Source organism: Haemaphysalis longicornis, unplaced genomic scaffold (genome assembly GCF_048455015.1).
Source record: "Haemaphysalis longicornis isolate Haplotype H1 unplaced genomic scaffold, Haemaphysalis longicornis Haplotype H1 scaffold_5, whole genome shotgun sequence".
NCBI lineage: Eukaryota > Metazoa > Arthropoda > Arachnida > Ixodida > Ixodidae > Haemaphysalis > Haemaphysalis longicornis.
Genome location: NW_027526385.1, coordinates 197,336,775 through 197,480,953, shown reverse-complemented (window position 1 = coordinate 197,480,953; position 144,179 = coordinate 197,336,775).

Here is a 144,179-nt window from a genome sequence, read left to right as displayed (position 1 = left end):
CATGCCAAGCTGTCAATATTGTAGGTTATGCGCTCGCCGGCGTACACGAGTTGATGATAACGTGATTTCGAAGATGCCATGGTCAATGCCAAAGAACGCATGTGTGTGTGAACAAGTAGGGCAGCCTGGGCATATGTAGAAAGCTAAGTCCGGGGTTGTGTCTCCGGCAGCACTGTGGCCAAGGCGTGTGGGAACATCAAGATCTGTGAGCAGGGAGTACGATTTGCGCTGTACTATTTTCGCTTGAGCACGGCCACCAATCCTGATTCGAGGGTAACTCCATAGGGAGTGAGGGCAATTCAAGTTCCCCAGGTCTAGACGTTGTGGTGTCTCACGGGCGCTTGTGGAGAACAGTGAACCTAGGAGCGAAACCTTCTTCCCCGGGCGGTGGTACACATTACGATTTGTATAGGTGCGATAAGTGTAGTAAATGAGACGACTACCCCGTGGGCCATAAAATCTGGGGAGGTTGGAAGAAAGTCGACAAGCGGAGTAAATGGTAGGCGAGAGGCTATAAGAGTGATGAAGCCGAGTGATCTAGGATCCGTGGAGTTCTTTGTGCTATAGACCACAAAGCTAGAAATTCGTGGAGGCAGAAAACTTCTTTAAGAGAAAAACGTACGGGGGCTATGAGGAGTTTGAAATACTGTTCCAAGAGATGAAAGTTGCCCTTTTTCACGTCGAAAGTTCTATTGCCACACTGTGACAACATAGGATGCGGATTGAGAGATGGATATTTGCCCGTTAGTCAAATTCCTAGGAGCTGATGTCGATCTCTCTAGTTTCGGCGGAGGAGCTTTGCAGATAAGCGGGACGTTTTCCACCGCTGCTGAGTCGGCGTCCAAGTTAGCGGTCTGTAGGTCGAGGCTGGAGCTATGATGAGGCGCCGGTCATTTTTCAGTCTTGTGAAACTGGGTGCTTTCCACTCGTTGCACCGCTCTCCTAGGGCGTTAACAGCCGGCATAACATCCACTAGCAATGAAAATAGATCGGCTACCGTTTCGGGGGCCTTCTTAGGGACAGTGACACTGCAAGTGGCAATCCGATGACACCAGAGATTCCGTGCCAGACCTTTTGGAATTTCCACGCTTCCATTATAGCGCGATCACAGCAACTGGAATGATGACGAAATTGCACAAGGACGGATGGGTGCCAGTAAGGCTGCAGCTCAATATGGTAGTTTTGGCTTAAGTTTTTAATGGTTGAAGTAGCCAGCACTCTTATTTTTATGAAAAATGATGGGGGTGTGATAATTTCTTGAGATCCTGTGTATAATGTACTGACCACGAGACAACATGTTCTGTATTGGAATGAGACAAAACGAAACAAAGGCAAATTTGCATCGACAGCCATGCCCTCTCAGTCTTCTTCATGCTATGTTTGATACATGAGAAGTTATTTGTGCAAGTTGAAGCCAATCAAATCCTCTACACATACATCACTACACTACATTTTATACGTACACAACATATAGCACATTGCTCTCTGGCTGAGTAAAGAAGCAAAAAAAAGAAACAGAGAATACAACGGACACACTACAGCGAGAAATTCTACGCCAATTTTTTTACAAGCAGTAGCAGTAATCCAAACAGGACTTTAAGAAGTTGGAAGTGCCAACAGAAAGTCTAAGATGACCTAGTGTGAGAGTTCAAAGGAAGGAAGAAACACTAAAGAAAGGCACGAAGGTTAGTCATGAAAAGAAATAAATAACTCTCTTGTGGGCTGCGCTACATATCAAAACGGGAATAAGGAGATTGAAAGAGACAGAAAGAACTGGTGCAAAATAAAGTATAAAAAATTGACGAGACAATGATAAAACAGGACGTGGTAAAAGCAAGTACAAAAGAACACTGCGGACAAAAAAATGTCCTAAAAATGAGCATAAATAGATAAACTTGGCAAACGAAGGATGCTACACGCTGGTAATGATCCACAATACATCTGTGTGTTCTCCCCTTTATGCACTTCGATCGCCTACGTTAGGACGAGAATTGAATTATTGCTTCCGCTGCTGCGTGTCTACAACTGAAATATGACTGATTTGCATTGAACACGACGTAACTAGTATACATAATTTTGATTTTTTTCTTAACGTGAAGCTGCTCCTTTCTGGCAGGCTGTTGTGCCAAACTGACTGTTAGAATTGCACCTGTTTTGTTCATGCTGCCTCTTTTTGTGCTAGTTGATTTCGTTGGTCTGCTCCTCTCCACTGCAACATGTATTTTTTATATTCAAATTGCTTTTTCTTCCTGAAGGTTTTTGGCTTCTTGCCTTGTTGGTATATTTGCATCTAAGCCCTAAATCTGCCATTGATTTGCTGTAGCTGTTCAATTTCCCATAGTATTTTCGCCCTTTCCTCATTCTGAAGGAGGGGGACATAAAATTTTAAAGGGCAGAGAACTCTGCGGTAGTACAAATGAACCCTTACACTACATTTTTTGTGTTTCCAAGTACTGAGAGCTATAGTTACCACCAACCAAGATTGGCACCGCAAGTTTTGTATGATACCCTTCTTGTGTCAGGCTTGCCTCTCTTGAGATTTGGTTTAGGCTGCTAATAAATAAAATAATTGTGACGTAATGCAATATGGTTACATTAATAATAATAAATTGCGTAACGTCCAACAAGCATACAACTAATGCCCAATCTGCTATGCTTACCAAGAAAAATGTCTTGAATGAGTTTCTTGATGCACATAACATGTCATATTAGGCTTGGGTATATCGGTATATCATGATTATTGAATCTAAGCTAATTCAAGGGCTACTACCTGAAAGCATAATAATTGCAGAGAGAAAGGTGACACACGTGTGGTAGGTCATTGAAACAGATAAAGAATTCGAAAAGAAAGAAAGTCGAGAAAAAATGTCCGCAAGGTGGGATATGAGCCTACGACCTCCAGAATACCGCTCTGGTATTCTTGAGGTCAAAACCATCTCGACTGCTCAGAGGAGGATCTCAAGGTAGAGGCATCATAGAAAGGACAACATGGCAAGATAGTCATTCTGCAAATCAAGATAAAAAGAATATAATGCCCCGCTGGGTAAAACGCATCTCAACACTTCATGGACGCGTTGTTGTTTTTTTTGTAACACATTCCTCCTACGCTGCCGCAATTGTTCAGCCTACGATCATTTGGAGAAACACTGCAGTTGATCAGTCTCAATGTGCTGCATGTGGTCCGACGATCACCACGAAAAAAGCTGCAACAGGCCTCCCTTCTAATGGCTGTGCCAAAAGCATAACTACTACCGCAGCGCGGACATTGACTCGCGCCACGCCTTCTCCTCCCGCAATTCCCCGATTTACCTGTGGGCCTTCGTGGAGGTTATCGAACGCATCTTCTCCTCAATCTGCTATTATGCTAATAGTAGGAAAGTTTTGAACAGCCGTACAATAGCATTCATCGTTCCTTATAGAAACGTGCTTTTGCGGCAAAGATTATAGGTTCAAACTTTGAACGGTAGAAATGGACCGAGGGGAAGAAGCACAAAATGCGAATTATTCCGGGAAAGGGGAATTTGGGGCTCTGGTCGGGAAAGCACCGACTGCAGTATTAGAGGTAACTTTACAAATTGCTCTCGTTACGACACTAACGGAAAGCGCTAAATCTTAATTTCGCATTCACAGTTTTTCCGAAGCGTTTACGTGTTGTCGGAATTTAGCTTTGTTCCTTATGACAAACAAGCCAGATGACGTTAGTATATTCTTTGAAAGAATTATTCGAGAACTTTATCTGGTGTTTTTTCGGAAACTTGGTGGAATAAAAAATATTCTATTCCATTCTTTGCCAGATACCGAACAAAACACCTTTTTATTCAGGCCAATAGGTTGGGTGGAGGTTCAATTTACCTTAGAGAACCGATAGCGCATAGGTCATTGACAAATTTTCTACGTGTAATAACGATGTTGAGTCTTACCCTGTACTTTGGTACCAGTATTAATAAACCTTGTATTGTTCTAGTTGTTACCAATATAGACATGTGTTTATCGTATAAGTGGTCCCTCGAACTAAAATCGTACTGGCATGCCATGCACACATAAATATCTTAGAAATACGCCTTAAGCTATTTTCTCGTTGTGCTATCCTGCTAGAAAGATGTCTTTTAATTATCACCATCGACGAGATTCAGGTTGGCATGCTGTCCGTGCATCTTGGTGGTTTATCGGTGTTTTGTTTTGCATTTATTATGATTACCTTTAGTTTTACTTTATTACACGTTGGCACTATCTAATAGGGCTTTTCTCACAACTTGAAAAGACCAAGGGTAAGGCCAGTTCACTTAGGTGGTGGCGATGACCAGTTGTCCAATTACAGGCGAATTTCTGTGTTTACTGTTTTTTCAAAAATATTTAAAGATGTAATACATAACACACTAATAAACTTCTTCACCACACACAAGGTCATTTAACCGTATCCGTACGGCTTTCAAAAAACAAGTCAACAAAGTCAGCTCTACCTAATATTGCGATGGTATCCTACAAAATATATAGAGAAAAATTTTACCTTGGAATATTCTTTCACCTACAAAATGCATTTGTCTCTATCAATCAAAAATTACTTGCTCAAAAAACTAAAAAAATTCAAAAAAACGGAGTAGGGGCGGACGCATTAGGGAGATATTTAAGTATTAGGGGGCAATTTGTTGATTTGAATTGTATTTCTTTAGAGTTATTGGAAATAAAACAAGGTGTTGCACAAGAATCATAGCTGGGATCCTTGTTATTATTTACATCTGTGAAATATATTCCAAACATACCTTTTACACCGCAGATAGCCATGTATGCCGATGCCATGGACATATTTTTCTCTGGGGGCAGTTTAAAAGAAGTCCAATATGAATAAATATTAAATATTGTCTAAGTGATTCCACGAGAATAACTTTAGGATAAACGCATCGAAGACTACCTATATCACTTTGAGATCAAATATAACAGGCTACAGTAAGCATTTATATTGATTATTGGGCCAATAGGATCAGCCAAATGAAACAAGAAAAGTTCTGAGGAAGACGGTTTCATGAAGAATCATCTTGGAGTCCTCATACAGAACATCTTGGCAGTGAAATCTCAAGGAAATATTGGCACGATTGAGAGGTTTATTACCGCCTCAGTTGAAAACACAGCTTTATAACGCTCTTGTCGCTTCTATGTTTTGATGCGGAATATTAGACTTGGAAACAAAAACAAAACAAATTACAAATGGCTGATTGCCTTACAAAAGCAAGTCTCCGTCTATTCGCAAATTATCACAGACACTATGTTGACTTGACAAAGGGTTCATAACTTGTTCAGTGCAGTTTTCTTAAGACTGACAAAACTGATTGTAAGAATTTGTTACAAAACAACAAAGAGAATCTCTATGGCAAACATAACGAAAATAGCAGTATATAGTTTTTATGTGTACCAAACTACATACACGGAAACTGAGAGGAAACTACGGCATACAGTCTCCCGTGTTTGAACACACCGACATACTCAACAAAGTTGAAAACCGCATTAGGTTGATTGAAATGCAGGGCAAATATGCTCATTAGGTGTGTAGCAGGGCACAAACGAAGAGAAATTATTCTTCAAATTTCGCCTATAACAAATTTAGTGTTTGTGATAAGGATGGTGTTGCTTGAACGAACGTATTTTTATAGTGCATTCTAGTTTCATAACCCCGTTCAGGTACTTTCGCATTACCTAGTCGCTAGCTTTCAAAATGAACTTTAATGTATAATGTCCTTTTTTTGCCTTAATGTAGACACTGATGTCGGTAAATGAAAATTGTAATTTGAATCAAAATCAAGTCTTTTTTTCGAAAATACCCCTGGCATAGTTCTATTTGTTTTTTTGGGTTGGCAGTACACATGCAATATCTCTGCGTGTACGGGAGTTATCCTGAATTGTTTTCTACCAATTTTGGTTTTGTACATTGCTTAGAGGACTTGGAAAATAATGAGTTAATTGGAGCACAGGACCTGGAGTTGTACACAAGCCATTAGTAAGAAGCAAAATGAAAAAAGTCTGTACTTACAAAAATATAATTCACAAAAAGGCAAGGACAATAAACGCGAGAATTATGGAGAACCCAGTGAAAACATTGTTAAAACCATTGCTTTTCCTTATTGTCAACCTTAATTTTTGGTTTGTGCACACAAAATAATATTAATGCATCTTACAGTGGTCAGTTCTTTACGTTCGTGCTATTTATGACTCGTGACGGTAGGTAGGTACATGACGCCAGCATGTAAAACGAAGTGATTATAGGACATAATTTTAAAACTATTATTGCAAGAACTTTGCGGTTTTACGATCACATTCTGCCGACACTCTGCCAAGATGGCTGTAACTAATCGGGCAGCAATGTATTGTAAGGCAGTTTTCAGACCAAAATAAATAATACTGTTGAATACCCAAGGCAAGGACCGCGGGACGTGAGCGAATCTTTAATGGTGGATGGATCATTACAATGCCGGTGATAGTAGGAGGCAGCTGCCAAGCTACCTATTCTTCCTCTAATATTTTTAACATCCTCCTGGCCGCGGAATAAATGTAGGAAGAAGTTTGACATAACGCCTAAAGTTCAATTGTCAGCAGTCATCTATTGCTTCTGCCTTTGGAATAGACAACAACAGAGCCTTTGTGACCCCGATCGATGTCATGCCCGTATTAGCCGCATCAGAATATTGTATACTTATGCTTCCAATGATGCTTGGAGCGTCTTTGGAACCAACGTATTGATGAATGCGACCTGAATAGGTTGCTCGTCGGCACCGTCTTCCGTCCTGGATAACGACATTGTAATGTCCGTCCAAACTTTGTGTGACATAGGCGTAGGGTTGCCTATCATGTCTTAGAAGAATTCAGTTGTAGGCTGGGTCTTTTGATGTGTTTACCAATTTTTCTATGTAAGGCGTGTTCTTTCTTTCTTGACTTTGGATCAATCGGCAGGTTATCATGCATTTCGGTGGATCTTTATTTAGGACACGCGTACTTGCTGGTCGCATGTGATTCCTGCTTCGCTGTTTTCGCCGTCTTCGTTTTGCGGTCGGGGCTATCAAACCCTCAACTTTGGCGTCGGTAAAGAGAATCAATTCCGTACTAGTGCTACCGCGATGCCGTCATAAATTTGAACACTTGGTGGATGAGTCTGGGGCGGCGCGGATGTGTCGGTTCCCAATAGGGGGTTTGCAGTCAACGCTTTCTGCTTGCAGGTCTTCATGAGGTTGTCCGTTGCGCATTGTGCTTCTTTTTGCCTCATGAAGACTACACTAAGCAGAAGCCTTTTCTGGTGCACCCACTGCGTTGTCGTTGCTCCGGTGACCAATTGGAAAAATTCCGTATTCAGGACTGAAACCAGAATCACAAGCAGATGTCTCGTCAGGTGATGCCTTAATTGCTTGTTTGAATGAAGTACTCCGTTGCGTTAGTGGTGTCTCCTAATGGGCTTCTTTGAAGGGTGTCAACAAATCAATCTTCCTTTTGAAAGAGTCAATGCTCTGTACTGCCAAGTCATTGTTGTTGGAGATACAATCCTGTGTTTTCAGTGATATTGTTGCATTGTTATTGTTGAAATGGTTTTCCAACTCCGGAAACAATCTGTTCATTCTAAATTTGGTTACAGGATGGAATCTTCGAATTCTAATGCTATTTTATGTTCCTCGCGTAAATGATCCAAATCAACAAGTTCTTCAATACTGCTGTCCAACTTCTTTAGAATAATATGTGTTTCGAGTAGGCGTTTCTTTAAGAAAATGAGCTTAGATATTGATGGTGACTCGACGGTCATCTCAGTTTTGATGTCGTCAATCAGTGTGGTTACCTACTTTCGGACGAGGCTCCGTCTTTGGCAATGAACTTCAGATGCAATCTCGACGTCGTTTGTGTCTACGTGGTCGTCAGGAAGGATCACAATCGGTGGAAGGTCGAAGCCGTTGTCGTTGACTTTCACTGTCCGCGAGGCGTCCGCGAATAATTGGTAAAAGTCGTTGAGGGCGTGGTATCCGGTACACGTTTGGTGCGTCCTCAATTCCTTGGGTTTTCTTCGCAGACGCTTGTGGTCGATGGTCAGGAGCGTAGTTCCGTCGCAGCCGTGTCACCCACGTCATCGTTGATGACGGTCCGCACACTCCGTTCTTCACCTGTGTAGATCTTCTCATCCTGGTCGCGGCACCATTTTGTTGAAGAAATGAAGCGAGCACCGCGGGAAGTGAGCGAATCTTTAATGGGTGATGGATCATTACAATGACGGTGATAGTAGGAGGCACCTGCCAAGGTACCTCTTCTTCCACTAACATTTTTAACAAATACAAAGTATGAAACAAATGCAAAGCAAAAGCTTCCTGCAGAGCGCAGATTAGGTTCCCTGCTAGGATTATACCCGCTTCCAAAAATCAAAGAGGCTGGAGCTATCTCGTGCAGTTATATCTCGGTTAAGGGATCTCACTAAGCCATAATATCAACTGTTCTTAATAATACACTCTAACGGCGATATAAACAGTTAGGCGCATGTAGCATTATTCTCAAAAAACAGCCCGTCTGTTAGGGGAATGGTACCGCCAAAACAATGGTGTATTATGAGCGTCGCTATCATTACAGTTTTGTGGTACCGGAACAGTTTTATTTCGTTTTTTTGTTTTAAAGCTTTTTTGTCGCCCCATTCTGTGCCCTTTTGCTCTGGTAGTTTTTGTAACCAACGACTGTAGTGCACCTGAAATAAATTTCTTTCCAACACAACTGCTTCTACATTACGTGTTTGTGACTACAAAACATATAGGCGCAATGATGTACTGTTACGTTGTGATCGTAACTATTTATTGTCCAGGTGCTGGAGTACATGGAACAGAAAATATGTAACTTAGCAATAGAAATTCGTGTTTTGTAATAAAGACACAAAAGAGCTACAGTGGCTTTTCCGCACAATACTTTTGCACACGTTTTCCACGTGATATTGGTTCATCTTTTGTCGTAAAGAATAAAAATACTAAAAACACATTTAGCTTAAAATTCCCGCCATTTTTTTTCCAGAATGATGTAAGGAATAAATTATTTTCATTTTGTTGTGGGTAACACCCACTAAAGTGCTGAGTTGTAGATGGTAGTACATGAATAAATGCACATGTTTAGACATCGTTTCTGAGAGAACCGCTGCTCCGTTTGCCTCACACTTTGCGCGAATATCCGATTTTCTTATGTTTTTTCTAAGACATAAAGCAAGAATGGTGCTCAACATCCCTTACTATTAGAACCTTTTTTTGCATTTACGAAATTTGGTGTGTTCTTGACAACCTTGACTACGCAAGAAACGTGGCGCCAACCTCATTTATGAAGCAAAAAACAGCCAATGCGGTAACCAACCCACCGTGAACCACCAATACGGGCTTCCTGCTGAACACACAACGTGTGTCTACACTACAAGTGCGGTTAAAATATCCAGGGATACGCAGGATTTAAATAGTTAAAAACCTATTACAATTTGATTTTTTTTAATTAAGCAAAAATCGCGGTTATTCTTACTGTTCTGAATAAATAAACTTAAAATGCAATCGTCCTTTTAACCATAGTAACAGCGCTCCCTGTTACTAGCAATATATACCTCGAATGTATACAATATATAACAATATATAACTATAAAAGTAACTTCCTGTCATTGTTTTGAGCATTACGTCGTTTCCGCAGCGGCTTAATGCGATGTTTGAACTGAATGATTGGGCAGGTAAAACACAGTCTTTGAGCATACCATTTCATGCTCTATCGACGAACAAGCTGAGCTTAACACTCATCTCTATACTGTAAATTCAGAGCGGAGACACGCGCTCGCCAAGCTCTGCTCTAGGCCGACCACTTGAGCTCCACTAACAGCTCAAACACAGAGGTGGCGAAGCAATAGTCAACAAATTGACCTGCGCAGATGAGAGTCGCCATATTGAATACCGCCGCATCTGCTGTACGCGTAATTATCTCAAGGGGCGAGTGATTCTCGAATCATCGCATTAAATCGAGAACAGTCTAGATTAACGAAGAGTATTGAAGGCTGGTGACGTTAGTTCAAAACGCTCACCCTATCAAACGAGATAACGCATGAGACATAAAAAAGAAAGATCGAACACGCGCTTCACTTGACCCACAGCAAACACAGATAACACACCCGGGCGCGGCCGGTGGACGAAAACAAACATAAAGAAACCCAATGCATGACTAGCGGCATTACCTGCCTCTAGGCGTGTATCTACCCGCTTTAAAAAAAACACAGAATGAAGAAACAACAAAAAGGGTCCGTCAAAATGTGTTGCAAGGTTTCAGGCGAACGGCGTGCAGTACTTCAGCCTGTGTGCGTCGTCTTGATGTTCCGGAAAAACCATCGGATATCACCCCATTGGTAAGTTGGCCAACACTTTGTAGAATCCGGTAGGGTGCAAAATACCATCGCAGAAGTTTCTCACTAACTCCACGTCGTCGAGTGGGAGTCCAAACTAACACAAGATAATCCGGGCTGTGCTCGACGTCTCGGCGTCGGAGGATGTAGCGTCCGGCATCCACCAGCTGCTGGTCCCTTGTGCGAACTCGACCGAGCTGGCGGGCCTCTCCCCACAGTGAAGGTATCCTTATAGGTCGGTGCTGAGGTCGTTGTCTCCTACTTGGCGTCAAGCATCGTATTCCGGCGTCCTCTGTAAACAAACAGGAATGGTGTCATTTACGTAGTTTCCTGGATAGCCCTGTTGTACGCAAACGTGACATACGGAAGGACTTTGTCCCTAGTCTTATCTTAAAAGTTGACGTACAGAGACAGTATATCCGCGATGGTGTTATTTTTGCGTTCTGTTAGTCCTTCGTCTGAGTGTGGTATCCCGTCGTTCTTCGGTGATCCGTGTCACTGTAGCTTAAGATTCCTTGTATGGGCTCTGCATTGCACGCTGTAACGCGGTGCGAGGGCTCCATGACGCAGCAAAACGTTGCTGATGAAGAACTTTGCGACATCTTGTGCAGCGTCCCTCGGTAGAGCGAAAGTCTCCGCACAGCGCGTCATGTAGATTGTCGCTACCATAATGCCCTTGTTTTCGGATCATGACGTAAGGAACGTGCACAAAACGTCCGTCTAATCTGCCTGAAGGGCCTCGATAGCAAGGCGATGAGCTGCACAAGTATGGAAGGAATCGTCCGTGGCGTTCTGTTGTCGCTGGCAGCCACGGCAGCTCCCAGCGCAGTCAAACACATCTGTTTTAACACTTGGCCATGTTGACGTCGAATGAAAGGCGCGGTCAGTATGTCGTTGCCTAGATTTCTCCAATAGTGCGTGCCGTGCAGAGATGCATGTGCGACGGCTCGTCATGGCACAATTCGAAAATTTCGTCAGAAAGATCTGCGGGGATGATGAAAAGATGATTTGTTCTACTTCCGGAGCTGAAATTGTTCACGAGGACGGAGTTTTTCAGAATGAATGTTGGAAAAATCTTCTGAACGCCTTTGGCATGGTGGTGTTGCGTCGTTGGAGGTAGTCGATCGTGACGCGAAAGTCGGCGTCTGCAAGCTGCTGGGCGGCTAGGTCCCTCACCGTCATGACTCCGAGGAACGCGCTGTCTTATTCGGGATCTAGTTGTGGAGAGTCGACGGGGGCGCGGGACAGGCAGTCGGCGTGGGAGTGTTTCCTGGAGGATTAATAGACAATTTTAACGTCGAACACTTGAAGACACAACGTCCACCGCCCAAGATGGCAAGAGGAGTCCTTTGAAATTGGTGAGCCACCCCAGCGCATGGTGGTCAGTCACAACATTTATTGGTCTACCGTACACGAATTAGGGAGATTTTGAAATCTCCCGTATAACAGCAAGGCACTCTTTATCAGAGGCACAGTAGATTTTCTCCTCCTTTCGACAGACCGCGGCTGGCAAAGGCGACTACTTTGTCGAAACCGCTTTGCTTTTTGACGAGGACGGCACCCAAGCCTATATCACTGTCATCCGTGTGCATTTCCGTTTCAGCGTTTTCGTTGAAATGTGCGAGCACGGGCGTGTTTTACAGGTGTTGTTGCTATCGCAGAATAGTTTTTCTTATTCATTTTCCCAGCAGAAATGGTGCAAACTTTTCTCAAGCGCGTGACTGCCTCTGCAATGCTTGCGAGGTTTGCGACGTAGCGCCGGTTCTATGCGCACAGTCCGAGATATCTTCGCACGCCCTTCTTGTCGTTTGTTCTCAGGAAGTACGCTATGGCTGATCTTTTCGCCGTTTCAGACAGGAATACCGCGGCGCTGACGGCATGGCCCAAAAATGTGAGTTCCTCGTAAGCGAAGCTGCACTTTTCAGGCTTCAGCGTTATCCCCGACGAGCAAATAGCCTCCCGTACAGGCTCCCACTTTACATGGTGTTCACCGAAATGTCGGCCGAATATGACAACGTCCTCGAGGTATACGAGGCATGCATGCCATTTGGAGGCCAGCTAGCATGGTGTCCATGACTCTTTGGAACGTTTCAGGTGCCGTACACAGGCCGGACGGCATCACCTTGAACTTGTAAAGGCAGTCCGGGTTTATGAATGCAGTCTCCTTTCGGTCTCTCTCGTCCACTTCTATTTCCAGAAGTCTGTATTTAGATCCATCGATGAGAAGTAATTTGTGTGGCACAGGTGGTCGAGGGCTTTTATCGATTCGTGGCCGGGGGTCCTTTTTGGTGATTTTGTTCAGTCTCTGGTTGTGAACGCTAAACCTTTAGGTGCAGTCTTTTTTTCACGCGCACAACCGGCGCCGCCTGGGGACTTTTAAATGTCTGTATAATGTTGCCGCTGAGCTTGTGGTACACTTGTGTTCGGGTGTTTTCCCGCTCATATAAAGACACGCGGTACGGTGACTGTCAGGTAGGCAGGGATCCACCTTCGGTTAAACTTCGCTGCTTCGCTAAAGGTGTTTCACGTCCTTTAAGTTCAGCGAAAAACACTCGCTGCAGCGATGCAACAAAGCCAATCATTCCTTCCGTTCTTCTTTCGATAGCAGCGTATTCCCTTCGAAGGTATGGGGAAGCTTAAAAGTATCTTTGTGTGCATGTTGAAATTTGTCGACCACAATCTCGTCAGTCGCTGTTTCCGTTTTCTCGAGGAACAGAATTGCGGCGCCTTGTTTATATGGTCGTACTGATCAGAAACACTTGCTACCAAAACCTAGGATTCACGTTGCTCAAACACGCAATGCCTTTTGCGACCGATACCGTGGTCGAGAAGCAACCTATGATTACTCAATATGATAGCGACGACGTCACAAGCAGCTTCTTCAAAGTAAACGGTGATGATGAACTTGCCGGGTTGGCAGGGTGACATGATCATCTGCGATCCTTACCGCAGCACGGGGTTCAGGGATCATTTCCGGAGTCATAGAGTGATCGGAGGCAAACGTTATTGACTTGGCTGGGAGATCAATTTTTGCACCGTTTTACGTGAAGAAGTCCATCGCGGGAGCAGTTAGGCAAAATGATGAACGGGGCAGCGTACGTGGTCCCGTTTATGGTTACGCGTGAAGTGCACATTCTGCTTGGCGTTATAAGAAGGCCTCCTTCTGTGGGTATGTGCGGACAGTTCCATCTGATCATAACATTTATCAGCTTAAAGGCTAATGATCCGCTCATCGCTGAGTTGTGGGCTCCCATGTCTATGACGGCGACTACATCAAAGCCGTCGATGAACAACTGAACATCGGACGCCGCCTTCCTCGCCTTCCGTTTCCGTCAGGGCTTCGTATCTTGCTTTGTCCTTTTGAAGTTCGGGAAATATGAGTAGCCGTTGTCGAAGACTTCTCACCAGCAGGCCCGGTCTTTTCAGGTACGCGTGGCACCGTGTGGTTGTCATTATGTTCGGAAGTGACGTCAGGGTTAGATCGGGTCGGTGGGCTTAGGGCATGTTGTGAATAACCGTTGTTGGTCTGTCGTTGCTTCGTTGGAGGGTTTTTGATTTACCGCTATTGTGCAACTTACTTCCAGAAGTTGCTGATTTCTTTTCCTCTGAGTGGGCTGTGGGACCTTTACTGTAAGAAGTCACCATTACTGCGGCGGTACGGCGACTAGTGACTAGTACGGGTAGAACGATGGCGAACGGTTGATACGGGCTGGGCACGGCTCCTTTGAGATAGGTACTCGTCAACCTCACGTGGTCGTTGGCTAGGGAAAGGGCTTGGTGCCTCGACAGAGAAACCCCGCAGGCTTAGCCTCTTCTAGGGGCAGCGACGATAGATGGGCTCGGCCTTTTCGCAGTGGGAGCATAGACGACGAATATTGCAGATTCGCGATCCGTCCATGTTCCTCGGCGATTGGTTTTTGACTACAGGGAGTAGGGAGGGCGACAGTGGGCAGCGGTACGGTGGTGCCCCTTGCCGACGTGTTGGAGCAGGGTGGCGTCAAATAACAGCTGCGGAGTAGATCACAGCTTCTGGATCACGGGGTGCTTTGGTTGGCGTAGAAGTACCCTCGGCGTTTTAATGTTTTTCCCAGATCACGTCAGTCACTGAAGCGAATTGAGGTTGTGGCGTCGCCGTGAAACGTTTCCGCAGCTCCTCCCTCACCAGTCCACGAATGCTCTCCCGTAGTGTATCGTATTTAATAGCCTTGGCACCACTGGTCTCCGAAACGAGCGCATTGACTTCGCGGTCGTACTGTGTCGTTCAAAGTTCAAGCGTCTTCTCCATAACCATCGCCTGAGACGCGAATTCCGCCACCGTCTTAGGAGGGTTGCGGACAAGGTAACCAAAAAGCTCTTGCTTTACCCTCGCATCAGGAACCTTAGTTTGTAATCTTTTGTCATTTCTGAGTCCCCACGGCAAAACAACCTCTTCCTCTCCTCAACAATTATCACTACCTTTCGTTGGGGTGTTGCATGCGCGTTTTTGGCAAAATTGCTGCTTGTACCGTACGGACGACGGTGGCGAAGGTTTTCAGAAACTGCCTTTTAAAGAGAGTCCAGTCAGTCAGGCAGCTTTTATATTTCTCGAATTAAGTTCGAGCGCCATTATCGAAATAGAAGAACACAGCCGAAAAGTGTTTTTGTGATCCCAGCTATAAAGACCTGGAGAGGCTCCACTCTATCCAACCCGTCTGCAGGATCTTCACCAGGTGATCAGCGGAATGATGGTGGTCCCGGGGCGGTTGCAGGACGATGGGTGGAGTAGCTTGATGCACCATGTTTTCGGTTCTGGTTTTCTAATCTGCGTTCTTTCTGGCAGAAGACCAAACTTAGCCACTAAACCTGGAATTCAGCGGCTTTCTCGGCTGGGGCTGACTTGTCGGCATTCAAAGGTCGTAAGGAGCATTACGGGGCGTACCGTGCACCTCATCCAGATGTAAAGAAAGCAAAGATAACGCAGTTGTCTGGAAGGAAAAACCAAGTTTATTTGAGCGAACTTGTGCTCCCCTAATAACTCAAATATACGCAGGCGCCAAAGCAGAAATCAACAAAGTGGCATACGCAGGCGAGTGCCGGCGAATTGAATACCGCGACGTCTGCTTTTCGTGCATTTATTTCTTGGCACGAGTGTTTTTTGAACTGCGGAATTACATCCAGAACTGTCTATATCAAGGATTATGCTAGCCGGTTGACGTTATTTCTAAACGCTCTCCCTATCAAAGGTTATAACATGCGCGAAATATAAAAGAAAGACTGAAAACGCGCTTCACTTGACCATGGATAACACGTATACCACCGCCCGCCGCAGCCCGTCGGCCAAACCAAAACATAACCGAAACCAATGCATGGTTCGCGGCAATACACACACACACACACACACAATTATATATAAATGTATATATATATATATATATATATATATATATATATATATATATATATATAGTCGTGAAGTAGAGTCCTTAGTTGCTGCAGGAATACGCACAAAGTAGAAGTACGCTCTTCGGAGACTTGTCTTTTTCAAGGCATACCGGTCCATCTCTGGCACACTGTTTTATAGATATAGATTGAGTTGGAGGGAGAGGGGGAGGTTCTTAAGAGCAGGGCCGGAAGGAGGACAGAAGACTGGGTCAATGCTCGGTTGAAAGGAGTGAAATAGTGAGAGAGAAAGGGAGTTCAGGTTATTGTCACAGGACCCCGCAGTAAAGAAAGGGGGAAGACTACGCGAGGGCCGGAGAAAACAGGGGGAACGGTTTAAGCTGGGCTGTGGTTGGGCCGGGCGACCTCAAATGAGGCTTCCAGAAAGGTCGAGACTTGAGGGGCGTCTTGGGGGTGCAATTGCAAGGTTACTGAACTGTGAGTAAGATAGAAAACTCGTAAACTGCAACAGGCCGTATAGTTTGAAGAATTCCGACTGGGGAGGTCAGTGTTTGCCGAAGATTAGAGGGGGTATGCGGGGATGCAACGCACGTGGAGCTATGCGGTACATTCAAGGACTTCTTTTCTGTTTTCTTTCTTTTTTTCCTTTTTGTTTTTCGTTTTTGGGGGGTGTGTGTAAGGCATGTAGTAAGACAAAATGCCGAAGGCCGAGGGAGGCAAGTGCGTGTGGTATGTCGAAATCGGCTAGGAGCAAGGCAGGAGAAAAAAAAGGGGGGAGAAAAGCACCGAAATTGTATTCAAGTGTCATCTTTGGAGATGGGCAGGCAGGAATATTGCGAATTGAGATGCCCACTTCTTGTAAGAGCATTATTTTTCTGTTCGATGCAGATACCGTAAGGGTTTTAAGCTGCATTTTGAAGCATTGATTCCAGCCGGCTCCTGACAGTTGAATTTGTCGATTAAGTACGATTCTCTGTATTTCCGGTCCCTTGGAGACTTAAAGTTTGACTGCAGAATATAGAGCTTGAGATCGTCGAAGTTGTGGTGCGGCTGGTTGAAGTGTTGCGCGACTGCTATGGAGGCACTGTTATCAGTGTCGGCCCGATGTCCATTCAGGCGTAAGTTCAAAGGTTGACTCGTTTCTCCAATTTATTGCTTTTGACAAAATGAGCATTCTAGCATATACATAATGTTAGAAGAATCGCAAGTGAAGCTTGAATTATTCTTGTGAATGTATTGGCTGGCAGTGCTATGGACAATGCATTCCGTCTGCAGGTGTTTGCAGGTCTTGCATCTTGGGCGGTGGCAAGGGCGGATGAGTGGTTCCTGGAAAGCGCAAATTTTGGCATGCGCTAAAATGTCTTTTAGTCTCCTTTTTCTTCTGTAGGTAAATCTTGGGGCTTCCGAAACGTCTTTTTGAGTCGGTCAGTACTGGCTAGAATGGGGTAGTAATTCCGCAGGACGTTGTTTTTGTTAGGGAGCGCGTTTGAGAATTTGGTTATTAAAGCTGGTGGTCGGGCGCTTTCGTTCCGACGTTGTTGCTTGAGCACTTAGTCCCTTTTTACCTTGAGTGCTCTTTCGTAAGTTACATACAGTGAGCTGACCGGGTGAATCTTCTTGCTCGCGTGGACTTTAGTTCATTAACGTGTTTTATATAGTCTGTGTTATCACTGCATACTGTTCTTTGTCTGGTAGCCTGTCCTACAAAGATACCTTGTTTGCATTGGGGTGAGTGATGACTAGTGTTGTCTTGGTACTGTTGCCTGTCCGTTGGTTTCCTATAAAGTGTGGTTTTCAGTTTACTGTTGTCAAGAACAATAGTGGTGTCTAGGAAGTTCACTTGTTTATCCGAGTAATGGCATGAGAACTTTATGGTCGGAAGCGAAGAATTAAGATGCGAAATGAAACTTTCTAGGGCTGTGCCGCCGTCCTACCAAATTATGAATGTGTCATCTATGTATTGAAGATAAACCTTCGGCTTGAGGGGGAAAGAGTATAAGAGAGAAGCTTCAAGTTGACACATGAAAATGTTGGCGTAGGTGGGTGCGAAAGGAGTGCGGATGCTGGTTCCAAAAATTTGCAAGTAGTAAGATGAGTCGAACTAGAAATAGTTGAGAGTTGGAACTAATTTTAGTAAAGTAATGTACATTTCCAACGCATGTTGGTGCCTGTTTTCTGCTAAGAACTTCGATGTAGCTTCTATTATTTCGGTGATGGGAATGTTTGTATGGAGGGCGAAGACGTCGTGCGTGACCAGATGGGCGTCATTGGGTATTTGTCCACTATAGTTTAATGTTTCTAATATGGGGAGGAAGTGTGGGGTGTCTTTAAAAACTGAAGGAAGAGAATTCGAAATGTCTGCCGAATGGTGATTCAGAAACACAGACAATGTTTCCGTGGGGGTGTTATTGTTAGAAGCTATGGGCCTTCCCTGAATATCAGCTGAGAAAAATGCTTCTGTGGTTACTTTATAGATTTTGGGGAGGAGGCAGAAACGTCCTGCTTGTTTGTTCGTCTGTGTATTGAAGTTTAGTTGTGTTCTGGTGATTAATTCTCTGGCCAGCAGATCTGTCAGAGTTCGAAAGATTGTTTGACTGTATTTGTTGCTTGGACCATGGTCAAAAGCTGGTAGTGACCATTGTTGTTAGGCTGCCCATAGGCCTCATGTTTGTATTTTTCTATTGGTAAGATGACAACGCTATTTTTTTGTCTGCAGGTTTAATTGTTTCGGCCGTTCCGGCTGCTAGGTTATTTAGAGTGACTTCTTCTGATGGGGTCAGGTTATTGCGTTTATTTGATTTCTTGGTTGAGATTAATATTTCTTTTGTTAATGCTTTTATATACAAAGCAAGTTCTGGAGATTACTCGGGATCTGGCATCCACGTGCTTGGTGCACGGAGTGCGTGGTCATTGATTTCACTATTGTCTTTCTGATAGAAAAAGAATTCTGCGGGAAAAATCGGTGAGATCCTTGTTTAACTCGTATTCATTCACGTGGTTGTTGGTAGGGCAGAAAGTGAGGCCTCGTTCTGGGATAATGTTTTCGTTTGTCGATGTTTCTGAAATATCTACAACGTTGCTGTTACATGTGACGGAGGAGGCGGATACAACATTCTGTTCGGGAACAGGTGTCATGTTGCCGTTAGTCCTACTGTGGGAGCTAGATTCTACATTTTGGTTATTGGCGGGAGAGAAAAATTGCACCGTAGCAGATTATTATGCGTCTGCGGGGGCCGTCAGATGATTTAGTGCAACGTCTCCAGGCTTCGCGACAACAGGAGGTTCAATGATGCATTGTGCGCCAGGCAAAATGAGCTGGTCACGTTTTAATTTAACTCTTTGTTTCTTGCACAGCTCATGTTCTTTACGGTTTTTAAAGGGATCAAGATCAATTTTAACTTGCTCAGTGAGTGAAATGATTTCAATCTTCCAATTCAAAACAAGAAGTTAATTGTCACAGTGGTCTCTGGGAATTTTAGAAGGACAAGCGATGCACGCTTCAAAGTGGCCTGCCATTTAGCTTGTAGTTGAGGGGGGAGAAATCCAAGGCAGCAAATAGCTTTAGAGCGGAGGGCTTTTGGGGATTTTCCTGGTTTAGAGGTAAGAGGAATATGTGTTCAATTGAAATCTGTAGTGTGTTTGTTTGCCAGCGAGTTTTCGAACCCTAACGAAAGCGCGGATTTTAGGGGCAAGGCGTGCGGTCCGCTCGGAGCAGCTCATTTTCGATTGTTCTTGTGGACCTACGGGAAGGTTCTTTTTTGCTCGGAGTCTGTTGTTTAGGGGCGCAGTTAGGGGTGATGTCCACGTCGATGCCTGTTTAGGTGCTTGTTTGCGTTTTAGTGCGTGTTAGTGTCAGTGTGAATGTTGAGCGTGATGTCCTTGGTGGGTCGGGATGTTGTTCTCCTACGTGCTGATCAGCTGGTGTTGTGGCTGCATCTACCGTTTTGTGTACTCGCGTGCCATGTGGGGTTCTTTGGGGTACAGGGTGGTTTGCTACTGTTGGGAATGTCAGGTTCGGTCTGCTGCTCGGTTCTGGCTACTGACGGGCCGGTCGTGCCCGTACGGGAGAACGTCACCTCAATCGACTTGCTCAGCCTGTACTTGGTGTTATTTGCCATTATCCAAACACCTCGGAAGTTAGGGTGTAAACCGTTTTTGGCCCGATGTCCCTGGGGGTCATTATAGATATCTGTGTGGTAGATGATGTCCACGTTTTGTTGGGTGAGTTCCAGGTCAAGGAGCGCGTCGTTGAGTTTACCTGTTCGATCATTGTCAGCTATGAGTCTTTGTACCTGGGGTGTGAGTGGCTGGTGATTGTTTTCAATTCTGGGAAGCACTGTTGTCAGGGGTTATCTCCAGGTTGGGTCGTTTGGTCCCCCAAATGTTTTTAAATCTGCAAAATAAGCACGCATAAATATGAAAGGGAACAGTGGTGCGTATATTTTCAATAGCTCTCATAGTTCCTCCCAGCGTTTATTATATTGGACTGTGGGATGCTACCAGGTCTTTCCCGGCGCGCAATTTATTAGGTACAGGAGATACTGCGCTACAACTGTCGGATATTTTAACTCGAAATGGGCAGTATCTTATGAAGGATTTCGCTTTGATGGTAACTTTTTTTGTGCATATTTCAAAACATCTTCTGTCCTTGTGATTGAGAAAAAAGTCGACATTTGGTGCCAAAAAAGTTTGTACTCATCTCGCATCCATGTGGCCTGTAACAGGAATCTTTCCCAGTGTTTACCTGCTTTGGGAGGTAGCTCGTGTTTTTTTGCAATGATTTGATGCCACATAGGACTCGTCTACGTCCTCATTCTCTGTTTAGTCCTGCTTTCGCACTGGAGTATCGAGGTTCTCAGCAACAGGTTGGGTGAACTTTACACAATTGCTTTATTCATCTCTTCAGACACTTGCGTCCGGTGGCGTAAAAAAACACGCGATTTCGCCAACAAGCGGGTAAATAGCAGCAGCACTCCTTTGCTTTTCATGACACGGTCATTGTAAGAGCTTGGTCACAATGTGCGGGTTAGGTCCTAGCATCCAACGTATTGGACATGCAAGCTTAAAAGAAGCAGAGAAAAAAGTAAGCACGCGAACAGTTTAAATACTGCATTCTGCATGTTCCCTCATGAATTAAGATTGTTGTACAATCAAACACAGGCCTTGAAAGCAGGTTGAACTACGAGAAACAGTATTTATTTCTCCGGCCAGCGCCGTACGACGCCGCGCCATTGAACTCCACCCTTTTGGAAAAGTATACTCGGGAATTCGAGAAAAGTATTCTCGAACAGTATACTTTCACCAATGCTGCTTATATGGCGCCAGCAAGTGTCCAAGCTATAAAACTTTTATATTTTATGATGATGAATACTTTATTATTGGAGCATTACCTCATTATTACTGTCCAATATATTTTACCAGACCTTATAGCCGGGGTTTACAAAGGGTATTTATATATATATATATATATATGTATATATATATATATATAAATATATATATATACATATACAGCGTGATCAACGTCAGCTCGACAGTTTTTTTTAAAAAATAGGGCTTAGATTTACGGAAGCAAAATGGAGAGACGAGCTAGTTGGTGAACAATTTCCATGAGTGAAACTAAAGCGCAAAAAAATTTTACAGGGACGAGAAAGGGAACGGCAAAGGCGCTTCCTATCAACTGAAAGTTTTATTGAAAACAAAAACACATTTATACCACCCCCAGACCGAACAACCCAGCACTTGTGCCCCTCGCACATGCGTACAAGAGAACAACCGCCCTATTCCCTTCTCGTTTCTCTTCTCCTTTCCCTCATTCTCTACCCCCTCTCCTTAAGAAGTTGCACTTCTTCCGATTCCGATTGTATAAGTCACCCGTCGCTGAGTATTTTAGATAAAGAAGGGCCACTTCTTACGGAGAGGGGGTAGACGATGAGGGAAAGGAGAAGAGAAACGAGAAGGGAATGAGGCGGTTGTTCTCTTGTGCGCATGTGCGAGGGGCACACGTGCAGGGTTGTTCGGTCTGGGGGTGGTATATATGTGTTTTCGTTTTCAATAAAACATTCAGTTGATAGTAAGCGCCTGTGGCGTTCCCTTTCTCGTCCCTGTAAAAATTTTTTGCGCTTAAGTTTCACTCATTGAAATAGATTTACGCACCGACGAGATCTACAGTTACATTATGTGGCTAGCGGGACACATAAATAGGAGGTAATTATTGATTTCGGAGGTCTAATTAACTACAATAAATTATTTAAATATTTAGGGGCTACAGTAACCAGGCACGCTTTTATTGTAAAGATAGACACAATCATGTTTCTACGCCGTTTCAATTGGCAGAATTTATCTAGCCCACACGTCGTCCAAGATATCAAACGGCGAAGTTTAATTGCCGCTCGCATGAAAATGCACGCTAGACAGTCTGCCCCGGCGCAAACCTCCTCCTTCTGTGACGTGCCTGCTTTGTACGGTGTTTAGTTCAACAAAAGGGTGGGAACAGAGGAAAAACTTATAACTGGCACCCATTCATTCTTGGCTGGCCTTATCGCAATCTGCAGTAATCGGAACCGCTATCGAAACACAGAACAAAAGGAAGGAACTATGTGCCGGTCTTGACTTCTAGCATGCGTAATCCTGCGAACGTCAATTGAAATTCGCCGTTTGATATCTAGGACTAAGATGCCTTACCAGAATTCTGCAAACTGAAACTGCATAGAAACACGATTGCGTCTAACTTTCTAAAACAAACATGCCTAGACACAGCAGCCACAAAAAGTTCTCAATTTTGGTTATTTTGGTTAATTTTGGGCAATTTTGGTTATTTAATCCACCAACATCAATAATTACCTAAAATATATGTGTTCCTCTAAGCGCATCACCTCACTGTAGACGTGTTCTTCGCGAAAATCTAAGCGCCGGATTTAAAACAACATGTAAACTTACTTTGATTACGCATACTATATATATATATATATATATATTTAAATATACAAATATATTTATATATGTATATATACCTGTATTTTTATATAGAAACGGTACATATCTTGTTGTATTTTGTGCACGATACATGGCAACGACTATGTCACAGGCCAATCACGCCGGCGAAAACACCGGGGAGACGAAAAGGATAACGAGGTGCTTTTCGGGTATCCAGGGCTCAGGCTAGACGCTCAACGATGGTCCTCACCCAGGTTTTTTTTAAATAAACCCTTAGCTCACCCCTCAACGCCTCAGCGTCACCGTAACAGCTTTTGGTAGTGGTGCTGGGTACGACACCATGGACCACCGAGTCCCTGGATCTCCACTGCAGCCGTTGTGTTCCTGGCCTCCCGCCCGTCCAAGAAACGATGGCTCCGCCTGCAGGCAGTTCCCACACAACACCGATGGGCAGCTTGCAGCCCTATTCGGAACCCCGGTCATTTTCAGGGAAGGCCAGACAAGACGTGGATAAATGGCTTGCTCAATATAAAAGATTGAGTAAATATAACCGCTGGCACGGTGTAGCCAGACGCGTGAACTTCGAAATCTATTTGGACGACACAGCACTGACGTGGTTTGAAAATTGGTGACTCGATAGCGAAGGGGCCCGAACAGACGCTTCTCCAGAGAGCGCAATTGTCCGGTGAAACATGTACAACTTGCATTGGGGAAATCCTCAAGCTGTGCCGGATCGTTGACGGAAGCATGCCAGAAGATGACAGAGTAGGGCATGTGCTCAACGGGATGGAAGAAGACGTATACAATTTTCTTATCGGCAAGGACAACTTGAATAAGGTCAGCAATGTGATTCACCACTTCCGCACGTGCGAAATCTTGAAGGCGCGCCAGATTACGACCAAATTTGGACGACTGGCCAACGTCACAACGGTGGCGAGCGTGGATGTTAGCTCATCTACTGACTCTATGCGACTATCTGACAAATCGGTATATATATATATATATATATATATATATATATATATATATATATAGTTACACAAGAGAAGAAAAACTTCGAAGAAGGTAGAAGCACGATTGTGGCCTACGTTTCAGCAAAAAGAACTTGCTTTCCTCAGGGCCTGAGGAAAGCAAGTTCTCTTTGCTGAAACGTAGGCTACAATCGCGCTTCTACCTTGTTCGCAGTTTTTCTTCTCTTGTGTTCTCTACAATCTTCAAATTCTACTACTCCCTATATATATATATATATATATATATATATATATATATCTATATATATATATATATATATATATATATAGAAAGAAAAACACGCCCCCAGAGTGGGGATCGAAAGGCGTAGGTTCAGTCCCCACTCTGGTAGCATGTTTTTCCTTCTTTCTTTCTTTCTTACGCACATTTAAAAAAGGTTAACTTCACTAACCGTAGTAAAAAAAAGCCTAACACCCCTATGCCTCCTTTGGCGTTGTAGACTGCTGACCTATCTTTATTTATGTATTTAAATATGTATATATAAATACATGTCTACTTTGCGGTCTTATGGCGGAAAAGTATTGCCGCGCGTTCTTGCATAATTCTGTACCTTTCTGCACACTGCAAGGCTGCTCGGGCGTTCGCGAGTGCGGCACGATGGAACTTCTATGAGTTTCTAAGGGGTGTCACCACTCTCCAGCACATCCACGCGGATAACGAAGTGAGGAAGCAAAATTTGAAGCAATACATCCGTGGCGGATTCTTCAGCAATTTACGCATTCGGACACCATGGCCGAAGCCACTCGCCCGCTCTTCTGTGCACACCAGAAAAGTGCTTTTGTGGATTTTTGTCAAGTGCGTTGTCTACAATTGACCACATACCAGTCTCAACAACACCTGAAAGTCACTCCAGTGAAATATAATCGACTACAAGCCAAGACAAACAAATCAACCAAACCAAAACGGACTCTATCCTGGAACCATTCGCCTTCATTTGCACCACCGAAACAGTCACAACAGCTTGTAGGCCAAGAGTTGTGAAAATTCTTAGTTCATTGAGAACCACTTTCACCCAAGGCTGCTCCAGTGAGATAACTCTCCCGCTCAAAATGACACATTTTTGTCAGCTGGCGCAAACCTGTTAAGTACCCTACTTCATCAACACAAAGTCATAGAGTGGAATGTCAATACTGTAAACGGAATATAGATGACTTCACTTCAAACCTAGTCATGCAGCTCCAAAAAGTCCAACCTAACACCTAGGCAATTGCTCTTCAGGCCCCCCTCGTGGTAATTGCAAATCGAACGAAGAAAGCTGTGAAAACCGCGGTAAAACGTGACCCTTGTATGGAGGCACTCATTATATCATGACAGCAGCCCAGTGGTAACACAACCCAAAAAAAACCCGAATCGACTTATTTTGCGATTTTGCCAAAAACTTTTCAAAACGTGATTAAAAATTCCCGGAGCATAAACAGTATGCAAATCGATGTTAAAACCTAGGTTCGCAAAAAAAAGAACCGCCAATTTTTTTTCTGTCAACATGCAACTTGTTAACCACCAGTACCAAGCCAAGTAAGCCTGGATAACGATGACACGAACCGAGAAAAACGCAACAAACAGCTACCAAGCTGGGGAAAAACTCCACAAATAAAAAGCAATGGCACAATTAGCTAAGAACCGTCAAATCGTGCCTCGGACACTGCAGAGTGTCCTAAAGAAATTGTTCTTTCAGATACAGACATAACAAAAACTAGGATTAGTGCACTATTACAAACTAAAAGAACACTTCCATTCACCTACGCTAAATCAACAGAGGATTCCACATCGGAATGCTGCTTCCGAGAACAGCAGTCGACGATGCGTAAAAAGGTTGGAGACTGTGAGGACGGTTTCCCCAGCATCCAACAAGCCCACGCAAATTAGCAGGCAATGACGATTCTCTTGTGGCGAAGCTTTGGAAGAGTGATAGCATATTCTTTAGGTCCGTAATGTCGATTTTAAACAAGCGTTAACAACAAGAAGTCCGCATACTTTGACTTTCTACTAGTAGAGTAAACCGGAGTAAGGGCAACTGTGCTAGAACCAAATCAAGAACTGAAAGTTGCACAAGGGAAGGACACCAATTGAAGATTCCCATTGAAGGACACCAATTGGGAGACCATGAAGATTCGATTTTGGCTGAGCTGTCGATTATTTAGGTCACTAATGTCGATTTCAGAGAAATGTAAAGAACGAGGAGTCCGCCGACTTGGATTTTCTACTAGCAGCGTACACTGGAGTAAAGACGACTGTGCTTGAAGCAAACCAAGAACTGGATGTTCCACAAGGGGAGGTCACTGGGAATTAGGGAAGCGTATGCCATTTTTTCAGGAGCTTCCATATGGCCAATGAAACAATTCCTTAAGTCTGATGCAGAAAAACCTACAGCAAGTAAGAAAACAAAAACTGCACTTGTAGTGCATTTAAAGCTTCCTCACGTGAAAGGAATTGATTAAATCAAGAAGGCGATTGACCCCACAGACAGATGCCGTAAGGATGTTAATATCAGGCAGTCAAGAGTACGGCTAGTCATCTTTTCCACTTGTAAAACAGAAATAGAGACCTAACGATATTATCGAGGCACATGACCGATTGAAGAACTGTTTACGACGAAACTTCCGAAGGCAAAGCTCCGAGATATCAAAAAACTGTGCATAGAAGAGGACATTGAGACAGACTGCACCCCACAACTTCTCATCAAGCAAAACCATCCCGACTGCTCGGAGGAGGATCTCAAAGTAAAGGCATCGTGGAAAGGAAAACTTGAGAAGAGAGTCATCCTGCAAATCAAGAAAAAAAATTTAATGCCCCGCTGACTGAAACTCATTCTAACTTTTCGTGGACGCGTTATCGTTTTTTATAACACATTCCTTTATGGTGCGGCAATTTTTCAGTCTACGACCACTTGGAGAAATACAGCAGCATATCAGACTCAATATGCTCCAGGTGCTCCGACTACCACCACCACGAAGGCTGCGCTAGGCGTGCCTCCTACTGGCTGTGCGAAAACATAAGTACGACTGCAGCGCGGGCATTGAAACGCGCCATACCTTCTACATCCACGACTGCCCGACTTACCTTTGGCGCTTCCTGGAGGAGGCTGAACGCATCTTCTTGTCAATGTGTGAGAATGCTCATAGTAGGGAATTTTCGAACTGCCATAGAAGAGCTTTCATCTGTGCTTATATAAACGTGCTATTGCGCAGTTATTATAGGTTCGAACTTTGAACGATGCAAAGCAACCAAGCGGAAGAAGCACAAAACGCGAAATAGGCCAGGAAAGTTGAATTTGGGGCTGTTTTTGGGAAATTACCGAGTGCAGTATTAGGGGTAACTTGACAAATTACCTCTCGTTATGACATTTAGAAAAGCCGTAAAGTTTAATACGACATTGACTGTTTTTTTAAAAGCGTTTACTTGTTGGAATGTAGCTTTGATGCATATGAGAAACAAGTCAGGTGACATTAGTATGTTCTTTGAAAGAATAAGTCATGAAGTTTATCTGGTGTGCTTTCCGGAAACTTGGAAGAATACAAATGATATTATTATATTCTTTACCGCATACCGATCGGAACACCTTTTCATTCAGAGATGGAAGTTGGGTGGAATTTCAATTTACCTTTAAGAGTCCATAGCGTATAGGGTCATTGGCGACTTTTTTATGAGTAATAACGATGTTGAATGCTTAATAATTCGTTTGGGAAAGACAACATCGTCAGTTTTCTATAGACTTATGATTAGTCGCACGCAAATCTTTAGTATTTTTTTTGAACGACCCCTCTACTTTGGGAGAAGTATTACTAACCCTAGGTATATTATGGGGATATCAATATAGACATGTGTTTAGCGAATAAGTGGTCTCTGGAACTAAAATCGTACTGCCATATGATGCATACACAAATATCGTAGAACTATCAACCAGGGTATCTTCTAGTAGTGATACCATGCTAGATGTCTTTCTAATATCACCATCGTTGAGAATCAGGTTGGCGTTGTTTCCAGGGGTCTTATTTATCATTTACCAGCGTTTTGTTTTGCCAAAACAAAAGTTACTGCAAGTGGTATAGTTTAGAAGGGATTTAACGGCGTAGAACAACCTTTTGGGGACGGTATCAGTTTACAGACTTTGTCACAGTTTTCGAGTAGCTGGAATTTTTCGCTCAAAGTAACTCAAGCAAGCATATGGCCTATTTTTGAGGTACTTACTGTCGTGCTGCTACGTAGCGTTTAAACGAGTGGCACAACAAACAATTTTACGAAAGATGCGAAAGCCCTGGATTGATCAACAACTCTATGTATCACACGTTTGTGCAAACTCGTAACCCTAACCATTTTTTAAAAATAAAAAAATCTAGAAAAAAACTGCACGGCAAACGGAAAAGTGATAAGCTCAGATACTATGAACGCCGTTTTGAGGACATACGTAAGGATTCAAAAAAGATATATGAGAGCGTGAATGTGATCACAAGCCGCAAGTAGAGCACGCAGACGCATGTTGCTCGCTTGAACAATTGACGGGTAAAGTCAGCTGAAATGGCCATCAGAGTGAATAAATATTTCAACAAAGCAGGGGCTTACATTTCGAAGGAGGATGAAGATAAAAGCCGAAAATCGAACCGTCACAACTTAGAAACTCGATCTTTTTATGTCCAACCAACCCGAGCCAGGTGCAAACATTTATCACTAAACAATAAAACAACGTCGCCTCTGGAACAGATGGCATTTTACCACTTCCAGTTAAACACATCGCTTCTGAAATAGTTGAAATTTTAGCTTTAGTATAATGCTTTAGTACAGGCTAATCACTGTGTTGAATTAAGTATAAAAAAGTTTGAAGATGTAATACCTAATACACTAAGAAACTTCTTCATCACGCACAATGTCTTTCACCGTATTGGTACGGCTTTCAAAAAACAACCTAATATTCACGATAGTATACTAAAAAATTTAGAGAACAAAACATTATATCGGAGTATTCTTTGACCTAAAAAGCATTTACTTTATCAATCGTAAAATATTTGCTCTGGAAACTAAAACTATTACGAATACACGGAGTAGCGGCTGACGTATTAGGGACCTATTTCCGTAATAAGAAGCAATTTGCTATATAAAGTGGCGTTTCATGTGAGTTATTAAAAAATAAAATAGTGTGTTTCAAAAGAATCATAGCTGGCACCGTTGTTATTCTTTATATATGTGAATGATATTCCAAACATACCTTGTACACCGCAGATAGCCATGTATGCAAAAGACACGGACATATTTTGCTCCGGTAGCGGTATAAAACAACTCCAAGATGATTTAAATTAGAAATGTTTTCAGTGTGATTACCCTAGAATAACTTTAAGCAAAACGCATCGAAGAATACCTATATCACTTTATGGCCAAATACAGAAAGATACACCATGGCGTTTATATTGAATATTGGGGCAGCATGATCAGCAAAGTCAACGAAGAGAAGTTCTTAGGAAGACGGTTTTATGAAGACTTTTTTTTGGAATCATCAAATAGAACATTTAGGCAGTGAAAGTTTCCGAAATAATGGCGTTCTCTACAGTTCGAGAGGTTTATTACCACTTTGGTTGAAATTCAGCTTTATAACTATTGTCGATTCAAGGCTTTGCAACGGAATATTAGCGGTGGGAACAACAAACAAAACAATAAAAAAATGGCTGATTTTCTTACAAAAATGAGTCTCCGTGTATTTGCAAATTATCAAGGCCACTATATCTACTTGACGACGGGTCCACTATTTGTTCAGTGCAGTATTGACGGAACTACCAGTGTAGAGGCAGAACCTTTTAGGAACACGTATACTTTCGTTGATGCTACTCGTGTCTTGGAAAAACAAAGCAATGTCGTCTGCATAAGCGAGCGCGTGAACTACGCAGGACTGTAATGAAAACCCGCTGATTTTCCTATTTTGAAGGGTGTTTGCACAAAACTTTTTAATAAACATACAGAACAGCAGCGAGGACAGCGGGCACCCGTGGCGTACAGAACGGCTTACCTGTGCTGAAGCGCCTACCGACTTGTTGACCACCGAGCTTGTACTACAGTCGCTGTACGTCATGCATACACCATCCGTAATTATTTTTCCTACGTTTGTATGCTCAAGAATCATCAATATCAGTTCGGGGAGGACCTTGTCGAACGCTTTTTCTAAGTCTATTTGCCATTGCTACTTCTTGCTCAAGGCTGTCAGAGCATTCCAGGATGCTACGTGCTACGTGGGTATTGGTCGTTATAGAATATACCCTTCCCTTAATGCCACATATTTGGTGTGGTCCGACTATTTCTTTCGCTACTAATTGCAGCTGAGCAGCTAAGACCTTCATTATTATCTTATAGTCGACATTTGAGAGACTGATTGGACAGTATGCTGATACATTCCGAAGTTTAATAGCATCTTCAGTCTTTGGAATGAGAACTGTGCGAGATAGAGTGAAAGATGATGGCAGTCTGTTGCTTTCGTACGCTTCGTCGTAAACTTCACATATAACACACTGCGCTAAGCGTGTCTTTAAAGGCATTGTAAAAACACTCGCCTAGGCCATCTGGGCCTGGCGTTTTACCGTGGGTGAAATCATCAATGGCAATCAAAATTTCAATAACGGTGATTGGCATCTCAAGGATACCCATCATGTCGTCTCCTATTGTAGGCACTTAGTTCAAGAATTCGTGTCAGAAATTATCGGCGTAGAACTTGATAACAGAGAAAAGGGCTTCATAAAAATCCTTAAAAGCACCCTCTCTCTGCGCGTGGTCACTGGTTAGCACTCCACGATTTTCGATTTCGGCTATCCTATTTCTACAAGCGTAGCGCTTTTCTGATGCAAGCGCGCTCTTGGTGGGCGCTTCATCTAACAGCAACCTTTCCGCCCTTGCTCTCACCAGGGCACCATGGTATTTATTCCAGTCTATAACTACAAGCTCCGGCCTAACCCTTTTAATCTCTTCCTTATTTGACCCTGCCGACTGGCATTCTTCATTAGTAAGCGACGCGAGGTTTTTACGTAGAAGTTGTTCGCTTTGTCTCTCACGATACATCCGTGCACTTGATTTTTCTGCCGCACTCAACTTTACTTCTTGTTTAAAAATTTCCCACCTAGAGGACCAGCTAGTTTTCCTATCTGGTAAACGCTGTATTTTTTTTTTTATTTATTTCAGTTGTAAATTTTCCTCCTGGAATAATTTACTATTCATTTTCCAAAGACTCCAGTTAAACGTGTTTGCTCTTGGCTTGCGCCCACCATGGGTAAAAGAAACCAGGCAGTGGTCGCTAAACGACAAGGGTGTCATGAAATAATCACCGCACTCAGTGCTCGAGCGAAACATAAATCCGATCCAAGCGGGCGTGGCTTGTGCCCTGAAAATGGGTGAATTGCACTTTTCGTGCACCAAGCAGCGCATCCCCGACACCTTCTAAACAATAGTCTGACGCTGCCTCAAGCAACGCCAAGATCAAGTCACGGAATGCGTATCGCGGGACTTGTCGCGCGCAGAGCATACACAGATAAAGTATCCAAAGAAATACAACTATACGTTCAGTGTCCATTAGTGCACGGATATTCTCAAACATACTCTCCTTTCGTTCGCTCGTGTCGGCGCATACACAACTACAACACGCCAATCACGCTACAAAAATTTAAAACCGCTTACTATGAACCGCCCTGCAAGACAATCCGCGACCGATTCAATTGCGACGCCCAAACTCTGTTTAATTAACAGCCTACTCCCGCCCCACTCCCCCTCCCCCCGGAAAGAGCTGGAAAGACCGGGACTCTTCGATTTACTGTCTCGGACTCACCGAGAATAGTTCGCTGGTAGTCCGAAGATTCTCCATGAGATAGGAATACATATGAAAAACGAATGCCGGATTGCTTCTGGGGGAGTCCGCGGTGAGTCCGAGACGATAAACCGAAGAGCCCCACTGTAAATAGTCACGTGGAGTCAGGACGCTCGACTTCCGGTCTGTGAATCCTGCCAACGCCGCCTGGGCGTTGATCCTGCTTATCTTAGGCACTATGGATTCGAACCTTAAAGAACGGTAGCCCTTGCTCTGCCGGCCTCAACGAGTTGTTACAGTTTTCTGTAGCCCTCGGGTTGCCAAGTTTTTCAACTTTTCGTCTGCCCGCATACCCCACCCTTGGTCCCGCCCTACTCTTAGCCGATTTTTGGCCGGATGGTGCGGACGCTACGATTTGGATATTTGAGGTTTTTCTCCTTCCTAACTTACTGTCAGGGGCGGCGGAAGGGTCTTGCAACCTTTTTCAACTATTTATTGATTGCCTTTTTTTATTTCCCGACTTTTGCTCCGCCGGCTTTGCCGGCTAGGCTTACGACGAGGACGGTTTGTTTACGTTGCAAATGTGCGTATAACTTTGCGAGAAATGCGCTTACCGAATTGATTTGTGTGTCCAAACTATCGGAGCAACCTCGCGATGAAGCGATTATAACCTTTAAGAGGCCATTATATTGCAGACATCCTAAAAGATAGAAGTGCCTGCCACAAGCACGAAAAAAATCTTGGCACCGTCGACTCCGAGAGTCAGATGAGTGGCAACCAGAGGATCTTTCGGCAGAGCCTGCCTCGTTTTCACTATACGCCAGTCGCTGGCTTTGAAACCAACGACGCAGCACGGGTAATTCATGTATGTCCAGCGGACGCGGATGCTCGTTTCGGAACTTCGCTGCTGAATCGGAGACGGCGCGGCTGCAAGCGGCGGTCGGTAGGTAAGCCCGCACACGAGAGAGAGAGAGAGAGAGAGAGAGAGAGAGAAAACTTTTATTTGAACCATGGTTACTGAGGGTTGGTGGCGGCTGGGCGGAGGCCAGCCGCGACTTCGGTAGCTCTGCGTACCAGGGCCTCTTGAATCTCCTGGCTAGAGCTACCCAACGCCTCTCTCCATAGCTCGCTGCTGGAGATTTGAGGGAAGGGGTCGTAAGGGCAAGCCCACATGGAATGCTCCAGAGTGGCACGTTGGCCGCATTGGGGACAGTTGGGAGACGAGAATGATGAGGGGTGGATGTGGTGCAGACGAGCTCTGCATGGGAAAGAGTCTGTCTGCAAGAGTCGCCAATAGCGGGTTTGGTGAGGTGTGAGGGAGGAATGGGCGGGGGAAAGTACGACGAGAGAGTCGGTAGTGCTCCACGATGTCGTTGAACGTGATGAGGCGTTCTTTGGAGGAGCGCGCGCCATGTCGGGGGACGATGCTCACACCAGCCCGAAGTGTGAGATCGCGGGCAATGGCATGGGCAAGTTCGTTTCCCGGCAGGCCAGTGTGAGCCGGGGCCCACACCAACTCCACCATCTTTTGAGGCGGGTTACTCTGGATGATCCGGAGGGCTTCAGAAGAGATGGTCCCCCGTACAAAATGTAGCAGAGCAAGCTTGGAGTCCGTGACAACCTTGGGCGGGGTTGGACGTTGTGTGAGGGCCAGCGCAATGGTCGCTTCCTCCGCAGTCGTGGGGGAGGTAGTTAAGATGGTAAGCGTGCTGAGGGGGGTGCAAGCGGAGTTGCGCGTTACCACCAGAGTGTAGGCGTTGTGATGACGGTATTCCGCCGCATCACAGTACACCGCATTCGGCCATTTTGTCAGTTCCCGGTCCAAGACGCGTGTACGGGTTTGGCGGCGCGCCGAGTTGTAGACGGGGTGCATGTGTCGGGAGAGGGGCCTTGTGAATATGTTTTCCCGAATTTCAAGTGGAATATGCATGGCACTTTTAGCTTGTTCGGACAGCGGAATGCCTTGAGTAGCGAGAATTGACTTGCCCGTTTCTGTTAGTTCTAGGCGATTTCGCTGGGATGATAAATATGCTTCAACTAACTCGGTGGCGGTGTTAAAAACTCCGAGCTGGAGCAGACGATCCGTGGATGCGTTAGGGGGTATCTGCAGGGCAGCGCGGTATACCTTGCGGATGAGGCCATCGATCTTGTTCAGCTCGACCTTGAACGCTCGTATATATGGCAGAGTATAGAGGAGGCGGCTGATAAAAAAGGAGTGCACTAGGTGGAGGCGGTCCTTTTCATCTAGTCCATGGTGTCGGTTGGCTACCCGCCGAAGAAGTGCAATAATTTGGTCGACATGAGATCCGAGTTGTTGTATGAAGAAAGCATTGGATCGATTCTGCTGGATAAGTAGGCCGAGGATTCTGAGGCGGGACACTTTAGGGACTGTATGACCTTGTACCGTTATTTCAATTTGGGGATTTGTAGGAGCACGTGTACGAGAAGGAAGGATTAACAGCTCGGATTTGGAAGGGGAGCAGGTGAGTCCGGCCAAGGCTGCCTGAGAGCTGACCGCATCGGCGCCTGCTTGGAGAGTGCTTTCAATATGTCCATCATTACCTCCTGGTACCCAGAGTGTTATGTCATCTGCGTATATGCCAAAACGAAGGTGCGGGATCTGTTTGAGAGATTTGGCAACAGGCAGGAGGGCGAGATTGTAAAGCATAGGGGAGAGGACGGCCCCTTGGGGAGTACCTCGGCTGGTCAGATGGTATGGGCCGCTAGTGTGTGGGCCCAGGCGTATGGTGGCTGTTCGGTCACTCAGGAAAGCTCTGACATAGTTATAGACCCTCAAACCGGGGGAAATGGCTGAGAGGCCGGCCATTATTGCCTCGTGAGTGACCATGTCGAAAGCTTTCTTAAGGTCAAGCGCCAGCACAGCTCCATTGTCCACTTTGCTGGGAGGCCGGATAATTTCGTTAGATACTTGTAGTAGTAGATCTTGAGCAGAGAGTTTAGGTCTGAATCCAAGCATCTCTTCAGGAAGGGCTTCAGTTTGAATTACGTGGTGGCTAAGTCTGGCTAGAATGACGTGTTCCAGCACTTTGCCAATGCAGGAGGTAAGCGAGATGGGGCGGAGCTGATCGAGGGCTACAGGTTTGCCGGGTTTCGGGATGAAAGAAATTGCTGCTGTACGCCAGTCTGGGGGGAGAGTGCCACTTCACCAGTAGAGATTGTAGTATTCGGTTAGTTGTGTTATGGAGGCGTCATCTAGGTTGCGGAGCATCTTGTTGGTGACAGAGTCGGGACCGGGAGCTGAACCAGGTTTGATGGTTTGAAGAGCCGTCCTGACTTCTGCTTCGGTGATGTCAGCGACGAGTTGGTCGTTATCTTCTCCGCGATAGGCTGGGAGTTGTGTTTTTGGTCCTTCCGGTATGTATAGGCACCGAAGCTGGGTCATGATTTCGGAGAGGGAGCCAGGGGTATTGTGCATGAGTTTCTGTAATTTTTGAAACTGGGCCGTGCGTGTGTTCCCAGGGTTGAGTAGGTGCCGTAGGAGGGTCCAAGTTTTACGCATACTGAGCGCTCCCCGCATCTGGTCACAAATTTGATGCCACTGTGCTTGGGCCAACTGTTTGGTATATTCCTGTATGGCGTTATCGAGTTCAGCAAGTTTACGGCGGAGGGCGCGGTTTGTCTTGTTACGCAGCCAACGCTTCTGTATGCTGCGGTAAGCCTGCCACAGGTGTTGAAGCCGGGAGTCCACTCTGTCAGAGGGGATATCCGGGTCAAGGCGGGCGCTGGCTGCTTGGGTGTCTTGTAAGAGTTGCTTGACCCAAGTTGTGTAGTTGTCCGCAGCCGGAGGTGTTGCAAGTTGAGGGTGGGATCTGACTTGGCGGAACTTGTCCCAATCCGTAATGTGAGTATGCCGGCATGGGGGAGTGTACTGCTTGGCGATGGAGACATCCGATTGTAGAATGTAGTGGTCACTACCCAAGGTGTATTCGGTGCAGGTCCATTGCAGCTGTTCGACATCCTTGGATAGGGTTAAATCGCGGGCAGTGTTCCTCTGCACACTCGTACCCAGACGGGTGGCCGTGTAAGGATCTGATTCCGGAGTGAAATTACCTTTTTGAATTTGTTCCCACAATAGGCGACCTTTTTTAGTGGCATAAGCATAGCCCCATGACGTGTGAGGGGCGTTGAAATCGCCGACAACGATGAGGGGTTGCTTGGATGCTTTCCGGGAAGCTGCAGTGAGGAGAGAATTGAACCTGTGTTGGTGCTCTCTGGGGCTGCTGTAGATGTTTAGAATGAATATGCTATTGTCACCCTTGCGGCGAGGGAGCACTTCAACGAAAATATGTGGGATTGTTGTCTCCGTGAGGGATATCTGATTGACTACTAGGTTGCATTGGACTAGAATGGCTGTAACATGGTGACCAGTGTCTTGAAGGCTTTGGTAACCTGGCAGTTTGACTGCTATCCCAGTTTCTTGAAGAGCGATTATATCAGGGGCTTTGTCTTGGGATTGGGTGAGAAGCAATAGGGAGTTTCTCTTTTTCTTGTAGCGCCGGCGATTCCATTGTCAGATACGGAGCATGCCAGAAGTCTTGCGAGGGGTCATCAGGAAGATCAGGGAGAGGTTGCGAGCTTGCGGATGGGACCAAAAGGGCGGCAAAAGTCGTTTTGATTTCATGGAATTGTGTGAGGCAGGCATGTATCTCTGCCTTTAAGGCTTCTACAATTGCCTGTGTGGTAGCTTGGTTAGTCAATAGGGTTTGATGTAGGTGGATGTACTCAGCTTTTTGCTCGGATAAAGCGTTATGGCAAGTACGTTCAACGGCTGCAATCTGGTCGACGAGGGAAAGTTGGCTGTCGTCAATGGGAGCAGTCGATTCTGTTGCCCGTCTCTTGGAGGGAGGCGATGTGTTGGAGTCTACCGACATTGATGGAGGAGGAGGAGGCAACTAGGTAGAGCTTTGTGTGGAAGAGTGGGGAGGAGGGGGGGTTAATTGGCATTGTGGAGGGCTGAGCGGCATGTTTGAGGGAAAGGTTTTCTTGTCTTAGCATGGCATTTTCCTTGCGAAGTTGTGCCAATTCTTGTCGAATTGTTCGTAGTTCTTGAAGAAAAACGTTACAAATGTTGGGGGGATTGTGCAGCGAGCTAGAGAGAGAGGAATGCTGGGTGCTCACCTTGGTGGCTTCAGCATTCGGGTTTTGGGGTGGCTGGTTGGCCTTGTTCTTCGAGTCTTGTTGCTTCGTGGGCTTCCCCAAGGCAGGGGATTGTGAAGCCTGTCGCTGACTTGGTGAGGCCTCATCCGTTGAAATCCGGGCGGCAGCGGTGACTTGAGCGTATGTGGGTGCTTGTCGTCGTGGTTGAAAGCGCCTCGGGCATTCAGCAGAGCCCGTTAAGTGAGCGCCCCCGCACACAATGCATTTGGGAGTACACTTGTGTGGATCCGGTGGGTTGACGAGTCCGCATTGTACGCAGCGAGACGGTGGCTGGGTAGTAGGACAGACGTCCTTGCGGTGGCCGGTGTGCCAGCACGTGGTGCAGGCTTCCGTTTTTCGTTTGAAAGGCTTGCAGCGGTAGGTAACAGCACGATATCGCACCCAAAACTGAACGGTCGTGCCTTCAAAGAGGATTTGTACGATGTTTGAAGAGTTCAGTCTCTTCGCGTCTAGAATACCTAGATCGGGATAATAGTGCATGAGGCTGTGCTGGATTTGCTCTGCCGTGTCTGTGCTGGGAATATTGAAGATTACTCCCGCCTGGGAATATTGAAGATTACTCCCAGGCGCAGAAACGTGGGCTGCGACTGGGTATTGTTGCCCGTTGTGGTTGATGGCCGTGATGCCGGTGTATCGTGTGGCTCGTTCCTCGTGAGGGGTGCTGATGATTATGAAGTTGGCTCTAGCTTGGATGCGGACTTGATCCTCGCCATTGTGGGTGAGTCCTGCAGCTTGCATGATGATATCAGCAAGCGTAGCCGCGGCGATGGAGACGACGGCCAGTCCGCCTCGCGGGCGGAGGATAACTTTGATGTCATTTTCCGGCAAGGGAGTGACGGGAGGCTTACTGTATTTGGGTTTGCGGCGGCGGTGTTGTTGCCCGGCGTTGCTGGGTGTCGTTGAGGCTCGTGAACCGGCGGCAGGAGTGGGATTGTCTGCGGTCGGGGTCTTGCGTTGAAGGCGGCGGCGAAGTGTAAGCCACCCGGGTTGTTGGAGTTCAGTTGGGTCGACGTCGATACCTTCGACGGCGTACTCCATTTCGGCGACGAAGGAAGCGCGAGGAGTTGCTTCAGTCGGAGGGGTAGATGCCGGAAGGCATACGTGGTGGGGCGCGTCGAGGCGGCGGGGAGGCGTCCGCCCCGCCAAGCCTGATGGTCAGGCTTAGCAGTGGAACCGGCGTGGCGCAAATTCAAAACCGTATAAAACCCGCTGGGAACGTCCGATGGTCAAAACTGTGGTGTCAGCAGAGTCCTCGGAACGTTAGGAAGTTCGCACATCACATGTGAAGGAATAACTGGTAAAAGATCGCACGGAGAACGGCAAAAATATCGGAGCCGAGGTGAGCTCGGGGTATCTGCGGTGGCACCCTGGCGGCGATCCAGCCCGCACACGAATGGAGACTGGAAACGCACCATCGTGACGTCGCGTGCGGCGAGACGTCGTTAGAAAACTTACAGGGAATGGCTTTCAAATGACGCAGCCAGCGCGGACTGTGGAGTCAGCCTCATCAGCTGAGAAAGGCTATGTTTAAAAATTGCTTACAAATTATTCATAGAACGTACGGGGCTCAAGCGTGGCTCAAATGCACCCCATAATCCGTTCAACCAGCTGTATGCATTTGATTGCCACCTTTGAAACGTGTTTCTGGGTCACTTTAAGCGCACGCGGAATTTTGTTTTTTTTTGGTAAGGAGTGTCATTAAAGATGGACCTTTATTAAGATCCTGCGCCATAATAGGAATGTACTCGCAAAGTTAAAAACTGTAGGTCCAGCACTTTTTGCTAGGCAATAATATCTCATCCTACCCGTGTTCACTTTCTTAGGAGTGTAAACTCCAAGATCCCGCTCGCTCGTTTGCGGGTTTATTAAAACCAAATACTCAAGTAGTTCTCTGTAATCCAAAGCATATGAACTGGGTAAACACATATTGGGTAATCCGTGAAAACATGAATTCTACCCCAAACCCCCATATTGATGGTTAGGTGAAAACACTGTAAAACAGCTTTATTACATTCGTATAGGTTGCCGATATCAGCAAACACGAGTTCGATATCTGAACGGTCCGGCGATAAAATTCGGTCAGTTGTCGGTACCTAATTCTTTCAATAGAAATCCTATTGCGCCGAAACTCACGCTGGCCGTTCACATGAGCAAGACGGGCTATTCCAGCTATCCTAGCTCCCAGAAAAAAAAATTATAAAAAGGATAACGCCCCTCCTCTACCTCCTCCTTTTTTTACCGTCGCATTTATTTTGCGCAGAGCTCAACAAACGCCGTCCGACGGTGCGAAAAGCAACTTCACTCCAGACTAAGAAGTCGCCTCGGCCCCTATCAAAAGCACCAGCAGTGCTGGCATGACGGTGTGCTTCTGCAGGGGAGGTGTACGTAAAGGAGCACACACGATAAGGTGATCGGCGATAAAGCCCGATACTGGAAACGTGAATTCTTTTTCTTATAATTTTCATTTCCCGCATCACCGAATACGTCAGCGCGGGAAGTTTTAAATCTTGAAGGTTGAGACGCCACTTGGTGCCAGCCAGCTGAACTAGAAGCTTCCTGTCCCACATTTCTGAATATGCTCTAGCAATCAAGTACAACGACAACACAAATAGATGTCTGTGAATAAATGCATCTTCCTTTCTTTGTAGTTGTGTGTGTGTGTGTGTGTGATCTCTCTTTCGCGAACATTACCGAACCGCGCAAATTCAACTCCTGCATTCGCACTTTCACATTCTTCCCCTCGGGGAAATGCGGGGGATTTTTTTAACCTGTAGTGGCGCGCACCTCATATTCTAGCAGCGCCAATCCCATCGGCATCATCCTACTTTCATCATCAGCGGTGCTTGTCCGGCCAGCGTCAACAGTACCACGCGAAACAGAACGAGATGGAACACGACCAGCGCCTGGGTGGTCGCATGTCCACGCCGCTCTGTAATTTATGGCCGGGCTTTACGCACCTAAATAAAAGTAGAAGAGCCACAGCGCATACCCGAGTCCACGGTTTTCTTTCCTACGAGTGGTCACCCGGACGTGATCAGTTCTGAGCTTTATACGCGGCTAGCAGCACAGTGACATGGCGACGTGGGGGCCCAGCTGACCAGCGTTCCAGCCACGGCACCTCAAAGGATGGTTCTTCAAGTTCTAGGCTACCCTGTTCCTCAACCACGTCAGTGTATAGCCTCTGAAAAACTCCCTTCTTTGGGAGACGCTTGCGCTCCTCACCCAGCCGCCGCCCAGCGACAGACCCAACGACGATCTTCGCGTTGCCGTGCTCGCGCATTACGGCTTCGGGGATGACTGCTTTCGGCCTGCAGCAGATAAGGCACCCGCGCGGTACGTGCACGTTTCGCCGCTTCACATCGTACATGCTGCACCATCCGCGTTGTTTCCTGCCAAGAGCGTCACCATCCACATGTCACCATCCGCCAAGAGCGTCACCATCCGCGGCAGCCACACCTACGACGACAATACGTACAGCCGACCTTCAGGCTGCCGGGCTCGAGCACTACAGCTATCGATAGCACCAGCCGCCGCCTGCAGCACACGATGTACTCGCATGGCTTGCACACGCTCCGCCGCCCCACACGGTACACACAGTACTTTCCATCTCAGTCGCTTACACCACTGTCATCCACACCCGGTGTACACTCAAATGCGGTTTGGTCTCCAGCGGCGCATCTGCGTGACCTGCCCGACAACCACGAACTTTGTTGGCTAGCCAACCCTGAAGGAGCGATGGTAGACGCGTCAAAACTTGAGACACACGTAGCTCGGATGGCCCCAGTGAGTCAGAAACTGGACGACTCCATTCGTCTTTCTCCTCCGTACACTTTCTCGCCAGGTCATTCACCAAATGACAACGCGCTTTCTGGTCCGACCGATCGCAGATACAAGCGACCGCACAAACACCGTGAACCTGGCGCCCGATTGGTAGCTCTACATCGATCCGACCCTTCAACGACTGTGCGGACGTCGCAAATTTCCTGGAAATGCCATTCCGCACGCCCCAATGGACAACGATTTGTTGTAGCTAGCAAGGCATTCACCACCACTTTACGTGCCTCTCTGGTGTTCACTTGTCATCACAAGCGTCCAACCCACCACGATGCTCCAGTGCCCCTACACCGCCTACTCTTACGCCGTAAACGTTGGAGCGCTCCGTGCAACAAAATAACTGGGTACATGACAGAGCCGTCCAACACACCCAAGCCTTCTCCGCCCAGTTTCTTGGACCACTTTGCGGACCCCACGATGCACCTGAGCTCTTCCCGACCTCTTTTGTGTCTCTGGGTGCGCCTGTTTGATTTTGCATCAGAAGACGTACGTTGCAGTCTGTGTCCCCTACGCTACTCCCAGGCTAGGCCACCGGAGGTCCGTCTACAGCCCGGACGCTCTCACCCGACTTACCAGGACTACTGTCTTAACTCGAATGCGTACAAACCTACATCACTGCTCATGTTCTACATACCTGTACATAGTTTTTGTGCACTCTACATCATACGTGTTCCACACTCATCTTAACGCGCACTGCGCAAGGGGGGAGCCATGTTGTGGCGCCCACTTCAACTTCTAGCAGCGCCACTATCACCTTCATCATCCCAACATCATCATCAGCGGTGCTTGCCCGGCCAGCGTCAAGAGTTCCACGCGACACACAACGAAATGGAACGCGACCGAGCGCCTGGGCCGTCAGATTTCCACGCTGCTCTCTAAGTTCCGGTAGGGCTTTACGCACCTGAATAAATGTAGGAAAGCCACAATGCATAACCGAGTCCACGGTTTCCTTTTCTACATACCCATTTTATGATTAGCCATGCACAGGTCAACGCATTTTCCCCACGGGAGTCTCCTTAGTTAGACCTTGAATATCATTGCCCACACGCTTCGTGGCATCATCCTGTATTTAACCAAATCTATGACTTATTAAGATGGTCTGGCGTCTGCACACAGGTAGCATTTTTTAATTTACCTCGCATGAATCTGTTAATCGAGGCCTTTATGTTATTACTTTAAACGCGATAGCGACATCTGTATGAATTTTTACACAATTTATCGCATAATGCGGTCATTCTATGTAAATAGAAGTCACCTAGTTTGTCTCTACAACTGAAGTGACAACTCATTTGAAATAGCAGAGGGGATAGCAGCCGCCACTTCCGATCGGTGCTCACCTTTTTCTTTTTGACCCTTGCATATCAAAGCTTTTAGAGAAACAGGCTAACAACGAGCAAGAAACCGCCGCCTAGTGCTTTCCGACAACCATCTTCCACCTTCTTAGGGGGATCCATCAAGAGAAACAGGTGCGATACCCCTTTTTAGGACCTCACCCGTCAATCAATATTCACACACCCAGCTGCTAAATAGGACACCCCAACAGGACCCCCACCCCCCTACCAACCGATCATGTGCAACACAAATGCTGCCGTATCCTTAGCTAATCTGAATTACGAGCCGTTAGAACGACATGAAACTTAACTGTTAACCGTATCTGCCTCCTAGGCTACTGATATGTATACAGAACTCAAAATGTACTCAGTACTCAAAATGTACTCAAACTCATAATGTACTTCCTCAAAGTGTACTCAAACACAAAATATACCCTAAACTCAAAATTGACTCAGGCATATTCAAACTCAGTCGCGGCCGAACTCACTCAAGCTCAAACTCACCATGCCACACACCCCGCGCTCACTCAAACTCAAACTCGCGTGTTAGTTTCAGTCCAAATGAGTCTGAGTGCGTGGACTTATGAGTGAGTCAGCCGGCCTCTGCCTGTGAATCAATGAACACAAAAGCTGGGTTAGCAGGGGGCTCGACTTTCACAGCGTATTCGACGGTGGCGGCTATGGATAATTCTTCTAGGGTTGTACAAAGTGGGGCGCTTTGGAAGCGGACAATGGTGTCACAAATCGGGCTGGTGCTATGGAGGGCAATAGTACTATCTCTAGAAGAGGAGTCAAAACTGGCCTCCATAAGTACATTGCCGCACCATTCTATTTAAACCAATTATGCGTCTGTATGGACCAAGTTGTGAGCAGGGTGCATGTGGCGATGAATACGCTGAATTACGGGTTTTGTATAGAAAGACCAGAGCGGAGGTTCGGGACGGATTGGGGGAAGACTGTGGGTTGGGTACATTAAGAAGGTGAGAATCGCCGCACCTGTAGCAAAGAGCTTTAAGCACTTGAGCTGGGTCTGGAGGTTTGATGCCATGCGTTCCTCATGGGTATTATTAAGGCCTAGTGCTAAGACGCCATGAGTGGCAGTATAATGAGGTGTCTCCAGTGCAAACGGTACAGCGCATAGAGGGCTCCTTCAAGACGGTTTGTCCGGGCAAGTGAGAGGCGGAGGAAGGGCACAGTGTACAGGATGGAAGTAGTCGCGAAAGACCCCAGATTGCGGAAATTGTGATGGCCTTTGAGACCTTCTGTGCGGTTAGAAACGCGCTTGAGAAGGTGAGAGACCTGAGAGATCTAGGAGTGCAATTGTCGTAGTTTAAGAACAGCAGATCTATTACGTGTGGGAGTGATTTCCGAAATGTTCAGTGAATCCACCGGTGGTATGGAGGCTGCGCCAATCGACAGCTGTTATAAACAGTGATCTTGGTCAGTGCCTCCTCGGTTAAACCCCACTAACAGGCCAGATTTAAATGCTGGTATGTTTACCCAAGTGGAAGATGCATGGTCGAGAATGGTGTCGCAGGACAAATGCAAGGTTTCCTCGATGTGTGCCTGACAACCGGAGTTCAACCAAAGCGTAATGTCAGCCGCCTAGATGGAATGATTGAGGCCATGAATCCTGGCGAGTAGCGGCGGCAGTGATGACAGGGCAAGGTTAAAATGAGTGTGGGAGAATATAGAGCCCTGAAGGGTCCCTGATGTGAGATAAAAAGGGATAGCCTGTGAACCGGCAATCGAATAAGCAGCAGTGCGGTTCGAGAAAAAATCTCGAATGTAATTGTACATGCAGCGGCCGCGCCCTGTTGATGCCAATGGGCAACGCGATCGAAGGCCTTTTTAATTTGAGGGCTAGAATACCCCGCAGTTGGGCTGAGCTCCAAATTTTGTACACACCCTCTTCGAGGCAGAGTAGGGTGTCTTTGGTTGAGAGGTGGGCTCGGAAGCCCGTCTTGGTGGCAGCAAGGGAGCGTGATGTGTGAGATGCCAGTCAAGACGAGTGAGAGCCAAACGCTCGAGCAGCTTCCCTACACACGAGGTAAGCAAAATGGAACGTAAGCTATTGGGCATAAGGGGCTTACCAGGTTTGGAAGGAGAACAAGTTTGGAATTTTTTCAAGTTTCTGAAATTCGGCCAGTTTCTCGTATGCTATTGAAAAGGTAGAGAAGATATTAAATACCCTCATCTGGGAAGTTTCAGAGGAGTTTACAATGCATACAATCCTCCCCTGGTTCGGTATCTCGTAGTAGACGTGCCAGAGGGATGAGTTCGGTCAACATAGTTCGGTCAACATAGAGGGAGTTTCCAGGGGAGATAGGAAAAATGTGTGAATTGTAAGTACGGGCGGCATGTTATAAGAACTGGCAAGGAAGTAGAGGAGTTAGCAGATCATTAGCCAGTTCTATAGGAGAAGCCCCGGGTGTGGAGCAGGATACGACAGATTGGTTCAGAAGGGCAGGTTTGGTGAATAAGTAACTGGAAGAGGTGCCGGGCACGTTTATTATGCATTCGTGGGTTAAGTTTGTAATAGAGATTCCACCAGTAGGAGCGAACAAGTTTACCAGCACACGTTTGGGCCTCTTGGGTCAAGATATTTATATGAAGGGGCCAGTTTCCAATTGTGTTTCTGGAGGCGCCAAGCCTAAAAAGAGAACGACGGCATCCCATAGTTGCAGGAGGTAGGAGTCAATGTAGGGTGCCTCCGTGTACGTTTAGACGCGTTAAGTGTGCCGCTGACCAAGATCCTATATCTGCAGAAGCCAAGAATCTGGGCCCGTGGTTTGTACAGGGGGAAAAGCAGCCTGTCTGACTGCATGCCAATCTGTGAATATTTTAGGTTTATGCGCTCGCCGGAGTAGACGAGTGGATCATAACGTGATTTCCAAGATGCTATGGTCACTGCCAAAGTACACACGCCTGTGTGACCACGTAGGGGAGCCTGGGCATACGTAGAAAGCTAATTCCGGAGTTGTGTTTCGGGCAGCACTGTGGCCAATGTGTTTGGGAACACCAAGATCTGTGAGCACGGAGTGCGATTTGCGCTGTACTATTTCCGCTAGAGCACGGCCACCAATCCTGATTCGAGGGTAACCCTATAGGGGGTGAGGGCAATTGTAGTCCCCCAGGACTAGACGTGGTGGGGTCTGACAAGCGCTTGTGTAGAACAGTGAATCTAGGAGCGCAACCTTCTTACCTGGGCGGTGGCACACATTTACGAGCTGTATCGGTGCGAAAAGTGAACTAAATGAGACGACTATCCTGTTCACCATAAAATCTGGGCAGGTTGGAGGAAAGTCGACAAGCGATGTAAATCGAAGGTGAGAGGCTATAAGAGTGGAGAGGCAGAGTGAGCTAGGATCCGTGGAGTTCCCTGTGTGATAGACCGCATAGCCAAAATATCGTGGAGGCAGAAAGCGTCTCATAAGAGGAGAACGTACGGGGGATAGGGCGGATTTGAATAAATCTTCAAAGAGAAGAAAGTTTCCGATTTACACTTCGAAAATCCCATTGCCATACTGACAAAACATAGGATGCGGATTGAGAGATGGATATTTTGCCCGTTAGTCAAATTCGTCGGAGTTGATGTCGGTGGTGGGGCTTTGCAGATAAGCAGTGCGTTTTCCAGCGCTGCCGGTTTTCCAGCGTTTTCCAGCGCTGCCAAGTTAGAGTTCTGTAAGTCGAGGCTAGAGCTATGATGAGGCGCGGGTGGTTTTCCAGTCTTGCGACACTGGGTGTCTTCCACTCGTTGCACGCGCTCTTTTAGGGCGTTAAATGCCGGGATACGCTCCACTAGCAGTGAATGAAATCGGCCAACGTTTTGGGAACTTCGTAGGGACAGTGACGCTGCAAGTGACAAACCGCTGACAACTGAGACGCCGTGCCAGATCTTGTCGAGTTTCCACGCTTCCATTCTAGCGCGCTCACAGCAACTAGCCTGATGACAAAATTGCACAAGGAGGTATGGGTGTCAGTAAGGCTGCAGCTGATTATGATAGTTTCGGCTAAAGTTTTTTTTTTATGGTTGAAGTGGCCGGCATTCTTATTTTCATTAAAAATGATGGTGGTGTGAGAATTTCATAAGATCCTATGTATAATGTACTGACCATCAGAGAACAAGTTCTCTATTGGAATGCAAGAAACGAAGGAAAGAAAAATTTGACATCGACAGCGGTGCCTTATTCTTGTTATCCTTGATACATGAGAATTTATTTGTGCAAGCTGAAGCCAATTAAATCCTACATCACATTTTATACATACAGCACATATAGCACATTGCTGTCTGGCGGAGAGAAGAAGCAAAAAAGCACAAAAAAGGCAACGGACCCACTACTACGAGCAATTCTCAGCAAATTCTATTTTACCAGCAGTAATCCCACCAGGACTTTAGGAAGTTGTTAGTGCCAACAGCGAGTCTAAGATTACCTAGTGTGCGAGTTTATAGGAAGGAAGAAAGACTAAAGAAAGGCACGAAAGTTAGTCATGAAAAGAAATAAAATTATTCTCTTCTGGTCTGCGCTACATATCAAAACGGGAATACGGAGCTTGAAAGACGAAGAAACAGCTGGTGTAAAATAAAGTATAGAAAAATGAGGAGACAATGATAAAACAGGGCGTGGCAAAAGCAAGTACAAGAGACCAATGCGGACAAAAAAATGTCTTAAAATAAGCACAAAAAGGATAAAATTTGCAAAGAAGGATGCTGCACGCTGGTAATGCTCCACAATAGAACTGTGTGTTTTCCCCCTATGCACTTCAAGCGGATACTTCAGGATGAGAATTGATTTGATTGCTTCCGCTGCAGCGTGTCTACAACTGAAATATGACTGATTTGCTTTGAACATGGCGTAACTTGTATACATAATTTTTATTTTTTTTGTTAAAGTGACGCTGCTCCTTTCTGGCAGGCTGTTGTGCCAAACTGACTGTTAGAATTGCACCTCTTTTGTTCATGCTGCCTGTATTTGTGCTAGTTCATTCCCTTGCTCTGCTCCTCTCCACTGCCACATGTTCTTTTTATATTCAAATTGATTTTCTTCTTGAAGGTTTTTGGATTCTAGTCCTGTTGGTATATTGTCATCAAAGCCTTAAATCTCATGGATTTGCTGGAGCTGGTCAGTTTCTCCTAATATATTCGTCTTTCCTCATTCTGAAAGAGGGGGACAAAAAATTTAAAGGGAAAGGAGCCCTGCGGTGGTACAAATGAAACCTTACAGTACATTTTTTGTGTTTCTCAGAACTGAGAGGTATATTTACCACCAACCAATATTGGAACTGCATGTTTTGCGTGATACCCTTCTTGTGTCTGGCTTGTTTCTTTTGGGATTTTGTTTAGGCTGCTAATATATAGATTATCTGCGACATATGGTAGCATTATTATTATATCTTGCGCGACGTCTGACAAGCATACAGCTAATGCCCAATCTTGTAAGCTTACCTAGAAAAATGTCTTGAGTGAGTTTTTTGATGCACATAACATGTGATATTAGGCTTGGGTATATTATGATTATTCAATCTAAGCTAATGCAAGGGCGACTACATAAAAGCATTTTAGTTTGAGAGAAAATGTTGACACAACTGCTGCAGAAGCCTCGTAGTTTCCGTCAGCGTTTGTGATGCAAAAGTTGTTGACGTTGGTGCACCAGCTGAGAGAAACGTACTCGCCCTCCACGTTGCAGCTTTGCTTCTTCTCGTCCTTTTTCAGCGGTTCTCCTACTGGAAGAGAACGACGGTGTTTGAACGTAAAGCTAGGTAGTGATGAATTCTTTAGTTGCCGAACCCTAAGGGCATTCTGCCACAATTATCATTTGAGGCGCTGCGGACGGGGACAGACGTGGGACATTCCCCCGAGCAAGAGGTGCTTCGCATCAAAAAGTTCCCACACGTGCTGCAGAAGCCTCGCAGACAGGCAACTACACCATCTCAGAAAGCGTGGCTGTGTAGCATAAATTGCACTAACACATACGATGTTTATTTGCCCGCATTTCCTAAAAGCACGGTTCAGTTCGAACTTGCATTCGCTAGAAAAGCAGGAAGTTTTACAGATCACTCACAACAGATTGCGAAGACAATCAACTGACGCATCTAGGGGGGCGTGTGAAACATGTTAAAGTAGCGCTGTAGAGATGCCACAAAACACAAAAGACTACACCGTACTAGCGCTGGATATCAACTTAATTCCTGTACCGCACACAATGTAACATATAGAGAAACAGCGCATGCGCGAACACTGGGGCAGCAACCATAAAAAAAACTACCAGTGGCTTAACTCGGCTATGCCAGGATATACGTTGCGTGAGCTGAGGTTCCGCAATCCAATCTAATTCAGTCCATCCAATCCAGTCCACACCAAATCAATCCAATTTAGTTCACTCCAGTCCACTCCAGTCCGGTCCAGTCCAGTCCAGTCACTGTTCCTTGCGCATGCACAGCACGGGTCTTCAAGAGCCACCGGAAACGGCTATCCAGTGGCTCTGGTGCAGCCATTGGATAGGTGTGGTGCTGGAAGAGCGGAAACTCTTTTGCAAAGCTGTTTTAACTAGAAACGGATAGTATTTGATGAATGATTTTGCTTTTGTGTTTACTTCATGTGGGCAATTCTAAAATATCTTCTGTTTTGCGAGAGACAAAAATTTGTACTCATCTCGCAAACTTGGGGCCTGTAAAGGGGAGGCCTTGCCTGTGTCTACCGGCTTTGGAAAGCGGCTCGTACTCTTTATTGGGGCTTTCGAGAAGACACCCATGGTTTGATCGCAGATAGAACTCATCTTGCTCGTCATTATCTCTTTCGTCCTGCTTCCTCCCAAGAGTAAAGAGGGTCTCCGCAACAGTTTGGCTAAACTTCACAAAATTGCTTCAGTCATCTCTTCAGGCGCTTTAGGCCCGTGTCCTAAAAAAACACGCGATTTCTCCAAAAAGCGGCATCCCGAATTTCGCCGATTTCACCAACAATGGCAACAGCACTCGTTTACTCTCTATAACGAGGCCATCGTAAAAGCTCGGTGAAAATTTGCGTGTTAGATCATGGCGTCCAACATATTGGACAACATATTGGAAGTATTGATATGGTTTCCAAAATTATAAATAAACACAGCAAGCATTACTGTATATAAAAGATAAAATAATTGCCAATATTGAAAACAGGTAGTTCACAATTAGACTGTTTTTAGATTTTTACAAAGCACTTTATTCGATTGAATATAATATTTTGCTAAATAGAGTGGAGATATAAGGAATACGTGGCATGGCCAGTGCCAATGCATCAGACATATAAGAGTTGAAACAAGGTGTCTCGCAAGGTGTAAATTTATGCCCGTTACTGTTTATAGTTTATGTAAATAACATCATAAATATACGAGGTCCGCTAGAAATTGTAATCTATACGGATGACACTAAGGTATTATTCACATCTGGTAATATAATAAACTTAACCTAAAGGTAAATGTTTATTTGGAACAATTACGAAATCGGTCAGTAGATTATAAATTGCACCTAAACACTACGAAGACAACTTACATGATATTTAAGCTATACAATAAAAATTTCGAGAAAGAACTCCCGATTATTATATAATAGAACCAAGGTAAACCAAGTGTCACAACAAAAATTCTTAGTTGTTTGTTTTAAGGACAACTTTCGTGGTATACGCTTATTGCTCACTTGTCCGCCGAAATTTCAAGAATCGGAAATTTGATGCCACTATGGTTGAAAATAAACTGATACAATGCTTTCATTTATTCGAAACTATGCTACGGAAGTTTGGTGTAGGGCACCACAAAGAAAATAATTAAAACAAGCTCAGTGTATTGCAAAACAAATTTTGCGGATATATTTACATTATCAAGGCTGTTACGGAGATTTGAGGACAAGTCCTTTATTTACTGAATATTTAATGCTTTCAGCTGATCCAATCTAATACATAAAGGTTCGGCACACCATTTATAAGAAAAAGACCCAGAATCAAGTTAACAATAAATCATCGGGATACCATCTTTAGCATACAATGTGGCACACTCAAAAACGAAGAACAAAATATCGTGGACAATCTTTCCTGTACCTGTCAACTGAAATAATAAATATTATTGGGAGGAAGATAGAACTTCGACGCCAGCGAACTTACGTTTAAAAACAGGTCAAAGAAGTGTTACTTGAGCAAAACGCTTGCAATTCTGATATATAAATACGGGTTTGAAGCTTATCTCCGAATGTCCCTAAAAGGTAGTAATTAAAAACAATTACAAACACAATATATTTTAACGTAATTGTGACATAGTTGTGCAACTGATGAAAGTTCATGCGTACGAATAACAGTGGTTATGTGTACACTCTGATCCTTTTTTATAGGATCACAGGATGCTTTCTATAATAGGTAGGAAATGTAGTGAAGACTGCTTTGTGCTTTTTCTCTATTAAGATTGTGCGTTGTGCTTAAATATGTGAACAGACGTGGTATTGTGTTCGCTGTAAGTTGGGTGGCTGAGGCCTCTTTCAGGCCTCGTTCGCCTTTAGTCTCAGCCTGTACTTGGTTTTTCCAAAACTTAAAATCAAATACTCAAGTACTCAATTACTAAACCTTCAAAGAAGAGCACGAGAAAGTAAGCGCGCGAAAAGTTTAAATATTGTACTCTGCGCGTTCGCTGATGCATTGAGATTAGTGTAAAATGAAAGAGAAGCCTTGAAAGCAAATATAAATACGAAAAACAGCATTCACATCTTCGCCTGGAGCCGTACGATGCCGCGCTTGCACCATGAAAGGTCAACGTATGCCGCGTGGGCTGCAAGTTCAGACAAATATGGAAACTGGACAACCGGGGCTTCAAAAGAAAGGGAAGAGTATACAGTAAGGTATTCAGTGGCTATGGAGACTGGTTGGGGCGGAAACGATGATGGGTTGCCCCTGCGGATGAAGAGAATAGATACTGGGCACAAAAGAGCATTTCACAGAAGCTAGCAACTGAACAGGAAATAGGTAGGGTCACAAAAGGTTAAACATGAATAGATCACAAAGGGTTAAAATTCTTAAGTGGTGGTGGGAACGAGGCCTCCTTCCGCAGGACAAATGGCATTGTTGATGTGCATTAGGCTAATAAAGCTGCTGTATTAGGAGAGTTTCTGCGAATTCTAATTGGAAACTCAAGGGTAGGAATAATGAACATAGTTTTAAAATTTATAAAACCGCCTATTTTAATCGAGGGATAAGCACGTTAGTTTTCCGTAACTTTCAATAATCCCAAGTGTGGCTGACCCAAACTTATAAATGAGATAAGATTCTTGAATCTCGCGGTCGTGTTGCGTTTTGAAGGCGGATTCTAAAATCGTTGCTTTAAGATGTTCAAATGCATGGCCGAGACTGTTCGCATGTCTTCAAAGGGGCGAATAAGGGCAGCGTTTTGCATGAGAGCGGTGATTATTGAACCGTATTCGGAAGGGAGTTTCAGTTTGGCTAACATATTGTTGCCTACAAACAGTGCACTCGTAAGGTATACGACATTAGCCAAGTCACAGTTAAAGTTAACTTTTATATTTATGTAGTAGTCTGAAGCAGTGCTGGTGGCGTGCTGTTTTGTAGTCATGTGTGGGCATACTTTACATCGGGGTTTATTACAGGGCATGCAGCCAGTAGTTGGCGGTCGGGTATAACGCCGGTAGACAACGCGTGCTGGTTAGGGGAATATGCTTTTTAAGCGGTAACTTTGCATTAGGGTATTGTGATGTTTTTTTTAGTACGGTTAACACTCTTGGAGTGGAGGATGAGTTGGTTAAAAGTAAGTTAGTTTAAGGGTTCCCGTTCGGGACTTTTTTCTTACAGATTACGTTACGGTCTAATTGGTTGACTCGCACAATAGCGTCGTCGATAACGTTTCTGGATGTTTTTACTTAAGGAGGGCGGTCTTAAGTTCTCGAAAGTTTTAGTCAAAATCGGCTTGATTTGAGCGTAATCTCTAAGAAAAAAGCCCCGAACGGAAACCTTTCAACTAACTTAGTTTTAACCAACTCATCCTCCGCTCCAGGAGTATCAACCCTACTAAAAAAAACATCACAATATCCTAATGCAAAGTGACCGCTTAAAAAGCATATTCCGCGAACCACCACGCGTTGTGTACTGGCGTAATAAGAATCTAACTCTCGTATCAACCGATCGCCACCTACTGGCTGCATGCCCTGTAATAAACCCCGATGTAAAGTATGCCCACACATGACCACTAAACAGTGCGCCACCAGCACGACTTCAGACTAATACGTAAATATAAAAGGTAACTTTAACTGTGACTCGGCTAATGTCGTATATCTTGAGAGTGCACTGTTTGTAGGCACCAATATGTCGGCCAAACTGAAACGCCCTTCCGAATACGGTTCCATAATCACCGCTCTCATGCAAAAAGCTGCCCTTATTTGCTCCTGTCAAGACATATGAACAGTCCCGGGCATGCATTTGAACATCTTAAGGCAACCATTTTAGAATCCGCCTTCAAAACGCACCATGACCACGAGGTTCGGGAATCTTATCTGATTTATAAGTTTGGGTCAGCCACACTTGGGAATAATAAAAGTTACAGAAATATAACGTGCTTATCTCTTGATTAAAATTGGTGGCTTCATAATTCTTTTAACTATGTTCATTATTCCTACCCTTGAGTTTCCCATCAGAATTCGCAGAAACTCTCCTAATGCAGATGCTTTATTAGCCTAATGCGGCTAAACAATGCCATTTGTAGTGTGGAAGGAGCCGTCGTTCCCACCACCACTTAAGAATGTTTAATCCTTGGTGATCTATTCATGTTTAATCTTTGTGACCCTACCAATTTCCTGTTCAGTGGCTAGCTTCTGTGAAATTTTCTTATGTGCCCCGTATCTATTCTGTTAATCCGCGGGGGGCACACCCATTATAGCTTCCGCCCCAACCAGTCTCCCCAGCCACTGAATACCTTACTGTATACTCTTCCCTTTCTTTTGAAACCCCGGTTTTCCAGTTTCCGGTATTGTCTGAACTTGCAGCCCACGCGCCATACGTTGACCCGTCATGGTGCAACCGTGGACGCTGCTTTGTTAACATGACCCCTTTCTCACTCTTGCGCCCTCCCCCCCCCCTTTTTTTTGTTTTTTTGTTGTAACATAGGCGTGGCCCGACTGTATGCACACTCTTCATTTCCGAAACATAATCCGCTCCTTCTCACAGTTTTCTCCAAAGCTATATAAGAAATGTGTTCCAAATGTTTGCGACAGCAAAATCACGTAACTGTACCCCGGTGATGGCAAGTCCCGTTGCCGCTACGTAAGGAAACCTTGTTTGTTATTGCTTTTGCTGTGTATCCGACTCTTTACTTATACTATATTTATATATATATATATATATATATATATATATATATATATACTGTCACGAAGACAAGGACGATGCAGTTGTCTTGAATGAGAAACACGTTTATTGGAGCGAACTTGTGCTCCCCTAACAACTCAAAAGAATACAGAGGCGGCGAAGCAGCGGTCAACAAAGTGACTTGCACAGGCGAGTGTCTTCGACTCGAAGGCCCCGGCGTCCGCACTGCAGGCTTTTTATCTTTTGGCGCGCGTGGTTCTCGAAACGTCGATTCGCATTGAGAACATAGTAGATCCAAGAAGATTATTCTGGGCTGTTCACGTTAGATCGGAATGCTCTCTCTATCACAACAGATAACACATGCGGCACAGAAAGAAAGAATGGAACACGCGCTTCCCTTGGCGCAGAGATAACACAGACCGGCGCAGCCGGGCGGTAAAAGCAAAACACAAATAAACAAACCCAATTTATGGTTCGCGGTGCTAACGCGAACCCGATGCTAACGTAAGCGACAGTCCGAAAAAATGAAAATAAAAGCTCGTCATCGTCCGTAGAAAGGTTCTAGGAGAACCACGTGGACGACTTCAGCCGCGTGCGTTTTCATGATGTGCCGGAGTCACCATCGGGGATCACTTCGTAGGTAAGTTGGCTAACACGTCGTAGAATCTGGTAGGGTCTGAAATACCGTCGCAGGAGCTTCTCACTGAGTCCGCCTCGTCGGATGGGAGTCCAAACCCACACACGATCCCCTGGTTGGTACTCGGCGTCTCAGCATCGGAGGTTCTAGCGGCCCGCATTCACCAGCTACTGGTCCGTTATACCAACTCGAGCGAGCTGGCGGGCCTCCTCCGCACGTTGAAGATATCCGTGGACGTCGGCGTTGAGGTCGTCGTCTTCTACGTGCGGAAGCATCGCGTCGAGCATCGTAGTCGACCTTCTACCGTAGACAAGCTCGAACGGCGTCAGCTGCGTCGTCTCCTGGATAGCCGTGTTGTACGCAAACGTGACATACGAGAGCACTTCGTCCCAACTCTTATGTTCAACGTCAACGTACATTGACAGCATATCTGCGATTGTCTTGTTCAGACGTTCTGTTAGTCCGTTCGTTTGGGGGTGGTACGCCGTCGTTCTTCGGAGATCCGTGTTGCTGTAGCGTAGTACTCCTTAGTGTAGCGTAGTATGCCGTTCCGCGTATGCTTAGCGTAGTATGCCCTTCCGCGGTCTGTGATTAGGACTTCCGGGGCTCCATGTCGCAGCACAACTTGGCTTATAAAGAACTTCGCCACTTCTTGTGCAGTCCCCCTCGAAAGAGCGGCGGTCTCTGCGTAGCGCGTCATGTAGTCTGTCGCTACGACAATCCACTTGTTCTGTGATCTTGACGTAGGAAACGGGCCTAAAGGTCCATTCCAATCTGTTGAAATGGTCTCGATGGGACGGCGATCGCTTGCAGAAGTCTGGCTGGTCTTGTCGGCGGCCTTTTTCGTCGCTGGCAGTTACGGCAGCTCCGGACGTAGTGGGTGACGTCGAGGGAGGGCCGGGCCAGTAGTACCTCGCCCTAATTTTTCCAATAGTGCGGGCTGTGCCCAGATGTCCGGAAGATGGGTCGTCGTGGAACGCTTCCAAAATTTCGTCACGAAGGTCCGCGGGGATGACGAGAAGGTAATTCGCTCTTGTTCCGGGGATGAAATTCCTCTTCACAAGGACGGAGTTTCTCAGGCTGAATGCTGGTAAGCTGCGTTTGAAGGTCCTACGAACGGCAACGTTGCATCCCTCGAGGTACTCGATTATGACGCGTAAGTCGGGGTCGGCACGCTGCTGGGCGGCTAGGTCGCTCTCCGTCACGATCCCGAAGAATGCGCTGTCTTCATCAGAGTCTTGTGGTGGTGGGTCGACGGGGGTGCGGGACAGGCAGTCGTCGTCGGAGTGTGTCCTGCCGGATTTATAAACGACTGTAACGTCGACCTCCTGCATGTGCGAGCTCCACCGCCAAAGACGGCCAGAGGGGTCCTTCAAATTGGCGAGCCAACACAGCGCATGGTGGTCTGTTACAACCTTGAATGGCCTTCCATACACGTATGGGCGAAATTTTGAAATCGCCCATATAATAGCCAGACACTCTGCAGAATAGTTTTTCTCCTCCTTCGACAGACCACGGCTGGCATAGGCGATTACCCTTTCGCAGCTGCTTTTCATTTGGACAAGGACGGCACCCAAGCCTATATCACTGGCGTCCGTGTGCATTTCCGTTTCGCATTTTCGTCGAAATGAGCGAGCACGGGCGGGCTTTGCAGGCGTTTTTGCTGCTCGCAGAATGCTTTTTCTTGATCATTATCCCAGCTGAAAGGGGTGCTATCTTTCGTCAAGCGCGTGAGTGGCTCTGCAATGCGTGCGAAGTTTGCGACGAAGCGCCGGTAGTATGCGCACAGCCCGAGAAATCTCCGCACGCCCTTCTTCTCTGTCGGCCTTGGGACGTTCGCAATGGCTGAAGTTTTTGCCGGGTCTGGTAGGACTCTCGCGGCGTTGACGACGTGGCCCAAGAACTTGAGTTCCCCGTATGCGAAACGGCACTTTTCAGGCTTCAGCGTCAACCCCGACGTATGAATGGCCTCGAGTACATACTTTACCCTTTCAAGGTGTTCGTCGAAAGTCCGGGCGAATACCACTACGTCGTCGAGGTATACGAGGCAGGTGTGCCACTTAAGGCCAGCTAGCACAGTGTCCATGACTCTTTGAAACGTCGCTGGTGCTGTGCACAGCCCAAACGGCACCACCTTGAACTCGTATAGGCCGTCTGGGGTTATAAATGCAGTCTTCTCTCGGTCTCTCTCGTCCACTTCAATTTGCCAGTAGCCGGTCTTCAGGTCCATCGATGAGAAGTACTTCGCGTGGCAGAGGTGGTCGAGGGCGTCGTCGATTCGGGGGAGGGGGTACACGTCCTTTTTCGTGATCTTGTTCAGTCGCATGTAGTCAACGCAAAACCCCAATGTGCCGTCTTTTTTCTTAACGAGTACGACGGGCGCAGCCCAGGGGCTTTTCGATGGCTGTAAAATGTCGTCGCTGAGCATGTCATCGACTTGAGTCCGGATGGCTTCCCGTTCGTGTGAAGAGACGCGGTACAGTGACTGTCCGGTAGGTCGGGCTCCATCTTCGGTTATTATTCGGTGCTTCGCTAGAGGGGTCTGACGTAGTTTTGCGCTCGACGAAAAACATTCGCTATGGCGACGCAGCAAAGCCAATATTTTTTTTCGTTGTTCTTGCGGTAGCGCCGGATTCACGTCGAATGGCAGCGGGAGCTTGAAGGTTTCTACGGGTGTGCGTTCAAAGTCGGCGACCGCGATCACGTCACTTGCTTCTTGCGTTTCTTCGAGGAATGCAATTGCCGCGCCCTTGTTTAAATACTGGTACTCCTCGGTGAAATTAGTAACCAAAATTTGGGATTGGTATTCCTTGAAGGGCGCAATGCCTCTTGCGACAGACACACCACGGTCGAGAAGCACCCTTTGATCAGTGTCTACGATAGCGTCGACGTCAGGAGCAGCATCTTCACAGTAGACTGCGACCATCAAGCTTGCGCGGGGTGGCAGGGTGACATGATCATCGGCAATCCTTACAGCAGCACGTCGTTCGGGGTTCAGTTCCGGCGTCATGGAGTGATGGGGGGAGAAAGTTATTGACATAGTCTGAAGATCGATTATTGCACCGTTGTCCATCAAAAATTACCTTCCAAGAATTACGTCGCGGGAGCAGTTAGGCAGAACAACGAACGCCGCAGGGTACGTTGTGCCGTCTATGGTGACGCGCGATGTGCACGTTCTACTTGGCGTCACGAGGTGGCCTCCTGCTTTGCGTATGGGCGGACCGTCCCATCTGGTCATAACGTTTTTTCAGTTTAGACGCAAATGGTCCGCTCATTACCGAATAGTCAGCTCCCGTGTCTGCGAGGGCGACTACGTCACAGCCGTCGATGGACACCTTGACGTCAGATGCAGTCTTCCTCGAGTTCCGGGTTCGTCGGGGCGTCGTATCTCTGCTTGTACGTGTTGATGATCGGGCACTGTGCATCGTCGTTGTCGTCGTCTTCTCAACGGACCTCTCGGTCAGGTCGGGTACGCGTCACGCCATGTAGCTGTCGTCGTGTTCGGGAATCTCGTCAGCGTTAGGTCTGGTCGTCGGGATGAGGGCTTGTCGTGAATCACTGTCTTCAGCGCGTGTTTGCGTCGTTGGAGGGTTTCCAGTTTTTCGCCCTAGAGCAACTTCACCTCCAGAAGTAGCCGCCTTTAGTTTCCCCCGCGTGGGCTGGGAGACCTACCATGTGCGAAGTCAGCACTGCTACGGCGGTCCGGCGACTGGTACGGTTAGGGCGACGGCGAACGGTTGAAACGGGCTTGTCCACGGCTGGTGTTGGACAGGTATTCTTCAATCTCAGATGGGTGCTGGCCGGGTCGGGGGCGTGGTGCGTCGACGGAGAAACCACGTAGTCCGAGTCTCTTGTATGGGCAGCGACGGTAGATGTGGTCGGCTTCTCCGCAGTGGTCGGCTTATCCACAGAGGACGATTATCCGGTGTAAGCCATACGTCAGGCTTTCTCGGCGTCTGGGTTTGTGCTACCGGGAGTCGGGCAGGCGACAGTGGGTGGCGGTAGGGATTTCCCTCTTGACGACGTGCGTCTTGACGACGTGTTGGAGCAGGGCGGGGTCGGTGAACAGCCGCGAAGTACGTCATAGCTTGGGGCTCGCAGTGTACTTCGGATGCCACAGAAGTTCCCAAAGCGTTTTGAACTTCTTCCCGGATCACGTCAGTTAGGCAAGCGACTTGGGGTTGCGGCGTCGTCGGAAAAAGTTTCCGCAGCTCCTCTCTCACTACTGCGCGGATGGTCTCGCGTAGGCTATCAGCCGGAGTCCGCATGTTGTCGACGTGGTTCGCACTGGCCGCGCCAACAAAGTTCCCGTCATACTGCTTGGCACGCATTTCGAGAGCCTTCTCAATGGTGCTGGCTTCGGTCACGAATTCATCGATGGTTTTGGGCGGGTTGCGGACAAGTCCAGCAAACAGCTCCTCCTTCACACCGCGCATCAAGAAGCGCAACTTATTTCCTTCCGTCAGTTCGGGGTCCGCGCGGCGAAATAGTTGCTTCATCTCCTCAACGAAGATCACGACCCCTTCGTTGGGGTGTTGTGTCCGAGTTTCAAGCAAAAGCGCAGTTCGCTCTTTTCTCAGAAAGGTAGTGAATGTCTTAAGGAACTCCCTTTTGAAGTGAGTTCAATCGGTCAAAGAACTCTCATGGTTCTCGAACCAAGTTCGAGCAGCATCTTCTAAGTTAAAGAATACATGCCGGAAAGTTTCTTCGTCGTCCCACCTGTTGATGATGCGGACGCGCTTCAGCTTCTCCAACCATTCTTCGGGGTCTTGGAACGATGGCGGTTCCCGGGGCTGCTGCAGGACGATTGGCGACGTTGTTTCTTGCACCATGGTGTTGGTTGCAGCGTTCCTTTTCTTGGGCCCTTCTGGCATCACACCGAACTCGGGTGGTAAATATTGCAGGCGGCGGCTGGCTCTTGTTGGACTGGCTTGGCGGCTTCCCGAGGTTGTAGTGGGCATGAAGGGTGCGTACCCAGCACCTCCGCTAGATGTCACGAAGACAAGGACGATGCAGTTGTCTTATATGAGAAACACGTTTATTGGAGCGAACTTGTGCTCCCCTAACAACTCAAAAGAATACAGAGGTGGCGAAGAAGCGGTCAACGAAGTGACTTGCACAGGCGAGTGTCGTCGAATCGAATGCCCCGGTGTCCGCACTGCAGGTTTTTTATCTTTTGGCGCGCGTGGTTCTCGAAAGGTCGATTCGCATCGAGACCATAGTAGATCCAAGAAGATTATTCTGGGCTGTTCACGTTAGATCGGAATGCTCTCCCTATCACAACAGATAACACATGCGGCACAGAAATAAAGAATAGAACACGCGCTTCCCTTGGCGCAGAGATAACACAGACCGGCGCAGCAGCCGGGCGGTAAAAGCAAAACACAAATAAACAAACCCAATGTATGGTTCGCGGCAATACATATATATATATATATATATATATATATATATATATATATATATATATATATATATATATATATATATATATATATATATATAAGACACAAAATAAGGAATGGCAGTCAAGAAATCCTCGGAAAGCAACGGTGAGGTTGTCGGTGGTCATAGAAAAAGATGAATTTTTTTTCTGAATCAAAAAGAGAGTGGTGAAAAAATGCCCGCCGGGTGGGATCAGAACCCACGACCTCCAGAATACCGGTCTGGTGCGATATATATATATATATATATATATATATATATGTAACTATATATATATATATATACATATATATATAAATATATTTATATATGCACACACTTCGCGTCTTTGTGGCGGCGGAGAAGCATTGCGCGCGTTCTTGCATATTTCTGTACCTTTCTGCACACTAAATGGATGCTCGGGCGTTCGCGAGTGCGTCGTGATGCAGCTTCTATGAGTTTCCGAGGGGTGTCACTGCTTTCCAGCGCATCGGCGCGGATCACGTAGCGAAGAAGGGAGGTATAATGGAATACCTCCGCTGCGGATGCTTTATCATTGTACGATTTCGGGAAGCATGGCCGAAGCCACTGCCCCGCGCTTGTGTGCGCAATCGGAAAAAGTGCTTTTTGAGAGTTTTCTCAAGTGCGTGCTCTACAATTGACAACATGCCAGTCTCAAATACACCTGGAAACCACTCGATTGGCACAGCGACTGCAAGCCCGAAGAAACCCTTCAACCAAATCAAAACGTACTCTGTCCCGGAACCATTCACCTATATTTGCGTGACCGAAACAGTCACAACACACTGTAAGCCAAGAGCCGTGAAATTATTCAGTATATCGAGGACCGCTGTCACCGAAAGCAGCTCCCGTGAGCGAAGTCCCCCGCTCAAAGCGAGACAGTTTTCGTCAGCTGCCAGAAAATTGCTAAAGTACCCTAGTCTCTAAACGCACCGACAGCCAGTTGAAATTCAAAACTGTAGAGCGAATATGGATGACTTCACCTTATCACCAATTGATGCGTGCAGCTCCTAAAAGTTTCATCTAACAAGTAGGCAACTGCTCTTCTGGCCCTGCTAGTAGTAATTGCAAATAGAACTAAAAACCGCAAACCCCATGTTAGAACTTGTCCCGTGTATGCGGGCATTCATCTTACAGGGACAGCAGTCCAATGGTAATGGATGAAAAAACTGAGTGCACCAAATATAACTGATCTTGCCAAACACCTTGTAAAACGTGGTTACATTGTCCAGGAGTATACATAGTAGCCAAATCAATGGTAAAACCAATTTTCCCATGGAAAAGAAACCGCAAATGTCTCCTGTGAGCGCGAAACCTTCCAAGGACTACACTGATCCGAGTAAACCAGATTAACACTGACACGAATCAAGAAAAAACGCAAGCAAAATACTTATAAAGCCGGAAAAAAACACCAGAAATGAGAAGCAAAGGCACAATTAGTTAAGAACCATCAGATAGTGCCGTGGACACTGCAGAGGTTTCTAATGAAGTTGTTCTTTCAGACACAGACAAAGCAGAAAAACTCGTACAATTGCAGTGATATCAAGAAAGCACTTACCTTCACTAACATAAAATCAAAAAAGGACGGCACATCGGAATTCTGCTTCCCACGACGACCTTCGACGATTAACAAAAATTCTGAAGACTGTGAGGACATTTCCCTAGCAACCAACAAGCCAACACAAGTTAACCAGACCATAAAGATTCTCTTCTTGCCAAGCTGTCAAAGAGCGATAGCAGAATATTTAGGTCACTAATGTCGATATCAAAGAAGTGTCAAGAACAAGGTGTCCCCAAATACTTGGACTTTCGACTAGCAGCATACACAAGAGTAAAGATGACTGCGCTTGAAGCAATCCAAGAAGTGGAAGTTGCACAAGGAGATGTCACAGGCTATTAGGGAGGCGTATGCCATTTTACCAGGAGCTTCAATACGGCCCATGGAACAATTCCCTAATTCTGATGGAGAAGAACCTGCCGCAAGAAGGAAAACAAAATCTGCACTTGTATTGCAGGTAAACCGTACTCACGTGAAGGGGATTGATTAAATCAAGAAGACGAATTACCCCACAGACAGGATGTTATTATCAGTCCTCAAGAGTAGGGCTAGTCATCTTTCCACTTGTAAAACAGGAATAGAGACCTAACGATATTATCAAGACACATCACCGATTTAAGAACTGTTCACGACGAAACTCTCGCAGGCAAAGCTCCCAGAAAACGAAATAGTGTGCATAGAAGAGGACATTGTGACCGACTTCACCCCCAAACGTCTCATCAAGCAAAGCGATATCGACTGGTCGGAGGAGGATCTCAAGGTAAAGTTATCGGGGGAAGGGAAACATGGCAAGACAGTCCTTCTGCTAGAAAATTCATTTGAACGTTTCGTTAAAAATTTTAGTATCAGGCTGTCAAGAGTAGGGCTAGTCATCTCTTCCACTTGTTAAACCGCAATAAACTGACTTAACAAAATGATAAACACATGAATGCTTCAAGAACAGTCCACGACCAAACTCCCGAATCAAAGCTCCCAGAAAACAAAATAGTGGGCATAGAAGAGGTCATAATACAGACTCAACCCCACAACGTTTCATTAAACAAAATCCTATCGACGGCATGTAGGAGGAATTCAAGGTACAGACATCGTAGGAAGGAAAACGTGGCCAGATAGCCATTCTGAAATCAAGAAAAAAGATTATAATGCCCCGCTTGGTAAAACTCATCTCAACACTTCGTGATAGCGCTGTGTTTTTTTTATAACACATTCCTGCCACGCTGCCTCAACTGTTCAGCATACGATCACCTGGAGAAACACTGAAGTTCATCAGGTTCAATTTGCTCCAGGTGGTCCGACGATCACCGCTAAAAAGGCTGCACCAGGCATCCCTTCTACTGGCTGTGCAAAAAGCATAACTACTTCAGCAGCGCGGACATTGACACGCGCCATGCCTCCTTCCCCCGCACTTACCCGACTTACCTATGGGGCTTCGCGGAGGATGCCGAACGCATGTTCTCCTCACTGTGCTAGTAGGGTAATAATAGGGAATTTTTGAACAGCCGTACAATAGCATTCATCTTTCCTTATACAAACGTGTCATTGCGGCAAAGATTATAGGTTCGATCTTTGAACGAAAAAAAAAGGACCGAGCGGAAGAAGCACAAAACACGAAACAGGCCATGAAATTAGAACTTGGTGCTCTGGTCGGTAAAATACCGACGGCAGTATTTATGGTAAGTTGACAAATTGCTCTCGGTACGACACTAACGGAAAGCGCTAAATCTTAATTTGGCATTCGCAGTTTTTCCCAAGCGTTTACCTGTCGTCGGAATCTAGCTTTGTTTCTTATGACAAACAAGCCAGATGACATTAATATATTCTTTGAAAGAATTATTCAAGAACTTTATCTGGTGTTTTTTTCGAAAACTTCGTTGAATAAAAATTTTCTATTCTATTCTTTACCGGATACAGAACAAAACACCCTTCCATTCAGGCCAACAGGTTGGGTGGAGATTCAATTTACCTGAAAGAATCCATAGCGCATAGGGTCATTGACGACTTTTACGAGTAATAACGATGTTGAGTATTACCCTGTAGTTTGGCAGCAGTAATAATAAACCTTCTATTATTAAAGGGGTCATCAATGTTGCAAATGAAGAAGGGAAAGCGGGCAGGGCCACCCGGCGCATTATCATCATCGGTGGTGTGGTTCGATGACAGTGAATAAAGAAGCACGTATCGCTCCGTCTAGGGCTCTGGGCCGTGACTCGCGGTAGCTTGCGCGACATCTTTGGTGCCGATCATCCCGGGAAATCGCCCTTCGGAGCGTCTCCGCATGGCTTCGTCGATCGACCGCCTTCGAAAGACTCGTGGCGTCGCCAGGAGCGGCGTCACGTGAGCGCTCAACCAGCTGAACGACCTGCTGCAGCAGCCCTCTCCCACCGCGGCGACCCTTAGCTCCCACGTCGACTACATCGTGCAGCAAGACGTTGAGCTCACGGCGCTTAACGGGAAGATCGCTGAGGCAACGGATGATGACGCGCTGGAGCAAGAGCTCGAGGGAGCGGCCGAGTAGAACCGCAAGACTTCGTACGCCGTCTCGCGGGCACGGTTTTTTCTCAGAAATGCCCAGCCAAACGCTCCCGTAGCCAGCAAAAGCGGGACAGCAGCTGCTTCAGCCCATGATATGAGGGGTACGTCATCACACATCGTGCCTGCGTCACGGCATCGGACAGTTGCCCTTCCGAAACTTCAGATTCTAGCGTTTTCGCGAAATCTGCATGAGTGGCAATCCTTTTGGGATCACTACAGCATGAACATTCATGACAACGTCGAGCTGACAAAAATCTAGAAATTCAAGTACGCGCTGAAGTACTTGATCGCGATGCCAGGCGAGCCATCGAGGGCATCCGACTCTCGGAAGAAAACAACGACGTTGCGATGAGCGCCCTCGTTCAAAGCTTTGGCCGCCCAGACTTGCTCATTAACGAGCTCATCAACCATGTGCTCTTGCGATGCCTGCCCGATGACATAACCTTGATGTACCGGCAGAGGGCTAAGGAATTGGGCCAAGGGTCGACTGCTGGATCCGCGGCGGAATCTGCGATAAGTGAAGGACCAGGTTGCGAGGTGAAGCGACGGCTGGAGGTCTTGAGGATCCAAATTGAGATTCGCGAGTAGGGGAAGCAAGAGCAGCCTCTATACACCGAAGCTCGTCGGTTCGTCCAGAACGCCGATTTGAACCCCCCAGGACAATCGGAGACACCCGTTCCCTCAGCGCTGGCACTGACCGCGGAGACCGAGTCCCCAGCCACACCGGCGTGTCCCTTATGCGACAGCCGCGGTCACAAGGTGGCGGAATGCCGGGTTAGCCAGTCGGCGGCCGAGAAGAGGGCACGATTGCGCAACGCTCACGTCTGCTTCCGGTGCGGCAGACGCAACCATGTGGCTCGTCAATGCAGAGCGTCGCGCAACCTAACCTGCAGTACCTGCAACGGGCGTCACCTCACCGTGCTGTGCGACGTGCTCCGGCCGGCTGACCACACCACGCCCAGAACAATGCCACAGGTACAAGCTGGACAAGGGGCACTGCCAACTGTGGTGACGGCTTCGAGCGCGCACTCCGGAGAAACGTTAGTACTACTGCCGACAGCTCGAGCCTGGGCAGAGGGTGCTCGGCGACGTTTAGTGCGAGTACTTTGGGGTACCGGAAGCCAGTGGACGTTCATTCGTAAGGATATGGCTGAAGCCCTTCAATGCACTGTTCTCGACACAGAAGAGCTAGCGTTGCTAACGTTCGGCAGGACTAAGGAAGACATTACGCTGCCGACGAGTAGAGGTGACGCTGCGTGGACAAGCTCGTGGAGATCGGGTCTCTTTGGAAGCCTTGGGTGTCCCTAAGATTTTCTCGGTCACCAGTCTGCAACTCGATAGCGTGACAGTGAAAATCCTAAGTGAAAAGCGGTACGACGCTGCCGACGCCTACCAGCCGAATACATGGAAAGAGGATGAAATCGGCACACTGGTTTGATCGGACGCCTACTGGAAGGTGGCAAAAGGAAAATACACCGAATCAATGCAGATCTTACAGCTGCAGAAACAGCTCTAGGTTGGACGATTCAAGGAACGCCAGGATGTACGGCTTGTAGATTTACTAGCGCCATGGTCCTCTCGCTTGCACACGACGGCGTTTAGAATTTGGCGCACGTGCTGTGTGGCGACGGCGGAACTGCTGTTCCAGTTCATCGCATGAACCCGAGTCGCCTAATGCCTACACGAGAACTTGTAAAGGAGTCAGCACCAAATGCAAAGTAATAAAGACTTGATAATGAATAAAGGGGCGGAAGGAGCGAATAGCTCTAGCTAGCAAACACCGAAGGAAGAACGTGCCCAGAAGATGCCCATTTATCAATCCACACGTGGACGCAAGAAAAATCGATCCCCCGAAATTGCCCCGAAAGAATATGCCCCTAAGGATCCGACGTCGAATCAGAGGGCATTATCAAAAGAGGGCACCGTAAAGCATGCTCGAGACGGGTCAGTTCTGAAAGTCCAGCAAAGGGGGAGACAAAAACAAACCGAACGCCCCATGCGTGTTCAGCCAACCGTAAACGTACGCATGTGGAGAAACGCCAGAAACTTAGCTTGGGCTGCAGCAGCGAAGGAACCAACAGGAACAGTGTAGAGCGCATCAGCCGTTTCTCAAAGTACACCGAGGCCAAACAGTGCGCACAGCCATTTGTGTCTCCGGATCAGGAACGCCAGGTTTCGGGTTGCTGCAGGAACCCTCATACGCGGGCCTGTAACGGGAAGGTTCTCACGCTGTTGACTTAATCCCTAAGCGATGGAAGTCACACGTCGAATACCGACGATGGAGTTGGACGCCATCGCGATCGTGATTCTGCAGCGAAAAGGCTGTTCAATGGCAATGGAGACTTCACCAAGTGTTACCTCCACATGAGAAGTTTCATGTGCAATCTTCCTGTGTAATAACTGCACGTTTTTGAACTCACCGACTGACCATCTTGGGCGCACGGGAAGATGTTGCAAACGAAGAAGAGGGGAAAGCGGGCAGGGGCACGCGGCGCATTATCATCATATCGGTGGTGTGGTTCGATGACAGCGAATAAAGAAGCGCGTACCGCTCCGTCTAGGGCTCTGGGCCGTGACTCGCGGTACCTTCCGCGACAATCAATTTAGACATGTGTTCATCGGATAAGTGGTCTCGCGAACTAACGTCGTACTGGTATGCCGTGCACACACAAATATCGTAGAACTACCCCCTAAGGTATCTTCTGGTAGGGCTATCTTGCTAGAAAGATGTCTTTTCATTATCACCTTCGATGAGATTCAGGTTCTCATGCTGTCAGTGCATCTTGATTCTTTACAGTGTTTGGTTTTGCCTTTATTATGATCAGCTTTACTTTTACTTTATATACGTTGGCATTATCTAATGGAGCTATTCTCAAAACTTGAAAAGAGCAAGAGTAAGGCCAATTCACTTAGATGGTGGCTATGACCAGTTGCCATATTACAGGCCATATTCTGTGTTGATAGTGTTTTCAAAAATATTTAAAGATGTAATACATATTAGACTCACAAACGTTTTCACCACACACAAGGTCATTTCACCGCATCCGTGTGGCTCTCAAAAAACAAGTCAACAAAGTCAGCTCTACCTAATAGTACGGCAATATACTACACAAAAAAGAGGGTATAAATTTTATCTCGGAATATTCTTTCACCTACAAAGCGCATTGAACACTATCAAAAAAAAACTTAATAGCTCAGAAAACTCAACAAGTCCAATTAAACGGAGTAGAGGCGGAAGTATTAAGGAGCTATTTAAGTAATAGGAAGCAATTTGTTGAATTGAATGGTGTTTCATCGGAGTTATTGGAAATAAAACAGGGTGTTCCGCAAGGATCATAGCTGGGACCCTAGTTATTATTTATATCGGTGAATGATATTCCAAACATACCTTTTACACCGCAGATAGCCATGTATACAGATGCGATGGACATATTTTTTCTCTAGGAGCAGTATAAAAGAACTCCAATAAGAAGTAAATTATATATGTTGTCAAAGTGGTTGCACGAGAATAACTTTAGGTTAAACGCAACGAAGACAACCTGTATCACGTTTACAAGAAATATTAGGAAGATACACTAAGACATTTAAATTGAATATTGGGCCAATATGATCAGCCGAATTAAACAAGAGAAGTTAAGAGGAGGACCGTTCTATGAAGAATCATCTTGGAATCCTCGTATAAAACATCTAGGCAGTCAAATTTCAAGGAAATATTGGCACGATTGAGAAGTGCATTACCGCCTAAGTTGAAAACACAGTTTTAAAACACTCTTGTCGCTTCTAGGCTTGGCTACTAAATATTAAACCGGGGATTAAAAAAACAATTTGCAAATGGCTGATTTTCTTACCAAAAACGTCTCCATGTATTCCAAAATTATCTCAGACACTATGTTGACTTGACAAAGGGTTCACAACTTGTCCAGTGCAGTATTCCTAAAGCTGACAAAATTGATTGTAAGAATCTGTTCCAAAAGAAACAGCGAAAATCTTCATGGCAAACATAACGAAAATAGCAGTATATATACTTTGTGTGCACGAAACTGCATACACCGAAACTGCGAAGAAACTACGGCATACAGTCTTCCGTGTTTCAACACACCGACATACTCAACAAAGTTGAAAACCACATAAGGTTGATGGAATTGCAGTGCAATTATAGTCATTAGATGTGTAGCAGGGCACAAACGGAGAGTAATTGTTCGTCAAACTTCGCGTAAAACAAATTTAGTGTTTGTGATAAGAATAGTGTTGCTCGAACGAACGTGTTTTTTAGTGCATTTTAATTTCATAACTTCGTTCAGGTACTTTCGCATTATCTAGTTTTAGTCGCTAGCTCTCCAAATGAGCTTTAATGTATAACGCCCTTTTTTTCCTGAATGTAGACACTGATGCCCTTAAATAAAAATTGTAATTTCAATTAAAATCCACACTCTTTTTTTTTCAAGAATACCTCTGGCCTAGTTCCACTTGGATTTTATATGGATTGCAGTGCACCTGCAATGTCTCTGTGTGTGAGGGAGTTGTCCTGAATTGTTTTGTAACAAATGTGGTTTGTGCATTGCTTTGAGGGCGGGGAAAAAATGAGTTAATTGTAGCAGAAGACCCGGAGTTGTACACAAGCCATTAGAATCAAGCAAAATGCACAAGTTCTGAACTTAGAAATATATAATTCACAAAACGGTAAGGAGAATAACAGCGAGAATTATGGAGAACTCAATGTAAACATGGTTAAAAAGCTGCTTTTCCTTATTGTCAACCTTCATTTTTGGTTTGTGCACACAAAAAAATAAATACTGCATATTACAGGGATGAGTTATTTACGTTCGTGCTATTTATCAAACTTTGCGTTTTTACGATCACATTCTGCGATACTATGCCGTAAGGGCTGAAACTAATGAGCCAGCAATGTATAGTAAGGCAGCTTTCAGACCAAAATAAATAATTACAAAGTATAAAACAAATGCGAAGCAAAAGCTTTCTGCACAGCGTGGCTTAGGTTACCTGCTAAGATTATACCTGCTTCCAAAAATCAATGAGGATGCAGCCGTCTCGTGCAGTTATTTCTCTGTTAAAGGGCTCTCACTATGCCATATTAATAACTGTTCTTTAAATTACATTCTAACGATGATATAAACAGTTAGGCTCATGTGGCGTTATTCTCAAAAAACGGCCCGTCTTTTAGGGGAATGGTACCAACGAAACAATGGTCTATTACGCGCGTCACTATCTTTACACTTTTGTGGTACCTGAAAAGTTTTATTTCATTTTTTGTTTTAAAGCTTTTTTGGCGCCCGGTTTTGTGCCCTGTTTGTCCGATAGTTTCTTGTAACCCACGGCGGTTACTGTACCTCAAATAAATTTCTTTCGTACAAAACTGCCTCTACATTACATGTTTCTGACTTCAAAACATATAGGTGCAATGATTTACTGTTACGTTGTGATCGTAACTCTTTATATTATCGAGGTGCTAGAATACATGAAACTGAAAATATGTGCCTTAGCAACAGAAATCCGTGCTTTGCAATAATGAAGCAAAACAGCTTCTGTGGCTTTTTCACATAATACTATTCCACGTTTTCCACATGACGTTGGTTTATCTTTTGTCATCAAATTGAAAATACTAAAACACGTATACCTTAAGATTCCCGACATTCCTTTTCCAGGATGATGTAAGCAATGTAATATTGTCTTTTTGTTTTGGGTAAGACCCACTAAAGTGCTGAGTTGTAGATGGTGGTACATGAATAAATACAGAATTTTAGACATCGTTTCTGAGAGAACCGCTGCTCCGTTTGCCTCAAACTTTGCGCGAATATCGCATTTTCTGGTTAAAGTTTTTCTAAGATCAAAAGGAAGAATGGCGCTCAACATCCCTCCCAATTAGAACCTTCTTTTTGCGTTTACGAAATTTAGCGTGTTCTTGGCAACCTTGACTACGCATAAAACGTGGCGCTACCTCATTTATGAAGCACAAAACTGCCAATGCGCTACGAACCCACCGTGAACCGCCAATGCAGGCTTCCTGCCGAATACACAACGCGTCGCCACACTACAAGTCCGGTTATAATATCCAGCGTTACGCAGGATTTAAATAGTTTAAAACCTATTGTAATTTGATTGTTTTTCAATTAAGAAAAAAAGCTCTGCTATTCTTACTGTTTTGAATAAATAAACTAAAAATGCAATCGTCGTTTTATGCACAGTAACAGCGCTACCTAATAATAAAAATATATAACTCTAATCTATTGAATATATAACAATATATAGCTATATTAATAAATCCCTGTCATTGTTTTGAGCATTACGTCACTTCCGCAGCGGCTTAATGCGATGTTTGAACTGTATGATTGGACATGTATAACACGATTGTTTAGCATAACATTTCATGCTATATTGACGAAACAAGCTGCGCTTAACACTCATTACTATGCTTGAATGTCAGAGTGGAGGCACACGCTCACCAAGCTCTGCTCTAGGGCGACCACTTCTGCTCCACTAACAGCTCAAACACAGAGGCGGCGAAGCAACAGTCAACAAAGTGACGTGCGCAGATGACAGTCCGCAAGGTGAATACCGCCACATCGGCTTTACGCCAATTTATCGCATTGGGCTAGTGATTCTCGACCCATCGCATTAAATCGAGAACAGTCTAGATCAACGCCGATGATTGAAGGCTGGTAACATTAGTTGAAAATGCTCACCTATCAAAGCAGATTACCTATGAGGCATAAAAAAGAAAGAATAGAACACGCGCTTTATTTGACCTAAAGCTAACACAGATACCACAGCCGGGCGCAGCCGGTCGACGAAAACAAACATAAAGACACCCAATGCACGCTTCGCGACATTACCTCCCTCTAAGAGTGTATCAATCCAATTCTAAAATAAAAGACAGTCTGAAGAAACAACAAAAAGGTCCGTCGTCTTGTGTAGTAAGGTTTCAAGCGAACGACGTGCAGGACTTCAGTCCTTGTGCGTCGTCGTGATGTTCCCAAAAAACCACCGGAGATCACCCCATAGGTAAGTTGGCCAACAAGTTGTATAATCCGGTAGGGTCCAAAATACCGCCGCAGAAGCGTCTCGCTGACTCCTTATCGTCGAATGGGACTCCAAACTCACACAAGATACCCTGGGCTGTGCTCGCGCGTCTCGGCGGTGGAGGTTGTAGCGTCCGGCATTCACGCGCTGCTGGTCCGTTGTGAGAACTCGATCGAGCTGCCCGGACTCTCCCCAAACTGAAGGTATCCTTGTACGTCGGTGCTGAGGTCGTCGTCTTCTACTAGGCGTCAAGCATCGTATTCGGCCGTCTTCTGTAGACAAACAGGATGGTGTAATCTACGTAGATTACTGGATAGCCCTGTTGTACGCAAACGTAACATACGGAAGGACTTCGCCCAAGTCATCTTAAATGTCGACGTACAGAGACAGCATATCTGCGATGGTGTTATTTAGGCGTTTCGTTAGTCATTTCATTTGGGGGTGGTACCCCGTCGTTCTTCAGTGATCCGTGTCACTGCAGTGTAAGATTCTTTGTATGAGCTCCGCAGTGAAGGCAGTAACGCGGCCCGCGGGGTCAACCTCGCAGCATAACTTCGCTGATGAAGAACTTTGCTACTTTTTGAGAAGTGTCGCTCGGAAAAGCAGCGGTCTCTGCGTAGAGCGTCATTTAAACTGTTGCTATGACAATCCAATTGTTCTCGGAAAGTGGCGTAAGGAACGGGCACAAAAATCCCGTCTAATCTGCTGGAAGATCCTCGATGGGAAGGCGATCGGCTGCAGATGTGCGGCGGTTGTTGTCGGCGGTGTTTTGTATCGCTGGCAGTCACGGCAGCAACTCACGTAGTCGGACACATCGGTCCTAAGGCTTGGCCATGGTGACGTAGAATGTAGGGCGGGGTCACTATTACTTTGCCTGAATGTTTTTAATAGTGCGTGCCGTGCAGTGATGCCCGTACGACTTCTCCTCATGGCAGAATTCGAAAATTTCGCAACAAAGGTCTGCGGGGATGACGAAAAGATGAGTTGTTCTACTTCCGGGGCTGAAATTCTTCACTAGGATGGAGTTTTTCAGAATGACTGTTGGAAAAATGTTTTGAAGGCCTTTGGCATAGCGGCGTTGCGTCGTTCTAGGTAGTCGATCATGACGCATAGGTCGGGGTCTGCACGCTGCTGGGCTGCTAGGTCCCTCACCTTCATTACTCCGCAGAACGCGCTGTCCTTATCGGAGTCTAGTTGTGGAGGGTCGATGGGGGCGCGGGACAGGCATTCGGCGTCCAATTGTTTCCTGCAGGATTAATACACGATTGTAACGTCGAACTCTTGAACACACAAAGTCCACCGCCCGAGATGGCAAGAGGGGTCTTTCGAAATTGGTGATCCACCCCAGCGCATGGTGGTCGGTCACAATATTTAATGGTCTACCATACACGAATAGGCGAGATTTTGAAATCTCCCATACAACAGCAAGACACTCTTTCTCAGAGGCAGAGTAGATTTTCTCCTCCTTCGACAGACCGCGGCTGGCAAGGGCGATTACTTTTTCGCAAACGCTTTGCTTTTGGTCGAGAACGGCACCGAAGCCTGTATCACTGTGACCCGTGTGCATTTCTGTTTCAGCGTTTTCGTTGAAATGTGCGAGCACGGGTGGATTTTGCAGGTGTTTTTTCTCTCGCAGAATGCGTTTTCTTGGGCACTTTCCCAGCAGAAATGTTGCAATCTTTTTCAAGCAAGTGAGTGTCTCTGCAATTCTTGCGAGGTTTGCGACGAAGCGCCGGTAGTATGCGCACAGTCCGAGAAATCTTCGCACGCCCTTCTTGTCGTTTGTTCTTAGGAAGTACGCTATGGCTGAAGATTTCGCCTTTTCAGAAAGGACTACCGCGGCGCTGACGCCATGGCCCAAAAATGTGAGTTCCTCGCAAGCGAAGCGGCACTTTTCAGGCCTCTGTGTTATCCCCTACGAGCAAATAGCCTCGCGTACAGGCTCCAACGTTGCATGCTGTTCGTCGAAATGTCAACAGAATATCGCAACGTCGTAGAGGTATACGAGGCAGGCGTGCCATTTTCAGGCCAGCAAGGACGGTGTCCATGACTTTTTGGAACGTTGTAGGTGCCGTGCACAGCCCGAACGGCCTCGCCTTGAACTCGTAAAGTCATTCCAGGTTTTGAATGCAGTGTTCTTTCGGTCTTGCTCGTCCACTTCTATTTCCAGTAGTCTGTATTTAAATCTACCGATGAGAAGTAATTTGCATGGAAGAGGTGGTCGAGGGGTTCATCGATTGGTGGAAGGGGGTCCTTTTTGGTAATTTTGTTCAGTCTCCGGTTGTGAACGCGAAACCTTTTGGTACCGTCTTTTTTTCACGCGCACAATCGGCGCAGCCCAGGGTATTTTGAATGTCTGTTTAATGTCTTCGACAAGCATGTGTTACATTTGTGTTCGGAAGTCTTCCAGTCATATACAGGCACGAGGTACGGTGACTGTCGGGTAGGCAGGGATCCATCTTCGGTTAAACTTCGGTGCTTCGCTAGAGGTGCTTGACGTATTTTCAGTTTAGCGAAAAACACTCGCGGTAGCGACGCAGCAAAGCCATTAATTTGTTCCGTTCTCCTTTCAGTAGACCCGTATTCCCGTTGTACGGTGCGAACGCTTTAGGGTATCTATGTGCGCACGTTCAAATTCGTCGACCACAATCTCGTCACTCGCTGTTCCCGTTTCTTCGAGGAACGCAAGTGCAGCGCCTTGTTTAAATGCTGGTACTGCTCGGAAAAATTTGCTAACAAAACTTAGGATTCGCGTTTCTTCAAACACGCAATGCCTTTTGCGAGCGACACCGCACTCGAGAAGCAACCTATAATTACTCAATATGATAGCGTTGACGTCAGAAACAGCTTCTTTAAAGTAAACGGTGATCATGAAGATGGCCGTCCTGGAAGGGTGACATGATCATCTGCGATCCTTACCGCAGCACGGGGTTCAGGGTTCTGTTCCGGCGTCATAGAGTGATCGGCGCCAAACGTAATCGACTTGGAATGGAGATAAATTATTGCGCCGTTTTACGTGAAGAATTCCATCACGGGAGCAGTGACGCAAAATGATGAATGGGGCAGGGTACGTGGTCCTGTTTATGGTGACGCGTGATGTGCACATTCCACTTAGGTTACGAGAAGCCCTCCTGCTGTGCGTATGTGCAGACCATTCCATCTCTGCATAACTGTCTTCCGCTTAGACACAAATGATCGGCTCATCACTCAGTTGTGGGCTCCCGTATCTATGACGGCGACTACATCAAATCTGTCAATAAACGACTGGACGTCGCACGCCGCCTTCCTCGAGTTTCGTTTCCGTCGGGGCGTTGTATCTTGGCTTGTCCATTTTGAAGGTCGGGAAATATGAGTCATCGTTTTCGTAGTCGTCTCACCCGCTGGCCTGGTATTTTCAGGTTTTTCAGTTGGGTATTTTCAGTTGGGTATGTTCAGTTGGGCTGAGCTCCAAATTTCGTACACATCCTCTCTGAGGCAGAGTAGGGTGTCTTGGGTTGAGAGGTGGGCTCGGAAGCCCGTCTGGGTGGCAGCAAGGGAGCGTGATGTGTGAGATGCCAGTCAAGACGTGTGAGAGCCAAACCGTCGAGCAGCTTCTCTACACACGAGGTAAGCAAAATGGGCTGTAAGTTATTGGGCATATGGGGCTTACCAGGTTTGGAAGGAGAACAAGTTTGGAATTTTTTCAAGTTTCTGAAATTCGGCCAGTTTCTCATATGCTATTGAAAAGGTAGAGAAGATATTGAATACCCTCATCTGGGAAGTTTCGGAGAAGTTTACAATGCATACCATCCTCCCCCAGTGCGGTATCTCGTCGTAGACGTTCCAGAGGGCTGAGTATTTCGGTCAACATAGAGGGAGTTTCCGGAGGATATAGGAAAAATGTGTGAATTGTAAGAACGGGCGGCATGTTATCTGAACAGGCAAGGAAGTAGAGGAGTCTCAGATCATTAGCCAGTTCTATAGGAGAAGCCCCAGTGTGGAGCAGGATACCAGATATTGGTTCAGAAGGGCAGGCGGGGTGAATAAGTAAACGGAGGAGGGGCCGAGCACGTTTATTATGCATTCGTGGATTATGTTTGTCATAGCGATTCCACCAGTAGGAGCGAACAAGCTCACCAGCACACGTTTGGGCCTCTTGGGTCAAGGTTTTTGATATAGAGCCGCAGTTTTCGATTGTGTTTCTGGCGGCACCAAGCCTAAAAAATTGGCCGCGTATCTGCTCCTTTGGTTGCAAATGTCGTCAAAAGACGATAGTCTTTATCGGCTATTGCGAAGTAAATGCCTCCCTTCGCTTTGCCGCTCACCTCTCATGTTGTTCCTCTTGCGTCGCGCTCCTCCGAAGGTAAAGATGCCAAAGGTTTGCTTAAATCATTTTAAATTTCCCGCGTTATACTTCTCCAAACCGGGTGTCTCGATGCGAACGCTGCTGTACTGCGGAGACGCGCGTTAATCGAGGCGCCCTACTTCAACGTTTATAGAACCGCGTTTCCCTACTCCACGTGCGTTGCAAGCAAAACGTGGAACCTATCTAGTGGAACCTTGCGTAACTGTTGCCGATTGATTTCTTAAAATGGCGCAAGAAGCTATAGTGGCGCGGGCGACAGTAGGCGACGGCGAAGTGAATTCTTTTTCTGCAGTTGATGAAGTATTTAATTTCGCCAAAGCAAGCATGTTTGATTTTTTATAAAGGAACACTGCAAATATCACTTCTGTATTGATTTGCTGTCTCATATTTGCGTAATGTCTTGTTCTTCTTCAACAATGTTGACAAGTATGAACTTTACACCGGACATAGGTGGGTAGATTTAGCTGTGACTATATACGGCTAATGGGCAGGCATTGTTTTGCTTTGACGGGGTGGCTGAATCGAGTCACAGACAGAAAGACGGACAGACATACAGACATACAGACAGACCGAAATTTCTGGGTTTAAGGAGCCTAAGACAGACTATCGTCTTTAAAAGAGAATGACGAGCATCCCATAGTTGCAGGAGGTGGGAGCCAGTGTAGGGCGCCTCCGTGTACGTTTAGACGCGTTTAGTGTGCCGCTGACAAATATCCTGTATCTGCTGAAGCCAAGAATCTGGGCCCGTGGTTTGTAAAGGGGGAAAAGCAGCCTGTCTGACTGCATGCCAATCTGTGAATATTTTAGGTTTATGCGCTCGCCTGAGTAGACGAGTGGATCATAACGTAATTTCCAAGGTGCCATGGTCACTGCCAAAGAACACACGCATGTGTGACCATGTAGGGGAGCCTGGGCATATGTAGAAAGCTAATTCCGGAGTTGTGTTTCGGGCAGCACTGTGGCCAATGCGTTTGGGAACATCAAGATCTCTGAGCACGGAGTACGATTTGCGCTGTACTATTTCCGCTAGAGCACGGCCACCAATCCTGATTCGAGGGTAACCCCATAGGGGGTGAGGGCAATTGTAGTCCCCCAGGACTAGACATGGTGGGGTATGACAAGCGCTTGTGTAGAACAGTGAATCTATGAGCGCAACCTTCTTAGCTGGGCGGCGGCACACATTTACGAGCTGTATGGGTGCGAAAAGTGCAGTAAATGAGATGACTATCCCCTGGACCCTAAAATCTGGGGAGGTTGGATGAAAGTCGACAAGCGATGTAAATCGGAGGTGAGAGGCATAAGAGTGAAGAGGCAGAATGAGCTAGGATCCGTGGAGTTCCCTGTGTGATAGACCGCATAGCCAAAATATCGTGGAGGCAGAAAGCTTCTCTTAAGAGGAGAACGTACGGGGGATGGGGCGGATTTGAATAAATCTTCAAACAGAAGAAAGTTTCCGTTTTACACGTCGGAAGACCCATTGCAATACTCAGAAAACATAGGATCGGGATTGAGAGATGGATATTTGCCCGTTAGTCAAATTCGTCGGAGTTGATGTCGGTGGTGGGGCTTTGCAGATAAGCAGTGCGTTTTCCAGCGCTGCCAGAGACGGCGTCCAAGTTGGAGTGCTGTAGGTCGAGATTGGAGCTATGATGAGGCGCGGGTGATTTTCCAGTCTTGCGACACTGGGTGTCTTCCACTAGTTGCACGCGCTCATTTAGGGCGTTAAATGCCGGGATACGCTCCACTAGCAGTGAATGAAATCGGCCAACGTTTTGGGAACTTCGTAGGGACAGTGACGCTGCAAGTGACAAACCGGTGGCACGAGAAATGCCGTGCCAGACCTTGTCGAGTTTCCACGCTTCCATTCTAGCGCGCTCACAGCAACTAGCCTGATGACGAAATTGCACAAGGAGAGATGGGTGTCAGTAAGGCTGCAGCTGAATATGATAGTTTCGGCTAAAGTTTTTTTATGGTTGAAGTGGCCAGCATTCTTATTTTCATAAAAATGATGGGGGTGTGATAATTTCATACGATCCTATGTAGAATGTACTGACCACCAGAGAACAAGTTCTTTATTGGAATACAAGAAAAGAAACAAAGAAAAATTTGACATCGACAGCTGTGCCTTCTTCATGTTATCCCTGAAACATGAGAATTTATTTGTGCAAGCTGAAGCCAATGAAATCCTGTACACATACATCACTACATCACATTTTAAACATACAGCACATATAGCACATTGCTCTCTGGCTGAGAGAAGAAGCAAAAAAGCACAGAAAAAGCAACGGACCCACTACTACGAGCAATTCTCAGCAAATTCTATTTTACCAGCAGTAATACCACCAGGACTTTAGGAAGTTGTTAGTGCCAACAGCGAGTCTAAGATTACCTAGTGTGCGAGTTTAAAGGAAGAAAGACTAAAGAAAGGCACGAAAGTAGTCATGAAAAAAAAATATTCTCTTCTGGGCTGCGATACATACCAAAACGGGAATAAGGAGCTTGAAAGAGAAATAAACAACTGCTGTAAAATAAAGTGTACAAAATTGAGGAGACAATGTTAAAACAGGGCGTGGCAAAAGCAAGTACACGAGACCAGTGCGGAAAAAAAAATGTCTTAAACTAAGCACAAAAAGGATAAAATTTCCAAACGAAGGATGCTACACGCTGGTAATGCTCCACAATACATCTGTGTGTTTTCCCCTTATGAACTTCAATCGGCTAGTTCAGGACGAGAATTGATTTGATTGCTTCCGCTGCAGCGTGTCTACAACTGAAATATGACTGATTTGCTTTGAACATGGCGTAACTTGTATACATAATTTTTATTTTTTTCTTAAAGTGACGCTGCTCCTTTCTGGCAGGCTGTTGTTCAAAACTGACTGTTAGAATTGCACATGTTTTGTTCATGCTGCCTCATTTTGTGCTAGTCCATTCCCTTGCTCTGCTCCTCTCCACTGCCACATGTCGTTTTTATATTCAAATTGATTTTCTTCCTGAAGGTTTTTGGATTCTGATCCTGTTGGTATATTGTCATCAAAGCCTTAAATCTGTCATGGATTTGATAGAGCTGGTCAGTTTCTCATAATATATTCGTGTTTCCTCGTTCTGAAAGAGGGGGACAAAACATTTAAAGGGAAAAGAGCCATGCGGTGGTACAAATGAACCCTTGCAATACCTTTTTTGTCTTTCTCAGAACTGAGAGGTATATTTACCACCACCCAAGATTGGCACTGCATGTTTTGCATGATACACTTCTTGTGTCTGGCTTGCTTCTTTTGAGATTTTGTTTAGGCTGCTAATATATAGATTAACTGCCACATATTGCATCATGGTATCATTATTATTATATCTTGCCTGACGTCTGACAAGCATACGACTAAGTCCCCATCTTGTAAGCTTACCTAGAAAAATGTCTTGAGTGACTTTTTTGATGCACATAACATGTGATATTAGGCTTGGGTACATTATGATTATTGAATCTAAGCTAATGCAAGGGCCACTACATAAAAGCATTTTAGGTTGAGAGGAAATGTGGACACAACTGCTGCAGAAGCCTTGTAGTTTCCGTCAGTGTTGGTGAGGCAAAAGTTGTTGACGTTGGTGCACCACCTGAAAGAAACGTACTCGCCCTCCACATTGCAGCTTTGCTTCTTCTCCTCCTTTTTCAGCGGTTCTCCTACAGGAAGAAAACGACGGTGTTTGAACACGAAGCTAGGTAGTGATGAATTCTTTAGTTGCCAATCCCTAAGGGCATCCTGCCACTATTATCATTTGAGGCGCTGCGGACGGGGACAGACGTGGGACATTCCCCCGAGCAAGAGGTGCTTCGCATCAAAAAGTTCCCACACGTGCTGCAAAGCCTCGCAGACAGGCAACTACACCCTCTCAGAAAGAGTGTGGTAGTTTAGCATAAATTGCACTAACATATACGATGTTCATTTGCCCGCATTTCCTAAAAGGACGGTTCAGTTCGAACTTGCATTCGCTAGAAAAGCAGGCAGTTTTACAGATCACCATAACAGATGGCGAAGACAATCAACTGACTCATCCAGGGGGGCGTGTGAAACATGTTAAAGTAGCGCTGTAGAGATGCCACAAAACACAAAAGACTACACCGTACTAGCGCTGGATATCAACCTAATTCTTGTACCGCACACATTGTAACATATATAGAAACAGCGCATGCGCGAACACTGGGGCAGCAACCATAAAAAAAACTACCAGTGGTTTAACTCGGCTATGCCAGGATATACGAAGCGTGAGCTGAGGTTCCGCAATCCAATCTAATTCAGTGCAGTCCAATCCAGTCTACACCAAATCAATCCAATCCAGTTCACTACAGTCCACTCCAGTCAGGCCCAGTCCATTCCAGTCACTGTTCCTCGCGCATGCGCAGCACGGGTCTTCAAGAGCCATGCGAAACGGCTATCCAGAAGCTCTGAGGCAGACATTGGATAGCCGTTTGAATTGGAAGAGCGGAAACTCCTTTGCAAAGCTGTTTTAACTCGAAACGGGCAGTATTTGATGAATGATTTTGCTTTTGTGTTTACTTCATGTGTGTAATTCTAAAACATCTTCTGTTTTGTGATTGAGAACAAAATAGACATTTGGTGAGAAAAAGTTTGTACTCATCTCGCAAACCAGTGGCCTGTAACATGAAGCCTTGCCTGTGTCTACCGGCTTTAGAAAGCGGCTCGTACTCTTTTATTGGGGCTTTCGAGGAGACACGCATTGTTTGATCGCAGATAGAACTCATCTTGCTCGCCATTATTTGTTTCGTCCTGCTTCCTCCCTGGAGTAGGGAGGGTCGCCGCAACAGTTTGGCTAAACTTCACAAAATTGCTTCAGTCATCTCTTCAGGCGCTTGAGGCCCGTGTCCTAAAAAAACACGCAATTTCGCCAAAAAGCGGCTTCAATTTCGCCGATTTCACCAACAATAGCAACAGCACTTGTTTTCTTTTTATAACGAGGCCATCGTAAAAGCTCGGTGAAAATTTGCGTGTTAGATCATGGCGTCCAACATAATGGACAACGTATTGGAAGTATTCATATGGTTTCCAAAAATCTAAATATACACAGCAAGCATTACTGTATATAAAAGATAAAATATTTTCCAACATTGAAAACATGTAGTTCACAAATGGACTGTTTTTAGATTTTAACAAAGCATTTTATTCGATAGAAAATAATATTTTGCAAAATAGAGTAAAGATATAAGGAATACGCGGCATGGCCAGTGCCAGTGCATCAGACATATAAGAGCTGAAACAAGGTGTCTCACAAGGTTCAAAGTTATGCCCGTTACTCTTTATAGTTTATGTAAATGACATCATAAATATACGAGGTCCGCAAGAACTTGTAATGTATACGGATGACACTAAGGTTTTTTCACATCTGATAATATAATTAAACTTAACTCAAAGGTAAATGTTTATTGTGAACAATTACCAAATCGGTCAGTAGATTATAAATTGCACCTTAACGCTACAAAGACAACTTACATGATATTTAAGATATACAATAAAAATTCTGAGAAAGAAGTCCCCTACTATATTTAATGGAACCAAAGTAAACCAAGTGACAGAACAAAAGTTCTTTGCTGTTTGTTTTAAGGACAACTTTCGTGGTATACGCTTATTGCTCACCTGTCCGCCTAAATTTCGAGAATCGGCAATTTGATGCCACTATGGTTGAAAATAAACTTACACAATGCTTTCATTTATTCGAAACTATGCTACGGAATTTTCGTGTGGGGCACCACAACGAAAATAATTAAAACAAGCTCAGTGTATTGCAAAAAAAGTTTGCGGATATATTTACATTATCATGGCTGTTACGCAGATTTGAGGACAAGTCCTTTTTTTACTGAATACTTAATGCTTTCAGCTGATCTAATCTATTACATGAAGGTTCGGCACACCATTTATAACAAAAAGACCCATAATCAAGTTAACAATAAATCATCGGGATACCATCTTTAGCATACAATGCGGCACACTCAAAAAGTAAGAACAAACTATCGTGGACAATCTTTCCTGTATCAGTCAACTGAAATAATAAATATTATTGGGAGAAAGATAGAACTTCGATGCCAGCGAAATTAAATTTAAAAACAGGTCAAAGAAGTGTTACTTGAGCAAAACGCTTGCAATACTGATATATAAATAGGGGTTTGAAGCTTATCTCTATATGACCGTAAAAGGTAGTAATTAAAACCAATTACAAACAAAATATATTTTTACGTAATTGTGACATAGTTGTGCAACTGATGAAAGTTCATGCGTAGGAATAACATTGTTTAAGTGTACACTGTGATCCTTCTTTAAAGGATCACAGGATGCTTTGTATAATACGTAGGAAATGTAGTGAAGACTGCTTCGTGCTTTTTCTCTATTAAGATTGTGCGTTGTGCTTAAAAAGTTGAACAGACGTGTTATTGGATTCGCGGTAAGTCGGGCGGCTGAGGCCTCGTTCAGGACACGTTCGCCTTTAGTCTCAGCCTCTCCTTGGTTTTTCCTAAAATGAAAATCAAATACTAAAGTACTCAATTACTAAACCTTCCAAGAAGAGCTGGAGAAAAAAAGCGCGCGAAAAGTTTAAATATTGTATTCTGCGCGTTCGCAGATGCATTGAGATTAGTGTAAAATGAAAGAGAAGCCTTGAAAGCAAATATAAATACGAAAAACAGCATTCATACCTTCGCCTGGAGCCGTACGACGCAGCGCTGCAAAACGCCACGATTTTGGAAAAGTTTTGGCAGGAACGGCCAACGATGTACTTTCACCAATTGTACTTTTACATGGCTCCAGTAGGTGTCCAATGTATTGGACAAATCCTCCAAGCCAGGTCTTCAAAGAATATATATATATATATATATATATATATATATATATATATATATATATATATATATATATATATATAAGTACACACACACACACACACACACACACACACATATATATATATATATATATATATATATATATATATATATAAATATATTTATATAAATATAGTATAAGTAAAGAGTCGGATACACAGCAAGAACAATAACAAACAAGGTTTACTTAAGTAGCGGCAACGGGACTTGCTTTCTTCTGAGTACAGTTACACTATTTTGCTGTCGCAAACATTTCGAACACATTTCTTATACAGCTTTGCATAAAACTGTGAGAAGGAGCGGAAAATATTTCGGAAATGGAGAGTATGAATACAGTCATGCTACGCCTATGTTACAACAACGCAAACCAAAAAAAAGGGGGGGGGAAGCGAGAGAGAGAAAGGGGTCGTGTTAACAAAGCAGTGTCCAAGTTTGCACCATGACGGGTCAACGAAAGCCGCGTGGGCTGCAAGTTCAGACAATGCCGGAAACTGGACAACCTGGGTCTCAAAAGAAAGGGAAGAGTATACAGTAAGATATTCAGTAAATGTAAAGACTGATTGGGGCGGAAACGATGATGGGTTGCCCACTGCGGGTGAAGAGAATAGATACGGGGCACAAAAGAGCATCGCACAGAAGCTAGCTACTGAACAGGAAATAGGTAAGGTCACAAAGGGTTAAACATGAATATATCACAAAGGGTTAAACATGCTTAAGGGGTGGGGGGACGAGGCCTCCTTCCCCAGGACAAATGGCATTGTTGATGCGCATTAGGCTAATAAAGCTGCTGTACTAGGAGAGTTTCTGCGAATTCTGATTGGAAACTCAAGGTTAGGATAAATGAACATAGTTATAAAAATTATGAAGCCACCAATTTTAATCGAGAGATAAGCACGTTAGTTTTTCGTAACTTTCATTAATCCCAAGTGTGGCTGACCCAAACTTATAAATGAGATAAGATTCCCGAACCTCGCGGTCGTGGTGCGTTTTGAAGGCGGATTCTAAAATCGTTGCTTTAAGATGTTGAAATGCATGCCCTGGACTGTTCACATGTCTTGACAGGGCAAATAAGGGCAGCTTTTGGCATGAGAGCTGTGATTATTGAACCGTATTCGGAAGGGAGTTTCAGTTTGGCTGACATATTGTTGCCTACAAACAGAGCAACTCTAAAGATATATGGCATTAGCCAAGTCACAGTTATAGTTACCTTTTATATTTACGTAGTAGTCTGAAGCAGTGCTGGTGGCGCGCTGTTTTGTGGTCATGTGTGGGCATACTTTACATCAGGGATTATTACAGGGCATGCAGCCAGTAGTTGGCGGTCGGTTGATACGAGAGTTAGATTCTTATTACGCCGGTAGACAACGCGTGCTGGTACGGGGAATATGATTTTTAAGCAGTAACTTAGCATTAGGATATTTTGATGTTTTTTAGTACGGTTGACACTCTTGGAGTGCAAAATGAGTTGGTTAAAAGTAGGTTAGTTTACGGGTTCCCGTTTCGAACTTTTTTCTTTCAGATTACGTTACGGTCTAATTGGTTGGCTCACACATTGTGTCGTCGATAAAGTTTTCTGGATATTTTTACTTCAGGAGGGTGGTCTTAAGTTCTCGACAGTTTGAGTCAAAATCTGCTTGGTTTGAACGTAATCTCTAAGAAAAAAGCCCCGAAAGGGAACCCTTAAAAAAACTTAGTTTTAACCAACTCATCCTCCGCTCCAAGAGTGTCAACCATACTAAAAAAAAACATCACAAAATCCTAATGCAAAGTGACAGCTTAAAAGCATATTCCCCGAACCACCACGCGTTGTCTACCGGCGTAATAAGAATATAACTCTCGTATCAACCGACCGCCAACTACTGGCTGCATGCCCTGTAATAAACCCCGATGTAAAGTATGCCCACACATGACCACTAAACAGCGCGCCACCAGCACCGCTTCAGACTACTACGTAAATATAAAAGGTAACTTTAACTGTTACTCGGCTAATGTCGTATATCTTTAGAGTGCACTGTTTGTAGGCAACAATATGTCGGCCAAACTGAAACGCCCTTCCGAATACGGTTCAATAATCACCGCTCTCATGCAAAAAGCTGCCCTTATTTGCCCCTGTCAAGACATGTGAACAGTCCCGGGCATGCATCTGAACATCTTAAAGCAACGATTTTAGAATCCGCCTTCAAAACGCACCACGACCGCGAGGTTCGGGAATCTTATCTCATTTATAGGTTTGGTTCAGCCACACTTGGTATTAATGAAAGTTACGGAAAACTAACGTGCTTATCCCTCGAATAAAATTGGTGGCTTCATAATTCTTATAACTATGTTCATTATTCCTGCCCTTGAGTTTCGCATCAAAATTCGCAGAAACTCTCCTATGCAGCATATTTATTAGCCTAATGCGGCTCAACAATGCCATTTGTAGTGGGGAAGCAGCCCTCGTTCCCACCACCACTTAAGAATGTTTAATCCTTGGTGATCTATTCATGTTTAATATTTGTGGCCCTACCAATTTACTGTTCAGTGGCTAGCTTCTGTAAAATTATCTTATGTGCCACGTATCTATTCTGTTCTTCCGCGGGGGGCACACCCATCTTCGCTTCCGCCCCAACCAGTCTCCCCAGCCACTGACTACCTTACTGTATACACTTCCCTTTTTTTGAAACCCCGGTTGTCCAGTTTCCGGCATTGTCTGAACTTGCAGCCCAAGTGGCATACGTTGACCCGTCATGGTGCAAACTAGGACGCTGCTTTGTTAACACGACCCCTCTCTCTCTCGCTCCTTCCACCCCCTTTTTTTTTCGTTTGTTGTAACATAGGCGTGGCCCGACTGTATGCATACTCTCCATTTCCGAAACATGTTCCGCTCCCTCTCACACTTTTCTGCAAAGCTATATAAGAAATGTATTCCAAACGTTTGCAACAGCAAAATCATGTAACTGTACCCCGGTGATGGCAAGTCCTGTTGCCGCTGCGTAAGTAAACCTTGTTAATTATTGTTCTGGCTGTGTATCCGACCCTTTACTTATACTATGTTATAAGATATGTATATATATATATATATATATGTGTGTGTGTGTGTATATATATATATATATACACAGATCTATATTTGTATATACACACACTTCGCGTCTTTGCGGCGGCGGAGAAGCATTGCGCGCGTTCTTGCATATTTCTGTATCTTTCTGCACAATAAATGGATGCTCGGCCGTTCGCGAGTGCGTCGTGATGCAGCTTCTATGAGTTTCCGAGGGGTGACACTGCTCTCCAGCGCATCGGCGCGGATCACGTAGCGAAGAAGGGAGATAGAATACCTGCGCTGCGGATGCTAGATCATTGTACGCATTCGGGAAGCATGGCCGAAGCCACTACCCCGCGCTTGTGTGCGCACTCGGAAAAAGTGTTTTTTGGGAGTTTTCTCAAGTGCGTGCTTTACAATTTAAACATGCCAGTCTCAACAACACCTGGAAGCCACTGGATTGTCACAGCGACTACAAGCCCGAACAAACCCTTCAACCAAACTAAAACGGACTCTGTCCCGGAACCATTCACCTATATTTGCGTGACCAAAACAGTCACAACACCGTGTAAGCCAAGAGCCGTGAAATTATTCAGTATATCGAGGACCGCTGTCACCCAAGGTAGCTCCGGAGAGCGAAGTCCCCCGCTCCAAGCGAGACATTTTTTGTCAGCTGCCAGAAAATTGCTTAAGTACCCTAGTCTCTAAACGCACAGACAGCCAGTTGAAATTCAAAACTGTAGAGGGAATATAAATGACTTCACCTTATTACCAATTGATGCGTCCAGCTCGCAAAAGTTCCACTTAACAACTAGGCAACTGCTCTTCTGGCCCTGCTAGTAGTAATTGCAAATAGAACGAAAAACTTGGCCCGTGTATGTAGGCATTCATCTTACAGGGACAGCAGCCCAATGGTAACGGATGAAAAAACTGAGTGCACCAAATTTAACTGATTTTGCCAAACACCTTGTAAAACGTGATTACATTGTTCGGGAGTATAAACAGTAATCAAATCCATGTTAAAACCAATGTTCCCATCGAAAAGAAACCGCAAATATTTGCTGTGAGCGCGAAACCTGCTAAGGACCAACACTGATCCGAGTAAACCCGATTAACACTGACACGAATCAAGAAAAAACGCAAGCAAAATAGTTATAAAGCCGGAAAAAATCACCAGAAATGAGAAGAAAAGGCACAATTAGTTAAGAACCATCAGATAGTGCCGTGAACAATGCAGAGGTTCCTAATGAAGATGTTCTTTCAGACACAGACAAAGCAGAAAAACTCGGACAATTGCAGTGATATATAGAAAGCCCAGTTACCTTCACAACGTAAAATCAAAAGAGGACTCCACATCGAAATTCTGCTTCCCACGACAACCTTCGACGATTAATAAAAATTCTGAAGACTGTGAGGACATTGCCCTAGCATCCAACAAGCCAACACAAGTTAACCAGACCATAAAGATTCTCTTCTTGCCAAGCTGTCGAAGAGCAATAGCAGATTATTTAGGTCCCTAATGTCGATATCAAAAAAGTGTCAAGAACTAGGTGCCTTCAAATACTTGCACTTTCGACTAGCATCATACACCAGAGTAAAGATGACTGCGCTTGAAGCAAACCAAGAAGTGGAAGTTCCACAAGGGGATGTCAACGGGTATATGGGAGGCGTATGCCATTTTCCCAGGAGCTTCAATACGGCCCATGGAACAATTCCCTAATTCTGATGCAGAAGAACCTGCCGCAAGAAGGAAAACAAAATCTGCACTTGTATTGCAGGTAAACCATACTCACGTGAAGGGGATTGATTAAATCAAGAAGACGAGTTACCCCACAGACAGGATGTTATTATCAGGCCTCAAGAGTAGGGCTAGTCATCTTTCCACTTGTAAAACAGGAATAGAGACCTAACGATATTATCAAGACACATCACCGATTCAAGAACTGTTCACGACGAAACTCTCGCAGGCAAAGCTCCCAGAAAACGAAATAGTGGGCATAGAAGAGGACATTGAGACCGACTTCACCCCCAAACGTCTCATCAAGCAAAGCGATATCGACTGGTCGGAGGAGGATCTCAAGGTAAAGTTATCGGGGGAAGGGAAACATGGCAAATGCTAGAAAATTCATTTGAACGTTTCGTTAAAATTTTTAGTATCAGGCTGTCAAGAGTAGGGATAGTCATCTCGTCCACTTGTTAAACGGCAATAAACTGACATAACAAAATGAAAAACACATGACTGCTTGAAGAACAGTCCACGACCAAACTCCCGAATCAAAGCTCCCAGAAAACAAAATAGTGGGCATAGAAGAGGACATCAGACAGACTCAACCCCACAATGTTTTATTAAACAATACCATATCGACTGCATGTAGGAGGATCTCAAGGTACACACATCGCACGAAGAAAAACATGGCCAGATAGCCATTCTGCAAATCAAGAAAAAAGAATATAATGCCCCGCTTGGTAAAACTCAACTCAACCCTTCGTGGACGCGCTGTTGTTTTTTATAACACATTCCTGCCACGCTGCCGCAACTGTTCAGCCTACGATCGCTTGGAGAAACACTGCAGTTCATCTGGCTCAATATGCTCCAGGTGGTCCGACGATCACCACTAAAAAGGCTGCACCAGGCCTTCCTTCTACTGGCTGTGAAAAAAGCATAACTACATCAGCAGCGCGGACATTGACACGCGCCATGCCTTCTCCTCGCGCACTTACCCGACTTTTCTATGGGGCTTCGCGGAGGATGCCGAACGCATCTTCTCCTCAATGTGCTAGTAGGCTAATATTAGGGAATTTTTGAACAGCCTTACAATAGCATTCATCTTTCCTTTTACAAACGTGCCATTGCGGCAAAGATTATAGGTTCGATCTTTGAACGAAAAAAAAGGACCGAGCGGAAGAAGCACAAAACATGAAACAGGCCACGAAATTAGAATTTGGGGCTCTGGTCGGTTAAGTACCGACGGCAGTATTTGGGGTAAGTTGACAAATTGCTCTCGGTACGACACTAACGGAAACCAGTAAATCTTAATTTGGCATTCACAGTTTTTCCCAAGCGTTTACGTGTTGTCGGTATCTAGCTTTGTTTCTTATGACAAACAAGCCAGATGACATTAGTATATTTTTTGAAAGAATTGTTCAAGAACTTCATCTGGTTTTTTTTTTTGAAAACTTGGTTGAATAAAAATTTTCTATTCCATTCATTACCGGAAACAGAACAAAACACCCTTCCATTCAGGCCAACAGGCTGGGTGGAGATTCAAACTTCCTTAAAGAATCCATAGCGCATAGGGTCATTGACGACTTTTACGAGCAATAAGAATGTTGAGTCTTACCCTGTAGTTTGGTAGCAGTAATAATAGACCTTGTAATATTAAAGGGGTTATCAATGTTGCAAATGAAGAAGAAGGGAAAGCGGGCAGGGGCACCCGGCGCATTATCATCATCGGTGGTGTGGTTCGATGACAGTGAATAAAGAAGCACGTATCGCTCCGTCTAGGGCTCTGGGCCGTGACTCGCGGTAGCTTCCACGACATCTTTGGTGCCGATCAACCCGGGAAATCGCCCTTCGGAGCATCTCCGCATGGCTTCATCGATCGACCGCCTTTGAAAGACTCGTGGTGTCGTCAGGAGCGGCGTCACGGGAGCTCTCAACCAGCTGAACGACCTGCTGCAGCAGCCCTCTCTCGACGCGGCGACCCTTAGCTCCCACGTCGACTACATCGTGCAGCAAGACGTTGAGCTCAGGGCGCTTAACGGGAAGATCGCCGAGGTAACGGATGATGACGCGCTGGAGCAAGAGCTCGAGGTAGCGGCAGAGTACAACCGCAAGGTTTCGTACGCCTTCTCGTGGGCATGGTTTCGTAGCCAGCAAAAGCGGGACACCAGCTGCTTCAGCCCATGATCCGATGGGTACGTCATCACGCATCGTGCCTTCTTCACGGCATCGGAAAGTCGCCCTTCAAAAACGTCAGATTCCAGCGTTTTCGGGAATTCTGCACGAGTGGCAAACCTTTTGGGATCACTACGGCGTGACCATTCATGACAACGTCGAGCTGACAAAAATTTAGAAATTCAAGTACCCGCTGACGTACTTGATCCCGATGCCAGGCGAGCCATCGAGGGCATCCGACTCTCGGAAGAAAACAACGACGTTGCGATGAGCGCCCTCGTTCAAAGCTTTGGCCGCCCAGACTTGCTCATTAACGAGCTCATCAACCATGTGCTCTTGCGATGCCTGCCCGATGACATAACCTTGATGTACCGGCAGAGGGCTAAGGAATTGGGCCAAGGGTCGACTGCTGGATCCGCGGCGGAATCTGCGATAAGTCAAGGACCAGGTTGCGAGGTGAAGCGACGGCTGGAGGTCTTGAGGATCCAAATTGAGATTCGCGAGGAGGGGAAGCAAGAGCAGCCTCTATACACCGAAGCTCGTCGATTCGTCCAGAACGCCGATTTGAAACCCCCAGGACAATCGGAGACACCCGTTCCCTCAGCGCTGGCATTGACCGCGGACACCGAGTCACCAGCCACACCGGCGTGTCCCTTAGGCGACAGCCGAGGTCAAACGGCGGCGGACTGCCGGGTTAGGCAGTCGGCGGCCGAGAAGAGGGCACGATTGCGCAACGCTCACTGCTGCTTCCGGTGCGGCAGAAGCAACCATGTGGCTCATCAATGCAGACCGTCACGCAACCTAACCTGCAGTACCTGCAACGGGCGTCACCTCGCCGTGCTGTGCGACGTGCTCCGGCCGGCTGACCACACCACGCCCAGATCAATGCCGCAGGTACCAGCTGGACAAGGGGCACTGCCAAGTGTGGTTACGGCTTCTAACGGGCACTCCGGAGAAACGTTAGTACTACTGCCGACAGCTCGAGCCTGGGCAGAGGTTGCTCGGCGACGTTTAGTGCGAGTACTTCTGGGTACCGGAAGGCAGCGGACGTTCAGCGTCAGGATCTGGCTAAAGCCCTTAAATGCACTGTTCTCGACACAGAAGAGCTAGCGTTGGTAACGTTCGGCAGGACTAAGGCTCACAAGATATTACGCCGCCGACGAGTAGAGGTGACGCTGCGTAGACAAGCTCGTGGAGATCGGGTCACTTTGGAAGTCTTGGGGGTCCCTAAGATTTGCTCGGTCACCAGTCTGCAACTCGATAGCGCGGCAGTCAATATCCTCAGTGAAAAATGGTAGGACGCTGCCGACGCCTACCAGCCGAATACATGGAAACAGGATGAAATCGGCCAACTGGTTTGATCGGATGCCTACTGGAAGGTGGCCACAGGCAAAATAGACTGAATCAATGCAGATCTCACAGCTGCAGAAACAGCTGTAGGTTGAACGATTCAAGGAACGCTAGAATGTACGGCTTGTAGATTTACTAGCGCCATGGTCATCTCGGTTGCACACGACGGCGTTTAGAATTTGGCGCACGTGCTGTGTTGCGACGGCGGAACTGCTGTTCCAGTTCATCGCATGAGCCCGAGTCGCCTAATGCCTACACGAGAACTTGTAAAGGAGTCAGCACCAAATGCAAAGTAATTGAAGACGTGATAATGGAGAAAGGGGCGGAAGGAACGGATAGCTCTAGCGAGCAAACACCGAGGAACGAACCTGCCCAGAATATGTCCATTTATCAATCCACACGTGGACGCAAGAAAAATCTATTCCCCGAAATGGCCCCGAAAGAATATGCACCTAAGGATCCGACGTCGAACCAGAAGGTATTATCGAAAGAGGGCACTGTAAAGAATGCTCGAGACGGGTCAGTTCTGGAAGTCCAGCAAAAGGGGAGACAAAGACAAACCGAACGCCCCATGCGTGTTCAGCCAAACGTAAACATACGCATGTGGAGAAACGCCAGAAACTTAGCTTGGGCAGCTAAGCTCGGCAGCCGTTTCTCAAAGCACACCAAGGCCAAACAGTGTGCACAGCCATTTGTGTCTGCGGATCCGGAACGTCAGGTTTCGGGTGGCTGCAGGAACCCTCATACGCGGGCCTGTAACGGGAAGGTTCTCACGCTGTTGACTCAAACCCTAAGCGATGGAAGTCACACGTCGAATACCGACGATGGAGTTGGACGCCATCGCGATCGTGATCCTGCAGCAAAAAGGCTGTTCAATGGCAATGGAGACTTCACCAAGTATTAGCTCCACATGAGAAGTTTCATGTGCAATCTTCCTGTGTAAAAACTGGGCATTTTTGAACTCGCCGACTGACCATCTTGCGCGCGGGGGAAGATTATTTATTTCAGGAATACTGCCAGCCTTACAAAAGGCCCTCGGCAGGACTGGGTGTACATTGTAACACGTACAAAAAGGAAAAATCTATACAGACAAAACATAATAAGTAATCCAAGTTAGGCACAAGCTGCAGAATGACCAGGCGATTGCAAGCAAAAACAGTGCAGAAATGCATAACTAAAAAAGAAGCATAACAGCATGTTTGTTTCTCACGCACGCACTATCATACACGCAAGAAAAGAACGATATGACGGAGTAGACAGGTACAAAGAAATAGGTGCGCAGTCTTCTGCGCATACACATAGCCTGCACAAGAGGCGGGGCCTCGTCCTGATAATGACGGCACAGGCGGTGAACAGTCTTGTTATGAATATATCAGAAAAGAAGCCCAGAGAAAAGTAACAAAGAAAGACAAAGTGTCAACCAGCAAAGATAAACTATGCCCTACAATGAAAGAATGTATAAAGAACAAAGGCATAGCAATTGTGCATACCTTCAGGGCGGCGCTTCCTTTTTCAGAAATGACATAAATGCATCTACAGTCAAACATTCCATGACATCGGGGCAAAGCGCGTTCCATTCGCGAACAGTTCGCGGGAAAAACGAGTTTTTAAATGCATGTGTTCTGCACGAAAAGTTGCTCAGTTTCTTAGTGTGATTTGACCGTGTCGGACGTAATGTTACTGGTTGTATGTATTTAAGCTTGTTAAGTCCTAATTTATCGTGGTAAAGTAAGTACATAAATTTGAGCCTGTCCCAGTACCGTCTCAACTGCAAGCTTTCTAATTGGGCACTTCTCAAAAGAGCACTGGGTGATGTATGCCAACTAAACGAGTTGTAGACGAATCTAATGGCCTTACGCTGCACGCTCTCTAGTTTGTTAAGGTTAATTTGCGTATAAGGGTCCCAAACAACTGACGCATATTCGAGTATCGGAAGGACGAAGGTTTCATAAGCTAATAGTTTATTTCCGGGGTCGCTTTAGACAATGACCTTTTAAGATACATAAGCTTCTGAGTTGCCCTCTGCTGAAGGAAAGATACGTGCTCGTTCCATTTGAGATCCGAAGTGAGGTGAACACCCAAGTACTTGTAGCTCTGCACAGATGATAAGGAATGACCAGTAATAGAGTATGAAAAATGTAAGGGTTGCCGTTTTCGAGTTATTGTCATTGCCACTGTCTTCTTGAGGTTGATACGCATTTGCCACGTCTCGCACCATGTTTGGATTATACCAAGGGAAGAATTGAGGACCGCTTGGTCATTGGGGCTATGAATTTCGTGGTACAGAATGCAGTCATCTGCAAATAGCTTCATTTTTACCGATATTTGCTGCGGGATATCATTTATAAAAACGACGAAAAGCAGTGGTCCTAGCACAGATCCTTGAGGGATGCCTGATAGTACGGATCGTGAACTTGAGTAAACATCGTCAATTTTCACACTTTGGCATCGAGAAGACAGATAGGAATGTAGCCATCGAATTAATGAATCGTTTTTTAGGATAGGCCGCAGTTTTAGCAATAATTTAGGGTGGGAAACGCAATCAAAGGCCTTTTGAAAATCTAAAAAAACAACATCGATTTGACCCTGTTGATCTAGAACTGCCGTAAAGTCGTGAATCGTTTCCAGGAGTTGCGTAGTCGTGGAAAGTCCCCGTCGAAAACCATGTTGCCGTGAATCTATAAGGTTGTGCTCTTCAAGAAAAAGGGTTAAATGTTTACAAATGATGTGTTCAAGGATTTTCGCTGAAGAGCACAATATTGAAATTGGCCGATACGACGAAAGCAATAATTTCTTGTCAGTTTTAGGAATTGGGGTGATCTTTCTGCTTTTCCAATCTTTTGGGACCTGTGATTCCAAAAGGGATTTTTTTGTATATAACGGTGAGGTACTTCGAAGACCACTCGGCATACCTTTTAAGAAATGCGTTTGGTATCCCATCTATTCCAGGAGATTTTTTTGGGTCGATATTTAAGAGAAGTGAGAGCACACCCTCTTCTGATATTGAAATTGAGTTTATCGGAGGGAGACTCTCGAAAGCATCAAAGTTTGGTCTTTTGCCGTTGTCGTTTGTGAAAACAGAGCAAAAAAAGTTGTTAAATGACTCCGCGATTGTCAGTTGGTCTGACACAGGTTCCCCATTTATCAATAGATTTTGAAGTGGCTTCTTTCGCGGAGAAAAGTGGCGCCAAAACTTTGCCGAGGATGAAAGAAGGAATGTTTTCATGGAAGTTTTGTAGTAGTAGTCTTTTGCTTTGCAGGCGTAAGTCGGTCAATTTGCACATGCGTGTTGCGGAAGGAAATTCCCGGTATTGTTTTCTAATTTTGTTGGTCTTTCGACTAAGTCTCACTACTTCTCGCGATAACCAGGGATTCTTGGTTTGCACTCTTTTTCGCGTGGTCGGCACAAATTTTTCTACGCATGTCGAAACAAGGTTTTCAAAGAAGTACCATAAATCATCGACGGAGCATGCGTTCGAGTTCGACAACGAGATGAAATCGAAAAACGACGTGTCTAGCATGTCAAGTATGTCAATATCGTTGGCACGACAAAAGAGGGGGACCACTGTTTCCTTGTAGCTCTGTTTCGGGGAATAATTCAACTGCATTGTTAAGCACACTATTTTGTGGTCAGATATACCTTCAATAATTTCTACTTCATAATCCCGATGCACTAAGCTGTCACTGATTAGGAAAAGGTCTAGAATGGACGCCGCACCTTTCTGGATTCGCGTGGGTAACGTGACTATCTGCGTGAGAGTGTGCGAAAATACGATGTCTACTAAAGGCTGTGCAGCATTAGAGAGGGGTTCGGGAACTTCGGTGGACCAGTTGATGGCCGGGGTGTTGAAGTCACCACCTATTAGGATGTTTCGAGAGATGGCCTTAGAAGAGCACAAAAATTCGTTCAGTTTTTCAAAAAAAGTGTTATCTGTATTCGGGGGGCGGTAGAATCCTCCCACGACCAAGCTGAATTCGTTTAAGGCTACCTTGATAATGACGCATTCGACGCCCACTATGTAGGGGAGCCTGAAAACACGCAGGTTTTCACGAAACAGGATCGCAACGTCCCCACCGCGAGAGTCTCGGTATTTGCGACAGACAGCGTACCCCGGCGGTACTATTTCGTCATCACCAATGCTACTGGTTAGCCACGTTTCTGTTAGGATCACAATATCAGGTTTGTATGCTATTGTGATACTTTCGAGATCATCAGATTTATTTAGGATGCTTCCGGCGTTCCCATTCAAGCACAGGAAAGGCTTTTTTGTATTGTTGCCGGTTCATTGCGGACGGGGTTCTTTATCGCGTTGTCGACCCACAGGAACCATTTCGTTGCGGCTGGTATCCCACGCAAACAACTCTTTGTCGATTTTAATCTTGTCGTAAATCAACTTAACTTTGCTACCTCGCTCTCGGTGTTCCTTCGTGTGGTCCCAGAGTTTTTTCCTCTTTTGGCGAGAAACTGCCGAAAAATCTTCGGATATCCAAACATCCGTGTCTTTGAGTTGAAAGGCGTTTTTTAGGAGCTCAGTTTTCTCGCGGTTATCAATCAACTTTATTATCACCGGACGCGTTTTCCCCTGTTGTATGGATTCTTTCAGTTGTTTTGATGGTAACACCCATTTCTTTGGCAAAGACATCTTGAACTACTTTTGTTGTCAAATTTTCCACTTTTTCATCGGGATCCTCCGAAATACCAAACACGACGATATTGTTACGCCTACTGCGGTCTTCTAAACTAACAAGCTTATCTTCCAAGTTCCTGACGCATTCTTCAAGAGCGGACACCTTGGTATTAACTTCACCAATAGCCTTAGCTGACACTTCTACGGCCTTGAGCTGCAACTCAATATTGTCTAGTCTGCAAGAAATAGCTTTCTGGCCCTCAAGGATCTGCCTCAGAAGCTCCTCTGTGGGTCCAGGATTGGATTCCACGTCCCCGCAGAGCATCAGCAAAGACAAAAACAACTTTCGCACCGTCAAGAAACCAATATACATTTTTCGTGGGCACACCAGCTGCACAAAAAATGGATCACTTGTTTTAACAGTAGATGTTGCGTTACTGACCTGCACGACAAAAAGGACTCGTTTCAGCATGTTGCCGCAACGCCAGCTGGCATGCCCACTGAAGAGGTTGCACGGTCGCTGGCTTCTTATAGCTGGCTCCATTGACGTTGACGATGCCGGGTGAGACGACATCCAGCGGCGTATCTGAGGCAGACACGTGTGTGCGCAGTCTCCGTGGGTGACACGCTCCAAAACGATGGGACTTGCATTATCTTGCGTTTTGCTTGTCCGGGCTGCAGTGTCAATGACGAGAAACTGCACGAAAAAAAGGACTCGTTTCAGCATGTTGCCGCAACGCCAGCTGGCATGCCCACTGAAGAGGTTGCACGGTCACTGGCTTCTAATAGCTGGCTCTGTTGACGTTGACGATGCTGGGTGAGACGACATCCAGCGGCGTATCTGAGGCAGACACGTGTGTGCGCAGTCTCCGTGGGTGACACGCAACAAAACGATGGGACTTGCATTATCTTGCGTTTTGCTTGTCCGGGCTGCTGTGTCGATGACGAGAAACTGCACGAAAAAAAGGACTCGTTTCAGCATGTTGCCGCAACGCCAGCTGGCATGCCCACTGAAGAGGTTGCACGGTCGCTGGCTTCTTATAGCTGGCTCCGTTGACGTTGACGATGCCGGGTGAGACGACATCCAGCGGCGTATCTGAGGCAGACACGTGTGTGCGCAGTCTCCGTGGGTGACACGCTCCAAAACGATGGGACTTGCATTATCTTGCGTTTTGCTTGTCCGGGCTGCTGTGTCGATGACGAGAAACTGCACGAAAAAAAGGACTCGTTTCAGCATGTTACCGCAACGCCAGCTGGCATGCCCACTGGCATGCCCAACGCCCGCTGGCATGTTGCAAATGAAGAAGAGGGGAAAGCGGGCAGGGGCACGCGGCGCATTATCATCATCGGTGGTGTGGTTCGATGACAGCGAATAAAGAAGCCCGTATCGCTACGTCTAGGGCTCTGGGCTGTGACTCGCGGTAGCTTCCGCGACAATCAATATAGACATGTGTTCATCGGATACGTGGTCTCTCGAACTAACATCGTACTGGCATGCCAGGCACACACAAATATCGTTGAACTACCCTATAAGGTATCTTCTGGTAGGGCTATCCTGCTAGAAAGATGTCTTTTCATTATCACCATCGATGAGATTTAGGTTGGCATGCTTTCAGTGCATCATGAATGTTTACAGTGTTTTGTTTTGCCTTTATTATGATCAGCTTTAGTTTTACTTTATATACGTCGGCATTATATAATGGAGCTTTTCTCAAAACTTGAAAAGAGCAATAGTAAGGCCAATTCACTTAAATGGTGGCTGTGACCAGTTGTCAAATTACAGAGAATCTTCTGTGTTGACTGTCTTTTCAAAAATATTTAAAGATATAATACATATTACACTAACCAAATTCTTCACCACACACAAGGTCATTTCACCGCATTCATATGGCTCCCAAAAAACAAGTCAACAAAGTCAGCTCTACCTAATATTACACCAAAAAACTACACATTAAAAGGTATAAATTTTATCTCGGAATATTCTTTTACCTTCAAAACGCACTTGACCCTATCAAAAAAAATTATTTGCTCAGAAAACTCAATTAGTTCAATTAAACGTAGTAGCGGTGGAAGTTGTAAGGAGCTATTTAGGTAATAGGGAGCAATTTGTTGAATTGAATGGTGTTTCATCGGAGTTATTGGAAATAAAACAGGGTGTTCAACAAGGATCATAGCTGGGACCCTAGTTAAACTTTATATCTGTGAATGATATTCCAAACATACCTTTTACACCGCAGATACCCATGTATGCAGATGCAATGAACATATTTTTTCTCTAGGAGCAGTATAGAAGAACTCCAATAAGAAGTAAATTATATATGTTGTCAAAGTGGTTGCCCGAGAATAACTTTAGGGTAAACGCATCGAAGACAACCTATATCACGTTTACAAGAAATATTATCAAGATACAGTAAGACATTTATATTGAATATTGGGCCATTATGATCAGCCAAATTAAACAAGAGAAGTTAAGAGGAGGACGGTTTCATGAAGAATCATCTTGGAATCATCGTATAGAACATCTATGCATTGAAATTTCAAGGAAATATGTGCACGATTGAGAAGTTTATTGCCGCCTAAATTGAAAACACAGTGTTAAAACACTCTTGGCGCTTTTGGGCTTTGCTACTGTATATCAGATCGGGGAAAAAAAAGCAATTTTCAAATGGCTGATTTTCTGACAAAAAGAAGTCTCTATGTATTCGAAAATTATCACGGACACTATGTTGACTTGACAAAGGGTTCACAACTTGTTCAGTGCAGTATTCTTAAGGCTGACAGAACAGATTGTAAGAATCTGTTCCAAAAGAAACAACAAAAAACTTTTCATGGCAAACATACCAACCATAGCAGTATATATTTTTTAGGTGTACGAAACTGCATACACCGAAACTTTGAAGAAACTACGGCATACAGTCTTCCGTGTTTCAACACACCGACATACTGAACAAAGTTGAAAACCGCATTGGGTTGAATGAAATGCACTGCAAATATGGTCATTATATGTGTAGCAGGGCACAAACGGAGAGTAATTGTTCATCAAACCTCGTCTTAAACAAATTTAGTGTTTGTGATAAGGATAGTGTTGTTGAAGGAACGTGTTTTAGTGCATTTTAATTTCATAACTACATTCAGGTACTTTCGCATTATCTAGTTTAAGTCGCTAGCTCTCCAAATGAGCTTCTATGTATAACTTCATTATTTTCCTGAAAGTAGACAGTGGTGCCCTTGAATAAAAATTGTAATTTCAATTAAAATCCACACTCTTTTGTTTCCAAAATATCTCTGGCCTAGTTTCACTTGGATTTTATTTGGATTGCAATGCACCTGCAATGTCTCTGTGTGTGAGGGAGTTGTCCTGAATTGTTTTGTAACAAATGTGGTTTTGTGCATTGCTTGGAGGGCTAAGAAAAAGTGAGTTAATTGTAGCAGAAGACCCGGAGTTGTACACAAGCCATAAAAATCAAGCAAAATGCACAAGTTTTGAACTTAGAAAAATATAATTTACAAAACGGTAAGGAGAATAACAGCGAGAAATATGGAAAACCCAATGTAAAACATGGTTAAAAAAGTTGCCTTTCCTTATTGTCAACCTTCATTTTTGGTTTGTGCACACAAAATAATAAGTGGTGCATCTCTCAGGGATGAGGTATTCACGTTCGTGCTATTTATCAAACTTTGCGCTTTTCCGATCACATTCTGCCGATGCTATGCCAAAATGGCTGAAACTAATCAGCCAGCAATGTATAGTAAGGCAGCTTTCAGACTAAAATAAATAATTACAAAGTATAAAACAAATGCAAAGCAAAAGCTTCCTGCAAAGCGTGGCTTAGGTTACCTGCTAAGATTATACCTGCTTCCAAAAATCAATGAGGATGCAGCTATCTCGTGCAGTTATGTCTCTGTTGAAGGGCTCTCACTATGCCATATTATCAACTGTTCTTTAAATTACATTCTAACGACGTTATAAACAGTTAGGCTCATGCGGCGTTATTCTCAAAAAACGGCCCGTCTTTTAGGGGAATGGTACCAACGAAACAATGGTGTATTATGCGCGTCACTATCTTTACACTTTTGTGGTACCTGAAAAGTTTTATTTCATTTTTTTTGTTTTAAAGCTTTTTTGGCGCCCCGTTTTGTGCCCTGTTTGTTCGATAGTTTTTGGTAACCCACGATGGTTACTGTACCTGAAATAATTTTCTTTCGTACCAAACTGCTTCTACATTAGATGTTTGTTATTTAAAAACATATAGTCGCAATGATGTACTGTTACGTTGTGATCGTAACTCTTTATTGTCCAGGTGCTGGAATACATGAAACTGAAAATATGTGCCTTAACAATAGAAACCCGTGCTTTGCAATAATGATGCAAAAGACCTTCTGTGGGTTTTTCACATAGCACTGTTCCACGTTTTCCACATGATGTGGGTTCGTCTTTTGTCATGAATAATGGAAATACTAAAACACGTTTAGCTTAAGATTCCCGCCATTCCTTTTCCAGGATGAAGTAAGCAATGTAATATTCTGTTTTTGTTGTGGGACCCACTAAAGTGCTGAGTTGTAGATGGTGGTACATGAATAAATACAGAATTTTAGACATCGTTTCTGAGAGAACCGCTGCTCCGTTTGCCTCAAACTTTGCGCGAATATCGCATTTTCTGGTTAAAGTTTTTCTAAGATCAAAAGGAAGAAGCGCGCTCAACATCCCTCCCAATTAGAACCTTCTTTTGCGTTTACGAAATTTAGCGTGTTCTTGGCAACCTTGACTACGCATAAAACGTGGCGCTACCTCATTTATGAAGCACAAAACTGCCAATGCGCTACGAACCCACCGTGAACCGCCAATGCAGGCTTCCTGCCGAATACACAACGCGTCGCCACACTACAAGTCCGGTTATAATATCCAGCGTTACGCAGGATTTAAATAGTTTAAAACCTATTGTAATTTGATTGTTTTTTCAATTAAGAAAAAAAGCTCTGCTATTCTTACTGTTTTGAATAAATAAACTAAAAATGCAATCGTCGTTTTATGCACAGTAACAGCGCTACCTATTAATAAAAATATATAACTCTAATCTATTGAATATATAACAATATATAGCTATATTAATAAATCCCTGTCATTGTTTTGAGCATTACGTCACTTCCGTAGCGGCTTAATGCGATGTTTGAACTGTATGATTGGACATGTATAACACGGTTGTTTAGCATAACATTTCATGCTATATTGACGAAACAAGCTCCGCTTAACACTCATTACTATGGTTGAATGTCAGTGCGGAGGCACACGCTCACCAAGCTCTGCTCTAGGGCGACCACTTCTGCTCCACTAACAGCTCAAACACAGAGGCGGCGAAGCAACAGTCAACAAAGTGACGTGCGCAGATGACAGTCGGCAAGGTAAATACCGGCGCATCGGCTTTACGCGTATTTATCGAATTGGGAGAGTCATTCTCAAACCATCGCATTAAATCGAGAAGAGTCTATATCAACGAAGATGATTGAAGGCTGGTAACGTTATGTCAAAACGCTCACCCTATCAAAGCAGATAACCCATGATGCATAAAAAAGAAAGAATGGAACACGCGCTTCACCTGACCGACAGCTAACACAGATACCACCGGCGGGCGCACCGGTCGACAAAAACAAACACAAACACACCGAATGCATGGTTGGCGGCATTACCTCCCTCTAAGAGTGTATCAACCCGATTTTAAAATAAAAGACAGTCTGAAGAAACAACAAAAAGGGTCCGGCATCTTGAGTAGTAAAGTTTCAAGCGAACGACGTGCAGGACTTCAGGCCTTGTGCGTCGTCATGATGTTCCGGAAAAACCATCGGAGATCACCCCATAGGTAAGTTGGCCAACAAGTTGTAGAATCCGGTAGGGTCCAAAATACCGTCGCAGAAGCTTCTGGCCGACTCCACGTCATCGAATGGGAGTCCAATTGTAGCGTCCGGCATCCACCAGCTGCTGGTGCGTTGTGGGAACTCGATCGAGCTGCCGGGCCTCTCCCCAAACTAAAGGTATCCTTGAACGTCGGTGCTGAGGTCATCGTCTTCTACTTGGCGTCAAGCATCGTATACGGCCGTCTTCTGTAGACAAACAGGAATGGTGTAATCCACGTAGTTTACTGGATAGCCCTGTTGTACGCAAACGTGACAAAAGGAAGGCTTCGCCCCAAGTCATCTTAAATGTCGACGTACAGAGACAGCATATCTGCGATGGTATTATTTAAGCGTTCCGTTAGTCATTTCGTTTGGGGGTGGTGCCCCGTCGTTCTTCAATGATCCGTATCCCTGTAGTGTAAGATTGTTTGTATGAGCTCCACTGTGAAGGCTGTAACGCGTTCCGCCGGCTCCATCTCGCAGCCTAACTTCGCTGATGAAGAACTTTGCGACTTTTTTAGAAGTGTACCTCGGAGGAGCGGCGGTCTCTGCGTAGCGCGTCATCTAGACTGTTGCTATGACAATCCAATTGTTCTCGGAAAGTGGCATAAGGAACGAGCACAAAAAGCCCGTCTAATCTGCTGGAAGATCCTCGATGGGAAGGCGATCGGCTGCAGATGTGCGGCGGTTGTTGTCGGCGGGGTTTTTTATCGCTGGCAGTCACGGCAGCAACGCACATAGTCGGACACATCGGTTCTAAGGCTTGGCCATGGTGACGTAGAATGTAAGGCGGGGTCACTTGTATATTGCCTTAATTTTTCTAATAGTGCGTGCCGTGCAGAGATGCCCGTACGACTTATCCTCATGGCAGAATTCGAATATTTCGTAACAAAGGTCTGCGGGGTTGACGAAAAGATGAGTTCTACTTCCTTGGCTGAAATTCTTCACGAGGATGGAGTTTTCAAGAATGACTCTTTGAAGAAATTTTTGAAGGGCTTTGGCATGGCGGCGTTGCGTCGTTCGAGGTAGTCGATCATGACGCATAACTCGGGGTCTTCACACTGCTGGGCGGCTAGGTCCCTGGCCGTCATGACTCCGAAGAACGCGCTGTCTTAATCGGAGTCTAGTTGTGGAGGGTCGAAGTGGGCGCGAGACAGGCAGTCGGCGTCCGATTGTTTCCTGCAGGATTAATACTTGAACACACAAAGTCCACCGCCCGAGATGGCAAGAGGGGTCCTTTGAAATTGGCGATCCGCCCCAGCGCATGGTGGTCGGTCACAATATTTAATGGTCTACCATACACGAATAGGCGAGATTTTGAAATCTCCCATACAACAGCAAGATACTCTTTCTCAGAGGCAGAGTAGATTTTCTCCTCCTTCGACAGACCGCGGCTGGAAATGGCGATTACTTTTTCGCAAACGCTTTGCTTTTGGTCGAGGACGGCACCGAAGCCTATATCACTGTGACCCGTGTGCATTTCTGTTTCAGAGTTTTCGTTGAAATGTGCGAGTACGGGTGGATTTTGCAGGTGTTTTTTTCTCTCGCAGAATGCGTTTTCTTGGGCACTTTCCCAGCAGAAATGGTGCAATCTTTTTCAAGCAAGTGAGTGTCTGTGCAATGCTTGCGAGGTTTGCGACGAAGCGCCGGTAGTATGCGCACATTCCGAGAAATCTTCGCACGCCCTTCTTGTCGTTTGTTCTTAGGAAGTACGCTATGGCTGAAGATTTCGCCTTTTCAGAAAGGACTACCGCGGCGCTGACGACATGGCCCAAAAAAGTGAGTTCCTCGTAAGCGAAGCGGCACTTTTTTTGAGGCCTCTGTGGTATCCCGTACGAGGAAATAGCCTCGCGTACAGGCTCCGACATTGCATGGTGTTCGTCGAAATGTGGGCGGAATATCACAACGTCGTAGAGGTATGTATACGAGGCAGGCGTGACATTTTCAGGCCAGCTAGGACGGTGTGCATGACTCTTTGGAACGTTGCAGGTGCCGTGAACAGCCCGAACGGCATCACCTTGAACTCGTAAAGGCAGTCCGGGTTTTTGAATGCAATGTTCTTTCGGTCTCGCTCGTCCACTTCTATTTCCAGTAGTCTTTATTTAAATCCATCGATGAGAAGTAATTGGCGGGGAAGAGGTGGTCGAGGGCTTCATCGATTCGTGGCAGGAGGTCCTTTTTGGTAATTTTGTTCATTCTCTAATTGTGAACGCGAAACCTTTAGGTACCGTCTATTTTTTCACGCGCACAACCGGGGCAACCCAGGGTCTTTTAAATGTCTGTATAATGTCGTCGACGAGCATGGGTTACATTTGTGTTCGGAAGTCTTCCCAGTCATATACAGGCACGCGGTACGGCGACTGTCGAGAAGGCTGGGATCCATCTTCGGTTAAACTTCGGTGCTTCGCTAGAGTTGCTTGACGAACTTTGAGTTTAGCGAAAAACACTCGCTGTAGCGACGCAGCAAAGCCAATAATTTGTTCCGTTCTCCTTTCAGTAGACCCGTATTCTCGTTGAAGGGATGCGAATGCTTTAGGGTTTCTACGTGTGCACGTTCAGATTCGTCGACCACAATCTCGTCACTCGCTGTTTCCGTTTATTCGAGGAACGCAATTGCAGGGCCTTGTTTAAATGCTGGTACTGCTCGGAAAAATTTGCTAACAAAACGTAGAATTCGCGTTGCTTCAAACACGTAATGCCTTTTGCGAGCGACACTGCGCTCGACAAGCAACATATAGGTATTGAATATGATAGCGTTGACGACAGAAACAGCTTCTTTAAAGTAAACGGTGATCACAAAGATGGCCGTGTTAGCAGGGTGACATGATCATCTGCGATCCTTACCGCAGCACCGAGTCCAGGGTTCGGTTGCGGCGTCATAGAGTGATCGGAGGCAAACGTTATGGACTTGGAATGGAGATAAATTATTGCACCGTTTTACGTGAAAAGGTTCATCACGGGAGAAGTTAGGCGAAATGATGAACGGGGCAGGGTACGTGGTCCTGTTTATGGTGACGCGTGATGTGCGCATTCCACTTACCTTACGAGAAGCCCTCCTGCTGTGCGGACCATGTGCGGACCATTCCATCTGGTCATAACTGTCTTCAGCTTAAACACAAATGATCGGCACATCACTGGGTTGTGGGCTCCCGTATCTATGACGGCGACTACATAAAATCTCTCAATGAACAACTGGACGTCGGACGCCGCCTTCCTCGAGTTTCGTTTCCGTCGGGGCATTGTATCTTGGCTTGTCCATTTGAAAGGTTGGGAAATATGAGTCATCGTTTTCGTAGTCTTCTCACCAGCTGGCCAGGTATTTTCAAGTACGCTTGGCACCGTGTGGCAGTCACCATGTTCGGAAGCCACGTCAGGGTAAGATCGGGTCGGCGGGCTCAGGGCATGTCGTGAGAAATCCATAAGTCAACTTTAAACTCAGGGCGGCTGGGTGTGCTGGGTCTGTCCTTGATTCGTTGGACGGTTTTCGATTTTCCGACCTGGTGCAACTTAACCAGCAGAAGTTGCTGATTTTATTTTCCTCTTAGTGGGCTGGGGCACCCTAAACGTGAGAAGGCAGCATTACTACGGCGGTTTGGCGACTGGTACGGGTAGAGCGACGGCGTCAAGGCTGCCAGAACCGAGGCCCTCGCTAAGCTTTCGCACGATAATAGGGTTTGAAAATGAGGGGCTCGTTAGGAAATAGAGAAAGAAATGCCGGCAGTCTCCAACGCCAAAGAAGGCATAGGAGAATGGTTAGACTAATTTTTACCGTTAGATACGTTACATTATTATTTTTTTTAATTAATTATGTGAGAAAGAAAGAAAGAAAAACACGCGCCCAGAGTGGGGACCGAGCCCACGCCTTTCGATTAGATCTCGATTGCCTTACCAATTCGGCTATCTGGGCACTGTGTTCTCCTTCACTTTCTGGGGTATTTATATTTACTACAACTGTATCTGACGCTTGAGGGTGGTAGCCAGCGCCACTCTGACTACACGGGGACAAGGGGACCTTCTTTTTAACCCCCGGGGCGTGACGCGAACGTCTACAGCCTGTCATAAGCGGGCAACTGGAGGGAAACCCTCTTATGCTACGTTGGCATCAAGGCTGCCAGAACCGAGGCCCTCGCTAAGCTTTCGCACGATAATAGGGTTTGGAAATGAGGGGCTCGTTAGGAAATACAGAAAGAAATGCCCGCAGTCTACAACACCAAAGAAGGCATAGGGGAATGGTTAGACTAATTTTTACCGTTAGTGACGTTACATTATTATTATTTTTAAATTAAATACGTGAGAAAGAAAGAAAGAAAAACACGCGCCCGGAGTGGGGACAGAGTGGGAGCCGAACCCACGGCGGGGATCGTTTCTCGCCAGTTGCCCGGTTATGACAGGCTGTACACGTTCGCGTCACGCCCCGGGGGTTAAAAAGAAGGTCTGCTTCTCCCCGTGTAGTCAGAGTGGCGCTGGCTACCACCCTCAAGCGTCACATACAGTTGTAGTATATATAAATACCCCAGAAAGTGAAGGAGAACACAGTCGCCCAGATAGCCGAATTGGTAAGGCATTCGAGATCTAATCGAAAGGCGTGGGTTCGGTCTCCACTCTGGGCGCGTGTTTTTCTTCCTTTCTTTCTCACGTAATTGATTAAAAATAATAATAATGTAATGTCACTAACGGTAAAAATTAGTCTAATCATTCCCCTATGCCTTCTTTGGCGTTGTAGACTGCCGGCATTTCGTTCGGTATTTCCTAACGAGCCCCTCATTTCCAAACCCTATTATCGTGCGAAAGATTAGCGAGGGCCTCGGTTCTGGCAGCCTTGATGCCAAGGTAGCATAAGAGGGTTTCCCGCCAGTTGCCCGCTTATGACAGGCTGTAGACGTTCGCGTCACGCCCCGGGGGTTAAAAAGAAGGTCCCCTTCTCCCCGTGTAGTAAGAGTGGCGCTGGCTTCCACCCTCAAGCGTCAGATACAGTTGCAGTATATATATAAATACCCCAGAAAGTGAAGGAGAACACAGTCGCCCAGATAGCCGAATTGGTAAGGCATTCGAGATCTAATCGAAAGGCGTGGGTTCGGTCCCCACTCTGGGCGCGTGTTTTTCTTTCTTTCTTTCTCAAGTAATTAATTAAAAAAATAATAATAATGTAACGTCACTAACCGTAAAAATTAGTCTAACCATTCCCCTATGCCTTCTTTGGAGTTGTACACTGCCGGCGTTTCTTTCTGTATTTCCTAACGGGCCCCTCATTTCCAAACCCTATTATCGTGCGAAAGCTTAGCGAGGGCCTCGGTTCTGGCAGCCTTGATGCCAAGGTAGCATAAGAGGGCTTCCCGCCAGTTGCCCGCTTATGACAGGCTGTAGAGGTTCGCTTCACGCCCCAGGGGTTAAAAAGAAGGTCCCCTTCTCCCCGTGTAGTCAGAGTGGCGCTGGCTACCACTCTCAAGCGTCAGATACAGTTGTAGTAAATATAAATACCCCAGAAAGTGAAGGAGAACACAGTCGCCCAGATAGCCGAATTGGTAAGGCATTCGAGATTTAATGGAAAGGCGTGGGGTCAGTCCCCACTCTGGGCGCGTGTTTTTCTTTCTTTCTTTCTCACGTAATTAATAAAAAAATATAATAATAATACGTCATAACGGTAAAAATTAGTCTAACCATTCCCCTATGCCTTCTTTGGCGTTGTAGCCTGCCGGCATTTCTTTCTGTATTTCCTAACGAGCCCCTCATTTCCAAACCCTATTATCGTGCGAAAGCTTAGCGAGGCCTCGGTTCTGGCAGCCTTGATGCCAAGGTAGCATAAGAGGGTTTCCCGCCAGTTGCCCGCTTATGACAGGCTGTAGACGTTCGCATCACGCCCGGAGGGTTAAAAAGAAGGTCCCCTTCTCCCCGTGTAGTCAGAGTGGCGCTGGCTACCACCCTCAAGCGTCAGATACAGTTGTAGTAAATATAAATACCCCAGAAAGTGAAGGAGGACACAGTCGCCCAGATAGCCGAATTGGTAAGGCATTCGAGATCTAATCGAAAGGTGTGGGTTCGGTCCCCACTCTGGGCGCGTGTTTTTCTTTCTTTCTTTCTCACGTAATTAATTTAAAAAATAATAATAATGTAACGTCACTAACCATAAAAATTAGTCTAACCATTCCCCTATGCCTTCTTTGGCGTTGTAGACAGCCGGCATTTCTTTCTGTATTTCCTAACGAGCCCCTCATTCCAAACACTTTTATCGTGCGAAAGCTTAGCGAGGGCCTCGGTTATGGCAGCCTTGATGCCAAGGTAGCATAAGAGGGTTTCCCGCCAGTTGCCCGCTTATGACCGGCTGTAGACGTTCGCGTCACGCCCCGGGGGTTAAAAAGAAGGTCCCCTTCTCCCCGTGTAGTCAGAGTGGCGCTGGATACCAATGCGCCACCTATGAAGTTTCCTTGGGGGTTGCTGCTACTTTCGTCAGTTTCTACCAAAACTTGGCAAAGCTCGCTTCTCCTCTGTCTTCTCTGTTAAACAAAAATGCTCCGTTCTACATGACATGTGGGTGTGAAGCCTCCATTTCTCAACTGAATTTTTTCTCACGTCGGGGCCAATATTTTGCCATTTCTATCCCGCTGCTCCTACACAGTCGCCCAGATAGACGAATTGGTAAGGCATTCGAGATCTAATCGAAAGGCGTGGGTTCGGTCCCCACTCTGGGCGCGTGTTTTTCTTTCTTTCTTTCTCACGTAATTAATTTAAAAATAATAATAATGTAACCTCACTAATGGTAAAAATTAGTCTAACCATTCCCCTATGCCTTCTTTGGCGTTGTCGACTGCCGGCATTTCTTTCTGTATTTCCTAACCAGCCCCTCATTTCCAAAAATTATTATCGTGCGAAAGCTTAGCGAGGGCCTCGGTTCTGGTAGCCTTGATGCCAAGGTAGCATAAGAGGGTTTCCCGCCAGTTGCTCGCTTATGACAGGCTGTAGACGTTCACGTCACGACCCGGGGGTTAAAAAGAAGGTCCCCTTCTCCCCGTGTAGTCATAGTGGCACTGGCTACCACCCTCAAGCGCCAGATACAGTTGTAGTAAATATAAATACCCCAGAAAGTGAAGGAGAACACAGTTGCCCAGATAGCCGAATTGGTAAGGCATTCGAGATCTAATCGAAAGGCGTGGGTTCGGTCCCCTCTCTGGGCGCGTGTTTTTCTTTCTTTCTTTCGCACGTAATTATTTAAAAAATAATAACACTCTAACATCACTAACTGTAAAAATTAGTCTAACCATTCCCCTATGCCTTCTTTGGCGTTGTAGACTGCCGGCATTTCTTTCTGTATTTCCTAACGAGCCCCTCATTTCCAAACCCTATTATCGTGCGAAAGCTTAGCGAGGGCCTCGGTTTTGGCAGCCTTGATGCCAAGGTAGCATAAGAGGGTTTCCCGCCAGTTGCCCGCTTATGACAGGCTGTAGACGTTCGCGTCACGCCCGGGGGGGGTAAAAAGAAGGTCCCGTTCTCCCTGTGTGGTCAGAGTGGCGCTGGCTACCACCCTCAAGCGTCAGATACAGTTGTAGTAAATATAAATACCCCCGAAAGTGAAGGAGAACACAGTCGCCCAGATAGCCGAATTGGTAAGGCATTCGAGATTAATCGAAAGGCTTGGGTTCGGTCCCACTCTGGGCGCGTGTTTTTTTTTCTTTCTTTCTCACGTAATTAATTAAAAAAATAATAATAAGGTAATGTCACTAACGGTAAAAATTAGTCTAACCATTCCCCTGTGCCTTCTTTGGCGTTTTAGACTGCCGGCATTTCTTTCTGTATTTCCTAACGAGCCCCTCATTTCCAAACCCTATTTTCGTGCGAAAGCTTAGCGAGGGCCTCGGTTCTGGCAGCTTTGATGCCAAGGTAGCATAAGAGGGTTTCCCGCCAGTTGCCCGCTTATGACAGGCTGTAGACATTCGCGTCACGCCCCGGGGGTTAAAAAGAAGGTCCCCTTCTCCCCGTGTAGTAAGAGTGGCGCTGGCTTCCACCCTCAAGCGTCAGATACAGTTGTAGTAAATGTAAATACCCCAGAAAGTGAAGGAGAACACAGTCGCCCAGATAGCCGAATTGGTAAGGCATTCGAGATCTAATAGAAAGGCGTGGGTTCGGTCCCCACTCTGGGAGCGTGTTTTTCTTTCTTTCTTTCTCACGTAATTATTAAAAAAATATAATAATAATACGTCACTAACGGTAAAAATTAGTCTAACCATTCCCCTATGCCTTCTTTGGCGTTGTAGACTGCCGGCATTTCTTTCTGTATTTCCTAACGAGCCCCTCATTTCCAAACCCTATTATCGTGCGAAAGCTTAGCGAGGCCTCGGTTCTGGCAGCCTTGATTCCAAGGTAGCATAAGAGGGTTTCCCGTCAGTTGCCCGCTTATGACAGGCTGTAGACGTTCGCATCACGCCCGGAGGGTTAAAAAGAAGGTCCCCTTCTCCCCGTGTAGTCAGAGTGGCGCTGGCTACCACCCTCAAGCGTCAGATACAGTTGTAGTAAATATAAATACCCCAGAAAGTGAAGGAGGACACAGTCGCCCAGATAGCCGAATTGTTAAGGCATTCGAGATCTAATCGAAAGGCGTGGGTTCGGTCCCCACTCTGGGCGCGTGTTTTTCTTTCTTTCTTTCTCACGTAATTAATTTAAAAATAATAATAATGTAACGTCACTAACCGTAAAAATAAGTCTAACCATTCTCCTATGCCTTCTTTGGCGTTGTAGACTGCCGGCATTTCTTTCTGTATTTCCTAATGAGCCCCTCATTTCCAAACACTATTATCGTGCGAAAGCTTAGCGAGGGCCTCGGTTCTGGCAGCCTTGATGCCAAGGTAGCATAAGAGGGTTTCCCGCCAGTTGCCCGCTTATGACCGGCTGTAGACGTTCGCGTCACGCCCCGGGGGTTAAAAAGAAGGTCCCCTTCTCCCCGTGTAGTCAGAGTGGCGCTGGCTACCAATGCGCCACCTATGAAGTTTCCTTGGGGGTTGCTGCTACTTTCGTCAGTTTCTACCAAAACTTGGCAAAGCTCGCTTCTCCTCTGTCTTCTCTGTTAAACAAAAATGCTCCGTTCTACATGACATGTGGGTGCGAAGCCTCCATTTCTCAACTGAATTTTTTCTCACGTCGGGGCCAATATTTCGCCATTTCTATCCCGCTGCTCCTACACAGTCACCCAGATAGACGAATTGGTAAGGCATCCGAGATCTAATCGAAAGGCGTGGGTTCGGTCCCCACTCTGGGCGCATGTTTTTCTTTCTTTCTTTCTCACGTAATTAATTTAAAAAATAATAATAATGTAACCTCACTAACGGTAAAAATTAGTCGAACCATTCCCCTATGCCTTCTTTGGCGTTGTCGACTGCCGGCATTTCTTTCTGTATTTCCTAACGAGCCCCTCATTTCCAAAAATTATTATCGTGCGAAAGATTAGCGAGGGCCTCGGTTCTGGTAGCCTTGATGCCAAGGTAGCATAAGAGGGTTTCCCGCCAGTTGCCCGCTTATGACAGGCTGTAGACGTTCGCGTCACGACCCGGGGGTTAAAAAGAAGGTCCCCTTCTCCCCGTGTAGTCATAGTGGGACTGGCTACCACCCTCAAGCGCCAGATACAGTTTTAGTAAATATAAATACCCCAGAAAGTGAAGGAGAACACATTCGCCAAGATAGCCGAATTGGTAAGGCATTCGAGATCTAATCGAAAGGCGTGGGTTTGGTCCCCACTCTGGGCGCGTGTTTTTCTTTCTTTCTTTCTCAAATAATTATTTAAAAAATAATATTACTCTAACATCACTCACTGTAAAAATTAGTCTAACCATTCCTCTATGTCTTCTTTGGCATTGTGGACTGCCGGCATTTCTTTCTGTATTTCCTAACGAGCCCCTCATTTCCAAACCCTATTATCGTGCGAAAGCTTAGGGAGGGCCTGGGTTTTGGCAGCCTTGATGCCAAGGTAGCATAAGAGGGCTTCCCGCCAGTTGCCCGCTTATGACAGGCTGTAGAGGTTCGCGTCACGCCCCAGGGGTTAAAAAGAAGGTCCCCTTCTCCCCGTGTAGTCAGAGTGGCGCTGGCTACCACTCTCAAGCGTCAGATACAGTTTTAGTAAATATAAATACCCCCGAAAGTGAAGGAGAACACAGTCGCCCAGATAGCCGAATTGGTAAGGCATTCTAGATTAATCGAAAGGCTTGGGTTCGGTCCCACTCTGGGCGCGTGTTTTTCTTTCTTTCTTTCTCACGTAATTAATTAAAAAAATAATAATAAGGTAATGTCACTAACGGTAAAAATTAGTCTAACCATTCCCCTGTGCCTTCTTTGGCGTTGTAGACTGCCGCCATTTCTTTCTGTATTTCCTAACGAGCCCCTCATTTCCAAACCCTATTATCGTGCGAAAGCTTAGCGAGGGCCTCGGTTCTGGCAGCCTTGATGCCAAGGTAGCATAAGAGGGTTTCCCGCCAGTTGCCCGCTTATGACAGGCTGTAGACGTTCGCGTCACGCCCGGGGGGTTAACAAGAAGGTCCCCTTCTCCCCGTGTAGTCAGAGTGGCGCTGGCTCCCACCCTCAAGCGTCAGATGCAGTTAAGTTATTATAAATACCCCCGAAAGTGAAGGAGAACACAGTCGCCCAGATAGCCGAATTGGTAAGGCAATCGAGATCTAATCGAAAGGCGTGGGTTCGGTCCCCACTCTGGGCGTGTGTTTTTTTTTCTTTCTTTGTCACGTAATTAATTAAAAAATAATAATAAGGTAATGTCACTAACCGTAAAAATTAGTCTAACCATTCCCCTGTGCCTTCTTTGTCGTTGTAGACTGCCGGCATTTCTTTCTGTATTTCCTAACGAGCCCCTCATTTCCAAACCCTATTATCGTGCGAAAGCTTAGCGAGGGCCTCGGTTATGGCAGCCTTGATGCCAAGGTAGCATAAGAGGGTTTCAGTCCAGTTGCCCGCTTATGACAGGCTGTAGACGTTCGCGTCACGCCCTGGGGGTTAAAAAGAAGGTCCCCTTCTCCCCGTGTAGTCAGAGTGGCGCTGGCTACCAATGCGCCACCTATGAAGTTTCCTTGGGGGTTGCTGCTACTTTCGTCAGTTTCTACCAAAACTTGGCAAAGCTCGCTTCTCCTCTGTCTTCTCTGTTAAACAAAAATGCTCCGTTCTACATGACATGTGGGTGCGGAGCCTCCATTTCTCAACTGAATTTTTTTCTCACGTCGGGGCCAATATTTCGCCATTTCAACCCGCTGCTCCTACACATTCGCCCAGATAGACGAATTGGTAAGGCATTTGAGATTTAATCGAAAGGCGTGGGTTCGGTCCCCACTCTGGGCGCGTGTTTTTCTTTCTTTCTTTCTCACGTAATAATTTAAAAAAATAATAATAATGTAACGTCACTAACGGTAAAAATTAGTCTAACCATTCCCCTATGCCTTCTTTAGCGTTGTAGACTGCCGGCATTTCTTTCTGTTTTTCCTAACAAGCCCCTCATTTCCAAACCCTATATATATATATATATATATATATATATATATATATAAATATATATATATATATATATATATATGTATCTATATATATATATATATATATATATATATATATATATATATATATATATATATATATATATATATATATATATATATATATATATATATATATATATATATATATATATATATATATATATATATATATATATATATATATATATATATATATATATATATAAATTGTAAGTCTACTTAACGGGGTAGATGGCATTGGCTGTCCTAGGCCAATCCCGCCGGCGGTAACGCCGGGGAGACCAAAAGGAGAACGAGGTGCTTTTCGGGTATCCAGGGCTGGGACACGACGCTCAGCGATGGTAATCACCCAGGATTTATAAAATAAACCTTCAGCTCAACGCTCAACGCCTGAGCGTCACCGTAACAGTTTTTGGTTGAGGTGGTGGGTACGGCGCCGTGGACAAAAGAGTTTCTGGATCTCCACCGGAGCTGTCACGTTGCTGGCCTCCCTTCCGTCCAAGAAACGACGGCTTCGCCTGCAGGCAGTTCCCAGACACCACTGACGGGCAGCTGGCAGCCCCATCGGGAACCCCGGTCATTTTCAGGGAAGGCCAGAGAAGACGTGGATGAATAGGTTGCTCAATATGAAAGACTGAGTAATTATAACCGCTGGGACACTGTGGCCCAACGCGCGAACGTCGAAATCTTTTTGGACGAGAGAGCACTGACTTCGTTTGAAAACCACGAGGCAGCGTTTGCCACATTGGAACCGTTTGTTGAAGAAATAGAAATGGATTTGGTGACTCGATAGCGAAGAAGAAGAGGGCCGAACAGACGCTTCTCGAGAGAGTGCAAGTGCCTGGGGAAACATGTACAACTTACATTGATGAAATCTTCAAGCTGTGCCGGATCGTTGACACCAGCTTGCCAGAAGATGACAGAGTTGGGCATGTCCTCAAGGGGATCGCAGAAGACGTATACAATTTCCTTATCGGTAATTACATCTTGAAGACGGTCGCTATTGTGATTCGCCACTGCCGAAAGTTTGAAACTTTGAAGGTGCGTCGGATTACGCTCAAGTTTGGTCGACTGGCCAACGTCACAATTGTGGCCAGCGTGGACGCCAGGTCATCTGCCGACCTCTCTGCCACTATCCGACAATTGGTTTGCGAGGAGCTTCTGCGGCATGGATATGTTACTTGTTGCTGGACACCCTCTCGCGATGGAAGCTTTCTCTGGGATGCGTCACCTATTTGTTGCCATTCAGCAACACATTTCGGCTCCTAAATGGCGTCAGTCAACGTTGGTGACGTGGGCCACTACCAGCGACGGGGCGTGTACACTATGGCGCCCCACTTCCAGCAATGGGAAGATTTTCCTCGTGATTCCCATCGTATACAGGGCGTCTACTGCCGTGAAGAGCACTATCCCTCGAGTTTTCCAAGAAGGCAATTCTCGCCTGGTCAGCAGTATCCTCGTCGCGAACCATCCACTGCCATTGCTGTGGACTAGTATGCCATATTTTTCGGTTTTGTCACTGTCGGCGCTAAGGACCCAATGACGATCCCATGTTCACGTTTCCTCGGCACAATAACCTCAACCCTGGCACTCGATGGTATCCACCACTGTCGTCAACACGTAACAACCAGCCGACCGGTCCACGGAATGGCTCCCCCGCTTCCCAGAGAGGTTGGACTTCACCGCTTCTACGACAGCGCCAGTCTCCAACGCCTCGGCGCCGTCCAATGTCGCCACCTCCGGGAAACAAGCCGGCGTGGCCGATAGAGATGAGGTCGCCGGACAGCCTTTACGAATTATACCTCTGCCCGTTTGAATGGTTAAAAATAAGATTGAAGTTTTAATTGATGGTGTGCCAATGATGGCTTTGGTTGACACGGGGGATGAGTAAGGCTTTTAAAGACAGCATTGGGTCTAAAGTAATGTTGAGCTGAGATCGCAGTGCCACATTTCTAGGCGTTGGTGGTGAACCGTTGTGGCCCCATGTTACTTGCAGAGTGGAGCTCTCATTGAGGGGCAAAAGCTTCATAGCAGAATTTGCGGTACTTCAGGAGTCTACACATAGAGTTATTCTTGGTATTGACTTTTTGCAACAATGTGTTGCTAAGTTATATTGTGCAACTGGCGAACTTTGTTTAAGCAGTGTTCTGTACTCTGCACTTGCGGAAGAATCTTAACGTTCGAGCGAACATGCTTTAGTTGTTTCCAAAGACGTGGTTCTCCCTCCGCCATCGGCGTCCTTTGTACATGTCATGATCGGCGGTGCTGTCGAGCCTTCCTTTTGTGCAATTGGTGAGCCCCTTCTGCCGAACTGCGTCAAAAAGGATGTTTTGTTGCCGCACTGTTTGTTTTCCGTACACGGTGGGCGCAATTCTATATGCGCAGTTGACTGCTCACCAGCTAGTACCGTTCTGCCGCTAGGGATGGAGCTCGCTGTTTGAAAAGGATACCAGAGTATCACTGGCAGCAGTGAATGACGAAACATGCGATTCCCAGGGTGACTGCGCTACGCGTTGCGAACAGCTTTTGAAGATGATAAAAAAAAGTCTTTCTTCTGCCGAGCGGGAGGCGTTAGTCTACGTTCTTTCAAGGCACGCGACAGTGACTTTTCAACCAGCCCCGGCAACAAGACTGAAATCCCGCCTTCTCGCATTCGCCACAGCACACTCGCCACACCGGAACCGCCCGCCCGCTCCGGCAAAAGCCGTATCGGGTTTCTCCTGGGGAGAGGAAGGTCATCGCAGACCAGGTCAACGAGATACTACAGAAGGGAGTGGTACAGGAATCAGCTAGCCCTTGGGCAGCGCTGGTAACCCTGGTGAAGACGAAGGATAGTTCCTGGCGATTCTGTGTTTACTACAGACGCCTGAACGCAATTACAAAGGAGGAACTGTACCCTCTTCCTCGCAGAGATGATGTCATTGACTGTCTTCACTCCGCCTCCTACTTTTCGTCAGTGGACTTACCATCTGGTTACTGGCTAATTCCGATGGATCCGGCCCACAAAGACAAGACGGCTTTTGTGACTCCTGACGGGCTATTTCAGTTAACGTCCTGCCGTTTGGCCTTTGTAACGCCCCAGCTACTTTTGAAAGGTTCATAGACACAATTTGGCGCGGTTTAAAATTGGAGATTTTTCTGTGCTACCTCGACGACGTAGTAATTTTTGGACGCACTTTTGAAGAGCACAACACCCACCTTGTTATGGTCCTGAACTGCCTAGAAAAAGCTGGCCTTTTGCTAAATTAAAAAAGATGCCGCTTCCGCGAGCACCAGACCTTAGTGTTGGGGCACCTAATCGACAAAGATGGCGTTAGACCTGACCCACAAAAGATTAAAGCCGTGAGTCAGTTGAAGCAGCCAAAGTCTGTGCGCCACCTATGAAGTTTCCTGGGGCTGTGCTGCTACTTTCGTCGGTTTGTACCAAAACTTGGCAAAGCTCGCTTCTCCTCTGTCTTCTCTGTTAAACAAAAATGCTCCGTTCTACATGACATGTGGGTGCGAAGCCTCCATTTCTCAAATGAATTTTTTTCTCACGCCGGGACCAATATTTCGCCATTTTTATCCCGCTGCTCCTACAGAAGTGCATACGAAAGCCAGCGGCATCAAATCGGAGCAGTCCTTGTGCAGAGACTTTACAGCACTGAGCATGTTTTTGCCTACGCCAGCCGCACGGTGAGCAAACCTGAGAAAAATTGTACAGTGGCTGAGCAAGAATGTTTGGCTGTCATCTTTGCTGTGCATAAGTTTCGCCCCTACATCTATGGACGGCCTTTTACAATTGTCACGGACCACCACTCCTTGTGGTGGCTCGTTGGGCTTCGTGATCCATCTGGACGGCTCTCCCGCTGGCCCCTCAGGCTCCAAGAATAAGATTTCGTTGTTTCTTACAAAAGCGGCCGCAGAGACACCGAAGCTGACTGCCTTTCCAGGCTCCCAGTTTCATCTACCGCTTGCGACGCTGACAATTTCGACGACTATATTGCAGCGGTCGTTGAGGCATTCCCTGACATAGAAACCTTCCGGCGAGAGCAGAAAGGTGACCCCAAGGAAGCGTCCTTCTCCGCCACTGCTCGTGACTCCCCCCCTACCAACCGCTTTTCTGTACGGGATGGTCTGCTCTACAAAGCTAACCACAATGCGACTGGAGCGCGGTTCCTTCTCGTTGTACCCGAGTGGCTGGGCCCTTGCGTGCTTCGAGCTATGCATGATGAGTTGACGTCTGAGCACCTTGGCTCCGCTCCCACATTACACCGCGCACAAGAACGCATTGTGTGGATAGTCAGCGCTACAAGCGTCCTGGAACCACACCGCCCGGCATCCTCCATCCTTTGAATCCACCTATTGCTCCATCTGAGAAAGTCGGGATTGATTTCCTTGGCCCACTTCTAGGGACGCCAGCTGGAAACCGCTGAGTTATAGCCTGCGTGGACCACCTTACGCGTTACGCAGAAACTGCGGCTGTACGATCAGCTTCAGCAGCCTCGGTGTTTATGTTCCTGCTAAATTTTATGATTCTGAGGCATGGCGCTCCGCGCGTGCTTATTAGTGATCAAGGCCACCAATTTCTTGCGGATATTGTAGAGGAGCTACTTCGCCTGTGCACCTCACAGTTTCGCCATGCCACACCTTACCATCTGCTGACCAACGAACTTGTTCAACACACAAATCAAACACTTCTCCAACTTATTTCAATGTACGCGGCATCAGACCACAAAAACTGGGATGAAATATTGTCTTTCATTACTTGCGCGTACAACACGGCCAAGCACGAGAGGGCCGGCTACGGTCACTTCTACCTCGTCTACGCACGCAATCCTCGCACTCCTCTGGACATCACCCTGCCATTCTCGTTGAACGACGAGGAGTGAGTGGCCAAGACTCTGCCTGCCGAAGAGTCCCGCCAGGTAGCTCGTTTCCGAACCGTTGCATTACAATCCCGGTCTAAACAGAGATACGACGTTCGCCACCGCATTGTATCATTCTGTAAAGGTGATTTGGTGTGGTTATAGACTCCCTTTAGGAAACGCGGACTGTTTGGCAAGTTTTTGTCGCGTTACACTGGCTCATTCGTTATTCTCAACATTGTACGTGACGTGACCTACGTCATTTCGCGCCTCACAACACATCGTCGCCGGTCCAGCAAGACCGAACTCGTGCACGTCGCCCGGCTAAAGATTTAACACAATCGTGCTGCTGAGTAACTCACCCGGCGGGTTTCGTCGGCGTAGGGGGAAAATGTAACGCTACATAACTTGTTCAATGTTTTGCACGGTAGATGGCATTGACTATGTCTCAGGCCAATCGCGCCGGCGAAAACGCCGTTGGCGACGAACAGGAGAACGAGATGCTTTTCGGGTGTCCGGGGCTCGGACACGACGCTCAGCGACGGTCCTCACCTAGGTTTTTTAAATAAACCCTCAGCTCACCCGTCAACGCCTCAGCGTCACCATAACAATATATATACATAAATTTACAGTCTGGAAACAAAAAAACTCACACAGATCGCAAAAAAATAAGGTAACTAGAGACAGAGACAGAGGAGAAAGACATTTAAAATAAACACAAACGTTTTCTGACGTTTCAAGAACAGGACTTCCTTTCTTCAAAGTACAGAATAGGTTGGTTTCAGGGTTTTATATATATACAGAAAATGTAGCAAGAGCGAGGGCAGGGCAAGGCAAGATTAGGTGTTTGTACAATTGGATCATGGTTTGTGGGCAGCAAAGGAATGAATGAAGTGGACGAGATAGCGGAAAAAAAAGAGCCAAACAAAAAAAAATTAACAAGGAAATTCCCCTTTTACCCAGAGGCAAACAGGCGAAAGAGGGGTCAAAACAAAATATGCCCATGCACATGTTTGAATTCGGCAAAAAAATCAGTCACGCGGAACGAAGGAGGTCCAAAGAAGATATGCCCATGCACACAAAGGGCGAAAATCTGCCCATACACATCCATTCTAAGAATCAGGGAGGGGTGAATAAAACATAGTGGGAGGCAAGGGTCGCGCCCAAAATCAGTAGGACAGCCAGTTTCTACAAAACTTTAGGGTTCATTGGTATAGAAAGGGCGGGACAAAATACATGGTCAAACAGGTCAGGAAAACATAAAAAACAGAAGCCAGGTGCGCGCGTATGACGCGGCACCGGCTGGTATACATCTGGCCGGCGCATGGTACCAGTTCAGGGAACGCCCAGGTGGCCAGCAACTATAAAAAAAACAGAAGTAGAAAAAAGAAAGAGGACAGGAAAGCAATCACACGCTCGTGTGCACAAATTGATTACAAGGAGAGAGTATCAAATCTAACAATGGTACTGCAGCCTTCTACCCAGAACATATATTCCAGACTTGCTTGTCAACTTTTCTTCACTGAAGCCATTGCGCTAAAAACCTCGGTGCTAGCACAAAGCTATACCCATCTACAGGAGCTCGCCAACTGGTGGGATAATACTATCGAAGAAAAGAAATGAACAGACTGAGCACTAGCCTGAGGAATGCAGCCGAAATTTTAATCGGAGGAAAGACACATCACTTTCAATAACTTTCACTGATGCCGAACGACGCTTACTTAAACTTTTAGATCTGGTAGGAGTCACAAACCTCGCAATATTGATGCGTCTTAAAACTTGACTCAAGAATTATGGCCTTCAGTTGTTCAAAAGAATGACAAGGACTGCAAACATGCTTTGATAGAGGCAAAGAAGGGCGGGGTTTTGCATGAGAGCAGTGAATATTGAACCTCAAATGAAAGGTGTTTTAGTCTGGCCGATGTATTGTTTGCCACAAAGGGTCATTTCAGCAGGTATACGACGGTGGTGGAATCACAGTTAAAGTTCCCTTTTACCTTCATATAATAGTTTAAAGCTGTGCTGGGGGCATGCTATGTAGTGGTCATTTGTGGGCATACCTTACACCGTGGTTTGTTACAGTGTATGCAACCAGTACTCTGTGGTCGGCTGATGCTGGATTTGGTGAGAACGTCACCCAAACGTTTGCTGCGTCTATAAATCACGTGTGCCGGCTGGGGAAATATTCTTTTTAGGCATTCACTTTGAGCAAACATGTGATGTTTTCTTAGTATGGATGCAACTTACTGCGAAGAGGCCGAATGGGTCAAAACGAGGTTTGTTTGTTGATTGGGCTTTGGAGCTTTTTTGCGCAGAATGTCGGTGCGGTTCAACTGGATAGCTTGTGTAATCGCGTCATCGATCACCTGCTCTGAGTATTTTTCATTCAAGAGCGCGGTTTTAGGTTCTCTGCAGTTAGAATCGAAATCTGCCTGGCTTGTGCAGATCCGCCTAAATCGGTGAGATTGGCTATAAGGTATTGCAGTTTTGCAGTGCCGTACATGGCTGGTGTGGAAGTGCAAATTCTGGCCCGTGCCCGTAGGTTTCCTACAGAGATTAGTCTGAAGTCTCCCTGAGAAACTGTGACAGTAACATCTAGAAAATTTATGCTGTGCGTAGAGTAAGAAACAGAGAGAGAGTTAGTAGGATGCGCAAGGTTAAATGCTTGTATAAACACAAAAAGTTCCATTTCACTGTGCTGCCATATCATGAATATATCATCTATGCACCTTTTGTAGTACAATGGCTTCAAAATTTGGGTTGCCAGGAAAGTTTGACTCTAGACATCCAATAAAGATATCCATGTATTTGGGCATGATTTTGGTTCCCATTCACGTTCTGCTGACTTGCACGTAAGTGACACCATCAAATTCAAAATTGTTAAATTCGAGCATAAGGTGAAGGAAAGTTTCGAGGGTGAGAGAATCGATAGGTTTGTCGCCGGCCGACCGCTCATACGCTCATATTACAATGGTGAAAGAAAGAAAAACACGCGCCCAGAGAGGGGACCGAACCCACGCCTTTCGAAAGGCGTGGGTTCGGTCCCCACTCTGGGCGCGTGTTTTTCTTTCTTTCTTCGGTATATTTAAAAAAAATGTTCACTTCATTAACCGTAGTAAAAAAGAAAAGAGCCTAACCACACCCCTATGCCTCCTTTGGCGTCGTAGACTGCTTACCTATCTTTCTGTATTTCCTCAACGAGCCCCTCATTTCCTTACTATATATATATATAAACATACATACATACATACATATATATATATATATATATATATATATATATATATATATATAGATATAGATATATTTAAATATATATTTATATATATGTTTTTATATATGCTTTTTGGTGGTGGGGAAGCCTTTCCGGGCGTTCTTGCAACTTTCTGTACCTTTCTCCACATTGCATGGCTTTGCGGGACTTTGCCAGTGTGTCGTGATAGACCTGGTGTCAGTTTTTGAGGGGGTCACTGCTCTCCAGTGCCTTGTCGCGGAACACGTAGCGAGGAAGGAAGATGTGTTGGAATCCGTCCGTGGAGGATGCTAGAGCATTCTACGCATTCGGCAACCCTGGACGAAGCCACTGGCTCGCGCTCTGTGCGCACCAGAAAAAAGTGCTTTTTGGAGTTTTCTCAAGTGTGTGCTCTACAAATCACAACATACCAGTCTCAACAACACCTGCAAGCCACTCGAGTGAAATACCATCGACTACAAGCCGGGACAAACACATCAACCAAACCCAAACGAACTATATCCCAGAATCAATCGCCTACGTTTGCCCAACCAAAACAGTCACAAACACCTGTAGGCTAATAGCCGTGAAAATCCTGAGTTCATCGAGGACCCCTGTCCCCAAAGGCCGCTCCGGTAATCAAACTGTCCCGCTCAAAACAACGCATTTTTGTCAACTGGCGGACACCTGCTAAAGTACCCTAGTTCCTCAACCGAAAGTCATCTAGAGAAATGTCAATACAGTAGATGGAACATAGACGACTTCACCTCATAATATTTCATGCATCTCCAAAAAGTTGTACCTAACACGTGCGCAACTGCTCTTCTGGACCGCCTCGTAGTAATTGCAAATCGAACGAAGAAAGCCGTGAAAAATACGTTACAACTTGGCCCCTGAATGTACGCAGTCGTTTTATAAGAACCGACGCACAGTGATAACAGAGAAAAAAACAGAATCAACCGAATTGAGCGGATTTTGCCATAAATGTTTCAAAACGGTAATAAACGTTCCTGGAGCATAAATAGTAGAACAATCAATGTTAACACCGAGGTCCCACAAAAAAAAAGAACCGCCAAATTTGGCTTTCATTATGCAACTTGCAAAGGACCAGTTCTGAGCCGAATAAGTCCGATTACAATGAGACAAACCAAGTAAAAAAGGAACAAAAACACTTGATAGGCTGGTAGAAAACTTCACAAATAAATACCAATGGCACAATTAGTTAAGAATCGTCAGATCGGGCTTCGGACACTGCAGAGGTTTTTAAAGAAATTGTTCTTTCAGACACAGACCAAACAAAAACTGGGATGAGTGCAGTGATTAAAAGAAGAACACTTCCCTTCACATACGCTAAATAACTGAGGATTCTGCATCGGAATGCGGCTTCCCAGAACAGCAGTCAACGATGAGTAAAAAGGTTGAAGACTTTGAGGGCCATTTCCCCAGCATCCAACAAGCCCACACAAGTTAGCCGGCAATCACGATTCTCTTCTGGCGAAGCTTTCGAAGAGCAAAAGCATATTCTTTAGTTCCCAATGTCAATTTCAAACAAGTGCTAAGAACAAGAAGCCCGCAAAGACTTTGACTTTCTACCAGCAGAGTAAACCGGAGTAAAGACGACTGCGCTAGAAGCAAATCAAGAACTGAAAGTTGCACAAGGGGTGGTCTCCGGTCTTAGGGAGGCGTATGCCATTATCCCAGGAGCTCCCATATGACCCATGAAGCAATTCCCTGAGTCTGATGCAGACGAACCTGCAGCAAGGCAGATAGCAAAAACTGCACTTCGAGTGCAGTTAAACCGTCCTTCCGTGTAGGGACTTGATTAAATCAAGAAGACGATTGACCCCACAGACACACCTTAATGATGTTATCAGGCCATCAAGAGTAGGGCTATTCATCTATTCCACATGTAAAACAGGAATAGACACACCTAATAAAATTATCAAGACATATGGCCGTTTGAAGAACAGTTCACGACAAAACTCCCGAAGACAAAGCTCCCAGAAAGCAAAATAGTGTGCATAGAACAGGACATCGAGACAGACTCCACCCCACAGCGTCTCATCAAGCAAAAACATCTCGACTTCTCGGAGAAGGACCTCACGGTAAAGGCATAGTGGGAAGGAAAGCATGGGAAGACAGTCATCCGGCAAACAAAAAAATGAATATGATGTCCTGTGGGGTAAAACTTATCTTAACATTTTGTGGATGCGTTGTCGTTTTCTATAACACATTCTTTTATGCTGCCGCTATTGTTCAGTCTAAGACCACCTGGAGAAATACTGCAGTTCATAAGACTCAATGTGCTCCAGGTGCTCCGACGGCCACCAATAAGAAGTCTGCACCACGCGTCCCTCCTACTGGCTGAGCAAAAACATAACTACGACAGAAGCACGGACATAACACGCGCCATACCTTCTACAACCGCGACTGTCCGACCTACCTAAGCCTCTCTCAGAGGAGGCTTAACGCATCTTCTTGTCAATGTGTGAGTAGGCTCACAGTAGGAACTTTTCGAATTGCCATAGAAGAGCTTTCATCTGTGCTTATATAAACGTGGTATTGCGGCAGTAATTATAATTTCGAACTTTGAACGATGGAAAAGGACCGAGCGGAAGAAGAACAAATCACGAAATGGGCCAGAAAAGTGGCATTTGAGGCTCTGGTCGGGAAAAAACCGACTCCAGTAATAGGGGTAGCTTGACAAATTACCTCTCGTTATGACACTCTAGAAATCCGTAAATATTTATTGGACATTAACTTTTTTTTCAAAGCGTGTACTTGTCGGAATCTATCTTTGATGCATGTGACAAACAAGTCAGATGACATTAGTATGATCTTTCAAAGAATTATACACGAAGTTTATCTGGTGTGCTTTCTGGAAGTTTGGATGATTAAAATGATTTTATTACATTCTTTACTGGATTGTTTACTGGCACTCTATACTGCCAGGAGTTTGGATGGACTTTCAATTTACCCTCAAGAAATCAGAGCGTAAAGGGTAATTGACGACTTTTTTACCACTAACAAAGATGACAGCGTCAGTGGTCTTTAGACCTTCATATAGTCACGGGCAAATCTTTAGTATTTTTTGAACGACTTCTTTAGTTTGGTAGAAGTAGTAATAACCCTTGTTATAATATGGCGGATATCAATATGACCAGTGTTCAAGGGGGTAAGTGGTCTCTAGACATAAAATCGTACTGGCATATGATGCACACACAAATATCGTAGAACTACCCACTAGGGTATCTTCTGATAGTGATACCCTAATAGATGTCTTTGTAATATCACCATCGATGAGATTCAGGTTGATGTGCTTTTCGTGGATCTTAGTGATTATTTACAGTGTTTTGTTTTGCCAACACGAAGGTTGCGGCAAGTGGCATAGCTGAGAAAGAATTTTATGGCGTAGCACTACCCTTTGGTAACTTTAGCAGTTTACAGACCTTGTCATAGTTTTCGACTGGAAGGAAGTTTTCGCTGAAAGCAACTCAGATAAGCGTATGACCTATTTTTGAGGTACATACTGCCGTGCTGCTACTTAGCGTTTCCACTGGTGGCACAACAAAGAAATTTACAAAAGATGTTAAAGCCCTGTATAGATAAACAACTCAATGTGTCACACTTTTGTGCTACCCCTTGAGCCTAACCAGCTTCGAGTAATCAAAAAATTTAGAACGCAACTGGAGGGTGAACTGAGAAGTGACAAACTCTGATACTATGAACCCTGTTTGACGATATTCGTAATGATTCAAAAAAGATATATGAGACAGTGAATTTGATAATGAGCCGCAAGAAGAGCATGCAGTAGCATATTGCTCGCTTGAACGATATACACGTAGAGTCGGCCGAAATGTCGATCACAGGGAACAGACATTTCATCAAAGCAAGGGCTTACATTTCGAACGTCGAATAAGATAAAAGTAGCGCAATAAGTACACAGCCCCAACTTACAAACTCTATCTTTTTAAGTACAACAAACGGGAGAAATGTGCAAACATTTATTATTAAACTTAAAAACAACGTCGCATAGAAAACTGATTTGCATTTTACCACTTCCAGTTATACGCATCGCTTCTGAAATTAGTAAAATTTTCCCTTATTATAATTGTTCAACTAAAGGCCAATCTCTGTGTTGACTGTCTTTTCAGAAATATTGGAAGATGTTATACATAATAAACTAACAAACTTTTTATTAGACACAAGGGCGTTTTACCGTGTCTGTACGGCTTTTAAAAAACAAGTAAACAGGGCAAACCTTATTATGTAACGACAGTATACTAAGATATAGAGGAAAACATTTTAACTCGGAATATTCCTTGACTACAAAAAGCATTTGACTCTATCAATCATAAAATATTGCCCCGAAAAATGAAAAAAATTACAAATACCTGGGGAAGCGGCTGACATAATAAGGAGCTATAAAAGTAATAGGGAGCAATTTGTGGAATTGCTAGTTGTTTGATCGGAGTTTTTTGAAATAGAATAGGGTGTTCTGCAAGGATCATTGCTGGGACCGTTGTCATTTTTAATATGCGTGAAATATTTTCTAAATATACCTTGAACCCCGCAGATAGCCATGTATGCAGATGACACAGACATAATTTCCCCGGTATCACTATAAAAAACTGCAATATGATGTAAATTACAAAGGTTTCCAAACTAGTTGCAATAGAGTACCTTTGGGCTAAGCGCATCGAATACTACCTGTATCACTTTTAAACCAAATAATAAGAAGATACACCACGGAATATAATATCGAATATTTTTTGGCAATATGATCAGCAAAATGAAGAAGAGAAGTTCTTAGGAAGACGGATTTATGAAGAATTTTGTTGGAATCCTCATATAGAACACTTCGGCAGTGAAATATTGTCACGAAGACAAGGAGAGCGCAGTTGTCTTGAAGAAGTAACAAGTTTATTGGAACGAACTTGTGCTCCTCTAACAAAACTCAAAAGAATACAGAGGCGGCGAAGCAGCGGTCAACAAAGTGAGTTGCGTCGGCGAGCGTCACCGAATCGAATGCCGCGGCGTCTGCTGTGCAGGCTTTTATCTTTCGGCGTGAGAGTTTCTGGAACCGTCGATTCACATCCAGAACATTGTAGATCCCAGAAGATTATTCTGGGCTGGCGTCGTTAGGGGGAAACACTCTGTTTATCTGAATGAGACAGCTCGTGCGGCATAAAAATAAAGAATGGAACACACGCTTCTCATGGGACACAGATAACAGAGCCGGGCTCGGCCGGGAATTAAAACCAAACAATAAATGAACAAACCCGTACATGGTTCGCGGCATTACCTCCCCGCCTAAGAGTGCATCGACCCGATGCTAAAATAAAACGACATTCCGTACAAACAGCCACAAAAAAACAAAAACAAAAAAGTTCGTCATCTTGCGAAGTACGGTTTGAGGCGAACCATGTGGACGACTTCGGGTCGCGTGCGTAGTCGTGATGTGCTGGAATGACCACTGGCGATCACTTCGTAGGTTATTTGGTCAACACGTCGTAGAATCTGGTAGGGTCGGAAATACCATCGCAGAAGCTTCTCACTGAGTCCGCTTCGTTGAATGGGAGTCCAAACCCACACACGATCCCCTGGTTGGTACTCGGCGTCTCGGCGTCGGAGGTTGTAGCGGCCAGCACCCACCAGCTGCTGGTTCGTTATACGAACTCGAGCGATCTGGGGCGCCTCCTCTGCACGTTGAAGGTATCCTTGGACGTCGGCGTTGAGGTCGTCGTCTTCTATATGCGGAGGCATGGCGTCAAGCATCGTAGTCGGCCGTCTACCATAGACAAGCTCGAACGATGTCAACTGCGTAGTTTCCTGCGTCGCTGTATTGTACGCAAACGTGACATACGAGAGGGCTTTCTCCCAAGTCTTATGTTGAACGTCGACGTAAATAGACAGCATAGCCCCAATCGTCTTGTTCGGGCGTTCCGTTAGTGCGTTCGTTTAGGGGTGGTTTGCCGTCGTTCTTCGGTGATCCGTGTTGCTGTAGCCTATGATTCCTTGCATCAGCTCCGCGATAAAGGCCGTTCTGCGGTCCGTGATTAAAACTTCAGCGGCTCCATGTCGCAGCCCAACCTGGTTTATAAAGAACTTGGCGACTTCTTGTGCCGTCCCCCTCGGAAGAGCGGCGGTCTCTGTGAAGCGCGTCATGTAGCCTCTCGCTAAGACAATCCACGTGTTCTCTGATCTTGACGTAGGGAACGGGCCTAAAAGGTCTATTCCAATCTGTTGAAAGGGCCTCGACGGGACGGCGATCGGTCGCAGAAGTCCAGCGGGTCTTGTCAGCGGCGTTTTTTGTCGCTGGCAGTCACACAACTGTGAACCTATTGGGTGACGTCAGATGTAAGGTGTGGCCAGAAGTACTTCGCCTTCATTTTTGCAATAGTGCGAGCTTTGCCGAGATATCCAGAAGACGGGCATCGTGGGACGCTTTCGTCACAAAGGTCTGCGGGGATGACAAGTAGATAATTCCTTCTCGTTCCGGGGCTGAAATTCCTCTTCACTAGGACGGAGTTTTTGAGGCTGAATGCTGGTAAGTTCCGCTTGAACGCTCTAGGCACGGCGACGTTTCGTCCATCGAGGTAGTCGATCATTACGCGCAAGTCGGGGTCGGCACGCTGCTGGGCGGCAAGGTCGCTCTTCGTAACAACTCCGAAGAACGCGCTTTCTTCATCGGAGTCTCGTGGTGGTGGGTCAGCAGGGGCGGGGGACAAGCAGTCGGCGTCGGAGTGTTTCCTGCCGGATTAGTAGACAATTGTAACGTCGAACTCTTGCAGGTGCAAACTCCACCGCCCAAGTCGGCCAGAGGGGTCCTTCATATTGGCGAGCCAATACAGCGCATGGTGGTCTGTCACAACCTTGAATGGTTTACCATACACGTATGGGCGAAATTTTGAAATGGCCCATATGATTGCCAGGCACTCTTTTTCGGAGGCAGCGTAGTTTTTCTCCTCCTTTGACCGACCACGGCTTGCATAGGCGATTACCTTTTCGCACCAGCTTTGCTTTTGGACGAGGACGGGCGCCAAACCTATTTCGCTTGCGTCCGTGTGCATTTCTGTTTCGGCGTTTTCGTCGAAATGAGCGAGCACGGGCGGGTTTTGCAGGCGTTGTTTCAGCTCCCAAAATGCTTTTTCTTGTGCGTTTTCGCAGGTTAAATGCGGGGAATTTTTTTTTTGTCTTTCGGTCTTGGGAAGTTCGCTATGGCTATGTTTCGCCGGGTCAGACAGGACTCCCGCGGCGTTGACGACGTGTCCCAAAAACTTGAGTTCCTCGTAAGCGAAGCGGCCGTTTTCGGGCTTCAGCGCTAACCCCGACGTACGAATGGCCTCGAGTACAGATTCCTACCTTGCAAGGTGTTCGTCGAAAGTCCGGGCGAATACGACAATGTCGTGGAGGTATACGAGGCAGGTGTGCCAGTTGAGGCAAGCTAGCACAGTGTCCATGACTCTTTGAAACTTTGCTGCGCCGTGTACAGCCCAAAAGGCATCACCTTGAACTCGTATAGGCCGTCCAGGGTTAAAATTGCGGTCTTCTCTTGTTCTCTCTCGTCCACCTCATTTTGCCAGTAGCCGGTCTTCAGATCCATCGATGAGAAGTACTTCGCATGGCAGAGGTGGTCGAGGCCGTCGTCGATTCGTGGCAGGGGGTGTACGTCCTTTTTGGTGGCTTTGTTCAGCCGCCGGTAGTCAACGCAAAACCTTAATGTGCCGTCTTTTTTCTTCACCAGTACAACCGGCGCAGCCCAGGGGCATTTCGATGGTTGTATAATGTCGTCGCTGAGCATGTCGTCGACTTGAGTCCGGGTGGCTTCCCGCTCGTGAGAAGAGACGCGGTACGGTGACTGTCGGGTAGGTAGGGCTCCATCTTCGGTTATTATTCGGTGCTTCGCTAGAGGTGTCTGACGTAGTTTCGAGTTCGACGAAAAACACTCCCTGTAGCGACGCAGCAATGCGAATAATTTGTTTCGTTCTGCTTGCGGTAACGTTGGATTCATGTCGAAGGGATTCGGAAACTTGAAGGTGTCTTCGGGTGCGCGTTCAAATTCGACTACCGCGATCACGTCACTTTCTTTTTGCGTTTCTTTGAGGAGTGCAATTGAAGCGCCCTTGTTTCAATGCTGGTACTCCTAATTGAAATTCCTGACCAAAACGTGGGATTTGCGTTGCTTAAACCGCGCAATGCCTCTTGCGACAGACACACCTTGGTCGAGAAGACCTTTGGTCACTCTTTGAGATAGCGTCAACGTCAGGAGCCGCACGTTCACAGAAGACGGTCATCATCAAACGTGCGCGGGGTGGCATGGTGACGTGATCATCGGCGATCCATACAGCTGCAAGGTGTTCGGGGTTCTGTTCCAGCGTCAAGGAGTGATCGGAGCAAAAAGTTATCGACTTCGTCTGCAGATCAATTATTGCGCCGTTGTCCGTCAAAAAGTCCATTCCGAAAATTACGTCGTGGGAGCAGTTAGGCAAGATAACGAACGCCGCAGGGTACTTCGTGCCGTCTATGGTGACTCGGGATGTGCACGTTCTACTTGGCGTCACAAGGTGTCCTCCCGCTGTGCGTATGTGCGGACCGTCCCATCTGGTCATAACTATCTTCAGCTTACGCGCAAATGGTCCGGTCATTACTGAGTAGTCCGCTCCCGTGTCTACGAGGGCGACTACGTCAAAGCCGTCGATGGACACCTTGACGTCGGATGCCGCCTTTCTCGAGTTCCATATTCGTCGGGGCGTCGCATCTTGGCTTGTGTGTGTTGACGGTCGGGCACTGTGCGTCGTCGTTGTTGTCGTCTTCTCAGCGGACATCTCGTTCAGGTCGGGTACGCGTCACGCCGTGTAGCTGTCGTCGTGTTCGGCAGTCTCGTCAGGGTTAGGTCGTGTGCTGGGGATGTTGGCATGTCGTGAATCACTGTCTTCCGTGAGTCGTTGAGTCGTTGGAGGGTTTTCATTTTTCCGCGATCGTTCAACTTTACCTCCAGACGTTGCTGCTTTTAGTTTCCCCCGCGTGGGCTTGGGGACCTTCCACGCGCGAAATCAGCACTGCTACGGCGGTTGGGCTACTGGTATGGGTAGGGCGACAGTGATCGGTTGAAGTGGGCAGGTCCTCGGTTTGTGTTGGACAGGTATTCGTCGATCTCAGAAGGGCGCTGGCCGGGTAGGTGTGATCGGCCTCGTCGGTGTGATCGGTCTCGTAGCGATGGTAGGTGTGACCGGCCTCTCCGCAGTGTGTAGCACAGCGGACGATTATCGGCGGTTCACCATACGTCCGTCTTCCTCGGCGCCTGGTTTTGGCGTGCAGTGAGTCGGGCGGGCGACTGTGGACGGCGGTACGGCGGGACTTCTTGAAGATGGGTCGGAGCAGGGCGGGGTCGTTGAACAGCCGCGGAGTAGGTCATAGCCTTAGGCTCACGTGGTACTTCGGGAGGCGTAAAAGTCCCCAAGCGAGTTGAATTTCTACCCAAATCACGTCGCTCATAGAGGTGGCGTGGGGTTGCGGCGTTGTTGGTAAGAGTTTCCGGAGTTCTTCCCTGACGGTAGCGCGGATTGTGTCACGTAGTGTGTCAGATCTAAGAGCACCGGCATCGATCGTGTCCGCAACTAGCGCATTGATGGGACGGTCGTACTACCTCGTGCGCATTTCCAACGACTTCTTCATGGCGGCCGCCTCGGATGCGAATTCGGCCAACGATTTGGGGGAGTTGCGGACAAGACAAGCAAAAAGTTCTTGCATTACTCCTCGCATCAGAAACCTCATTTTCATTTTTTCCGTCATATCCTGGTCCGCACGACGAAATAGTCGCTTTATTTTCTCAACGAAGATTTCGACCCTTCGTTCGGGTGTTGCGTTCGAGTTTCCAGTAAAAGCGCAGCTCGTTCTTTTCTCACCACGGTCGCGAATGTCCTAAGGAACTCGCTTTTGAATTACATCCAGTCGCTCAAGACGCTCTCGTGCTTCTTGAACCAAGTTCGAGCTGCATCCTCCAAGTAAAAGAAAACATGCCGGAAGGTTTCTTTATCGTGCCACCTGTTGAAGGTCCGCACGCGCTCCAGCTTCTATAACCATTCCTCTGGTTCTCCAGCGGGGGCTCCGGGGAACGATGGCGGTTTCTGGGGCTGCTGCACGACGTTTGGCGACGTTGATTCTTGCACCATGGTGTTGCTTGCCGCGTTTCTTCTCTAGGGCCCTTCTGGCATAAGACCACACTCAGGTAGCAATCCTTGCAGTCGGCGGCTTTCTCTGGTTGGACTGGCTTGGCGGCATCCAGATGTCGTAGGAAGCATAAAGGGTGAGTACCCAGCAGCTCCACCAGATGTCACGAATACAAGGACGACGCAGTTGTCTTGAGGGAGAAACAAGTTTATTGGAGCGAACTTGTGCTCCCCTAACAAAACTCAAAAGAATACAGATGCGGCGAAGCAGCGGTTAGCAAAGTGACTTGCGTCGGCGAGCGTCGCTGAATCGAATGCCGCAGCGTCTGCTGTGCAGGCTTTTATCTTTCGGCACGAGAGTTTTTAGAACAGTCGATTCACATCCAGAACATTGTAGATCACAGAAGATTATTCTGGACCAGCGGCGTTAGGGCGAAACACTGCTTATCTGAATGAGATAGCCCGTTAGGCATAAAAATAAAAGAATGGAACACGCGCTTCGCATGGGACACAGATAACAGAGCCGGGCGCGACTTTGCATTAAAAACAAACAATAAATAAACGAACCCGTACATGGTTCGCGGCAATATTAAGAAATATTGGCGTTCTGTACAGATTGAGAGGATCATTACACTTTTTTCGAAAACACAGCTTTGTAACACTCTTGTCTATTCTACGCTTTACTACGGTATATTAGCGTGGCGAACAACAAACACAACAATTTAAATGGCTGATTGTCTTGCAAAAAAAGTCTGTGTGTATTTCCAAATTATCACTGACACTATGTCGACTTCACAATAGATCCACTATTTGTTCAGTGCCGTATTTTAGGGCTGACAAAATTGATTGCATGAATCATTTACAAGATATACATAACAAGATCTCCATGACGAACATAACCACAATATCAGTATATACTCTTTAGGTGTGCCAAAATACATACACCAAAATTGCGAACCAGCTGCATACATTCGTCCATGTTTAAAATCACCGACATACTCAACAAGGTTGGAGAGCACAGGGATTTCAAGTGCACTAAAAACATATTTAAAACACAGACGAAAGAATTCCTCTTAATCACACTATCTGCTTTAATGGCAAGAACTGTAGATGTTTAGAGTTGTTTATTGCCGAGGTGGTTTGTAGTTGTGTCTGTCTTTCAAACTCAATCATATTTCTCTCCTGATTGTCCACTTGTGCTTTGTTTTACTTTACTGTTCTGACTCTAATGTACTTTACTGTACCTTTCCTTTATTGTTCTTAAATGTCTTGTGCTCTACACGTTCATTGTGTTTCTCTACCTCAAACATTAAAATTTCGAGCTTGTTTGATTTTGTTGCTTCATTGTAATGTACCAAACTGGGCTGGGGCCAGCTTCAAGCTTTGAAGCCTTTAGCTTTAGCCTGCCCCCTCGTAGTTCTGTGGGAAAAAAATCTTTGAATATAAACAAAACAGAGTTGGCGTTCTTTGTTGTTCTAAATAGCGTTTGTACAACGCTGACGTAAATAGAACGTCGCGATATTTCAAATAAAAATTGCAGAACATTTTGATTGGTCAATCATGTTATAAACACATATTCTCTTAATAGAGGATATATTCGAATATTCATCTCTAACCGTGTACTTGGTCATACATAAATGACGAACGCGTATTCCTTTAGCTCAGTATTCATGGTTACAAGGTTGCGGCAATGGCACTGATAGGTACAACATTAGTTGCAATATAGTAGTGGAGAAGTTAGGTACATGTAATTATTAGTTCATTTTACTTCAACTCCACAATGCTCAATTATTGTGAGGTAACACCCCGAATAACTATTGGAATCAATTGGCTAATAGACCACAGCAGTTAGCCAAAAGTAAGTGCAGTAATACATTGCACGGTTATTTTTATCAGAACTCGCGAATACGCTATAGTTGTCCTGAACACTGCAACACGGTTTTTGTTTTCAGATGTTTAAGGCAAGTATAATAAAACTTGTGGTTTACCGTTTTTAACGAGAAGTTTTTAATAAACCCAAGATCTTTACAATGCTTAAATACATATACTATCTCCGGTTTCGGTTGTTACAGCTTTTAAACCTCGCCATTTTTTCTATTGCACTAGCATAACTGAAAAGTTCCTTCTTACAATAAACCGCACGCACACAGAGAATATACAGCGACCCAAATAATACAATTTCATTACCATAGAATGGCTACAGCTTTAAAAGATATACCTTGCATTGTAAATAATAGACCCTTTGTTGGTATTACAATGTTTAAATTCAAAAGCGATTTTGGTTTTTTATTCTGACTGTAATATACAAACCAGAATAATAAATACAAAAGCAGCACTCACTCACAACTATTTTCATTAAGCAGAGCATTTTAGGCACTCGACTTGTCATCGTAGCTTGTTCTCTGGACCCAAGAAGAGCCACCCAGTGTTCGGGCGTAGCGGCTTTCGTCGCGGCGCCCAAAAAATGCTTCGAACACCCACACTGGCTATATAGACAAGTGTTCGAAACTCGTGAACCACTCGTGCTTGTAATACATCTCTCCGTTGTTAAGCGCAAATTAAACTGAATGTGCATTGTAGGCAAAATATACGTAATTGACTGGTATCGCCAGCGTTCATTTAGTTAGGAACGGTAGTTGGAACGGTTTTTACCAAATGAAAAGCAAAAAAAAGGGGCGGTGAAACGCCTGCTCGTGAGGGAGAAAAAGCAAGCACAAAAAGAATAGTACTCCCGCTGGGAATGTTTCAGGGAGAGGTCGCGCGGGCACTGCGAAGGCGTGAAATGTAAACGCGTTCGACAAGCCGCCATTAAACTCATGTGGAGAGCATAATAGGTATTAAGCATGACCGCATAACGGTGTCCCTGCTCATTTTAGCGAATCACTGCTCTGCACTTCCGACAGCTTTCACATTGAGTGGAACGGTTCTAATTTTGTTCAGCAAAATTTATGGTAAACACCGGTCAACTAGGTCCTCTCTACCATAATGGGATACGTACTAATGACGGTTTGGCTATGGCTGCAATGAACAACATGGTGGGATTTTGTGTTAGGCTGCTGCCTTTTCCTCAATCTTGTTGCCAAATCCTCATAACCGAATTGCAGAACCGGAATATACAATACGACGCATTTCTTAGAAACGCATAGAAAAGATGCGGTTTTTATGGCACCATAATATTTCTGCCGTGTATCATGCGACACATCCTTTACACATATAGATAAAAACAGAGCTCTAACATGTGCAATTCGGCACCACTTCTTGTATTTGCAGCAGAAGTATTATGTTCTTGATTTTATACGGGCGCCTCTAAAACTGCCACCTCTATGTCTTGCGTGTACATGGGCCCACCATTTTTATCACTATAACCCTCAATAGCAGTATTAGTACCTTTACCACAGATGCTTACGGTGTACTTCTTGTTGATCATATACTTCAAAGCCGCAACGCACAATCCCTTATATATACAGATTCCCTCAGCGCTGTGCGGCAATTGTCGTCAGGAAAAACTTTTTAAAACCATGTTCTCTATCTGATAGTCAAGTCAAGAGTATTATGTCTGTGTATGTCCACAAAATGGAACTGGTCCTTTGCCGGCTCCCTGGCCACTGTGCCATACCCGAGAACGAAGCAGCGGACCGAGTGGCTGTGTGCTGCTACACTCTTGAATACAGTAGATATATCCAGATTACTCTACACCGACGTGAAACCAGCCATCAGACTACAACTTCACAAAACAAGGCAAACACATTAAAGTGAACAAACAGACAACAAGGTACACATAATGAAACCACACTTGGGACCATACACCACTGACAAAGGCAATAGTTACACTGAAGTCACCATGGCTAGATTACAGATAAGGCACACACATGCAATGCACTCGCACCTTCTCACTAGATCTTGAAGACCTCTGTGCAGCAGGTGCAGAGAGGCCCTATCCGTGATCCACATTCTCATACAATGTAAGGCACCCGACATCACACTACGCAAACAATTCCCACAACTACACACACAAAATAATCCACCACCCCCGTCATACATCTTGGTAGACGATGCCATGTTTTCTGTTCATTCCTTCCAACTTCATTTCTTACAACTCATCTCATACAAACCATAATTTATCCCTGGTCATCTACACCAGCCACCATAATCAGCTTTTAACCACTCTTGCTCTGCACCCTCTCCCTTGCACCAGCCGTGCTCATAGTATTCACTGATTTTATTCCTTTTTTCTCCTCATCAAACAACTTTGTGTTTGTCGCTCTTTGGCCATGTCGGCCTTGCGCCGTTAAACTAAAACCATCATCATAATTAACATCGGCCTGTACTGTGAACCTTGTCCTCTCAAGTGGAGCAGAGTGCGTCTTTGTCCCGATTTGTACCCCTACGGTCCCACTCCTGGAGCTGCGTTCCCGTGGCCGGTTGCCTGGCCAAACCATGTCCATGATGCGACAATCGGCCAATGGTACCGCCAACCCCGTACCACCACAGTGTATGATTACGACCCGGCAGCGAGACCCGCCATCGTTTGCTGGCCTTCGATGCGAAGACACTGAGGAGTAGCTCGATAGCTACAAACGTGTAAGCGCCTTTAACAGGTTGGACGATCGCGCTAAGCTTCAGAACGTCTCGTGGTCTTTTGACAAATCAACAAAGACGGATCGCTGACTGGCCCGATTTCACCGGGAAGATACGCCAGTATTTTTGCTGATCCCCTGCTTGTTCTGAAGCCACTAAGAAAAAGCTGGACGATCGCGTGCAACACGCCCAAGAGACGTTTACGTCGTGTGTTGAGGACGTTCTTTCTCTGTGCAGTCAGGTCAACAAGGACATGCCGGAGGCAGATTGGGTGCGCCACATTATGATGGGGCTCAGCCAGTTTGCATTTCAGCCCCTTGCTGTGCAGAACCCAGTGACCGTAGCCGATGTGGTCACGACGTTCCAACGACTGGACAAGCTGCAATCCATCCGCCCACACAATGACACGCTGACGCAAGCCTATCTCGCCAATGATGAGCTACACACGATGATGTGTGGCATATTTCGTGAAGAGCTTGGCAACCAACCGTCACTATGTAGTGCCAGTGTTAGTCGCAGCGCTCCTGCACCTGGGCTTCGTCAAATAGTTTAAGAGGAGCTGGCGTCTCTGTCCTACCTTTCGGCGTCCCCACTGCCGACAGCGGTAACCAACCCGTCGTATTCCGAAGTCGCAAGCCGAACGCCCTGGCCCTTGGCGCCCGTTACTGCTCAGGCTCAGACTGGGTTTGTGGCAGGTGTTCCTGCGGTCTTCCGCCCGCAGACCTCCTAGCCGACGTGGCGACAGCCCCGCCAGGGCCTCCGCACTCGCCAGCCAACATGTTACTATTGGGGAATCCCTGGTCACATCTGTGGTTTCTGCAGGCGACGCCAGGAAGACGAAAGACGCGGCTACAATATCAACGAACGGGATGACTTCCGTTCTGGTTCTGGTTACCTTCTACGGTCCTATGCGCCTCCTATACCACGTTCGTCGTCTCCACCTGGCCAACCAACCTTTCATCAACATTCCCGCGAAGTGGGCCGCCGACCTCCGTCACCTGAATGCTGCACAACGTCTTCCCTTCAGCCTCTCTCTCATGCAACTAACCAATTGGTGAGGAACTAGGCCCTGGAGTTTTTTTGGGGAAAACTGCGCCAGTTTCGAAAATTGGAATTCCCCAGGTCATCCAGCTAATATATCATCGGTATCGGTTGAGGGGACTCGTGTACAAGCTTTGATTGATACGGGAGCAAGCATTTCGATTATCCATGCCGATTTGTGTTCACGCTTACGAAAACTGAGGACTCCCGAGGTAGGGCCATCAGTGCGCGGTGCTTATTAGTCTGCACTTACACCCTCTGGATACCGTACAGTTAGGGCTATGATCACCTGAGTTACCACATATTGTGTGCTGTGCTCTCTCCATGTTCCCACAAGCTAATGTTAGGCTGTAACTTTCTCTCTTCGACGTCTGCTATCGTTTCATATCGTCAACCCGCTGTCGTCATCTCGGATACAGAAGACATCATTGTTTCTGATGAAACAGAGTCAGAGAATTTGACAGCAGATTGTGTTATACCACGAAACTTCGAGCACATCTTGCCGATTTCTGCTGGAGCCATTACTGGAGGAGATGTCCTTGCTGTGCCCTCTGCTCGCTTGCTATGGCAGGGTATTACGGTCACTGCGGGTCTGGTCCGATTTACGGAAGGTACGACACTCATTACTGTTCACAATACGACACCAGAACCAATCCTGCTCTCCAAGGGTTGCACTTTTTGATAAGTTATTGATGAAATTGCCGCCGTTCTGCTGCCTGCCGTAACTCCACAGTGTCCACACAATTCGGTTTCTGCCTCCCTCACACCTCTTATTGGTGCCATCATCAGCCCCGATCTCAGTCCATCCAAAAAAAGTTTCTTCAAAACGTGCTTTCTGAATACCAAGCTTCCTTTGACTCGTGCTTCCCCTCTCTTTCGCAAACTTCTACCACCGAGAACTGCATCGAAACCCATGTCCCCGACATAGTTCGCCCCCGTCCATACCCTGTCCCACCATCAGAAAGAAAAATACTTTAAGACAATGTGGCTGACATAACCAAGTGCTAGATCATACGTCTCTCGGCAACCCGTGGTCTTCACCTGTCGTTGGCCAATGTTTACCCCCTCACGATCAACTCCACCCACTCAGTGGCTACACGGAGATTCTCGCGCATTACCGGCCAACTCGCCGTCGTCTCCCACCACCACACTGGCGCCTCTCCAGAGAGGACGCTACAACTTGGCGGCGGCTCCAAACGAATACGTATCCACATCCCACCCGCCTCCACCTCATCTTCCCCACCCAACAACCTTCCCTCTGCGCTTACTGCCCCCAGCCTGGCACCCTCTACCACATCATATGGGAGTGCCAACGAACTCCAGACTTGCCCGCCCTTTCCAACCCAACCTTCGAGCAGTGGAGGGCTTCCCTGGCCAGCCTGGACCTGGATATCCAGCTTAAGTTGGTGACCCGAGCACGGACGGCCAGCCGAAGTCAAGGCATCCCGGACTAGGGACGCCTTCCACGGGGCGACGCCCACAAATCAGCCTCTGCTGGAGAAATAAATTTTTTTTCTCTCTCTCTCTCTCACCTGTCGTCTTGGTGGAGAAGAAGGATGGCTCAGTGCGCTTCTGCGTTGAGAACAGGGCGCTCCTTATTTAAAAAATATAATTTATGTCAGTAATAAAAAATGTACGATTTTCTTTCGTACAAAAAATAAGCAAGATATAAAAAACTGTAACCCATTTTTAAAGCAGTTTGAAGATTTTGTACTTAACGAGGCTTAATATATTACCCGAAAAATTGAAGTGTGGAATGTTCAAAATTTTAGAACCCCGTACGGGGCTCAATCGCTGGGAAATAAACTTCCACGGTTGCTGAATGAACTGATGGATAAAGGAATTGACTTTAAAAAGTCACCTTTAAACAACTGCTGAATCATTTTCTCATGGCGTCATGATCACTTGCTGTGCTACTTGAAATTGTCTAGAGAATGTATTTTTGTATCCAGTTTTTTGTTGACGTGTATTTTTGTATAATGCTCTGTGTTTTCGTGTGATGTTTTTGTTGTTTCTTTTACTGTTTTTGTAAATGAGTATGAATTTGTGGTGTTTTGCGAAAGCGATAAATTGGACATTTCCTTTCTTTAAGATGCTGTTTTTGTGTTTGCAAAGCAAATGCGCTGGTCTTTCGCATTGCGAAATCGATTATTTGTTTCTTGCAATATACGCACCAATTTGACTACACCTGTGCACCGTTAGTTGCTCCTTTTTTCTCGTAGATCTCGTATTCTTCACTTGAAAATATCACGCCTATGGTTGTTTTTTTAGGCAAATGCGCCTGCATTTTTCTCATTTTCTGAAACTATATTTTGTTCAAGCATTACACGTTTCGTTTTATCAGGCATGCACAGTGATAATTCTTGTAGTAGACCTGTTGATTTCACGCCTGTGATCCGGAATATTTTTTGAAAGTATGACAGCTGCTGCCATGTGTTCGGGTACGCGGAGGAGGCCTGTCCAGCGGGCATCACGCCAGCTTTTTCTGCAGGTCTCCTGCATCGTGTATCCTTGGTGCCAAATAAAGTCATTATTACTAAATAATATCACTCCGAAGGATGTGTACCCGATGCCTTGCACTGACAAAGTTTTCGACTGCCTTCAAGGAGCTGAGAAATTTTTCAGTCTGGACCTGGTCATATCTACTAGCAGTTACTAGCATATTCCGCTGCATGAGTCGGAAAGAGACGAGACGGCATTCGCCACGCCTGACGGCCTCTACGAGTTCAACGTGATGTTTTTTCCGGCTGTGCAATGCTCTGGCCACGTTTGATTGAGGTCGCGGGTTCGATTCCCGGCCGCGGTGGCCGCTTTTCTGATGGAGGCGAAAAGCAAAAACGACCGTTTGTTCGAGATTTCGGCGCACGTTAAAGATCCCCGGGTGGTCAAAATTAATCCGGAGCCCTCCACTACGGCGCGCCTCCTCGCATGCGTTGCGTCGGCTCGTTAAACCCCACAATCAATCAATCACTCAATCAATCAACGTTTGAACGAATGATGGATACAGTTCTCCGAGGCCTAAAATGAAAAACGTGCTTCTTCTATCTTGACGGTATTGTCATCTTCTCGTTCACGTTCACCGGGCACCTCAAGCGTCCGTAAGAAGTATTAACCTGCCTTGCCCGCGCTGGGCTTCAGCCTATGCAAAGAAATGCTGCTTTGCGAGTACGACTATTAGGGCAATGGGCCATGTGGTCAGCAAAAAGGGCATGGAACCTGATCCGGGCATGATCGCCGCTGTTGTCGATTTCCCTCGTCTGCTCTCCTTAAAAGATCCACGGAGGTTCCTCGGCATGGCTGCTTACTTCCGTCGCGTCTTGCGTAACTTCGTGTCCAGTGCTTATCCTTTACACAAGGTTTAAAATCTGGCATGCCCTACGACTGGTCGAGTGAATGTGAAGCAGCCTTTCATGCTCTTAAAGACGCTCTCACGTCTTGCCCTGTTCTGCGCCACTTCGAGGAAAAGAGCACCATATTACTCCATACGGACGCCAGCGGTCATGGTCTTGGCGCTGTCCTTCTGCAGCGGGACGCAAAAAAGTATGAAAGAATAGTTGTATATGCCTGTTGTTCAAGGACAAGGGCTGAACAAAACTACACCATCACGGAGCAACAGTGTCTGGCAGTAGCGTGGGCTGTTTAAAAATTCAGTACTTACATTTATGGACGCCACTTCACCATGGTAACTGACCACCGCACCCGGTGCTGGTTGTCTTCCCTCGAGAAACTGTCCGCAAACTTAGGCCGCTGGGTTCTGCCGCCTGCAGCAGGATGAATTCGTCATCACACAAAAGACCAGCGGTAAACATCTCGATGCCGACGCCCTGTCTCCATGGCCTCTGACCACCATTCTGTCACCTGCTTGGGAGGTCCCGAAAACCGTACGCCAATTAGCACCAGTTACGTCTACGGTCGTGGAAGACTCTACAGAGCTTATTTGGTTGCTGATGGCGGAGGCATACTGTGGTCCTATAATTGACTACCTTACGGGCCGCGTACCACCTCCTAACAGTCGTGTTCGCCGTCAACTTGACAAGTTCCCGCTCCGGCATGGCACGCTTCACTGTCGCAATCACCACCCTACTGGCCACAAATGGGTCACTGTCGTACCCCGTTACCTTCGCACATCAATTTTAGAAGCTGTCACGAGGATGCCACGGTTGGGCACCTTTGATGTGCGAAGACTTATGACAGTGTCCGCAGCCGCTACTTCTGGCCTGGGATCTCAACAGCTGTCACAAACAGCTGTCGCTGAATTCATTCTACATCACATCATTTTGGGCCACGGGGAACCACGCATACTTTTTAGCGACCGAGGGTGAACCTTCCTGCAACCATTGTTGAGGAGCTCCAGCGTGCCTCCAAAATCGTGCACAAGACTACTTCCGGCTACAATTGTCATAGAAACGGCTTAACCGAACGTTCCCACCAAACCCTTTCTGACATGATCTCTATGTTTATAAGCCCTGACCATCGCAACTGGCACATTATCATCGCCTTCGTCACCTTTGCTTATAACACGGCAGTGCCGCGTAATACTGGGTACTCTCCGTTCGTTCTCGTCTTCGGCCGCTCCCCTTCGTTATACGTCCGACTCAACTTTCTTCTCCGCCCTGTTTTCTCCGGCACACCAACCCATGAGTATCGCATTTCACGGCTCGGATATTGCCGAGAACAATGACGCTTGAACACTGAAGCTCATCAGCAAGTCAAGAAGACAAGATACGACTCGACACATTCTTCCGTTCGTTTGCACCCTGCTGAAAAAGTGCTTCCATGAACTCCCGCACTAGAGCAATGCACGGGCCCGGGGTGGCCTAAAAGACCGGGACCGCTGGGCGGTCCGAAACCATTCATCGCCGGGCTTGGAACGGGCTTTTGATCATTGGCGTGGGCCCGGGCCGGAATCGGGCAGAAAGCCGTGGGCCTGGGTCGGGCTCCGGCTGAAAGCCAAGAGCCAGGGCCGGGCTCAGGATGGAAGCCATGGGCTTGGGTTGAACTCAGGACCACTCAATGAAGCTCCTCAGGCAGGCCTTCGAGCACACGCGTACGTGATGTATTGCATGAAAAAAGACCTTTTTTGTAAAGCTGAACTGATACGGGCAACTTCAAAATGCAGGCTCTTAGTTCACCTTAGCAAAAAAATTTTTAAACAATAAATCTTAACTTTTTCGTTTTCACAAAATTAAAATTTGTTTCCGCGTGAGTAAATATTAACTACACAAAAACCTCTGTTCAAGCCATTTCTTGTTTGCCGCTTTTACTAATCTACTATGAACACTTCCGATACAATGATACTATTGCAGCGGCAACGCAGGGGTAACTCTTTCAACTTGTACTTCTATTTCACTTCTTAGGATTTTTTAAATTAGTGTTTGTGTTTATAAATTTATGTAAGGTCAAGGCAAACCCAAGCTGAACAGCGCAAACATAAAAGCCTCGGCTGTGGGTCCGACCGCTAACACCTCCTTAGGGGAAACGAATCTTTGTACACTGGAGGTGGTTACACCATGAAAAGGTGGAGCTGACAGATAGGGTGCAATCTGTACCGGAAAAATGGAAGAGATATTTGATGCTCGTGTCCTGCTTTGCTGCGCTCGTATTGATGTTGACCACTTTTTTCACATTATTCGCCTTTGCGCTTTGCGTTTAACGTGTCGTCGTGGCTTAGACGTTTCCCTTGCGCCTTGAGGCAAAACGCAAACACAGGCACCAGAGGTCGGCGGAGAAGCCTACGCGAACCACTCGACACCACCGAAGCTGCGCGCGAAGACACGCCGAAAACCGTAATTTAATGCCACCGTTGGACCGAGCAGTACAAAGCCCCTCAAGGGTCCTACACGCCCCAGACTGCGGTGTTTTATTCCCGAGAACAGAAGGTGACGCCGGAATATCATGTACTGTCGTGGTACGAGCTGTTCGCGCGGGAGTTGTCCCAGCCCCCATGCCCGAGCAGCACGTCAGACTATTTCTTTGAATGCTCCTTTCTTCCCGTATATGTAAATCCAGTTTGTCTGTTGAATAAACGTTGTTAAATCCTGCACCCTAGCTTCTTCCATTCAGCATGAGCCACCACCAAGCCGGAAAGAAAATCAAGAAATTTTTTTTCATGGACATCGTAATTTCGTAATTATTTTCTTCGAGGCGCAAACTAGAACCATTGGAGCGCAGCAGCGGGTGTCAGCCAGGTCCAAGAATTCGGAGAGTTTATACCCGCAGAAGAACAATAACAAAACACACATCGCTGCAGCGGAGTAAAATGGCCCCCGAACCGCCCGAAAGAACGAACGTACGTCTTGCCGAGAGACCACGAAATGTCCTCTTGTCCGGAGGTGCCCCGACTGTTTACGCGCGCAAGAGTGCGTAGCTCGGATGGTTTGGATTTCAGACTTTCTCAGTGGCGCGTGATCGCAGGGCCATGCGTCAGACAGCACGAACTCACCATCTCCTGAAGAACAAATGTAGGGTTGGTTGGTTCTGCCGTATATAGTTCGCCAGAGCGCGCTATTTCGCCGGATTTACCATGGTTACGGGTGTTGTATAGCTCCTCATTTCTCTACCGCACGCTTGGCAATATGAATGCCACTGAGCTAAGGGAGAAGCTCCCTCGGGGGAAGCTCAAGCTTGTCGCAAAGTACGGGAAAAAAGCCACGTTTGTAACCATTTCCTGCAAGTCGTTGACGCCCATGCGGTCTCAGCAGTGGGGCATGTGCAGTGCAAAAGCTGCAAAGCTTTCTTCGCCTATGATGGCGGGAAGACAGGAACGTCACACCTAAACAGCCACAAGTGCAAGACTGCAGGCAACACTCACGCCATTACATCGTTTTTCGCTGAGAAGAAAACCCAGGTATCATCTAGTGTCAAAGGAAACGTGACGACTGCTTGCGTCAAGTAGTTTGCAAAGGACATGCGCACATTTCACGTTGTTTGTGATGACGGATTCATAAAAGTTGCTGACGAACCTATTGCTATCGGTGGCAAGTATGGGAGCGTCTCCGCGAAGAACGTGATTCCACATCCTACGACGGTGTCTTGCAGAATATCTGAAGTTTCAAACGAACTTCGAGAAGCACTGATGCCTGAGATCCAGTCAGCGATGTAGGATGGCCGCTGCTCCATGGCCCTTGACGTGTAGACCGACGACTACAAGAAAGTAGCCTATATAACTGCAACCGTTCACTACGTTAGTGCAAAATGGGAACTGAGAAGCCTACTTTTCTTCAGTAGTGACTTCCCCCGGAGCGAAAAACCGGAGAAAACATCCGTAAGAAAGTTGTACGAAGGTGTGCGAACTTGGGGATTGATGAAAGCATGCTGAGCAATGTCGTATTCGTGAAAGACCAAGGTGCCTACATCGTAAACGCGCTCTGTCCGTAACCACAGAATAAACTGCAGTGCTCACGTGTTCAACACCATTCTTCGCCACACGTTCGACGAAGTTTACCTCACTCGGGAGCTGCCTGAACTTTTTGAACAACTGCAAAAGGTGAAGGCTGTCGTGACCTTGTTGAAACAGAGCGGTCTGGCGAGCCGCCTACCGCACAGAGTTTGCTAGGAGGTGACCACGCGGTGGAACGCGAAGCTCACTATGATCAAGTCACTGCTGACGCAGTACGATGAGATAGAGAGCCTCTTGGATTCAAGGGGCAATCTATTCCTGGAGGACGCCAATAAGGCCTTGTTGATGGAGTAATTGATTTCCTGGAGCACTTCAATGAGGCAAGCGAAAAGCTAGAGCAGGACAAAGTGGTAACCCTGCCTCTTGTTCTGATCTATTACGCGAAACTTAGGAAGCTCCACACTACGGCTTTGATAGACTCGCCAGATATGTGCAAGCTTAAGTCTAGAATGCTATAGTGCCTGGAACTGAAGCTGACGGTTGGAGAGCTCCATAAAATTTTAATGTTCTTGTGGCCACCTTACCACAATCTCCGCATGCTTGATGAGCAGGACAGAAAAAATGTACACGACAGGGTTCGCGAAATCCTGACTGACGTGCATCTACGTCTGTCTCAAGTGGGACGAAGCAAGGAACAGCTGGATAATGAACCCAAAGCAAAACGTTGACTCCTTCAAGAATTTAACGAATGGAAGGATGCTGCGGAAGCGCAGACAACCGACAAAGAACTCGACAGTTACCTCCGGGACAACGACTCATGTAAGAACATTAGACGGCTGCTCGAATAGTCTGGAGCCCAGCGTAAGAAATACCGCGGACTTTTCTTTCTTGCTAAAAAGGTTTTTAGCATTCTCTCCACGAGTGCCAGCAGCGAAAGGAATTTTAGTGCAGCTGGATATGTATTGTAAGAGAGGATGACCTGCTTGAAGCCAGAGAACATGAACTAGCTGCTGTTTTTGCACAATAACATGTAGATTTTTTCCCTTTGCTGGCCTTTGTCCAGTCTTGTCATAGAGTAC